We start from the raw sequence: 132153 nt of genomic DNA, 5'->3' as shown, positions 1-132153 counted from the left end.
GAGGACACAGGGAGATTTGGTATGTGGATCCTGTCAAAGCTATTCTTGGCACCAAAATTGCTTTCACTTTACCTGCAACCTCTCCATAGTTTAGCTTACTTTCTTGCATCAGATCAGGTTTGCAGGCCAGCTTCTAAATGAAAAACTACCACAAGAAAAGCTAACTTGCTATCTTAGGGCAAACAGTGAGTGTTAACTAGTGCTGGAAACAAATACCTGGGCTTGTGATGTCTGTTCTGATTCAAGGTCATCACTTGGCTGCTTTACCTGTCACAGACCTAATGGAAACAGGAGACAGGAACTGTAAACAGCAACTTCAGACTTGGGGTCAAAAGGGGGAAAGTACGCAAACTCTTCTAGCATTTATTGTTCCTTACTGTGGAAAGGAAGAGGCCAGACTCTCACAGCATACATACTTGCACACAACAAACATGAACTGCTAGGCCCTGCTAGATAGGGGAAAGAATCTGTGCCCTGTTGAAAAGGAACTCTGTTTATTTTCCATTAGAACTAATTAACTGTGAAGTACAGAGGGACCAGACAGAAGTAACTGCTAAGTAGGGACACAAGCTGCTTACCAGCATAGTGTGGGCTCTAGGCACAACCCAAGAGGAAGTGGGATGATACACTTCAACATGGCTGTGTCTCACCAGTGGAACAATCCTGCATGAAGTTCTCTGGATAAATGCCCATTTCATTTATATACCAAAGGGAAATGTATCCTGACTGTACTGGAAGCAGCATTTTCCCAAGCATAGCTCTAAAGCCAACTTGAATCTGTAGAAAAGAATGTACCAGAAAAGAAAAGCTCCAGAACAATCCAGTATTTTCTAACACCCAACAGCCATGGTGTACTCCAGAGTGGTTCACTGCAAAGCAGGGAACCAAGCTTTGGCTGGGTACAGAGGTTTGGGAATCCCACTGCGTCAGTCAGTACAAAATCACCAAGTCTCTCAGCTAGTGATGCAGTGTGATAGCTTAAGGAGATACCCAGCAAGCCCTGCAATAATAACATACTCCTATTTCTCAAAACGTGACAGAAGCTCTGAGATAACTGGGTGCCAAAGCCTTACCATTCCCAAATCAGTCATCTCCCTAAGATCTGCAGAGTTAAGCTAGAAATGACACAAGGACTGCAGCTGTGGCAGCCTGAGTGCCAACACTTCTACCGTTGCAGTACATCAACAGTTGTTTCCCAAAAATGTAACTCACTGCAGCCAAGTGTCAAATCTTACCAGAGGCCAAGTTCATCCCAGACATCAGCAGCTACATTAGGTTTCCCATAGATTGTTCGAATAGGAGCACCGATGCTGCCCAGCCATACAAACTCATTTAGGCTGGCTTGGGCATCTTGTAACATGGTGCTGCACAGGCTATATTCATACTGCTGCTAATGTCTGCTTGAAAGAGCAAATACTTGCTTTAAATGGTGACAGATATGGAACAAAGTAATACTGGGGTTCAGGTGTTTTTCAAGCTGCTTATCTAATTCATTCCACAGCACCGTAGCTCAGTCTCTTGGTTTTCAGATACGGTATGTTTTGCTGTAACACGCCAATAGGTGATCGGAGGAGTTAAGTAACAACATTTACATATAGGTCACTATGATAAGCATGAGCTATTGCTTTGCCCATCGTTGCACATTACCAGAAAAATCAGCTGTGCTAGGCATATGCAAAAGTTACTTAAAAAGATTGCTGGAAGATAGTATGAACCTAATTAAAAATATCAACCCGTTTATATTTCAATGACTTAAAGGAAAATTCATTTGAAAAATTGAACCATGTATACCTTAAAAAGCCAGAAGATGTCACAGGCAGGCAAATACTTACGCAAAGCTCAAAGAAAACAGCTCATAAAAATCACACACTGCATCTGCAGTCAAACTCTATCTAGGCAGAGACATCCCCTATCCACTTTCAAGTCTTTTATTTTTCTCTTATCAGGGTCATCAGACACATCCAACAACTAATCGGAAAGTTCAGAACCGCAACGGCAGCAAAACGCCTTGAGTACACCGCACCCCGGAGCGCTACCTATCAGTTACTTGGGAGGGAAAATAGAAATCATAAAATCTGGGTGTGCAGCTCCCTCTGGTGACAGGGACCGCTCCCCACGCTTCGTTTTATCGGGTGGCGCTGCGGTGGGAGAAGGGGAAAGCCTTACGGCCAGGAAAAACCTGTCGCAAATACAAACGTGAAGTAGGGCAAGTCAGTGAAAGGCCAGTCACAGCACATCGGTTTGAACAAGAGACCAGGGGCTGCTGTCAACGTGCAGTTGAAGAAGAGTGAAAAAAATCCGGCTCCTCTGCCTGTGTATCCCTCAAAGTCTTTCTATACAGTTTGCTGAAAAACTAAATTGGAATTCAGCGCACGTACTCTGCTCAGACTTTCTCCTCTTTTCCGGTAAAATTAGATTTAAAAAATCCTTGAAAATCACGTTCTTACCAAGCAGAGCACCTGGCTTCTGTGAAGTCAGATTTTCTCTGGGAAAGCTCAGTATCAGGAACAGCTGCTATCTGTAGGCTTAACTCATGTATTCTAAGGCTGGTAACTTGAGAGTAGGATACCACCTTCTCCCACCCCCAAAAAGAAACCAAACCCAACTTAAATTCACTTCAATTTAACATACGAAACTTCAACAAGAAAGATTAATACTAGACTGAAGAAAACTGAGAACCAAACAGGTCACCTTAGGATGTAAACAGATGCGTTTTTCTAGCACTTCACACACAATTTGCCAGATAGCCTTACCCAAGTCTGACAGCACCTTGACAGGAGTGCATATATATTGACACACACCTTCAATTAATTAATCAATCAACCCAGGCTGCTTCCAAAAGTAATTTCATTCAATCTCAAGTACTGAGGTGCATTTGAGTCTGAATAGGTAAGTGAAAAGCACCAAGGCAAGTGCTTTCCTGATGTCTTTCTGACTACCTCTCTTGCAGAAGGTGTTCAGAGGGTTACAGCAGTCACCATTGCCTGTGCTCGTCTGTGCTACCTAATCACTACCCTTCAGTTAGAGCCAAATAGGCCAGTATATCATCTACCTGCAAGGAATAACATAACTCCACTAAAATCCATGTACCTGTGGTACTTCTACGGAGCAAGGTATCCAAGAAAATTTAATTGAAATAAGAAAAGTGGTTGCCTCAGAGCTGGGTACAGAATTTAGGTCAGCAGACTTGTGCACTAGGCGACACTGCTTTGAAGAAAACTTCAGTGAGATTTCACAGTATGCACTATTAAGTAATGTATGCTCTCATGAGCACAGGGACCATTTAAACATTTAGAGAGACCTTTCAGAAGCAGACAAAACATAATGAATTAAAAGCACAAAGGACTGTGCTTTCTTCAAAAGTTTTGTTATTTTCACTGTTAACAACGTTAGAGATTTAGCTTTGCTACATCCAACAAAACGGATGGAACAATTTAAAGCAGTTAATCATTGTAGAAACACCATAAACATCTCAATGATTAAGACAGATGACAAATATATGTACAGTTACTCAAATCTCCTGATCCTTTTCATTCTGTTTTGAAGCTACCAGTATCTTATGTGACCAAAACCTACAGAAATAAAGATTATTATTTCCATTCCTCAGATATGAGCTACAATACTACCTGGTTTTATGTCAGTTAGACATAGTCATACATTACCATAAATCAATGATCTGATCTTGAGATCTTAGGAGCAATTTATCATTTGATTTGTAGTTTGGACTGCTCTTTTCTGTTCCCCAGCAGCACATTATTTGTGTCCATGCCCCAGTAGGATCTAAGTCTTCCCAGCTTTAGTGTGCTGACTCTCTGACCTTCAATTTTAGATATAAAGTCACTGGCAAACTGCACTCACTCCACAGCTTGTACGGATTACCTTCAATCAATGTTGGAGAGCTCTGCAGGAGTGATCAAAGTTTAATCTGTTTCTAATTAAAAGCTGATCTGCTTGACCCTTTGCTCTAAAAATATCAAGCTGTTTATATAAACTGGTTTTTCTCTTCTTCTTTTTTTTTTTTCTTTTTAATCCCCCATGATTTTATAACACAGCCAATAACAGAATACACAATTCCAGGCATTAGAAAGGTTTTTGTTTTAAACTAGTACAGGTAGCTATGTTTCAGAATAATTAACAACAGAAATTTCAAGAGCAAGTAAAAGTGCTAGAAGTGAAAAGAATGAAAAGGCAAATTAGGAAATCAGCTCACATTAGATAAACATGACCATTTTTTACCCTAAAGAGCAAGAGGTAATTACAAAACAGCAATTTGTATTTAAACAACCATTGCTGGTATGATGAATTTAATCTGAAGGATTTTAGGGCTGGACTTAGCAAAAGCAAGTACAAGGAACATCATCTACAGAAGTATTGTTAACTTTAATTTTGTAGCATTTTCTAGCTAACTAACATTAGGCAACAGCCACCCAAAATTCAGTCCCATGAAGTATTAAAGAAGGATTTAGGACTTTGTATAAGATAGTTTCTTTGAACTACTCCTCTCCCTTATTTTTTTCCCCCCAGTTAGATTTTTCTCCCTGCTTTCTATTCAAATGGACAAGCAGGCCTTCTAGCTTATTTTATATCTTTTCCAACCAAAATAAAATTTACAGAAAAAGAAGAAAACAGCTTATTTTTTAAATCATCTTTGGTTTAGATAAAATTGAGATTTTTTTATTTTAGCTCTAAATGATGGCCTTTTCAATCAGTCCATACTGACTGCAATGCAGACTGTTTATTAAATAAAAGTTTCTTAAGAATATCCAACTTCTGATAATTTGCTCACACTTTCTCAAGATTTATGCAACTCATGATTTTCCAGATTATCTGGGGGGCTTTCACTCTGTGCTGTGATACATAAACTACAGAAACCCATATACTAAGACTAAAATGTCTCCTTACCAGGTTCTGAGCAGCCTATACTACTCTGTATTTTCTTTTTAACCCACTTACATGAACATGCTTCTTTTCCAAACTCTATCTGCATTCAGTACCAGAAGCTCCCTACTAACAGAGCTCCTCTTGACCCACCTTCACCACAGAAGACAAGAGAATCTCACCTGAAACCCTTGTCATAACAAAGATTAAGGCTTTCATCTGAAATCTCTTTATATCTAGAGGTAACAGGGCTTCACTTTGCAATCTCTCATTTGACAGAAATTGGATGAAATACAGCTATTAGCTAAGTTAAGAAGGATGTTGTCACGGTTTAAACCCAACCAGCAACCCAGAGCCACGCAGCCACTCGCTCACTCCCCCCCTTCCTCCCCCACTCCCGGGGGAATGGGGAGGAGAATAGAAAGAGTTGAGTTAAGAGCAGCCCAGTAACTAAGGTATAACACAAACCACTACTGCTGCCACCAATAATAATAATGATAAGGGAAATAACAAGGGAAGAGAATACAACCGCTCACCACCCACCGACCAATACCCAGCCTGACCCGAGCAGTGATCTAGCCCTTCCAGGTAACTGCCCCCAGTTTATATACTGGGCATGACATGCTGTGGTATGGAATACCTCTTTGGTCAGTTTGGGTCAGGTGTCCTGTCTCTGCTTCCTCTTGACTTCCCCTCCTCCCTGGCAGAGCATGAGGCTCAGAAAGGCCTTGGTCAGAGTAAACATTACTGAGCAGCAACTAAAAACATCAGTGTTATCAGCGCTGTTCCCAGGCCGAAAGTCAAAAACACTGCACTTCACCAGCTACTGAGAAGGAGAAGAATGACTGCTACTGCTGAACCCAGGACAGTATCCACCCCTTATTCCATACCATTTGCATAATGCTCAGATCTCACATTTTTCGATATACCATCACTCTTGTCTCATATATATATACATCCCCCCCCACACGAGAGAGATCATTCCTTAGTGCATGGACCAATCTCTATAAAGCTGCTGATTTCATCCAATCCATGATGTGGGGTTCCATCTCTTGTAACAGTTTTTCAGAAGAAGACACAATACCCAGCTGACAACATTTAGCAGCACCAATTCTTGGGACACCCAGGTGGTACAAAGACATGACTTACATGTAGAAATCCCTGTTTAGGCTTGAAGGTGGAGCAACTCCATTTGGCTTTAGCTGAGTCAACAATACCTTTCACCTGAAGGAGCTGAAAAAGATTTTATGGCTCATATTTAGTCTCCTTTACCCAAATCTTTTCATTTTACTCGCAGTGTAGATTCTTTCTACTAAAGTTTGGAAAGATAATTGTGGGCATCCTGAATGTCCAGTGAAACTTTCTCTTCTCAGTTGCAGTATTTGCATACACTTTGCCATGTCTGTGTGTTTCCAGACAGTGCTGTAGAGTACTGTATTTTAGGCTATGACTTATTATGACAATGAAAACACAACTTAAATGCATAAGCTGCCGAATCATTTGTTAAACAATCTACCGGCAAATAAGCTTGCATCAATGCTCCATAATTCACATTGACTTCTGGTTATTGCTCAGAAAGAATTTAGGACCTTGGTCATCTCAATCAGAGCCAATTATCCTCATTAATAGCATTCACTGTAGATGTGTCACTCAGTAAACCTTATAGTCCTGTCCAGTTTTTGTTTTTGCAGCAAAAACCTTAGTGTTTGAGGAGGGAAAAATAATTTTGTACCATAAATATCATAGAATCACAGAATGGTTATAGTTGGAAGGAGCCTTAAAGATCATCCAGTTCCAATTCCCTGCCACGGGCAGGGACACCTTCCACTAGACCAGGTTGCTCCAAGACCTGTCGAACCTGACCTTGAACACTGCCAGGGATGGGGCAGCCACAGCTTCTCTGGGCAATCTGTGCCAGGGCCTCACCAGCCTCCAGTAAAGAACTTCTTCCTTATATCCAACTCAAATCTCCCCTCTTTCAGATTAAAGCCATTTCCCTTTGTCCTGTCTCTACACACCCTTGTAAAAAGTCCCCTCCAGATTTCTTTTAGACACCCTTCAGGCACTGGAAGCTGCTCTGAGGTCTACCCAGAGCTTTCTCTTCTCCAGGCTGAGCAAGCCCAACTCTCTCAGCCTGTCTCCATAGGACAGGTGCTCCAGCCCTCTGATCATCTTTGTGGCCCTCCTCTGGACTTTCTCAAGCAAGTCCATGTCTCTCTTTTGTTGTAAATAAAAAGCCATTTGTAAGATATTTTTATTTATATGGTTTTGTTTGTTTATTTTGGCGTATTTTACAATGTTGCTACAAGAGATTGTTCAGGTATGGGTTGGTGTGTGTATGCATATAGACCCCAAAATTCCTGAAGTCTCTGCTGCCCAGAGAAATGTGCGATTTGACTGAAAAAGTGGTAAGGTTTACACTAACAATGGAAAGGAAATGGAGTTGAAAAGAAGTCATGGTGAATTACATGACAATAATGGGGTTTGCCTCTTTTCAGAACACGTGCTGGTGTTCTGCTTTGATCCATTTTCTTGCAAACATAAGTAAGGTAAGCACTGAATGTAGTAGTTGTCCTCTTTTGGATGTAAAATCTGTATAAATAACATACACTAACTTGAAAAGAGTATTGGTACTGCTAGTGATCATCCTAATGTTATGTATGCTTGTCATATTTTAAAATAATACAGCAGTTCTTTCTCAAGTATTCATGGCTGAAGCAAGAAGAAGCTATACTGCAGAACGTAAGAACATATTAATCATGAAGCCTCAGGTAAATCGTGTTGAAGTGTATCTTTAGCTAGTTCAGCCTTTTCAGTGACAGCATTGCATGTTGTAACTTCAGGAGAGAAATCATTTCATGGAAGTGGTTAAATGCAGGCTGAGTTTAAGGAGGAGAAACTAATGATTACAGCTGGTGTTATACCGTACTAATTCCAGGGCTTCCTATCTGTTTGCTGTCTTTGCAACAGCAGTAGTTCAAGTAATTTCCAGTAGAGAGCTGTGCAGATCAGGATCAGATGTTTGCTGGGCTGAGCTTTGTTAAATAAACAGATGGATTTGCATTTTTACCCTATGTTTGTGCCCAGGTGTTACAGAAAAATGCCTACCAACAATATTGACTCCTGAGTTATTAGCATCTGCTACACTGGTATTTCCAAGGTTTCATCCCTGGACAAAACATGCATTTCCTCCATTTGAAAACAAAGTTGTTTGTTCTGAAAATATAGGAAAAGCAAGTCACTCGGGAAACTCCTGAAATATCCTGACTTGTTTGGCAGGAACAAGTTTGAGAAGCAGAAAAGCTACAGAAGCTGTCTTTCTTAAAACAGCTGCTTACATATAAAAAAGTGTTTTGAACTCCTCCAAAAGAGACACAATTAGGAACTTAGGTTTTGGGAGATTTTCACAAACCTCTAAGCAAGGACCTGGCTCTTGGGGTATGTACTTCTGGAGTGACTGGACTATGAGTAGACATTTGAGGGTTGAAGGGATGAGTTCCAGGTATTTGGCAGTTGCTGTGAATTGTAGTAGCGCAGATATTGTAAGGGGCTCCAAGCTCTTGACACTGAAAAAATGAACCCACCCCAGAAACTGGTTGTGTGAGTTATAGATGAGACTGGGGCTAGGGGTAGGTTGGAAGTTAGAGACGGGATCAATCAAATGTATGGATGAAGGCTTTCTCTGAGCTGGTTCTTTGTGAAGATGTAAGCAGAGAGAACTGATGCTTTTCTTGCAAGGTCATAAGTTCTGTCTTTTTACGGAGGTGGGAGAGCACTCCTGCACACAGGAAAGAGCTTTCACTTCTGCCAAGCAAAACTGATTTTCTCTAAAAGCAGTGTTTGTACCATGATCCCCACCTTTGCACAATCAATACGGGTGAAAATGTAGCTACAGTTATGGAAATACAAACTTCCCTTTTCACTTAATGCTCTGTTTGCTCTTTGCTTGTAGTTCTGCTTTATAGAATGCCATATGGCTTATTACTCCAAGTACCCAGTCACTACAGGTAATGAGAACAGCAGTGAGCTCTGGCATAAACCCTCATGTCTATTAAAAAGAGGAAAAACTTCAGTGGGAATAATTGCCCACTTGGAACAACCTACCCCTGGATAAAAGACGCTATAATAAGTCTCATAACAGCAGGTTTGGCATTGTTTTTGGAACATAAGGAACAGCTGGCACTTCAGTATAAAACAAGCCTTATCAGCATCTGTTGTCCAAAGCAAATACTCCACTGTATTTTTTGAAGAAGAAAAATAAGAAGAGGGAGTTCTTATTTCAGGCCTCTGTCCTGGGAGTTGTTATGAATTTCTAAGTAGGAGCAACTGTTCCCTCCCATTGCTATCAGAGTGCCACCAGAATCACTGATGGGCTCAGCTTTGGCCAGCAGCTGGTCTGTCTTGGAGCCAGCTAGTACTGGCTCTGTCCAACATGGGGAAAGCTCCTGGTGTCTTCTCAGGCACCTGGCAGCCTCCTGCAGCTACCAAAACCTTGCACATAAAGGGAATTCAGTCTCCTCTGCCTTTTAGCTATGAGAAGAGAAAAAGGAAGAAGGCAGTCAGCAAATGTTTTTTTTATCCTGAGACATCCTTTTGAAGCTGTTATCTAACAAGACTCTGAGCAAATCAAGGCCCATTCTCAGTGAAATTTTTCTCTTCAGTGCTGCCCTGTGGTTTTCATCCATCTCTTTGTAAATAGCTGTAGGATACATATATATATCTTATATTTTTAAAATTCCTTTATTGATGGGTTTGCAAAGACACATTCTGATTGGACTATGAGCTGTGTTGCAGTAAGAACAGCTTTCCAGCCTATTTTGATAAAGATAATGGACGGATGGCTCTTATGATCACAATAATTCAGAAGTTAAATTTGCACTCAAGTAGTGGGATTAAAAAGAAGATATAGCTGTTGTGACATTGCAACAGGTTTGAAGAAGTTAAAAGGAATCCACAAGTTACCTGCTGCAACCCATGGGGTGACATGCTTTGGCTTCCTTTGAATGGAAACACATTTGCCCAAGCCAGCAGCAGCTATCAGGTGGTGGAAGCGTGTGAGAATTCACTAAGAGGGAATCGTGCTAGGCTTGACCTAAGAGCTTGCTTGGCTGGCCCAAGTGGGACAAGAGTAGAGCAGTGAATGTTATTTACCTTGTCTTCGGCAGTCTCTCACAGTATCCTAATAGCAAAGGAGTGAAGCATGGGCAGGGGGAGACCACAAAGTGGGAAGACTACTGCCTTGTGCTCAGCAGAGCAAGGCTCACCTATGGGGCTGTTGCTGATGGTGGTGTGCCTTGGTTCTGTTGTGGTCACTCTTGCTGGTGATCATGGAACAGAGGCCACCTTCCACAGGGGCTGCTCTACACCTCCCCTCTTGTGCTCCAGCCCCCTCCTTATCACTATTCTGGATGAGATGGCGTCAACAGTGACCCCCCCACACTGACCCAGCACCTGCAAATGGCGCAGACCCTTGTGCTCTGCAGATGCTGCGAGGGGCAAAGCATCCAGACAGATGTGTGAATGCAACAGACATGAGCTTCATTATCTTTATCCTGAGCTCAGCTAGTAAAACTTCTATCAGATCATACAGCTTCCATAGCTGGAAGAGGTATACTGGACCTCTTTGTTTCCATACACCCATCTGGTTACACTGAACTGCTAGAGAAGCATCTCTGCAAAACAAAGAAGTCTGCTAAGATTCCTCTTCTGCACCTTCTAGAGGTTACAAATACTTCATATAATTCAGAGGCAGAGACATACACTGAGAACAGCTATTGGACCATATTTTAAAGGCTGTCTGATCTGATAGTTTGTTCTTATGGTCATCAGCATTATGTGACTAAGACATTTTGCATGTTTGGATAAAGCAAGGCTATTGATTGAAAAAAGAAAAATGTCATATTTATGTTGGAGACACAGTGATTGCAAAATGAGATTTCTTATATTTACTCCTCATGTTAGGCAGACAATTTATTTTTAAGGTATGCCTCTGTGGAAATTACAGTTCAGTCAGGTTTGATAGGAAAATTTGTTCTGTCAGAATTTTGGTTTACTTTGCAGTTTAAGTTCCAGATGACTTCGGGAATGTCAAGTTGTCATCCTAACTGCCAGTACTAATATCACCTCTTATTTATTTTTACTGATATCATACATATTAATAGAATTTTGCACCTACACTGTGTTCTCCATTCATGAATTTCAAAGGCTTTAAAAATGGTTAAGAATTCTGTCTCTGACAGGCGAAGGATTTTAAGCACAGATTTTTTTACCCTTGATCATTCAAAGGCTGACTTAAATGCTTATTTGCAGAGTGTATTTCCGTGTATTTCTTGAGTAACTCCCTGAATGCACGGAGTTGATTGGTATCCCTATTAGTGGTAGTTAAATATTTCATGCAGTGTTACCTAGTCGAGCAGAGAAGTCCAGCTTACCATGTATAACTACTGGATTCTGACTACCTCTTCAACAGGAAATTGTTTACCCATTTTGAGTAATGCTGGATTTTAAATGAGGAGATAAACCCAAGATTTCTCTGTGATAGAAAATGAAGAGAGAATTCTGGAGCCACTGGGTGTCACTGCTTGACTGCCTTTTTGGTCTAATAAATATACAAAGGCCTGTGAGCACTAAAAATAATCTGCCGCAGCTCTGAGTAGTGCTTCACTGGGAAAATACTTAATTGCTTGTTCAACAAACAGCAGTTGTTATTAGTATCACAAGTTCCAAAAAACTTTCTATGTTGCTTGTAAATGGTATCTTTGAAATGCCTAATTTATTTAGACTGGCTTATTTCTCTGGAAGCTTCTAAAATACAGAATGTTATTTTGCAGTAAGTGCTCAGGAGAGTTTTTGAATAGAGTGACACTGAGACAGGATTAAAAAACAAGTGATGTTTATATCAACTGAAATCATTTCACTTCCTTGTTTTTAACCCTTTTCAGATTATCAATTTACTAGGGTACAACGGTTTTGAAAAAAGGACATAAATTCCAAATTAAAGGAAATAAAAATGTAAAAGGGTTAAAGATACGTGGTATTTACTGTTTCCATTTATGGACTCTCATTTTTGAGGTAGTGTACGTGTAACTTGAAAACTGTTGTCAGAGAACAGGGGCTCATCCTGCAACCTGAAAGCAAGATCTGCCATTACAGTGGTAGTTTGAGCTAAACCAGATTGTAGTTATAGGTTCACCCAAATAGTCAATGGACTGATTGTACATAATATACATGTTAGAAAGGACATACCAAGAAAAATGTTAATCCTCAGTTTAAAGAGCTGTGGATCAATGCCTTTTACAGCATCGCTTCATGATCTTGGGGTGTCTGAAGTCCCTGGAAAGATGACATAGTTATAATTCAGGAAGAATTCAGTAAGCTCCCTGTCCCCACCTTAAGTTTCTTGCTGTCCTATCTCCTTATTTTCCTTTTGTTTGAAATTGTCAGCATTTAAAATTTCATTTGAATGAAACTACATTTAAAAATCTTGAAATACAGTGCAAAAGAAATTACTTACTTACTTCTCATATTAGTAGTCTTTCTAAAATCCCGGTTAACACAATGCAGCAGCCCCTCTTCTTGAGACTTCCGGTTCCCACTTTGTTGCAAGGATTTAGGTTCCCTTTTTGTGGGGTGAGGGTGTGTGTCTGTTTTCTGATAGCCATTGGAAATCTTTGCCATTTTGTTTCCTGAGCCAGGTCTCATTAACAGTTTTGCTTTGGGAGAGTCTCAAGCCCTGCTTTCCTTTCATTAGAAAAAGGTCAACATATAGGCCAATGCAACATTTGAAACTTAACGTCAGTCTTCAGCTGGAAAATTAATTCCTCGCCTGGCTTGTAAGACGGTTATAGTCTCCCAGAGCCTGCCTTTTGCCTTACTTGCCCAATGTCTGTATTTCTTCCAGAGCTGCACCCTTTTGATGTCTCCTATCTTATTTCAGCATGAAAATACTTGTGGACTGCATGATGTCTCATTAGTTAAGATTTGGAGCTAGCGTTACTGTAACTAGCAGGTCCAATTCCTTGTTGGTCTGCATCAGTGGCAAGCAAGCCTGTTGCGTTACCAGAGCACCATAGTGCAGTACCGTTTGTTGCTCAAACATCTTTAAAACTGGGGAATGAGTTTTCTGCCTCTTTTCTGTCCCATCGTAATTTGTGTACTGTCTTGATTCACAGCTAAAGACTGTGCTAACTTTTCTACTCCGTATTCTAACTGTAGCAAGTAATCTTTCCACCCACTCCAGAAAAGTCAACAGTGGTTTCTCTGGGCTCCCTTTAATTTCAGTTTCCTCTGGTACACTTCACTTGTTTCAGCCTTCAGCACTGCCACTTTGCTGAAAAAGTTGCAGCCTCCAGCTAACTCACAACTCCCCAGGATGCTCCACAGCTCTGAGTGCTCAAATCAAAACCCATTTAAAGCTAAAGAAATATTTCTATCTATCTTACTCATACAGGGTTATAGACCTTCTTTCCTCATTCACAGATTCTCAAAAAGAAGAGGCCTAAGTTTCTGCTTGGATAACGAGCAATTGTCAGGGAACAGCCGTTGTACTCCAGATCCAGACATCTGTTAGATTCTTCCACATACAGGTAAAAGCGCGGATATTTGCACCTAGCTGGCCAGAAATGGATCAGCAGGAAAATAAGTGTAGAGTATAACTAGACTCAAATATTACTTGTAATATAAATTGCTTTTATAAATTGAACTTGAAACCCATGTATACCCATGCTGAACTGTGTAGAGCCTAACCTAAATTTTCCCCAAAGAGCATCTGGATCTGGGAATCTAATTAAAATCAAGAGTTCAGCCAAATCTGTTCTGGTATTGCTGTAAATGGGTTCCTTATAGTTTCAGTATGGAAGAGAGAAACTTTCAACAGACTGGTAAGATACATTAGTTGTACAGAAAACAAGTAATGGAGTACACCTCTGAACTCTAGCACATAAACTAGGGAGTAGAAAAAGAGCTAAGGCCAGCAGAAAGCATATGATCAATTACTTTTTTTTTTTTCCTAGAAAATCACAGAATGTGCAGAGATGGTAGAAATATGTCTAGAAAAAGCAAAAGGAAAAGATATGTGCCAAGCATTCCATGGTAAAATATGAAACAGAAAACCCCCAAGAAAAGAAAATTCCCACCATAACTATAGTCTGAGATTGTGTACACAGTAGGAAAATATTTGCATGCACCGAGGACTGAAAACCCTACTCCTTTAAATCTGGCTTCCCCCCATTAATCCTTGAAAATACAATAAATGCTGCTGAGGATGGATCACAAGCAAATTAGAAGAACATCTATTAAAAAAGACAGATACAGTATCATGAAAGTGTCAGTATAGCATAACCATACTTGAAATTACTCTTTCAAGTGTTAGAACACCAATAAATACAGTAAACACAAATAAGGAGGGAAAGACACATTCTTTGAATACATAATGGGTGACTGCTTCACTGTGTTGTGGTTCTAACTGTCTATGTCTTTCAAAATGTCTGCAGTATACAGCCTTTAAAGAGGGTTTCACTCAAAGGGCTTATCAGAAAGAGGAAATCCAACACAATTTTCACAGAAAAGGTAAAAGTTTCAGCAATTTTTCTTTGCAAACGCAAAGAATGCAAAGAAAGAACATGGAGATTTCTTAAAAAAAAAAAAAAATGTATTAAGAAAACGGTCCACCTTAAATGCTTCCTTTCAATTCAGACTTTTTGATACTAAGAGATATTTAAAGAATGATATTCTAAAGAATAGATACCACAAAGAGCCAGAGGCCGTCGTGTGAAGCAGAACACAAGTTATAGCAAACACTTTCAATCTTGATGGAAAAATCTGCCAGTGAATGAATTCACAAAAATCTTAGTAGTATTTAATTAAGATTAAAGATTATAATCTGGATGTTTATCTAGCTCCAACAGATATGGTCTTACTTCTTGTTAAATGTGTAAGACTGAAGAACCTTTTCTGTTCTGAACCACTTTTATGCTCCCCATTTGGGCTTCGGTCATTTCACTCCATCAGTTTTCCCACATTCCTCTGATATTTGACCACTTGAATTTGTTAGCATAGAGCAATTTAACAACTCAGAAAGCGTCTTCTTGGTTTGGGGTTGGGATTTTTTTTTTTTCCCCTCGAAACTCTTTCTTTATCTCGGTGAACTGTGGATTCCAAACTGGATACAAGATTTCTGCCACAGTCACAGTGAAATCTTTTACAGAGATAGTGTAACCTTTTATGTGCTATGTGCTCCCTTGGTCTCTCAAAGAATATATTCACTCCTTTTCCCTATTATCACATGCATCCTCAGTAATTACTTAAAGGACTGTGCATATCGGATTTGAAGAGTTCTCAGACATTTCAATGTCGACAAAATTTTCCCAAAGGAAAAATACATTGACATAAAACCTTACGATCCTTGACTGGCTTCAAAAAGTACGTGGTCACTGATTAAGATATAAGTAATTGCATATGTTTACAAAATTTATGGAATTGCTTGAGATACTCAAACAGCTTGACACACCTCAATAAACCAATTCATTTCAGAACCATGAGTTTAAAAAGCAAGAGTCATTCAAAGACAACCATCTGAATTAGTTTTTCTTTTTATTCAATGAATATAGAAAAAAAAAAGAGGAAGGATTCTTTTTTCAGAAAAATTCAGGATGAGAGCAAGTTAAAGACTGGCCCATTCAAAATGGGATCAAAGCACACATAAACAGTAAAACAGTAGAGCCATAAGAGCAAAACGCTGAGAATCGAAGACTGGAAGATATGTAGGAGCCAAACACAAAGCTCTCCACTCTCCACCATTCTTCCTGACCCTCCAATGAGAGGATTATCTCATTCCACAGAAAGATGGCTCAGCATCAGTAAGAATGTAATGAAGTGGGAATTATTGCTATCAACAGCTATTTTGCAAACCATATTTTGAAAAATACTGTATTTTGTAAAGTTTATTTAGAGTTAGTGTCCTTCCTTTTAAAAACTCTTTGGTTTACTGCATGTTTCAAAACATAGTAGACAAAAAGGATCTTATTTTTTTTAAGCCTGCTAAGATCCTTGGTTGTCTATCAGATTTTCCCTACTTTAAACAAGGTAAACAAATCAGAAGCTGTCCTATATGTAGGAGCTAGTACTAGCACAGCTATTATGATGGCTAAAACCAGGAGAGCTGCCATCAAAACATAGGATTTGGTGTTTTCTCTCAGCACGCCTTCATTTTGGGTTGGAACTAGATGATCTTAAGGTCCTTTCCAACCCTAACTGTTCTATGATTCTATGATTCTAATTTCTTTACTGAGTTGGAAACTCTTTCAAGAAGGCATGTTCTTGCTGTATTATTTTACATAATTCAGAAGAATCAGCCAGAGAAATTACATTTGGTACAACAATATATAAAAAATATTTTTACTGCTGTATATTTCCCTTTCCATAATATGTCCCTTCATCTAGGGTCATCTCTTAAAAGCACTGGAAAGAGTACAATGCAGTAATAAGTTCCTCACCTCACACACTTTTTTCTCTATAAAAATGTTTTCATTCTACATATAAAATTACAAGTGTTGCTTCTTTCTCCATCATCATTCACTGTTAGCCCTGCAAATTCTCTGTCTCCTAAAAACAAAACAGAGTGGTTATTTAAATTTCCATAGACTGCTGCAATTTCAAAGGTTGCTTTATATCAAATAGACCCTCCCAAAAGCATTGTCTGGAATTTATGCTAAGTGATGCATACAGAGTTGTTGCAGTGCTTTTATAGTTTTGCACCCAAACAACAGACTAGATACATAATTTTTTGGACCTCGTTTTGGTATCATTCCAGCAATTTGAAAAGTGGCAGGTTTGATGTGGTACAACAGCTGGTGTGAATTTAGATACAGATAAAGATGATGAGTCACAGCTCCTAGGACAAGATTTTTTCTAAGTTTTATTTAGCAAATAATAGCCTACACATATGTGGAGGCCATTCTGTTTCAGACAACATACATGTAGTCTACATCACCCGTTTCTAAGCTTTCCTCCATAATAATTTAATCTTTGGACATGGAGCAGTCAGGTAGCCATAGCTATTGAGTGATGCTTGCATAAGAGTTGGTGTTAACTATCTCTCTGTATGTAATTTAAATGTATCACTGTTATTGTGTGCCCTTGTTTACATGATGGCTTTGTCACACAGGTTCACAGCCCCATTCATGGAAGCCAAAGTGGCAGTAAATTTTGCTTGAAAATTCATGTTGAAGTCAGCACATGACCCCACATTTGAATGTGGAGAAGAAACAAGCTTTAAAAGTGCAAGCTCAGCTAATCACAATGGAGGTAAGAAAAGCAATTGAATTGTTTGGGGGCGAAAGATTTATGAGGTGAATTTTAGCTGCAGCCTTAATTGGATAAGGGAAATAATTATGGAATGGCAGTGCCAACAGAGGAAGTATGATTGCTTACAAAGTAGCAAACATGAACAATATGTACCTTCCTTCTTATAATATGAAAAGCACCAAGCTTGTCTGAATTTGAAATTGGTCAGTCTGTCAGCTCAGAATCCTAAATGTTTATTAGCCCATTTTCCCTTCTAAGTTCCATTTCTGTAAGACATTTAAATACATGCCTACCTTTAATCACAGAAAGGCTGCTGCTGAAGGCAATCTGAATTCCAAATTAGCCATATATATTTTAGTACTCTGCCAAACAGGAGCTTTGAATAACAGTATCAAAGAGTTGGATATTTTATTCCCTTTACATTGATTAACCTGGGATGAGTGTATGTCTCAAAGATACTGCCTTGGCTGGTCCATTTGTCATACCAACTATTGACCATCCCGTGTTCTTTAGGGATGGCAGCTCAGAATAATATGACATCAGGAAGAGTGATTTGTTGTACCATTTTTCTGATTTGTGGAAGCCACAGCCTCTTACATTCAGGCCCAGGATTTGATAAAAGCTCTACTGTAGTGGTTCCTAGTATTTATGGTGCAATATATCTGGAAGGGTTGCAGTTGCCATCATGTTGCCTAATGCTTTTTTCCTTTTGACGTTAAAATATATTATCCTGCTTGATACAGATGGAAAGGGCTGACTTGGTGAAGGCTACTGTGTAATGCCATAGCTAATGGCATGTTGACAATTATTTACAAGAACCAATAAGGGAAATGCAGTGCTCAGGAAAGGTAAAGCCTTGAATTTCCTGTACATGGAAGTCCTTTAGCCCCTTCCTTGGGACAGTTACTTCTGCAGCTATGGGATGGGGCTCAGTGAACTTTCTTCCACTCCCTCTTTATCATCCTCCCTCCCATATGTTGTCAGGGCACCCTTGCAAGCAGAAGGTTAGTTCTGGTTTTCCCAACTTCCTTTAATCCCTGACCTTTTGTTGGGGCTGCAAGCAAGGAAAGTCAATTGGGATTATTTTTTTTTTTAATTATTATTTTTGGTGAAAGCTGCCTGAAAAGCTGGAGACTAAACCCAGCAACACTTCACATGTAATAGAGAACACCACAAGGGGCTTGTGAGCAGGAAAATTTTCAAAGTCTGATCATCAATACACTTTTTAACTTTCTGTATATCAAACAACTCTAAGATAACCTTCCCTTTCTCACATTCTATTTCAGCCCAGGCTAGTGGACTGTCTTGATCACTTGAAGTAGCATTACAGACAACAGCATTGTGCCTATGGCTGGGGGCAGGCAGAGCTCACAGAGAAGTTTCTTAGTGCTTTGCAGAAATCCCATCTGAATGGCATATGCACCTCCATAAACCACCAGCCTGCTGTGCCTGTGGTCCAGCTTGTCCTTACAGTCTCATTAACATTTCCATGATGACTTTCACAGTGAATACCCACTTTCAGTGGTGGTTGCTTCTAAATTTGCTAACACAGATTCTGTGAGATCAAGGGAAATGAAATGCAATAAAACCTACTTGGTTTTGTCATGCAGGATAGAAACAAGTTTGGGCAACTCCATAGCTTCTGTGTCCTGGAGCTCACCAACAGACTCATAGCACCACTGAATGTGCAATTATGTGGAGTCACTGTACTCCTGCCAATCATCCTGTGGGTCCTCAGAGTAGCTTTGGTGAGCTGGACTGTGATCAGGCCTGCTGGTATGAGGGACCCAAACCTGACCTTCACGGAAAATTATTTTTTTGGTGTTTGATGGGGTCTATTTACTGGTTACAAGCTTTGGACAGGAATTTAACTTCTGACCATTACGAGGCAGGTGCAAAAGGACAATGACTGTAACTAATATAGCAAAAAGAGAGTGTGCAGCCAGCAAGACCAAGCAATAGCATACTTTTTGTTATGTTCTGTCACAAATATGAGCTATGTATCTTTTCCTCAAGAGACATAAAACATATTAAAACCAGTATTGGATTAATACATACTCCACTTCTGCATACTGAAAAGGGAAGTAATCAATTTTCCTCAAAATACATTTTGTCTACCACACATTTGCAAAAGTTAACTTTCCATCTTTTTGAGTATGTGATACAGTTAACTAATATTTGGTTTATTTTATTAATCTAGATTGTTTTTCTAATTTTTTTTTTTAAGATTTTTTTTCCTCCTTTTAAGCCTAATAGTCCTGGGTCCCAGATAAATTTTGTCTCACCCCAATGAAGATATGAGGATCGGTCCTTATGCTTTACTTTTATGAGCATTCAGATGATACTCCCTCTGCCTACTGCAGAAAACATAACCCCTCTAAACTTCACTTCTGAGAAGTAGTGGTTTGAATTTGAATCATATATACTACCTGCTGTGCTTAGTGCATCTCCAAAGTTAATGACTGCTATTTTTTCCCAATTGCTTTCTGCTTGTGTACTGTGTGGAAAGAGTTGCAAAGTGATTTTAAATATTTAAAGAAGCAGGAAGATGGCATATTATTATATAAACAAAATTATTATACCTACTAGAATATCCATATTTTCATTACATCTGAAGTTTTCCAAATCTTGTTGCATCTTGATCTTAAATAAGACAAGCTATTAACAGATAAACTTCTACATGCAAATAAAAATTAGTAAGTTTTGGGCAAGCCCTTCCCAAGCCAAGGTTAAAGTCAATGCACTAGATATAAAAAGCTCTGAGCAGCAGGGAGGAAAGTAGGGAAAAGGTAAGTTACAATGAGAAAACATTAAAAAGCAATGTATGAGACAGAAGGAAATAAGACAGAATAAGAAACTAGATGTATAAATTTGAGAAGTGGTTATGTAATGAAAGGATTAGTTTGCACTGGAGAGAAGACTGAGATCAGAAAGCAAAAGAAAACAGTAAGATCAAAGGGAAAGATGCTGAGTGTACAGGAGAGTGTGAAAATACTAGGCAGTGAGATAAGGAAAACAGATTCTAGAAAAAGCAAACTTCAGCAGACAGCTAATAATGAAGAGTGAAAAGCAAAGTTCCAAGTAAAATAACAAATCCAGAGAAAGAAACTGCCAAGCAGGGTAGACTGGATCTAAGAGAGAAACAGTCTAGTCATCCCTAATGGCAGTCAGTAACAATGATAGAAACTGTTGATAGGGAAGATGAGTGCAGGGATCAATTTTTTTTTCATTTTGTTTTTAATTTGGTATGTATCTGCTATGATGTTATGAAAACCAGTATCTACCAGGTAATGACCTTTGTTTTTTATTTAATATTCTCATTAGATTAAGTGACAGTGATTCCCTTCTGCGGGAACCTGGTCTTGATCTAGCCCCCACCAACACCCATTCTAATTAAAAGCTTCACTAATGGACTTCATAAACAGAAGAGTCGGACAATCTAGACTACTGAATTACAGAATCTGGCACTTTCCCATACACAGAAAGGGAGTCAGCTTTTGCTATTTTAATTTCTAGAGAAAGATCTTCTCTGCATTCAGGAAAGTCCTTTTAAGTTCAGCTACTCCTGATACTTCCCACCAGCAAGGATCTCACTCTGGGCTCAAGGCTTTGAAACTCACCCCAGGGAGCTGGGAACACTTGTTGGCTCTTTCCGTATTCTGCACGTCTTCTGTTCAGCAGGACCGTTTATAAGTCCCTAAAGAGATTATATGGTATTTACTTACCTGTTCTCATCGCATTGAGGAAAAAAGTTTAGCTTCCAGACTGCACTAGGAGAGTATCAGTCTGCAATATTAAGACCACTTTAAAGTCAGCAAATGTAGTGAACATTTTGGTAAAAGCAGCTAAGATTTTCACTCACCATACCCTGCATAAACATCAGAATGCGCCACCTGAAGGATGCAAATGAGTCACTGGCAGCTACCTTACACTGGGTGAAAGCCCAAGATGCTTTGTGCTGATCCACAGTGAAATGAAGCCCAGAATGGTCATCTGGTCTCAGCTGTTCCCATTTTTCTGCACCAGGCTTTAAACTAGAACAGGTGGAAGAAACAGCTGGAAACCTTTTGGAGTGCCTTTAATAAACAATTCCACCAGGCTCAGCTGCACAGACCTTCTCTGTCTGCTAAACTCCTTTCACTTGAAATTTATATAAAGGATAAGCAGCTGCCAAATAAGCTCAAGACAACTGCAACAGGTGATGAGTCTTTCATTTTTTACAAGGAAATCCTGATCAGTCTGTTCCTGAGATAAAGACTCACCACGATTCACTTCTAATACTAGGACAAGACATGTGGATTATGTCCGAGATCTGCAACTACTTTCTGAGTGCTGTTTAGCATTTGCAGAACATAAGTATGCTGAAACCTCTCCTTTCTAGTGTTGGTTTGCATATTTTAGTCCCTGCTTTGTTAACATTCTGCTGGAATATGCTAATACGTTGATTAATGAGCTTCAAGATTCTGCTGCTGATATTCTGCAGCTTGCTCAAAATCTCACAGGTATGAAAGGCCAAGATGAAGCTGAACTATGTCTCTTTCACAGGACTTTAAACTCGGTGCAGTAAAATTCTTCACTGGTTGCAGAATTATACAAAAGATTTAGTTAAATATGTTTTGTACCAACTGTAACTTTTTCTCACGGAGCTTTTGCAATTACTTTTACTAGATATTTATATTTCAGTTGAACTCAATGCTTCAGTGAGAATCAGGTCCTACAAAGAGCTAGTTCTAGCTTTTTGAAGTCCAGGAAAAGATATAGAGCAAGAAAGACAGACGGGAATACAGCTTTGTTCTCAAGTCATTACTATCCCCCGGAGCAATCAATATGATTTTAAACTGTCATACAGTAGATGCTGCAGGGCTGTGCAGCTCCCCATTTGCATTGCTGCTGCTGCTCTTTGCTCGTAGCTGTTACTGGGCTTTGGCATACCACAGTGTAGTACAGGAACTTGTCAGAGAAAAAGAGGCTCTCATTTGCCTGTCAGGCAGATCACTGGCAGGCTGAAGCAGCTGCAGTGGAAATACCTGATAATGTTGGCATAACAGGAGGGTCAGGCCTGTGGTTTGTAGTAAGGAATTTGCAATCATAATAAACTACCAGTTGAAGTGGGCATTTAGCCTTGCTGAAACTGAATCATAAATACACTGTGTGTGACTACCACAACATTGACAGGACTTCTAGGGAAGTTACTTCATTCTACGTATTTATATATATTTATGTCTGTATGTATATGCCCATATGTACAAATATGTAATCTAAAAATAGACTTTCATGAGCATGATGACTTTAATTGCTGAAGATATGGTATTTTTGCCTCTAATTGCAGGTGTAGTAAAAACAGTTACCCTCTTCATTTACTGGGATGCTGACTACATGTAACACTGATTGATCTACAAAGTGGTTTATAAAGGACAACAGATCTGCTCCTCTTAACAACCTGGCAAAGCAATTATAGTCAATTTTTTTCTTGTTCAAAGCCGCAAGGAAATAAAGAGGGAACACAGAATTAGCCTGGGCAGATGTATACTGCAACAATATAAATGGGGAAAAGTGAAATACTCTGAAAATTGGTGCAGTAATTTGTTCTGTGGTCTGTCAGTATGAACATCCAAAGCCAACTCAACCCCCTGTATCCTCTTTCCCTACCACGCATCTTGATGCTGCAGAGCTTAATACTAGCATTTAAAGGGGCATTGGAGCACACTTCTTTCCAGTTACTCAGGAAATGCTTGCTCTTGTAACAGGGTTTAATTGCTTACCTTAATACTTCTGTGATGTATTTTATGGCATTGCTGGAAAAATATGACAAACGTCACTGGGTAAGGTTGAGCTGAACCTTCCCACTACTGTCCTTCAATTCCTCCTGCATCCTTTCCGGTACCTCCCCCATCAGACACAATCCCCAAGGCTCTCTGGGGTTTTCACACATTTCCTTCTCCATCAGTTTTCTGTGACTGGATATCTCTTCTGAGCTGGAAATATTCAACAAATTCAGTGTAAATTCACAAATACTTTTGGAATATCTGAGCTATATTTTCCAGAGAATTTACTATTAGTATGGAAATGTTTGCTAGCCTCTCTGTGAAAATATAATAGTAAAAATCATTTGTATAACCATTCATATCCATATCTGAGGAAAAAATATTTTAATACTAAATGTATGGGTCATAAAAATAAATGAAAATAAAGTGAAAATTTTTAGAAAAACCTTGGATGTCTAGGCTCTATTTCAGTGATTGATAGGGAAATCTCTTTGGTATGTAAGTATTTTCCACATAGCATAACAATGACTTCTATTTACAACACTGCTGCAGTTGTTTGTATTATTATTAATGTATTATTCCTGATGTGCCATGGAATACCACAATGAAGTTAATGTTATCCACAAATTCTGTTATGTTTTAATACTTTCAGGTGTATACTCAATGTGTAGAAACTGAAAAGCAGAAATTTTCCTAAAACAGACTCCTATTCTCTTTAATAAGCACAGAATATCGGAGGTAGGGGAACATAAACAATAGCATAACATACATTGTAGTGCCGATGTTGTCTTGTGGATGCTTCTCTTTACCTTTGCCCCAGGCACATTCTCATCTGCTTGCAATCGTGTAAAATCCTGATAGCAACTACATCAATTATTTAATGGGTAAATTAATATTGGGCAAACAGACATATGAACTCTATAGATAGTCTTGCTTGCTTCCAAGTCTTCTGTGTCACCTGCCATGCTTTGGTATTGTGCTGCTGTTCAGCTGAATTTATAAAGTTCTCAGTGCAATCTTAGTGTATTTGGCAGCAGACCAAAGGTAGAGAAAATGACCAAAGGCTTTTTGAAATAATGGACTGGGTTGTCAGTTCAGCCACTTTGGTTTATGCTAGTTGAAGTCCTATTCCAACACCATCAGTGTCTTCAGTCAATCAATCAATCAATCAATCAATCAATCACTATTGCTACAACTGTTGTCACAGCAACTGAATAAAAGCCCTATCCATATACTCACTGAAAAGGCACTGCACATACATGAGCCTCTGAATGCAGGTGTTGCTCTGTGAATGATTCATAGATAACTATCCAAAATTCAAAGTCTTTGCTTATTCTTATGAAAAGAATTATGGAAAGCTTATTCTTATAAAAAAACCCACAATGTCTGTGGCGCAGATTCTGAAAACAATCTCTTGGTATCATCACCGCTTTGACAGCAGGATGAATATTTTAGAAGTGAACTCTTGAGCTTAGTCAAATTTCAGAAACATTTGGATCTATCATTTATTTGGGGGTTTGTTTGCCTACAAGCGGCTAATTAGTGAAGATAGATGATTGTAAATAGATGCTCTTTCCTTGTATGTGCTTAAATTTAGACTTCGTTAATGCAAAGACCACAACTCTTTGTGAAAAATTTCCCCTTGTGGGGGTAGTTATGATGCCACAAACAAAAGGTGACATTTGTAGGAGATTCAGGTTAGTAGAAAAAGAAAATGCCTTTTGATACACAAGTGTTTGAAAGAGCAGAACCATATAAAACAACAGAAGGCAGGCTAATGCAGTGAGGCTATTGCACTGAATATAGAGCTTGCTAACATCATTACCTATGAGTGTAAATGAAAATGGCAAGCAGTTCCTGCTTAAATAGTAAAAGAAGTGGTTAGCGGCTTTCAGAGGGAGAATAAACAGCTGCAATGATTTCAGCTCATTTTTAGAACAACAAAGCTCTGTTTGATGTAGAAAATAAATAAGCTAACCACCTTTTCACCCTCTTTGATCATTTAAGAGGCTCAATCCTCTAATTTCAGGTTGCATGATTCAAGAGTATTAATAACAAGAGGAACAGAGTAAAACATATATATATACATACATCTATATTATGCTATGTATTTTAAAAGAGCATTTTATTTTAAAGTAAATCATAGAACTTAGAACTATAGTAATTACATAATTTTAACACTCTCACACACATATATATTTATACACACATATGTAAGTAGTAATGTGAAGACAATCAGGTTTATAGAATAAGGATACAGCTTGTCTGCCTATTTTTTCCTTGTGACAATTCCTAGGTTATAGAGCTTGAAGTTATTGTGTATGAAGCTATTAAAAGGGAAGAAAGTTAAAAATAAGGAAGTAAAAAAGCATACTTTCAATTCTATACTTGTGTGTCCTGGGTTCAGCAGTAGCAGTCATTTTTCTCCTCCTTGGTAGCTGGTGCAGTGCTGTGTTTTGACTTTTGGCTCAGGAACAGAGCTGATAACAATGATGTTTTGGTTTGGCCAAGGACTTTGTGAGCCTCATGCTCTGCCAGGAAGGAGGGGAAGCTGGGAGGAAGCAGAGACAGGACACCTGACCCAAGCTACCAAAGAGCTATTCCATACCACAGCACGTCATGCCCAGGAGGTAACGGGGAGTTAGCCAGAAGGGCTGTTAGACTGGAGGGTTGGAGGAGGTATCGGTCAGAGCTTGGTCGGGCCTGGGGGGGCAAGTTATCTGTCAGCTGGTGGTGAGGTGTTGTATTCTCTTCACTTGTTATTTCCTTTATCATTGTTATTATTGGTGGTAGCAGTAGTGATCTGTGTTATACCTTAGTTACTAAACTGTTCTTATCTCAGCCTGTGGGAGTTGCATTCATTTCGATTCTTCTCTCCGTCCCTCCAGGAGTAGGGGGAGAGCAAGAAGGGGGGGGGGAGTGAGTGAACGAGCCCTCTGCCTGGTTTTAAACCATGACACTATGTGAATGGGACACAAAGATTTCTTACATCACATGCCTTTCTGCAGGCATAAAGGAGTAAATGTAGGATTATGCTGTCACATACCAGTCCTTAACTGATGCTTCATTTCCTTTGTGTACAGAACAATCCTTACCTACCAAGTCCTGTCTTAATCCATTTACTCTTAGGCAATAGCTAAAGATTTATCTCTATGGTTCAGACCTTCATAAGTCACAGGTAATAGTGGGTGTACTGGTTTTAATGTGTGTGAATTAACTTAATCTAAAAGCAGAAGAGTTCAAGGAGAAATTGACCAGCACATTCTTAAAACGCTTCTTTGAAAGGACGTCCAGCTGGGTAGCACTCTAAAATGATGGTATTTACAAGTACGGCTCACTTTAAAAAATCTTCTATTGCTTTAATTTATAAAGTGGTTGTTTCACACTCTCCCGCTGAAATGAACTCCCAAGGGTAGCTGGGACCACTGGGCCTACATTGACCACTGTGCTACTGCTTCCAGGGAGTTCACCAGGATAACTCCAATTGCAGCAGGTCACTTCCACCACATAACACTCTATGTTTACTAGTTCCCTGACCCAGCAGGTACATGAAGGAGCTGCTTTTTTTTTGTCTGTTGGAGCAAAGTACTGGCTACAAAGCACTGCCATCCTGTCCAGTCTCCTGATACAAGGATCACTGACCTGCAAGAATGGATAGCAGCACTTTTGTGTTGCTAGGACCTTGAAATCACCTTCAACATTAAGTTGGATTAAGGTAAGTAGGTAAGTCCAGTCCCTTGATACACGGATCACTGACCTGCAAGAATGGATAACAGCACCTTTGTGTTGCTAGGACCTTGAAATCACCTTCAACATTAAGTTGGATTAAGGTAAGTAGAGAATAAAAAGTTGGCTACAAAATCCAAATATGGACATTATAGTTGCAAAATACGTAGCTGAAAGAAGAGTGATATTGCATCTTGCTGTGTTAAGATCTAATTCAACAGGTCTTTCTCCTCCTTTTCTAAAGTGAGCTCATTCTGCAAGTTCTGTAGAATATAATTGGATATTCCTGGTTTGTGGCTATTCTGTCTTTGTGCCATTACTAATGCCCTTTTTTGAACATCTCCATGATTAATTGAATTATTAATATGTCATCAGCCTACAGAGGGACATATGTGCTTTCTCAATTGATGAAACGCTTGTCACAGTTTGAAGCCCGTGCACACTTTGTGTTTACATTCCATATTGTTACCCCACACTTTGCGCACACACTCAGCATGATAAATAAATGCAGCACATTGCTGACATTTGACTCAGGCCAGCTTGACAACAATCAGTCACTTTGATGTGATAATGGATTTGTGGAGATTTACCTTCAGCCATGCCTTAAAGAAAACCTCAGCAAACCACACATGGACACTGAAGCTGAAAAACAAAACAAAAAAAAAAAAAAGGATTTTAAAGTAGTGACAAAGAGGTGAGCACAGATCTGTCTTGTGGATTTGGCAGATGATTCTTTGATTCTATGGTGACATGATTGACACCTGTGTTCTACTGTCACCTCAGAAAGATTGCTTCCCTATCTTTCTGCCTAAGAGCTGGCTTATCTGTGCACTGTCTTGTACTTGTCTACTAGAGTTATGTATTCTTGCTCCTCAGTATGTGGCCAGACCATTTAATGAGATGTAACAAAATGTGACTGATATGGATATCTTGTGGTTTGTCTTACCTTTCAGCATTGAGGAACTATTTTTGGTATGCCTTTCAACGTATTTTCTCAAGGCAAATTTGAGTTATTTTTGGTCAAATCTCTATGAAAAAATAACTTTGTGGTTCTACAAGCAAATTAAAAAATATTTAAAAAACTTGGTTAGCATTATACAGAAAGAAAGGTATGAGATGTCCATCTGGGAGATCAGAGTGAGTTAAGAAGAAAGATTTCTCTCCTTAGCCTGGAAGGTTAAGATACTTCACCAACTATCAGCTTGAACAAATATTTAATTTGTTTTTTATATTTGAATTGCAGGACAGCATCTGCAAAACAGCACAGAGCATATCTCTGACCACTTGCTCCACTTGTCAACTCAGCATACTGGATAAGTGACTCTTATGAGAAACTGAGATTCAAAGACTGAAGGATTTACTAGGAGGTAGAGGACCCTGTCATCTCTCCATTTGTATTAGCTATGTCCCACAATTTCTTATTACCTGCTCAACTTTGTAGCTGAATCCAGACATGAGTTTCAAGTGCTCTGTGGGAGAGGAAGGGATTTTATTGGCATTGGGGGTGTCTCCCATAATTTGCATGAGGGCTTTAATCTCTGAACAATTGGAATAAAGGGATTTCTTTCCTCAGTTTCTCAAATCAGATTTCAAATGATGTTTTACTAAATGTGAGAGTGGGAGAGCTTAGAATCAAGCTGGAATTTTGGTTACTAAAATGTTTACAAGGACAAAAATTGGGTCTATTACGTGCTAATACCTTGACAAAATTCTTCCTGTTGTTAGGTTAGGTCCAACAGAAGGAAAGGGAAAAAGAAAAATGTACCAGCCACACTCCACAGTTTTTAAGTAGTATACAAAAAAAATCAAGTAAATTAGAAAAAATTCTTCCTCCACAGTATAAATCTGCAGAACTTGTTAGAGGTGAACTTGGTCTCCAGAAGACCTGTCTGAAGAAAAAGCCCAAACTATATTTCTGCAATCTGCTGATCACAATGATCTTTTTGACAGGTCCACAGAATGTCTAATTCAGTCCAAGAAAGAAAAAAGTGGCTTCAATGGAAAAGTAAATTGGTAGTATTCTGGGGCACACCCCAGCCGTGGAAATCAGTTCCGTTTCATCAGTTGACATAAAACCCTCCCATAATTAAAGTGAAACTGAATTCATGTCAAACATCTGCCTTTTTCTTCACACTTTTCATATCAGCTAGGCTATGAAAACTTTTGCTGGTAGCTGGGAGTTCAAATGAAAGCTTTACTGATTCAAAGCTTAGGGGACTCTAATACCCTTCTTCGATATAGCTGTTACACGTTATTTCCCTGAGATGCAATTGTCTAAGTCAGTAAGAATGGGGAGATGCTACGGAATTATAACAATTTCTAATATATCCTCCACAGCTCAGAAACTTCCCACAAGCCAGTAAGCATACACATTACTAAAACTGATCCCAAATTAGCAAATCTCTCTAATTGGCTCTTCTTGTCTCTCATCTGTATCCCACATAACCGAGGAGACATGGATTCCTATCTCCTTTCAATCTCTGTACTCCTTTTAATAATGTACCCCAGACCTCTTTCATCTCCTTCCCCCTATAAAGGCATGGCCTATTTCAATTTAAACAGGACCCACTTCCCATTAGCAGAGTGACACTGCATTAATAAGCCACTGCATTTATTATTACCTGCTCTGTGTCTACAGCATCAAAGATACTTAGGGTGCTTAACTTCTCTGAAGTCAGTGATTCCCATGTGGCTAAATGATCTGCGGCTGAGTGCCCAAGTGCCCAATTAAAAACCTCATGAGCTTCTCATAATCCCTGTAACCACTGTTTTTACCTCACCCTTTTTGAAACATTCCTGCCCTCAGGCAGGGCTACAATTTCAAATGCAGTTAAGCTTTAAGGTCTATAGCAGTACTTTGAAATCCATCTGAACAGCAGACCAGAGGATGAATATTTACATATTCTCCCCGACTCTTGGTTTACAGAGAGAACTGAGGAGTTTATACAACTTCTTTCCAGAAAGCAGTTTACTCCCTGCCTTACACACATCCAGTAGGAAGTAAGGACTCTTGCTGAAGGAATTTTCTCCCGTACAGCTGTCTCTTACCTGACCTTACCCCCTTTGATATCAGTGAGGGCCATGGGAGGTCTGTGCCATTCTTTCAACAAGCTATGTTGAGCTGCCCACCGGTAGCTGCAGGTAGATTTTGTTTTCCTGTGCTTAGCTGTCATTCTTTTCTAGATTAAAAAGAGAATTCTTTTTCACTAGTTCTTTACTGATTGTTGATACAGTACTGAAAATACTCTGACAATAGCAAACCAAACGGACCATTTTCTAAAAACACCAGAGATACTCAGGCACACAAACGTTTATTCTGTTTATTTTCATGATATTTTCTGGTGTTTTACCTTTAAGGCAGTAAGTGAGTATATTTGCTTTACATTGCATCTATATTAATCTTCCCTACATGATCATTTCAGTTCTGTGATCATAGTGATTTATGGACACACATCTCTGAGGCATTCATAAAAGAACCTCTTCTAGTATGATCTTCTGAAGCTACAAGAGTAACTAAAAGCTTTTCACACTGACTAGGTAGTTGAAAGTTGGAATTTTTATTACAGTTTAGCTGAGCTATGGAATGAACACACAGTGCACTAGATACCTCATTTGTAGGTTTATACATACATGTATATATGCCAAAATCTGTCTTCACTTCTATAAATTGACAGAAAATGAGTACAAATGCATGCATAGATACTGTTTTTCATTACAGCTATTAGAATTATGAAATCTTTTGTTTTAACATCTTAGGAAAAAAGATAAAGTTTTAACATTACAATGTTGTTTATATTTTCTAGTGTTCAATATAGTTTATGTATTATGTCCGTACATCAAATTGACATTGAATTTACCATGAGATTTCTGAGGAGGGCTTTTGATTGACCCTTATTAAGAACCCAACTGTCTCACACATACATGCTGAAAACTAACATAGTGTAACAAAAGCTATTCATGACTATACTTTATAAAATGAAGTATACACAAACTGCTTCTGTAAGGTCTTAAATTTTGTGAACTGCTGATTTGCAGAACTAATCATGTGAGTAATACTATAATCTCTCATGGAGAGCAAATATAATAAAATAATGATTTAATATAATGGAATCACCTTGAGTCTCACATCCAAATAAAATTCTTGAGTACAGTGAAAAGAGCTGAACCTTAGGTTGGAGAAGAATAAACCAAAGGAGGCAGAAAAAAAGAGAGTAACATGGTTATTTTTTGCATCAGGCCTAATAAAGATAATTAGTGATATTGATATTTACAATTTGCTTGTGGTACAAAATAAAAAAGTGATTCAAAAAGGTGAAAAAATGACAGCTCCAGGTAGCTTTGAAATATTTTTTCATCAGTCTGGTTAAGATCGGTTTTCAGTTCTTTGAAACAAATCCTGTTAACTTCAGAGAGCATACTCAGGGGCTACTGAGTCAAATCCCTGGACTACAGAGCGCGCTATGAAATACAGCTTTGGGATTAGTGGGACCAGTGGAGGGTTTCCCTGTCCCATTCAGCAGGCACAAGAGTAGTGATGGAAAGGTATTAGAACCATTAATGTTCTGTGGTCAGCTAAGCCTTCAAATTTTGGTTTGTTTAGGCTTCTAATGGAGAATATTTTCTTTTGCAGCTTTCACAGAGGGACAAAAACCTGAATAGAAAAAGGTGCCTAGCTCTTTTATAGAAGTGATTTTACCAGACTCTGAAATTTGATGGAGTCTAAATAACCAAACAAGCATAGTTCCATTGACTTCTATGAATCTATGAAACTTGCAAAACATGAGGACCATGCATTTGCTAGTGGTCGGCAAAACAGCATGAGCAAATCTGTAAGTATCTGTTTAAATTAGATGTTAAACTTTTAAAAAGGTCAAGATAGAGCTGAATATGTGATCACAATTAAAATCTGAAAGCTAATTCCTTGCTCTCTCAGTAGAAGTACAAATGAAGTCTGGCTTCTATTAATTTGCTTCCTACTTAGTCTTTGAACTGGACCTGACAATCACAGACGCTATTTTATTTTATAGCAGCTCTCTACATGGCAGTTCTAATGGGTTAACAATTTAAAAGAACCAATTTGGTGAAGAATATTTTCCAGTGCTAACTAATTCCTTATGCCACAGAAAGAATGTGGCCATACTGACAGTAAATTATCTGAAAAAGAGGCTGGAACTTTGAAAGTACAGAAATTCTGTCACTTTACATGGCACTTCATAATCATTTCTAACCTATAGGCATAACATTATTCAAGCTAAAGATCAACCTTGTTTTCTGAAATCTTCAGAGGGCTTTGACATTTGTCAGCCAAAAATTACTATTAAAATGAAAAAAAAAGAAAGAAAAGGAATTAGAATTTAGTATGGTAGGCCTGAGTATTACAAATTAATCACAGTTTCTCTCTGTAATCTATTTTGCGCTTAGGTTGGCAAAGACTTCAAGTTCTATGGTGCAGCTACATATAAAATTCTAACTGATTAAGAGAGTGGTAACGTAGTGATTTTTTGGGGGGAGGTGCAATTTTTTTTTTTTTTTTTTTTTTTAGGCTTCAAGGAAAATGTTCACAATTCCTACTGGATGATTCTGGAGGCAAGTAGGAGCCTGCAAGTTTAATCAGTTCTTTTCCTTTCCTATTGATAGTTTTGTGAATTGTGATGTGATCCTAAAGATGTCCCGGAAGGAATCTGTCGTGGCTTACTGCTCTAGGGCAACAGGTGGGCATTTCTTGGATCCAACTACAGAACATCTGCTTTGGTGGCAGAAATGGAGAAAATGTAAATTGTTGCAAAGTAGCAACAGCATCTATGATGTATTATTGAAATAATTTATACTAGGCCCTCAGTATGGAAATGGCCCATGGGAATGTTAATCAACGCAGCTACTCAGAAGCTTTAAGCTCGATGCTTTAGATTGTTTTGTACAGCTTAGTAAAGATGTGTGGGCTTTAAAATATTTGTATATTCTAACACTTTGCAATACATATTAATCTTCAAAAAAGACCACCATCTCAAACAACAGAAGCTGCAGAAGATCTCAAGGAGTCAAGTCTTTCATTTAATTTACAGGAGTCTGAGAAAACTATGGCAAAATTGTGTCATAATTAATACAGACATAGTTAAGTGAATCATGTAATAACTTTTTTCTATTAGAGAAGCAACACAGAAGACAAATGTTCTCAGCTGGATGCAGTATTTCTGGATAACAATATTATAGTTTTTAATTTACAGATTATATTTTGGGTGATTAATATTGTCAAAAAGATAAATAATCTGTGTCAATATAAATACAGATTTAGAAAATAGTACTTAAAGTTTTACCTATTAGTTGTATATCATTGTCAAATATAGCAAAACCTCAGTGACTACAGGCACAAAGTTCTGCTATGGAGCAGAACACCGCTGATTAATGTACAGCTTACTTACAGGCACATTATTATATTTTATTTGTAAATTAAGATTCTGCCTCTTCTGTGATTTTAAAGACAGAAAGATACTATCTCTTCTTTCTCCTCTGCTGCTACAACCTCCATCTGGTCTGCTTTCAAATGATTGCCATGAGTATTATTTTCAGATGGGAGGAATCTGGGATTGTGCTATATTGATGTGCATTGGTATTGATTACTTACCTCCTAATTTGAGTCACTTCACCTCAGTATCATCTCTCATTTTTCTCAGAGGTCTGAAGAACATGATGAAAGCTGCCCTCCCCTAATTTGTACCAGAGGCTATGATTCAGAAAAGGGCTTGGATATGTTCTTAAGTAAGTGCTTTGCTGAGCAGGGATACGTTAGGCAGGGGAGGGACTGAGGCCAGGGAAGTTTCCTCTGCCGCAGCAGAGCAGCTAACCAGCTCTGCACTCTCATAATGCCACACTGGGAACGGGAAGATACAGTGAAAACCTGATTCTCCATGTCACAAATGAAGATGTGAGGTACACAGAAACTAAATCCCAGAACCACAAAATGATGATTAGTCCCAGTGAAATACCTGGGAGTTGGACACCTATGAACACTTTAGAGTATCTAGGCTCAGTAACTTGCTGAGATTATTTAGAAAACCTGTGACAGAGCAGGGATCATGAATTTAGTACTGCTGTGTTGTTTTCAATGTTAGTTTTTACTGGTTTGGGGAGGATTTTTGGTTTTGTCTACTAGCAGCTGAACAACAGCACAGCTCCTTAGTGTAGGATACTTCATTCACCTTGTCTCTGAGCGCAAGAGCCCTTAGTCCTGCTTAGATGATTTTGTAGGAGATTTTCTTTCTTATTTTTTAATTTTCTTCAATAACTTCCCACTAAAAACTCTGGGAATATGGTAATCCTAATAACAAAGAAGACTGATTTAAAAACAGTCATAAAGTGGAACTGCTGGCTCATTTATATCCCTTAAAACTTACCTGACTACCAGCTTCTCTGCTTAGAAACAGGCAGAAGAGAAAAGTTGAATAACTTGAATCTGGTTAAAGCAGTCTCCTCTATGACCCCCTCTGCTCAGACTGTCAACGTTGCAGGTTGAGTCTGCAAGTAATTTCTTTTCTATCTTGTCATCAGCTGTGAATTATGTGCAGTCTCAACCCTCTCTGACAACACACTTAAATGCTTTGTTAGCTCCAGGCCTGTAAGACTACATGTGTAGCCGGTGACTAGAGGCACTGGGGATAGAGCAGGCAATTTCGATCCCTAGACAAAAGAAGCAGTAATTCTGTGCTGACTTGCCCTCTGTCTGCTTCCTTCAAGCTCAGTAGTTCTCATCAGTCTCTAGCTATTTCTACTTGTGGTCCAGAATATCTGCTGCTCAAATAACCCCAGAGTTAGCCCCTGGAGAAATTCAGCAAAGTCCTGACACATGACTCATGAGTAAATGGCTTAACTCAAGGTAAGACTTTGAACCAAGCAGTATTTCTGTCTTTCATGAAAAACAAACAGCAAACCTTTCTCTTTTTGCTCAATCCAACATATGTAGCTTTCTCAAAATACTTAACAATTTAGCTGAAAGTGACCTTGCAGGAAAGGTGAGTTAGCAGCACTGTGAATTAAAAATAAAATAAAATAATAATTTAATGGGATGATTGACCATCGAATATGTGCAGATTTCCAGTAAGTATCTTGTAGTTTAGGAACACACAATTTCAGCATTTCCTGTTGCGTTTCCCTGGTGAGCATCATTGTGGAAGCTGGGGACTGCAGAAGTAAAGACTTCCTTGATTGGACTGCCACCATGAAACATCCCCATTCTCCCTTCTTTTGTGAACACAGAATTGACTGCCAGGATTGCAACATCAGCCCCTAGCTCATTGATTCTACTCTTCTGGAAAGGAGTTAATCTGAAACTGATGACAAACATATCAGGGAGTATTCACTGAGATGCTGTCTAAATTTAAGTGTAATTGAATATAAGGAAATACTAAAATCATCCAATTTTGAGCAACTAGACTTCAAATGGGCTTCTCCCAGAGGTGATTCAGTGGAGGAAATAGATTTTGGTACTCTGTGGCTGCTAGGAAGAGCATTTGTCTCTCCACTGAGTAACAGAGAAATTTGGGGGAGATGACCTGGCTAAGCTCCACGTGTCAACTGAATAGCTTAATTTGTTCATCTTCCCCTGGCAGAATTATAGGCTAGGCCTCAAAGCAGTAGGATATTAATTTCAGCAGACCAATTATTTGTCTTTGCAAACTGCATGACTGATGATTACATAATATTATTTTCTACAGTAAACAATGTTACATATCATTCAGCTTCTCATTTGCTTAGTTAGACAGCTGAAAAAGTCCCTTTTCTCTATTCACTGTAAATGGGATTAAGCTGATGGGAGTTCTATTGCTTGCTTCTGTTATATGCAGGAACAATGATGTGAGCTGTTGCTGTGTTCTTCTAGAGAGAGGTCAGCTAACGAATGGCAAAATGGACTTTGTAAAATCCAGCTGGCTTCAAGTTTTCTTATCATAAATCACATCTTTAGGTCAAGGACTTCTGATCTCTTACAAGGGCAGCTGTAGAGAACATAGAGGTACGTTAGTAATATTTGTCTTCACTTACAGATCATCATCTAAACCATAGGTTTTGGCCAGTCCTCAGTGGAGAGAAAAGCAGAGGTGAAGGACTGTTTCCTGTCATCTAGATGTTAATTCGTAGTCATGCATTCATATAAACCCCTATAATGTAAGATGTTTCCTCACATAATTCAAATATGTGTATACTTGGCCGCATAGCTCCTAAAGATACCAGACATGTGCCTGCATCTTCTGGTCTTGTCTGTGCAAGTACATCACAGCCCACAAAATTAGTGTCAATGACTTCTGATATCCTTGCAGCCAGACAAGACCATACCATATAGACACAGCATTAGCTCCTCTTGCATTTCAAAGTTATTCTGTTGGGTTGCTCCCTGCCCTAGTGTGTGATATTGAGGACCCTGGGGCCATATGATGTCAGCTAGGCTCTCACTGCTGCTGAGTTGAAAGTGGCCATTAGCTCCAAGCAGGGAGGTATTTTCAGGGAAAGCAATATTGATGGATCTATTCTCTGACATATTCTCTGACTATGTCTTAACATTTTAGGGACCAGCAGAAGAGATGTTAAGCCTACACTTTTTGACAGGGTCAATGTAGTGGAAATAATATATCTCTGTAAGCAGTCACATAGTGTATGAGTCTACAGTGCTAATGAGTTAAATCCTCCTCTTCTGTGCAAATGGCCTCGCAGTCTTCCACTCAACAACATATCTGAGGCTTGCATACTCTTATAAGCCATTGAAGTTCACACCCTGTCATACATTATTCCTGCCATATACAAACCAAGCCTGAAATTCCCACGCAAATACAAAAGCTTTATAAATAAAGAATGATTCTTAGCTCCATTATAGTTTGTGAATTACTGATGAAGAGCATTTTTGACCTGTATCAAGTGCAAAAGGGGAACCATGGGTAAACAGAGTTCTCAGAAAAATTCAGACTCCTGATGTAGATACAGAGTTTGCTATACAAACACCAGCCACAAAAAGAAAACAAAGCAAAACAACAACCCCCCCAACAAAACAACCCCCAAACAAAACTTTTTTTTTTTTTCCTTTGGAAGGGCTGCATTGCTCTAAAATATGTATCACCAAAAGGCACTATTCAGTGTTCAGTTTCAGTGTTGTGCAAGGTGCTAGCAGGTGTGACAGACAGGTAGTTGAGAAAAAACCAACAGAACCCTAACTACAGCCTTTTGTGCCAGTGCTAGCCAGTGAAGAGACAAGAAATCTGACGTGGCTGCAGGGGATCTCTAACCACAGAAAACTGTTAACATGTAATTCTCCAAGTGAATGGACTTAAAGGCCACTTAAGAGGGAGAGTACCTGCAAACACCTGATATTTTCATGACATGAAACACTGTGAGCTTGCAAACTGTGTAAAAGGAAAGTGTTTAATGGTACTCATCCTGGTGTGACACTGGCTCAGGCTGTTTGCTGATGACAGCTATGCCCATAGTACAGCTCAGGAGTGTAACAACCTACAACAAAGCACTGAGGGATAAAAACTTGTTTTCCTTCATATAGATGGGAAAAAAACATGTTTTCAGGCCTATATCTGGGGAATTTTGCCTTTGTACCACTCGTTTCCAGTGCAAACCCAGATGATTTTGATTTATCTCCTGTGCTAGGAGACTTCTTTGCTTTACAAAGATAGCCAGACACAGAAAATTAGTTAGACTTTCTGAGCTGAGATAGGTTAATTTAATTTTTATCTTTCTTCTTAAGTGAGGAGAAAGATAAGCCACTGCCTCTTAGTCCCTGCTTGATGTACCTGAATAACAGGATGGGTAAGTAAATACCTATTTCTGTCTTGCTGCTTTGGTTTAGTGTTCCACTTACATGACAATACCGTCTTTACCCAATACCAGCTCCTGTGCTGAATTAAGTGCTTTCTATTTAGCAAACTCAGAGTGGATAAAAACATTCATGATGTGCTAATTATATGCCTCATCATAGGATATAGTTGCCATCATTCTCAGGCAGACATATGTAGGCATCACAAAACTCAGTGCTGACACTTGTTTTAGATTTGGTAGCATCTCTGCATGCATTTCTAAATATTCTCTCCACCGGGCCTCCAAATGCTTTTCCAGATGCCTTGCAATTGTCGTGGTTTAAACCCAGTCAGGTAACTCGTTCACTCACTTCCCCCCCTTCTTTCCCTCCCCCTACTCCCGGAGGGACGGAGAGGAGAATCGAAAAGAATGCAACTCCCACGGGTTGAGATAAGAACAGTTTAGTAACTAAGGTATAACACAAATCACTACTGCTACCACCAATGATAATAATGATAAAGGAAATAACAAGGGAAGAGAATACATCATCTCACCACCAGCCGACCGATAACTCGGCCCCCCAGCCCCCGACCAAGCACCGACCCATACCTCCTCCAACCCTGCAGTCTCCCAGCCCTTCCGCCTAACTCCCAGTTACATCCTGGGCATGATGTGCTGTGGTATGGAATACCTCTTTGGTCAGTTTGGGTCAGGTGTCCTGTCTCTGCTTCCTCCCGGCTTCCCCTCCTCCCTGGCAGAGCATGAGGCTCACAAAGTCCTTGGCCAAACCAAAACATCTCTATCAGTTCTGTTCCCAGGCCGAAAGTCAAAACACAGCACTGCACCAGCTACCAAGAAGAAGAAACATGACTGCTACTGCTGAACCCAGGACAGCAATCTAAAAGGCACTAAGCTCCCATCTTCTGTTGTTCTTTTTTCTTCCTATCTCTTCTATGCATCTTCTTTCTGCTACTGTTAGAACATGGACAGTTGGCTATCTTTGTTAGATGGCCATACATTCCTGATTTTATCAACCCTTAGACCATCTGTCATAAGCAAATCCACAATCTCCTAAGTAGAATACTTGTCCAAGTACTCTGTTGTCCTTTATGCCAGTGGCCTGCTCCCTAGCCTGCAAATACCCACTCATTCACAACATCTTATGTATTTCTCACAAGCCCACTTTCTGGGTTCAGTCTTACTGCCTTTTTTTTTTCTATAAAATAAAAAAAAGAGAAGGGATTAACAGGGTAAGGAGATCAGATATTTCTTCTCTTAGTGAGAAGCTGTCGCTCATTTCTTCTTCTGTTTTTAGCACTGACTAAAGAAAAAAAGCAAATATGAATGGCTAGTTCTCCTAGGTGACACGGTTTTCCCAAAAATGCAATCACTCTCTAGATTCGCTCTTATGTATACATGTCCTTGCGTTATATAATCCTGGTTGAGACAGGGTTCTTGCTCTGTGATGTACAAATTCAGTTTACCTGAGTGGTTTAAATCTTTAAAAAGTCTTTAGCTGCGAGAAAGGATTGTTGTCTCTTAAGCATTTTAGTGTTCTAATAAATTAAAATTATCCTACTTTACACAGTCCCACTATGATTGTCTTCCTGTATTAAGCGAAGATATACAGTTTTAGATACTTTCAGTAGTTTACGTTCCTCAGACTAGGCTGCAAAATATCAAGCTGCTGTTGACAACTTGCCAAGAAATACTTCTTGTTCCTTTTCCCTTCTTTCATTTTAGGGACTGGGAGACATTATTTACTTCTTGAGAGGCCCCTTGTCAACTTTCCTAAAGAGCTTGGGGAGAAACCATAAGCTATGAAATGCCTGGGTAAGAAGAAATATATTTATCAAGATCTAACAGCTGGATGTCTTGCAAGATGCTATGATCTGTACCCAACCTATTGTTTGTGCTTCAGCATGACTTAAAGCTGAGTTGTTTTTAATTGGTTTTGGATCAGCCACTATTATTTATTCATTGCATCACAGGGGTTTTCAGGATCTCCAATTCTGGAATTCTATCCTGCTGTGTGAGAAGCCACATGCACAAACCAGAAAGTCTCTTTGTCATTGAAATTATCTGTCACAGCATGACTTATTTTAATATGAGTTATCTGAAAAACTTAGCTATTATTTCCAAAATCCTATGCAAAGTAATTTCAAGTTAAAATATATAACTAGTATGAGCTAAAACAACTCTGCCAATGTTCTAAAAGGGACAAGCAAAATATTTTTATCTGCATGACTACCTACACAAACATACATATATCTATGTAGTTATATGTCATTCCAGGATCCACCTTACTATGTTTGCAACAATGGAGAGGTGTTTACTTGCAAAATGTAACAATATCTGCTGATTGAAGTGCTCTGCAAGAGCTTGAGAAGGTTCTTCTATTTTATTGTGCATACTTTATGTTACAAAGAAAGGGTACTGAAACACAAGGTAAGGGAACGAAGGATCCCTGTCCACTGAGATGCTTGTGCTATTGTCTGAATTCTGGATGACTACATCCTTTATGGGGTTAATAGATGGCAGGTCCTAATATGCAAGGCTCCTTAAATTAAAACAGAGACATGATCCTAAAATTGTGTGCTTAGACTGCATTATGGTAATACCCACCCCCTGCAAAGAATAAACACTACACTTTAGTGTCTCCTTTGACTGTATACATAATACAAACAAACAATTTAATTCAGATATTCTGGATAAGATTTATCAGCTCTTCTTGGTAATTTTCTTACTTCGCTTAGCAGGTTTGAAAAAGTTTTTGTCTACAGCCCATAATGCCCTGCAATATCATTTCAGATCTGCTCAGGGAAACCTTTAATGAACTAGAAGCATCAAGTATCACCCTCTTTCATATAACAGTTTAATATTCAGAATTAATATTACAGGCAAATGGATTAGCTTTCCTTGATGTTTATGAAGTTGCTGTAAAAGCAGATGGATAATCACTATAGCAACTTAGTGCATCAGGAGAGAGCCATTGAAAAGCATTCCATAATCAGGACCATGACCTTGTCGGCTATCACTTTCGATTGCCTAAGCAATATTTTTCATCTGTTGTAATCAGGCAAATTTGTTGCATGTCAGTAAATCTAGTTGGACTACCCCAAAACACTGTCTGTGTTGGAGAGAGCAAATCTAAGAAAGGTCATGCATCTCAATTTTAGAGATTTTATTACATTTTCCCCTATGACATCTCATATATTCTTGTATTTCAAAGTCAGTACACTGAAATAATGAAGTAGCAAGTGGATATTATGTATCTCAACTTTAGTAAGACTGTGTCTCAAAACTTCTTCATAGGCAAGCTGAGAAAAATGGGCTAGATAAATGGACCACAAGGCAGACTGAAACTGCCTGACCTGCCAGATTCAGAGGGCTGTGATCAGTGGCATGACTTCCAGCTTGAGGTTTGTCCATAATGGTGTAGTTCAGGGGCTGATGCCAGGGTCAGTACTGTTTAAAGGTACCACTTACTACCTGAATGACAGCACAGAGTACACCTCTGTCAGGGTTGTAGATGACACAAAACTGAGAGCAGTGGCTGATACACTTCATAGTGGTGTGGCCATTCAGAGGGACACCAACAGTCTGCAGAAATGAAACAACAGAAGCTTCATGAAATTCAACAAAAGAAAATGCCAAGCTCTGTAACTTGGGAGGAATAACCTTATGCAAAAGTACTGTTTTGGATCAAGTGACTGAAAAGCAGCTTGGCAGAAGAGGACCTGAGTGTCCTGATGGACACAGGAACACAAAGTTGATCATGAGCTAGCAATTCACCCTTGCTCTATGGTATCCTGGCTTGTAATAGGAAGAGTATTGCCAGTAGGTCAAGGGAGGTGATTCTCCCCTTCTACTTAGCACTGGTCAGAAGACCTGTCTAATTTTCTCCAATTAATTTTCCCATCTGAGGTTGTTCAGGGACCTCTATCATGTTGTAGGCTAGCCTAATGTCAACACTATCGTGTTCTGCTCCTCACATGATAGGGTTTATTATATAATTTTGTAATGTGAACAGAATTGAAAAATCAGTATTGCAACATTACCAGTAAGAACTGTTGAAAGAAGAAAGGAAAAATAAGGAATGAGGGCCAGCAGAACCTTCCAACAGCTGGTATGTGTATCCCTCCTCTCTGGAAAGTGCTGTCTCCAGCTTCAGAAGGAGCAGATAAGCATGTTCAACTCTGAACCTACAGATTGAGACCATGAACTATTCTACCTTTACCACAATAGGATTACCAATGAGAAACTTGAGATGTTTCTTTGGCTTAGTGAAAGACTCACAGGTCATTTGGGCACCAGTTTTCACGGAAATCTTGAGTGACTGTATTTTCTCAGACTGTATTTCTGGTATTTAATATTCAGCTGAGTGAAATGTTTACATGAACAGGCCTTAGAATGTTTCAAAAATTAAATGATGAGTCTTGAGTATTTATTTAGTGCTCAGAGAGATTTACTTACGAAGTGATGCAGACTGTCTTAGAGAGAACCACAGGTACTGATGATTCAAGTAGACTCATTTAAGGTAAGAGAATTGTCTGACAGCAGAGAACTTTACTCCAGTAAGATAGCCAGCAAACAGAATTCTCTCTCCCTTCTTTCGTGCTTGTGGTCCAAGCTAAAAACAAAAAGCTTCAGTGTACATTCAAACAACATAACAACATTAAAAATTAATCACCTTGTCCTAATTTAAAAATCTCCATATTCATGAGATTTTGGATAAGGTTTTTGTTTTACACTCAGGCTAACTGTGAGAGGAAACAAAAACCCTTAGTAAAACCAGCAACAACAATTTCTTCACACCCCAGCTGCTCTTTGAAGAAAGATAAAATTTCTAACTTATACTATTGAATTGACTAATGGAGTCTTTCCTAGCTGAAAGTAAAGATACGCTGCTATCACTTATTTGTACATAGGGGATGAATTACTCTTCTTCCAAAGTAGAAAGAAGAGCTTTTTTTTTCTTAAAATAGACCCTTATTTTTAAATTCTCCATAGATAGGAAGTGAGAAGTCAGTTATTGCAGAATTTGTCATGCTGAGGAACAGAGCATAACTCTATGATTCATCCTAGAACAGTGGCAGTGTTTGATGCATCACATGATGATGCAACACCACGAAACTCCCTGGGATTCCTTTAAGTTAATTTTGATTTGAAAAAGCCAAGAGGCTCCAAGATGCTCTTACTACAGATAGCAGTCTTCATATATTCATTTTGATTATGGTCAAAACAAAAATAGGTGGGAGAAATATCACCATTTAAATAGAATTTTATATCTAATAAAATAAAGTAATTAAAGCAGCATCAGAGGAGCAGGCCCTGTCTTTTGACATTTATTTCTTTAGACTGGAAACCAGAGGTTCAGCTCCCTGAAATAGCTGCGCACTGTACATTGCCAGTGGGCAGTTTACCCCCAGTGTGCCTTCTTAAATGCTCTTGAGTTTACATTGCATTATCCAATATTGCTCATTTGCCTAAAAGAATAAAACAAGCACACAGATAAGCAGTCATAGAATGCCTTATATCTGCAGCTTGGTTTACATTTGGCAGACATGCATCTGAGCATCTTCCAGTGATGATGACCTTAGATGTATTTGGTTTTTAAATAATGATTATAAACGTGTGGACAAACATACTGCTTTCAGGTCATTTTTTATATACAAAGCTAGTATACTTCATGGTTATTCTGGTCTTTTCCAGCTCAAAAGAATGCTTACTTTAAAGTAAGTATATGCAGACTTCAAAAATATAACTAAATCCATGAGTTTTCAAGCTGTGTGTTAGGCTCCAGGCCACTCTTAAGATTGAGAGCTGCAGGACTTTGCTGCTGCTCCTGAGAGAACTGCCAGCTTGAGAATCAGCTCACTTTGTTTTCACTCAAGGCCATCAAATTCCCCCTCAGAGAGACACTGCTCTGGATCACAGAAAATCACCTGCTAGCAGTTCCACTTTTGTGGTTCACCCTTCCACAATAGGCAGTGAGATCAGGACAGTCTGCATTACAGTGTCACCGACAGGAAATGATTACCTTCAAAAATATGTGATACCTGCAGGTAGCAAAATGATAGTCAGAGCTCTTAGCTATTTGGCTAACGTGATGCACACTATGGGGCTTCATGAATTGGCATCTATTAGTAAACATGGAACATATCAGCTTGAGCTCTGACTCAAAATGCAGTGATCACTGACATCTCTAAAAAGCAGGTTTCCAGAAGCACCGTGTAATTTTTATTGTGACCCCACTGTCAATTTCATAGAGCCACATACAAAAACATTGTATTACTCTAACCTCCCCCCATTGGTTCAGGCTGCTCTCTTTTCACCCTATTATATGTATGATTGGAGCAGACTCACAGTGGAATAATAATGCTTACTTATTAACAATCCTTGTAAATTTTATCACAATGGGAGCTTTATTAAAATAAACTTCTGAAAGAAATAAGATGTAAAGATAATAATAAAAGTGTACGCTCCTAAACAGCCACACGAATATATCCAGTACCTTTATAAACTTGTCAAAAACACTGCTTGGAAATTTTACTGCTTGGAAAACAGCATTAAAAAGCTTAATTGGCTTTCTCAAGGTCACATTTAAGTCACTGACAGAGTGGCGATTGCAGGGTAGAAAAGCCAAGGTACTGGATGCTAGTAGCTATAGGATTGGCACTAGTGCCATAGGTCTAAGAAGTACCTGCTTACACTTGGAATAAATGTAGCAGGTTGTTTCTTCCCTTTTCCCTAAAGAATTAAATGATTTGCAATTTCTGCTGTCTGCTGTGAATGAATTTAGTTTGCTGGAGCTTCGGTGTCTGAAAATGAACCAACAGCAGGTGGCAGCAGTTTGTCGCTCTTCCAATCTCTTTGGGGTTCACAAGTAAGAATCTTTGGCCTTATAAATGGCTTTTTGCTTCCTGGATTTGTTCCGTATTTCTGCAGAAGAGACTTTTGACTCTTCCTGAAAGGCCTTCTACTAGACCTCAAAGAAAGCTTGGGACTGGGAGACTGCTGGTGATGCCAGGTATGCCCAGTGCCCAGCGCTGAATACGTACTTCTGGCCTCATTGGAAGAATGCCTGCATGTGGAGGAAGAGAACAGTGATGTTCTAGGAGGCTGGGGTACCATGAAGACAATTTTCTGTCAGTCTTGGGTACGATGGGAATACCCTGAATTACATGTGATGATCAGAATGACTTATCCAGAATTCTAAAGCAAGACTATAAAGCACTGACATATTGCCTATGAAATGAACCTATTAATTGCAGAATTTAAGTACTGCATTTTGCTATGTCAGAATACATGCCAGTAATGTTTTTTTTGTTTATTTCCAACTAACATGCATGGTTTCTTCCTTCTTAACGTGCAATTTATAACACAAGCAATGTCTCAAGGATATGTAAGCTAATTGTTTTGCACTGAAATGGCTGTGTTTTTCATCGGTTTGCTACAGTTATTGTGTGCAGGAATGCAGTTAAAATCTTAGTAAACATTATTAAGCACAAAAAGGATGATGATAATAAGCACTAAGCTGTGGACTAATGGAATGATGCATGGTACAATGCAAGAACAAGGGGGAATCACAAAAGGAATTCCACATTTGCAAGCAAGCTGAGCTTTGTGAAATCTCGAAGATAAATTCAGCAAGGTAAGGAGCATTACATACTTGATCCAAGTTCTGCTTCTCAGTAGAACAAGCTGGTTCTAACAATCCTTGTAAAAGCTCCTATTTCTGTGTCCTTACTAGGTCTAAAAAACAACAAAGCTCTTCTATATATACACGTTATGATGTGTGGAAAAGCAGCAGAAGGGAAACTACATATTTTCTAGCTTCTATTAATTTATGATTTTTATAATTTAATCCATGAATGCTTACAGTTCCACTCAGGAAAATAGATTCTAGAACTGTAGATGTAAAATCAGTTTCTTTTCAGATATTAATAGTAATGACACTTTTTGTGCTTAGTACAGACAACATTTTATGTGCTAGACACATAATTTAAATGCATCAACTTCCCATAGTCACCTTGAATAACTGAATTGTGATGTATTTCCAAAACATATTTTTAATGAAACGCAATACGCCTTCCTAAATATGGAACCCCATATTCCAATAAACCAATATTCCATTCGTGTTTATTCCATTGCATTCCAACACGACTTTGCTCAGGTTGGTTCACATCTTTTGATTTCTCTTTCCTCTATCTATGGACAGGAATTTGCACTTCCTGTTCAAAATACTCGAACTGACAGAGTCCAATGCTCTTTGATAAGCAAGTGAAAATGAACTTGTGGTGGCACAAACAGAGGTAGCCCACTGAAGGGTTAGATTTTATTTTACTTTATTTCCTGCAACATCAAGGAGTTGAAGGATGCAAACAGTATATTGCTATTTTGGTATTTTCTAATGCTGGCAAGCATTGTCTATGCCCTGCAAAAACTGTCACACCAAACCCTTGTGCCAAGCTGTATATTCAGTGTAGCCTGTGACAGTGGAAGCAGAGATGTTGAAGCTACTTTCCAAATTCCAAATGTCTACATTGAAAGGACTCTGCAGCTTTCCAGCAGCTCACATGCAATGCAATCCAGTGAGACAGAAGGCACTGCCTTCCCTCTTTCTGATTTCCCTTGTGTCTCATTCATCTTAGATGCTAGAGGAGACAGGCTGCTGCAGTGGTGGAAATTTAAAGCCATATAAAAACACCTTATAGAAGTGAATTTGAAGGCTTGCTTATTGAACAGTATATGGAAAAGTGATACCATGGAATTGCTGGTCCCTAATTTTAATTTGTCATTTAGGAGAAAAGATGTAAAGGACTGGTCCAATTTGTCTTGTTGGGCAAATTGGAATGCCCAATTTGAATGCCATATTTAAAAGTGTTTGTCCCAGACGAACATTTTCTTTAACAGTTTGAACCCTATATTTTACATTCTTGTATCTCTAGAATATTTATTGAATGCTCCTCCCACTCAAAATCCACTAGTCAGCAAAATCTTAAAATTATTATATACAGCCATATAAAATAACTGCCTTGATTCAGCCATCATCATAAATGAGATTCTGAGAGAAGCTCTTGGGGAACGTGAGCAGGCAGTTGTAAGGCACTGCTCATGGACTAGATCACAGTGATATTAATACATCTGTATATGTGTCTGCTAATGCTCATTAGGCATCCAGTTGCAAGATTTGACTTGTGTATCCCCTTCACTTTACATCATTATGCTGACACAACCAGATTGGCAGCTCAGACTAATTAACACCAGAATTAAGAACTAGAGAACACCAACTTTCTTCTAGCATTAAAAATAAATTGAAATAAAGTCGCAACAATGACTAAAAAAAATTACATAAGACTGCAAAATAAGCCCAATTGATATTGCAGTGTCACACATAGTAGCACAAAGTATGAATAATTTGCCTAGCTGACCACTGTTTCAATCATCCTTATTTCCTTTACTACATTTTATACATGGCAAGAGTTGCTTTATTTCGGGTTTCTGAGCATTTTTGAAGGGACAGTATTATTACACACACACTCTAATTAGAGTGCAGTGTAGAGAATCTTAGCAGGAGATGAGAATGGGTGCATACTGGGAAATGCTCTCCCTGCTGCCCAGGGCAGTCCTAATGGTTTGATTTCAGCCTTAGGGCAGGGAATTGTCTGAAGACTATCGTACAACTTCCCAGTGTTACCAGCTTGTGTGTCATATGAATTTGTGTTTTCCTACGAAATTGTGCTTTTTCTGCAGGTCAGTGTAGGACTGGGAGAGCAGCTGTATTTATTGTCAAAACTTTGTCCCTTAGGGCTGTGAAAAGTGACCTTCAAGCCTCTGCACATGACCGTTCAGTTCCCTGAATTACTGCTGGAGTAGATTACTTTGCATTTTTAGATAAAACATTCATCTTTTTGGTAATCAGCAAAGAACTTCCACACATGCGGCTGCTGCTTTCTTTTCTTGGTGGGCTAATACCCACTTTTAGGAATACATTAATGTAGTTCCTGCAGTATTCGTCACAATCCAGCACATATAGAAAGTAGAATTTAAGCTACCAGAACTGCCGTTGTTTTGACACATCATATGCATTCCTCCTCCACTTTCTATTTTAACTATTTATTTGGTATCAGTGAGGTTCAACCACTTTATCTGTGCTTCCATTGTTAGGAAGACTTGCATTTGACAGATAAAGAAGAAAGTACCAGCTGAGCCAAACATGCTGTTTGTGACCCATAAAGAGATCAGGAGCATCAGGCATGTCAGGAGTAGATTTTAATAGGTAGCTCAAAAACTTGTTATGGCTTTAACAATTTTTAATGTTTGATTGAACCAGTCCAAACATTGCGCAACCCTGAATCAGTGGCAGCAAAAGCAAGTTCTTAGGTATTAAAGCTGTTCTTTCAACAACCTGACTTTGAGAGAGAGATGCAGTGATCACAAGCAAACTCTAGAGCAACACGTATCTTCCTGAAAGAATTGCATTTTGCAGAAAGGAGGACAATTGGCAATTATTGAGGGTTGCTTTGGGACTCTTGTCTTGAACATAATGTGTCCAGCTTAATTTGAATTGTCTGAAGTACTATTCTCCTAGCTATTATTAAAACTTAAATTTGCTGTGATTAGCCATTATTAAAGAAACAACGAAAACATTAATGTTCTTGGGGTTTAGTGTCAGTGTCTTTTTAATTACAGCATGCAATACTTTGCTGAATTTGAGAAGAGGAAGTCTGTTTTATTAAAGTTGTACTGGAAGCATATTAAACTAAATGTATATGTTTACATCACTCCCCTAAGTAGTTAAGACTGTTCTTCAACACCCATGTGGTTACAATAAAACTTGATCTCAAATGGGTTACTGAGCTGCAAGAGTTATTTGCCTGAAGTAGGTTCTGAAAAGACTGCAAACTGAGTAATAAACCAAATAAATTTGCTCATGTTCACTGTCAATTCAGGGAGATGCAATGTTCTCAGCAGCACAGGTCATACACAGCCCCGTGTGATCTCAGACAGAAGCTGCAATGGTGGTATGAGGAGAAAAATAAAGCAGACCTGGCACTTGGGACCAAGTCATGAAATGCCTTTAAATTACTGACATTTAAAGTAGCCATCTCCTCAGCCGAGAATTAGTTTATTTTGTACTCCTCTGACTTCCTTAGCCTTACTAGTCTATAACCCAGCTGTTGTGCAGCTGATAACAGACCCATAAACTCTGCCAAATTATGACTTTCCTATTTTCAAACACAGTAGACTCCTAAGTATTCAGCCCCTGTTATCAATAGCAGACTGTCAACTTTTAGCAGCAGCTTTACGCCACTCTGCTCAGTACCCAGTAATTTACTGGCTAAAATACATCACTATTTGTCACTGTGTTCCTTACTCCTTCCCCCCAAACCCGGGCAAGAGCTTTTCATTGATCTTTTATGTGCACGTTGGTAAAACATACCCTTCTTCAGGGAAGTATCTGCACACATGTATGATTAAGCCATATGATAACTCCTCAAACCAGCTTAGCACAAGTAACTGCCAGGATCAGGACCAACCTATGGAAAGTGCTGTACTTCAATGTTTTCTGCTTCATAACTGGTTTTAATTCCCTCTTGTTTTCAACCGTATTGCAAAGCATTTGTTCTGTTACTTTACACTGCACTGTGGTATGTTTAACAGATTCCTCCCTCTCTGGTTTGAAGGTGCAAACACATTACTGCTCTGAAGATGGAGCTAAAGATTTTTGCGAAGTTAGAAAGAACTAAACACAAATAAAAAGAACAAAGTTTTTAGGTTTGTTTTTCCCTTGTAAAGGACTGATAAGCCATGTTTTACTGACTGCAGCTTATAGAGTTGCGCATCTGTAGTTCATTACTTGTCTACAACTGTCATTCAAATCAATTAATTGAAAGAATTAGGTGTTTTCTAAAAAAGGAACAGAATAAAAATAAATTCCTTTTTTTTTCTTTAAATTTCTTTTAAAAGTCTTTCTGACATTATTATCTGTTAAGCACAGCTAGCCTATTGTTCCAAATCTGGTATCTTTCCTTTTTCTCTCTTCTTTCTCCTTTGCATCATCTATCATTTGGCTGGTACATCAGGAATATCCACTACTAGATGGATGTTTTAGACTCCAGACTTATGAAAAGGCCCTTGGATACTTTGTTTATCACAGTACAGTGGCCGAGTATTTGAGTATTGCATCTTCTATGTGGCAGTTCTAGATCTGATCAAAATTATTTCAAATATTCTTTCCATGCTTAATGCTATAATTTTCAAATCATATGCATATTTAATCATATGATTAAGCATATTCCCAATATTTTAGGTTTTCTAACAGTTTTCCTTTTGAAAGATTATCACGGGGTAATTTGCTTTTATTTGAGTCAAGAAATTCTCTCCAGGTTTAATCACTTTACAGACTGCTGGCTCTCTGTGTTATCTATTTGCTGGATATCAAGACAGGAAAACTCGGACAGTCTTCTTTAATAACACTGGACAATGATGATGCATTTGAGTTTGCATGAATGCTGCCAGACACTCCATAGCCTGCTGGCAGTACTGTCATGGCAAGGAGGGCTGGACAAAATGAGTAGAAAATAATTCAGTTTGCACAACTGACTATAAACTGAGCAGTCTCCTTCAATTGCCTAAACACTGAAGTTGTACCTGATGTGCTTTTGTATAGGTGTCTGTAAGTAAGCACTAGGGCATTGAAAAATAGCTCAGCTATCCTGCTGCTAACAAGCTGTGCCTTTATAGTGTAAGACAGATTTCCATTCTATGATAAGGAATTAATTCCAGACATTATCTCTTCTGACTACTGTGACTCAGTCTACTTCTTCCAAAATCATGCAGTTCTTTTTAATAGTTCCCATTAGCAAAGGTTATAGCCTCCTGTTCCATCCCAGGTCATGATAAAACCATTGTCAAATTGTCTCATGGTCAAAGTTCCCAGACATCAGAACCAGAACAAAATGAAATTAAACTATTTGACCACTATAAGACCATTCAGTTCATGAGTCCTACCTCCACTTTGTTCATTAGGTTTTGTGGAGACTGGCGTAAGCCCACAGGAAGGTTTTGCTGTCAGGTTTTAAATAACCTTAAAACCAGGCATACTAAAATTAAATTGTACTGAGAATTATAAACTCCACAAAGAAGAATGGAGTTGTAATATCTTTCACGCAGTAAACTGAAAACTCTGTTACGCATCACCTTCTGCTGGACACCTCACTCAAAACATCCAAAACCAATGTCACATGCAAATTAATGTGGCATCTCATAAAGTAACACAAGAAGTAAAAAAATTAGAAACATTCCAAGAAAATAATGTTTCTGGGATGCATGGCTGTGTATGTTTAACATGCAAATTTATGAAATAAAAAAATAAAAGTACTGCTTACATTTGTTCCCCTTCCACAAATCTTAACCCTAGTAGTTATCACTCTCCTGCTCCATTTTCTGGCTTATTGAAAAACTTCAGTGATTTGATGGTTCTAGTTGCATGGAAATCCACTCCAGAAACCTTCTTTCATTTCATTTGGTATCAGATTTCCACAGATATTTAGTTTATTAATTACATAATGCTTTTTGCCTGTGTGAGGTTTTATTTCTCAACTCCTGCATGTGATAATAGGAAAAAGAGAAGTTTTTGAGCATGTGGAGTGATTATATGGAGGTCTTACCGTTTATATCAAGTTCCTGGCTTTTGTATTTGTCTCCCATAGGCTATTACAAAACAAGAAGTGAGGCTACAACTTACTTAGTCTCAAGATAATGAGACCTTCAAATAGCAAATAGGAAGAAGAAATTCAGAAAATGAAAAACAGCTTTAGAGAATGACTGGATCTGAATGATAAAAATCAGCCTACCCTCTTATTATACATAACCTGAAAGCTTTTATGTGGCCTGCTGCCAATAATTATTTCAATTACCATTAATTATTTTTCACTAGAATTCCTCTAAGCCCAGGAATTTGTGGTCCCAATGCTAGAAATCTCGCTGTTAGGAAAGAGGCCTTGAATCAAGGGTTTTTTGTTGCTTGCAAGTTACATGGGACAAAAGATCAGTTTTAGTTGTTTCTATAAGCCCCAGCACAACACTGCAGGTTGGTGTCTTTAGGTGCTACTGTAACACAGAATATTAACCATTGATGAAAAGAGTTTATCCATCATCTCTCACTTAAATATTTTGACTTTGACAAGGAGTACAGCTGGAGCAGTTGTGCATAAAGTCAGTGCAGGTATCATCTAATTGAAAATACAAAACCATTTTATCTTACTAGGAATTCCAAATTTTAGTATGTTTTTTTTTTCAGTCTCAGGGCAAAGTTTAATATTCATTAGAATGGTTCAGCCAGCGATACAGTTAAGAATTAAAAACATGGTTGTGGATTGAAACTTTCCCTCATAAGCAGGATAATTTCACAAGCAAGTTTATACCATATGGGAAAATGGGAACATGTAACATTGCCTATCAAACACTGCCAAAGTTCAAGTGGATTGGCTGAATAAATGCATTTGATTAGCGCCTACAAGCAAACTGGTTCCAGTTCCATTCAGAACCATCTAAGCCCAAGATATTTATCCAGTTTTTCTTTGAGAAAAGTTAACAATTTTTGCAAATCTTCCCTGATTTTTTTTTTCTTCCAGAAAACATATCTTCTATAAAATACATTTCATAGACATTTGCAAAATTGTAGTGTGAAAGATAAAACTAATTCTACAAAGTTCCACAAATCATGGAAAAACAGGGAAAGGTGTCTTCCAAACCAGAGATGGATCCTTAACTTTCACCTCACAATCTGCAGTTAAATGAAAATTAATTGAAACCATTTACAGGCAACATTTGTGCACTGGGCTGCAAAATTGTTACACACTTCCTTTACTTATAAACTTTATTACCTAATGCAGACATTAAAGTTTTAAAGGTCTTCTTACTTTTTTTTTTTTTGAGAGATACTCTAAGATATTCAAAAGAAATATGTATTTTAGAATCAAAGCACTTTCATTATAAATACTGTTACTTTTACGTGACAGGATAATAGGAGAGACAACTATTACGGGCTTTCAGATGATGAACATTAGCTCTTCCAAATACCAAGACCTTAGTTAACTTGGCAAACCTTGCTCCATCATAATTTTTGGTATTTTTTTCCTTTCTTTAAAGCAAAGCTTCATTTCTCAAACAGTTTTGCCTAATGCATCCTTGCAAAGAGGACAAAACCATAATTCATGCAATCAGAAATAACACAGCAGAATTCTCTGCCTGTTCTCCCTGAAAGTCTATCCTCCAGTTTATGTGAGCAGCTACTAGACACTGTCAAGTGTGTCACACTAAATATGAGCCAAAGTGCTTTTCTAGATTAAGGTCAAAGCTATCAGCCTCCTGCAGGTTTGGCTCTGCTTCTGCCAGATTTTCGGTTTGGAATAGATGAAAAGTGTTTCAAGTGTTTTCAGTTAGTACTGGGTACCCAAAACAGTGACCACATTTGGCCATTTGGCCCTGCATGGCTTGATTAAACTGCAATGGAAGTATTTGACTGCACTGGGACTGCCTCCTTTCGAAGTCAGATGGAGAACTCAACAGGATCTTAACTGAATTAAGAAATCATAACTCCTAAACATACAAGACAGGATGCTGTCTAGGACTTCATGTCCTCAGAATCCTAACTTTTGGTGGCTAGTAGGGATTTAGAGTAACTTTGATGATTAGGTTAAATCCACAATAAACCTTGAGTGTTCAGGACTGCTTTCCATTTTCAAGACTATCACTGCAATAAAAGGGATAAAAAATGTAGAAATGACAACTCAGCTAAATCTTATTTGCTTAGCCTTGAAAACCACGCACGGCTGCTGGCATTGGAGCACCTGGAAAGAGCTAAAGGAGCAATTCAGACTGATGGTGTTCATAGAGTTCCCCTACTGCTAACTGCTGTTAGTGATGGCTTCTAGAAATTCTAGTGGCATCAGGAGTTCAACAGTATTTTCTGCTTCCTAAATCTTTCTCCGCTTGATCTGAGGAACTATGTTTGACCTGCATAGTGGTTACAGATTCCAGAGAATTAAATAATTTCTGAAGTTATAAGCCTGTTTACTGAAAAATCATTTATCAGTACATCCTTGACCAGTAGCAGATGGGAAGGCCACAAAATCGTGCTTGCCCAAATCGGCCTGCTCTTTGACAGGCACTGTTCCATAAAGATCCAGTGTTTTCACTGCAGATTATAAAGCCTTGCTTTATATTGTGTTTGCTAAAAAATACTACACTTAAAAAGAGTTTTCAGGATTATTAGATTTTTAAAACAATTTAGATTTTCATTAATAGAACTGAGCCCATCAGTCAAAAAGACCTTTTACCAGCTTCAAGTAATAAAGATACTTTACAAAAGGGGCTTTCTCACTTCTGGGAGAGAGCAGGGACAAGGAATATCAGGCTAAAGAAGCCTCATGGCAATATTAAGTTGTAATGCAATTTAAGATGGCTGCAGGTAAGTACCACCTGGACTCCAGGTGGCCGAAATGGCTGCACTGTGACACCTTCAGCTCCAAGAGCTGCTTGAGGAAAGCAAAGATTTTCAGTTGTGACTGCTTAGGGCAATCAAAAAATGCGATGCAGTTTAAACATCCTTGGCAAGCTGTATTTCAAAGTATGAAACAGAAGGCTCCTTGCATGCTTAAGTTGTCAAACATAAATACCCCAAGGCTACCTTGAGATAAAGATTTTCACAGAGAATGATATGAGAAATATCTGGGTCCAAAAGAAATCCAGTCAGTCTCCAAGAGATGAAACATTTATATTCTGTAAACAGGTACTAGAAACCCTTATTATTTGTTAAAAATTAAATATATATACTTAATACTTCTTGATTTCCTCTCCAAGCTGTTGCTGTGATTATGCCTATTAGATGAAAGCATACCTTGATGTCAGACTTGGAGCCATAAGGTGGAACTACAGGTCACTCTTTTCTCTCTCCTGCCTGAGGAGCTTCCAACTCACTCATCTGAGTGCAGCAGCAGCAGCACCCAGCATAGACTCATAGAATCATTTAGGTTGGTAAAGACCCTTAAAATCTTTGACTCCAACCATTAACCATTGTGAAATCCATGTCCATGGGCGGCATGTCTATGCGTCTTTTAAATACCTCCAGGGACGGCGATTCAACCACTTTCCTGGGCTGCCTGTTCTAATGCTTGACAACCCTTTTGGTGAAGAAATTTTTCCTCAAATGCATTTTAAAAAAACCCTGGTGCAACTTGAGGTTGTTTCCTCCTGTCCTGTTGCCTGTTACTTGGGAAAAGAGGCCAACACTTTCCCTCCCAGTTCGCAGTCCTTGAAAGGATGGATTTTGTTAGCATCCAATCACACTTTGCTTTTATCATGTCCAGTGCAGAACTGTCAAGAGTGGTTCACCCAAATTCTGCAGAACACCTGGTTCTTGACAGAAGTTCTCCCTTGAGACTGATTGCAATTCTCATTACCAGTTTGAACCTATGTTTGCAAGACATGCTCCTCTTTTGCAAGGAGAAAACTGTAATGTACAGAACTACCTCAGCTTTGCAACAATCACTGCACTGGAGAGCAAACAAATTCTACAGTAAAATACAGCCATCATCTCTTTGTGTCTTTTTAGCCTGGAGACTGAATGGTATTTTTATTGAATGTGGATCTTACAATGGTCAAAGGCTAATATTTTATAAATCACTCTTTTTTTTTTTCACTGAACATTTCAGATCATTTCAGTAGGCCTAACTCATAATTTTGCTTTTCACCTTAACTGCTCTATTTTCCATCTGAAAGGGGGTCCCGACACATAATTTGCAAGGTGCTCCTCAGCTTTCAAGAAGTATGTGCTGCTGTGGTTGCCCCTATGCCTTCCTGTTCACGGTGTAACCATGCAGCATTTTTGTTCTTTGGGGAGAAGTAGAATCATAGAATCATAGAATAGTTAGGGTTGGAAAGGACCTTAAGATCATCTAGTTCCAACCCCCCTGCTGTGGGCAGGGACACCTCACACTAAACCATATCACCCAAGGCTCTGTCCAACCTGGCCTTGAACACTGACAGGGATGGGCAACCCATTCCAGTGCCTCACCACCCTTACAGTAAAGAAATTCCTCCTTATCCAGTCTAAACTTCTCCTGTTTAAGTTTTTAACCCATTACCCCTTGTCTTATCACCACAGTCCCTAGTGAAGAGTCCCTCTCCAGCATCTTTGTAGGCCCCCTTCAGATACTGGAAGGCTGCTATGAGGTCTCCACACAGCCTTCTCTTCTCCACGCTGAACAGCCCCAACTTCCTCAGCCTGTCTTCATACAGGAGGTGCTCCAGTCCCTTGATCATCCTCGTGGCCCTCCTCTGGACTTGTTCCAACAGTTCCATGTCCTTTTTATGTTGAAGACACCAGAACTGCACACAGTACTCCAGGTGAGGTCTCAGAAGAGCACAGTAGAGGGGCAGGATCACCTCCTTTGACCTGCTGGTCATGCTCCTTTTGATGAAGCCCAGGATATGGTTGGCTTTCTGGGCTGCAAGCACACACTGAAGCCTGCTCATGTTCATTTTCTCATCAACCAACACTCTCAAGTCCTTCTCTGTAGGGCAGCTCTGAATCTCTTCTCTGCCCAACCTCTAGCTGTGCCTGGGATTGCTCCCACCCAGGTGGAGGACCTTGCACTTTGGCATGGTTAAACTTCATGAGGTTGGCATCAGCTCACCTCACAAGTGTGTCAAGGTCCCTCTGGATGGCATTCCTTCCCTCCAGGATATCAACTGAACCACACAGCTTGGTGTCATCGGCAAACTTGCTGAGGGTGCACTCAATCCCACTGTCCATGTCAGTGACAAAGATGTTGAACAAGACCGGTCCCAACACCAATCCCTGAGGGACACCACTCGTTACTGGTCTCCAGCCGGACATTGAGCCATTGACCACAACTCTTTGTGTGCGGCCATCCAGCCAGTTCTTTATCCACCGAGTGGTCCATCCATCAAATTGATGTCTCTCCAATTTAGAGACAAGGATGTCGTGTGGGACAGTGTCAAACGCTTTACACAAGTCCAGGTAGATGACATCAACTGCTCTACCCAGTCCATCAGTTCCGTAGCGCCATCATAGAAGGCCACCAAATTGGTCAAGCGGGATTTCCCCTTAGTGAAGCCATGCTGGCTGTCACCAAGCACTGTTTTTCATGTGCCTTAGCATGCCTTCCAGGAGAATCTGCTTGAAGATTTTGCCAGGCACAGAGGTGAGACTGACTGGTCTGTAATTCCCTGGGTCATCCATTTTCTCCTTCTTGAAAATGGGGGTTATATTCCCCTTTTTCCAGTCTTTGGAAACTTCACCTGACTGCCATGATTTCTCAAATATGATGGACAGTGGCTTAGTAACTTCATTTGCCAGCTCCTTCAGGACCCGCGGATGGATTTCATCAGGTCCCGTGGACTTGTGTACGTTCAGGTTCTTAAGATGGTCTTGAGCCAGATCCTCTCGTACAGTGGGCCTAGGGTCTTCATTCTCACAGTCTCTCCGTCTGCCTTCCAAGAACCTAAGTTGACTTATCCTAAGGTGGGTTGATAATTTTAGAAAATTACAGTTCTGAAAGTTTTAGACCCCTTTCATTACTACGGCTTTGATATTTGTCTGTGAGTAGAGTGCTGATAGCGAATACAGAGAAAAGCAGCAGATTACTATTATTGTGTTAATAGCAATCCTGAGAAACTTCCCAGAAATTTTACCAGCTCTTTATCATTTGTGAATATTTTTTCTGGTAACTATGAGGTTCCCCCATATGCCTTCTCTCTTCTATTTTCTCCTAATTAATTTCCATGCTTTTCTATTCTGCTCCATGAGGAGACACTGTTCAGCAAGAAGCTGTGGTTAGTAAGGAAGTGGTGCATGTCTCATGAGGCATGTGTTTTCAGCAGCCTTCTCCCTAGACTTAGCAGCTGTCAATGATATAGAGATTTGAAAGTTGCCTGCACATATGGGTATGATATAAAAGATTTCCTTTAAAGGAAACAAAATAAGGAAGAAAGCTGAATTTCCAGATGCTACTTTTAGATGAGATTCTGGTTGCAAGCACATATGCAGTCTGTATAGCAATTAACTGTTCCAACACAGGAACCAAAACAACAGTGCAAAGGATGCTTGTGTTGAAATCAGCTAAAGGTTAAGAAGGCAATGATTAAGCATTGAAAATCAGGAACACTCTGAAGATAGGCTATATTCAAGATAGAACCATTTTTATTATCTTTCTTGGAAAAAAAGCAGAGAGAAGCAAGTCAGAAATGCTGAGAATTGCTTTGGTTTTGTTTTTAGAAAAGTAAAAAGTAAATGAATGAAATTATCATAGCACACTATACCATTTAAAATAAATAAACTGATTTCTGACCATCATTTGCTGAAGAATGCGCAAAAACATCTGCAGAGAAGTCTCAGTCTGGAAGATGAAACTGAAAATGCGTGCATCAGTGATCTTCATGTGTGAGAGACACCAGTAACACTGGCCACAGAGAAAGAAATTATAGTGTTCTTTTCTGGAAATGTTTCTCCTATGGTGACAGCTGGCATTTTACAAAGAATAACTAAAAATGCCATTTATGCAGTAGAAAGAATGGGACCCATATTGCAAATTTCTTTTTCTTTTTTTTTTTTTTTCTTAAGTATCATTTGTGGAAGTACTGACATTTATGAATGATATTTTTATTTCCTGGCTGTTTTTGTTACCTTTGACTAAATGTCTCAATTCCCTACAGCATAGAAAGGAAACCATTGATGGTCAATTTCTGTAATTCTACTGGCTTCAGCAGCAACATTTGTGTGAATAAGAACAGGATGAACAGGAACAGAATTCCATCCTGGGGATATTTTTACATAGGGAAATTAGAATACATATAAATTAAGATTTTGGTTAAAATGAAATGTATTTTATCTTTCCCATCCTACAGTGGTGCAAGGGAGAGCTCTGTGTCACTGCCTGTGTGTCATGATTTACACCAGCCGGCAACTAAACACCACTCATCTGCTAGCTTACTCCCCATGATGTAATGGGGAGGAGAATTGGAAAGAAAAAGGTAAAAAAATGTGGGTTGAGGTAGGAACAGCTTAATAATTTAAATACATTAAAATATAGTAATAACAACAGCAATTATAATAATATTAATGAAAAGAATTTTTTTTCTCTCTTCTCGAGAGGGAAATAAAACCCAAGAAATGACAAATGATGCGCAATACACCATCCAGTATAATTCCTGACTAAGGCCCAGCCTGTCCTTGAGCAGCAATCAATTCCATCTGGGTACCTCCTCCCAGTTTATATATTGGGTGTGAGTTGCTGTGGTACAGAAAATCTCTTTAGCAGTTCGGTCAGCTGTCCTGGCTGTGCTCCTTCCTGGGTTCTTGTGTCCCTCCTCACTGATAGAACATGGGAAATGGAAAAGTCCTTGGTTTAGGGTAAGCACTGCTCAGCATCAACTTGTATTATCAACATTATTCTCAGACTAAATCCAAACCACAGCACTGCACCAGCTACTAGGAAGAAAATAAACTGTATCCCAGTGGAAACTAGGACACTGTGACAGTCCCTCCACTGCTGGAAGCTGTCAGAGGCATTCTGAATAGACATTACTTGGGTAGTGTACACAAACCTGATTTTTGACTTTTACAGAAGCAAGCATTCAGAGCTTGAGGAAGAGAGTGTTTCATGAAGTTTTGACATTTGAATTTCTCCTGGTAATTATGTATTGTCATTCTTGTTTGCTTATTGTTTTCACACTCCAAAATAATGGAAAGAGATGTCATAGAACTGTAGGAAACTAATTGGGAATCACTCAGAGTTTGATTAATTAAGTGTAATTTACTTTTTGACATTTCTGAAAGGAAAAAATGCTTTCCTACAAAAGTAAAGTTGCTGAGTTTCATTTTATCAAAGTTGAGTTGTTTTCTTCTAAGCATAAATGTTTCAACTGCCTTATTTTTATCCAGCATAAAGTCACAATAAACAGTATATAATCTCTGAGCCCCATCCACTGCTACATTTTGTCAATTTAATGTTGGTATAACTCAGTAATAAAGAGAAAAAAATCTACTGACTTAAATATACAAAACTGGTTATACACTGGTAAATTTATCCTATAGTATAATCCTCATATATTTTGATTCCAATGCTTAAAACAGATGTTGTGAAACTGAATAAACAAGTTTGTGGTTTTTTTTTCTTGAGAACAAAGCAGTTAAGCTACTGGAGTTAAAGAAAAGATAGATATCTTTGTTATTGAAAAATTCTGTTTCAGTGTCAGAAGTGAATTTTTCCTGTGATTCTATGTTACGGCCACTTAACGACTACGGTAACCATAATAAATGCTTTTTTTTTCTCCAGCTATCTTAGTAGTGTTTACTTTATGGTTGATCTATTTTTATTGAAGTCATGACGCAATTATCTGTGAATTGTGTGGTTTTGTATGTTCAACATTTCTTGCTTTACCAATCAACCACACATTTGTTTTCTTGGGTGTCCAAGGATGTCAAGCTTGTAATTAACACTAGACTTATCAAGTTCTCAGACAGTATAAAACACTGGCCTTTAAGCAGTTCTTGATGTATACACATGTGCACTGGCAGTGAATGTTCAAAATGTGTATGAGGAAATGTTTGTGAACTGAGATGTTTCAATTTTCTAAGAGAAGTGGAAATTGATATTACTGGGATTTTTTAAACTTGTTCAGAACAGGCCGTGTCACATATTAAAGTTAATGCACTTATAGGAAATGCATGTGTCAGACATCTACAAATGTGATCAATAGTGCTGGTTTTGGCTGGGGTAGAGTTAATTTTCTTCGTAGTAGCTAGTACAGGTCTGTGTTTTGGACTTTTGCTGGAAACTGTTTTGGTAGCAGTGGTATTCTAGTTACTGCTGAGCAGTGCTTACACAGAGCCAAGACATTTTCTGCTCCTCATACCACCCCACCAAGTAGACTGGGGATGCACAAAGAGCTGGGAGCTGTTGTCAGCTGACCAAAGGGATATTCCATTGCATATGGCATCATGATCAGAACATAAAGCTGGGGGAAAAAGAAGGGAGATGGGGAGGGGGAAACATTCAGAATGATGGTGTTTGTCTTCCCAAGTAACCATTATGTGTGACAGAGCCCTGCTTTCTTGAAGATGGCTGAATGCCTGCCTGCCTGTGGGAAGTGGTACATGAATCCCATTTTGTTTTCCTTGCATGTACAACTTTTTCTTTCCCTATTAAACTGTCTTTATCTCAACCCATGAGTTTTCTTACTTTTACCCTTCCAATTCTCTCCCCCATCCCACTGGTGGGGAGTAAGCAAGTGGCTGTGTGGTACTTAGCGGCTGGCAGGGATAAAGCCACAACACTGTTACTTTAAGAATGGATTTCTTTGTTTTGTAATGTTAATTTGTCCCGGGTTCAGCAGTAGCAGTCATTTTTCTTCTTCTTAGTAGCTGGTGTAGTGCTGTGGTTTTGACTTTCCGCCTGGGAACAGCACTGATAACACCGATGTTTTAGTTGCTGGTCAGAATGTTTAGTCTGACCAAGGACTTTCTGAGTCTTGTGCTCTGCCAGGGAGGAGGGGAAGCCGGGAGGAAGCAGAGACAGGACACCTGACCCAAACTAGCCAAAGAAGTATTCCATACCACAGCACGTCATGCCCAGTATGTAAACTGGGCGCAGTTACCTGGAAGGGCTGGATCACTGCTCGGGTTGGGCTGGGTATCGGTCGGTGGGTGGTGAGCAGTTGTATCGCTTCCCTTGTTATTTCCCTTATCATTGTTATTATTGGTGGTAGCAGCAGTGGTTTTGTGTTATACCTTAGTTACTGGACTGTTCTTATCTCAACCCATGGGAGTTACATTCTTTTGATTCTCCTCCCCATCCCGCCAGGAGCAGGGAGAAAAGTGGAGGGAGTGAGAGAGAGAGTGTGTGGTCTAATTTACAGCTGGGCTTAAACCATAACAATGTACAGAGAGAAAATCCGTATGAACAAATTTGGAGCTGGCTTAAGAAAAGAGAATTTCATTAAAGTTAGCATTTCCATTGTTAAAAACTGCAAATGTGGAAGGTAAAGATCAAGGAATAGCAAATACAGTAAATATATAAAATCAGGCAGAAGACAGATGAAACAGCAGACTAAGAAAGTGTCTAGCCCACCTGGTATTTCATATGCTTTACTTTTCAGAAGCTGCAATTAAAATGTTCACAGAAGTCTGCTTCTCAGATGGCAAACTGCTCCAAAGAAAGGAAAAAAAATAAACAGATAAATATTTTAAATCACTTTTTTTTTTTTTTCCTGGTTACAAAAACATCTGTGCCTGTGTCATCAATTTACCACCACAAGGCAGGCATTCAAAATTTGAGACCTTGAGAAACAGCAGCCCTTGCTGCTAGAAGTTACTGGGGAAACAACCAGGGGTGAAAGCCTATATTGTATCAACTGCTATACAGTACCTGCCTGTATGCATGCTCTTGTAGCACACAAGCACAGTGACACTCAAGGAGAAACAACAGATGAGTAAATGAGAGATCAATGGATTTACTCACAGTCCTTGGTGCTATTCAATATCAATAACGGCAGGAAAATCTATTTCTACCTTGAAAATAAAAAAGAAAAACTACAACTTAAACATCATGAGTTCCTTGCTTTGAAGCAGTTTGAGACTTGACATACCAGTACAATGAATAGCAGATTTTATTTTTTTATTTCTTATTTTTGCATTGAAATACAGTGGCACAGTCTTGGTTTAGGCTTCATTATGTCAATATTTGATGCACATCATGAGGAAGCGTCTCTCCCACATAACACATTTTTCAGAATAATACTGCATTCAGTCAACTTTCCTATGGGTAAACCTCAGGAAGATGGTAGTTCTGAGAGAAAACAAATATGAGAGCATCAGAAAGCAAAAGCTCTGATGTTTACAGTTGTCTTTCGTAAACTAAACCATGAACCCAAATATGGGTACCTCAGACTTATGACAGAATCTGTAATCTGAAAATGAAATTATACAAGAACAACTGATCCTTGTTATAATCACAGAAAACCATACATCAGAGACATTTAATTTATATTGCTATAGCTTGTCAGGGATAAAAATACTTCTGAGGACTCTCTTAAGAACTTATGGTAAAAAAATAAACAAATGTCATGATCACTGAGTTATAAGAAAGCCCATTTCTTCAGAGTTATACAACAAATGCCACAAAGATTATTACTTTAAAAAAAAAAATAGAGATGCAGAATATAATATATAACCCTTCATCCTTGTTAAGCCTGACAATTACTGTCACTGGCTCATCTATAGATCTTCTCGTTTTGTCAGCCTTACATTTTGAAGCTTTTTGATACACTACTCAGACAGAAACTTTTTAATAAAGCTTTGGTATGTGTGTTGAATTTTAAGCAAAATTACTGGTCATGAGATATAGATAGGGTGGACAATCTTCACTGACAGAGCATTGCCAGAGAAGATCAAATTTCCAATATTTTATTTTCATGGGTGGTCTGTTCTCAAGGTTCTGATGATAATGAAGATGCTTTAAAAAAACATGAAGTTGCTCTGTCAGAAGGGCAGGAAAATAGGAGTAGTGCCCTCTCTTTCAGTCAGTACCTCTTGGTATTGTAACTTTGTTACTTAAATTGTTCTCAGTCTGAAGCAATCATTTTCTGGATGGCTTCTGCCTGACATTATGTTATTCCAGCTGTTACTAGTCAGCCAACTAGCTACGCTGGGTGGGTAGTGATTTTGTCATTTAGAGCTTTCATGGCCCTCCTTGAACATTTCTTACTTTCCCCCCCTCCAAAAAAAAAACCAAACCCTCCCTCCCTTAACAGGCATGAGGAGCATGCACACTAAAAAGTCTCGTGTGCAAGAATAAAGTCAGGGTTCCCTCAATAACACCAGCTCAGTGCTCTGCAAGGATATGGTGGTTAGCCAAAATGCCATCATATCTTCTGTAAGGCCCATCAGGGATCCTGCTCTTAATGCTGATGTTGCATTACCTTGTACTAATGCTGTCATGCCACAGAACGTGTCTTGTTCTGCAAACACTGCAAATGCAGCACAGTGTTCAGCAACTGCCATTACTTCTGCTCTTCAGCTGTTGTTTCTCCTAGGCAATATGCCTAATGGCTAGAATATCTCCTGAATACCGAGCTACCAGCCAAGTTTCATGGCAAAAAGGAAAACTCTCCCATTTTTTGTAATGGGCAGAAAATGGGATATTCTCACCCTGTTCTTGCAACCCTCCTTTTCACTCCTTCTTAGAGTCATAATCTGGCAGTACCCTACCAGTTCATTACTGATGATAAATCCCACCACGGCACTTCTCAGTCCTGCAGCTACCATACCTTTTCCAAGAGATATCCTCTCCTCTCAGCTGTAGCCCACTTATTAGCTAGCTGCAAGTAATAACATTGCTGCTCAAAACTTAATGTCTGTTGTGAGGTAAAACGTGTAATGTTTCAACAATATAACAGCTCACAGTATTGTCCAAAAATATTTTTTTATTTAAGAATGGGAGATGTGCCCTTTCAGAAAAGTGCAAGCAGTGCTTGCTTCTGTGGGTAGAGATTTTGCATGTACCAGTGGCCACTCAGAGCTACAGACCACAAAATAATAATGCTACTGGGTGCTAAAGGCACCATATAGGGTGACTTTAAAACAATTCAGTGTAGTATTTTACTGCAAATGCTACCTACCTTGTAATATAATTTTTCCTTAAAGACAAAATGAATACTTCAAGGACTCCATTATCTTTGCTTTAGTTTCCTGAATTGGATGCTTTTCTCTGTGCTTTGTAAGGTTAATTTAAAATAGTCGTGAGGGGCTACTTACTTTAGGAAGCACTGCTCTCATCCTCCAGACAGCTTCTGAGTTTTAATCCACAGTAAACTCTCAGGTCATTCTCCAGTTACCTTCAGAGATCTCTTTAAAAATATTTTGAATTTCTACTTCCTAAAGATCTCATTTTTCTTCCTATCAAAATTCACAATTTTCCCCTGTGATTTCTGAAGTCTGCCCTGAACACAAGTAGCATGTTTTATTGAGTATGGATCTATATTGCTGTCATACTATCATTACCAATTGTCATGGTTTAATCTCAGTCAGCCACACAGCTGCTTGCTCACTCCCCCTGCTCCCGGAGGGATGGGTAGGAGAATCGAAAGAATGTAACTCCCATGGGTTGAGATAAGAACAGTCCAGTAACTAAGGTATAACACAAACCACTGCTGCTACCACCAATAATAACAATGATAAGGGAAATAACAAGGGAAGAGAATACAATTGCTCACCACCCACTGGCCGATACCCAGCCCAACCTGAGCAGTGACCAAACCCTTCCAGGTAACTGCCCCCAGTTTATATAGTGGGCATGACATGCTGTGGTATGGAATACTTTTTTGGCTAGTTTGGGTCAGGTGTCCTGTCTCTGCTTCCTCCCGGCTTCCCCTTCTCCTTGGCAGAGCATGAGACTCTTGGTCCTTGGTCAGACTAAACATTACTGAGCAGCAACTGAAAACATCGGTGTTATCAGTGCTGTTCCCAGGCGGAAAGTCAAAAACACAGCACTGCACCAGCTACTACAAAGGAGAAAAAATGGCTGCTACTGCTGAACCCAGGACACCAATAAAAGTTAACTTTTCATTTTCTGTATTATCTTTTGCTGATGAAATAATAGGTTTCTCATTCTGGCAAAACAATTTCTCTTCTTTTTGTACCCCAACAGTTTTATACTCTTTTCAGGCACCTTGTTTGTCTTTGCTTCCTAAATCAGCCTCTGAATGTGGACATGAGTATGGGGAAATTCAACAGTTTCCATATTCTCTCTAGGGATAGCAGGATTGCAAACATGAACTGAAATGCATAACTGTGGTCTGTTTTTTTGCTGGCGCGGTTTTGTTTTATTGTTTTTCTTTCTTTTTTTCTCTCCTTGATCTTCAGCAGTCTGCAGCAATTCCATCAGAGTAAGGAGATACACAATCAGAAGAGCCTACCTTGCTAGGAATCCAAATGAGACTGCATTCTTTAACAGCCAGCATGCGATCCCTTCATTTTCATTCCTGTTCAGTAGTACTTCTTACAAGCCCCACTAATGATCCTGGAAAAATTGTCAGATTTTGCCATTTGAGGGCATTTGAGCATGATGGAGCTTTGCTCAGCTGAAACCCCTTTATTAAATCAAGTTTTTCTTTGCTACAGAAGCTAAATCAGCCTGAATGCTGTGCTTTGTCACTGTTCGTTGTGTGTACAGATTGCTCTGAAAAAGCTCAACTGACTCTTAGGGAAAATTTCTAACTTTCATGCTTGCATAATGAATATATCTAATTGATAATAATGTAAACATACATTTGAAGTGACTACAAAACCCACCATTTGACAGTGTAAATTGTGTTAGTAGTGGCATCATTGCAGAAAGGGGGTTAAAAATCTGTGCTCACTCCTTTCTTACCTGTACTTGATCTGCTGAGTGATGTCAAATTAGAGGTAGGTATATTATGTCAATTTAAGAACTGAACTGAGACAATGGATTCATTTTAGCAGGTTAAAAACTATATAGCCATTAGCAGGCACTACTGTTCTATCACACTGTGGTCAACAGGAACTACAAACAAAAAGGTCAAAAAAATTCTATCTGGAAAACTTTTTCAGCTGGGCTTGTACTATAAACTTGTATGGGGCTCTAATACAGGCTGATGTGCCAGTTACACCAGTGTGTTATACCAAAATCTGAAATAAAATGAAACAACAAATTTAGTGACATTAGAAATTCAGGTATCCAGATGACACACTGCTGGGCACACAACATTGTTTTATCAAACAGGTATTTGTCTCAATTAAGCTAGATTCATGCCTGATTTTCAGTTTCCCCCTGCAAGAAAGACATCAGTATGAACAGGTACGATACTTTCCACCTGCCATCCAGAGCAGTCATGATCTCACCATGTTCTCAGTTCTTAATGTAAAACCTCAAATTAAATTTGATCATTAAAAATATAATATTCTTGATCAAACTTTACTCAGACAAGCAGGAAACCTTGTCTTTCTAAATTCAGCCACACAAAAATTACACCATGTCTCCTCTTGCAGTCATCTTCTAAGTCTCATGCTGGATTCTGGTTCTTATTTTCCCTGTGGTGGACTATTTGGATTGCTAAAAAGTATTTTAGCTGGATCAGACTCTTTTTTTAAATCAAGTTATTTTGTTATAAATATGTATGGCCACTGTTTTTGGCAATCTTTCAACATGCCTCCAAGTTGGTCAGAAATGTTAGGGTCCCATGGGTGTATGTATACTCACACTGTGAAATCATATACTACACTGTGGAAAGCAAAGAGGTTACCAAGTGGTTAACTATGGAAAGTTGCAAAGATATGATTTCATACTATAAACCAAAAAGAATTAATGTTTCCACAAAAAGCTCTGGAGCTAATGTACTCTCTCTAAAGTGGTGAGTCAGACAATCAGATTCATACTATGTCTTTTTTTAAAAAAAAAAAAAACAACAAAACCCAAACCCTTTTCTCCATTAGAGGTATGCTTAAAGAGCCAAAGTATGCAATTTGCTGGCTACATTTAAGCAGTGAAAACACCTACCACCTAGCATTGGTAAAAGTTTTCTTAAAAATGCTTGTTACCTTTCTCTTTTTATCTCACTTGGATGATCACTTTATTAAACAGTGATTTCATTCTTAGTTTTGAAATCCTCACCTATGATAGGAAAAGGATGTTTTAAAACTAAATTGAATGTCTTCAGGAGCAGGAATAAAAAAGGTTTGGGGGTGAAAGGGATACACAGCTGCTGGGTAATTCTCCTTAGCTGCTATCCACAGCTGACATTTATTAGAGCCTTCAAGCCACTTGTGCAAAAAACCTGCAGTGGTTCCTCTGTGTTTGTGGCTGACTTTCAATCAGTCCTATAGGCTTTTATTCCTGAAGTGAATCAATAGAGAGAGTTATTTTCAAAAGGCCCAAGTCATCTGCACTCTATTCGCATTTAGAACATTATTTCAGCTTCTTTCCCACAGAGCAAATATCACCAGCAACAAGACCACACCTTTTCATATCTATAAGGGAAAAGGGCAGTTTAACACTTTTGGCAAAGATATAAAGGTAACATCAGCTGTTTGAAGACACTTCTTTTTAATCTGCCTAAAAAAAAAGAAATAATACAAAAGAAAGTAGATAGGACTTGTGGTGTTTGAATTTATGTAAAGCTAGCCATTTCAGAACAAATTGCTGGGTAACCCTTTTGGAAGGAAAGATTCTATGAAATAGAATACTTTGGCTTTCAAAAATGAACAAAACTCCCTTGCTTTAGCCCAAATTAGTTCAATGCAGAAATGGGTAATAGAGCACACGGGCTTGCATCTAGTGTTTTTATCACTTCTAAGTATGTCTCTGTCTAGAGATTAAGGAATGGCAAAAAAAACATTTTTATTGAAACATTTGTCCAAATTTCAGAGGTAATTTTAATGTGACTGTCATTTTAAGTGACTGCTTCTGCATGTAAGCGTTATTAGCACATATATATATATCAAAAGTGATTTTGAAACTGATGTTAATCAGATCGCTTATGCACATCCTTTTCATGACATTGTTGAGAACCTGATCCCTGACACATTAAAAATCTGTAAGTAAATTTAAACAATTTTCACTGATATTATAAACTGTGTGGACTATTTATTGCTTCAGAAATAACTCATGTAGCAATGTATAACATAAATAGCTGACAAAGCATAGGCTTCATGTAAGAAAAAAATCTTTGGGTCATAAATTTTTTGTTATTAAATTGAATCATTTTTCCAAGTTGTCATCACAGCATTTGTCCCAGCTACCACATTTTCAGTGGTGTAAATGAGAACTGAATAGGTACAGCATTTCCTTGTATTTTGTGAGGATAGCTCTTAATGGACTTTCTCAGTCCAAATAACATTGATTTGGATTAGTGGTGATTGCAGATAAATGATAATGAGGTAGAAGTAGGAAAAAGGATTGTAGGATTCAGCACTTTATATTAATACATAAAGTTTACTCAAAAATTCCATTACATGCAGTCTAATAATGGTTTTAAATGAACTGCTTTGAATTGACGATGGAAACTACAAAGGTTTTTCATAACCATCATCATTGTATTTTTCAGATTGCCACACATATACCCAGAATACCTTTTTTTCAGATAAAGAAGTAAATATATCTGCAGTGTTGGAATACTAGAGCAGAGGAACAGCAGTCCTGTGCAGAAGTCACAGAAGTATTGGAATTAAGAAGTATTGGCCTGAGGGAGATTCCTCAAATCCATACAGCAGCTAACGCACACTGCAAGCGACAGTGACATTCTGGGAAGTGCTGAAATTGCACATAATAATTTTCTATTCAGTTTGATCAACATTCATGTTTATTTTTCACAAGTCTATTAAACAAAGTGCTACAAGATCTAAGACCAACAGAACCGAGTTTCAGACAAGACAGCATGTATTTTAAATTGCCAGTCCTGCATTTTAATCTGGTGACAGTTCACCTGATACTATGGTTTCAGTCTGTGCTAATTTTTAATGTAGAAGTAATTCTCCTAGATTTAGCTGGTGACATTACAATGTTGGAGGCCTCCTGTGTTGTGTTTAAGTTCTACAATAGGTCTTAAAGACAGAACGTAAGTGAAAAGGTGGTGAAACTGTGACACTCAAGTGTGTTTAACACTTCTATTGTAGTGATAGCAATAGGAACATCTACAGAAGAGTATCCACTAACCCTTGTTTATACTTCTTACATTGCAAAGGCAAATGAGTATCTCAGTTTTCTAGTAAAAGCACTAAGAAACTAAGGGACTAAATTATCATTACTGGACTAAGAATACAGTATGAAACATTTCTGAACTCAGATCAGCTGCAAGCTAATTTTTCCAACATTTGTTTGTGTTTAATGAAAACAAAGCCTAGATACATGTCAGGAAAAATTGAATTTCCTATTAAAACTGTTGTGGTCTACTGGCTTTTTAGAATTTTAAGACTCACAATGGCAAATTAACCCTCTGAACTGCTTCATTCTGAGAGTATAATTAATTTTCATTTAGACATGGAATGTATGACTTTTTTGATCTTGTAGTGACTATACATTTTTTTAATTGGTTTAGTGTTGCCAAAACCTGACTAAATATACAGCAGCCTGAAGAGTCATGCAGCAGAAATCTTCCTGCTCCATTTGCTTGATCAGACATATATCAATTATTTACCACACAGAAGGTGCAGTATCCTTTAGGGTCATTGAATCTATGGAAAATTGCAGCTGACATTTCTGGAACAGAATTGAATTGCAAGAGCTTCCTGGTATTCATTTATCAAAGGTGAGATGGAGAGTAACCCCCGAGTTAGCTCAAAAAAAGCCACTTTGGGCAAATGAGGTACTGCATTTCTGCCAGCCCACAGAAAATGTGCCCTGATACGTGAACACTCAGAAACCCACAAAAAGTATCAGATTAATCCTAAAAATAAGAATGACATTTGTACAGTTATGGCTGTATGGCATTTTCTGGTATTTTAATGATAAAAGCCTTCCACCTCCAAAATTTTAGCTTGTATCAGTTGGAGTGGTATAGTCAGACTCTCTCATTTCAATATGCACTTTTTATTTCACAGGACAAAAGCCTGCTTTGATGTTCCCTGTGGTCTGAGAAAATTCTCTCACTTTCACTGAGCTGCATGAAACAAGGCGTGTCCAGACTTGGTTCAGTGGGCTCAGATGGCTGGTCTTTGTTAAAGTTAGTCCAAAAATGCTCAGATTTCATCTTGATAAGCCTAAGAGCATCCCCAGCTCTCCACGTTCTGCACCCACTAAGCAGAGTGTAGGATGGTAGGTATCAGCAGTACAAGTTAAATGGGTGCATCCTCCTCCCACCCACTCTGGTTCACATGAGAATGACTTGCACTGGAAATGGTAGAGGGTTTTTTTCAGGTTCAACACCTGAGAGCAAAATGTGTACACATACTTAATATACTTGCAGTTACAGGACAAGTTTAATAATAAGCAGGAATAAATGTTTTAGCCTGTGAAACTCAAAGATTAACAGTCGTTTGCCCAAGAATCCACCTGGGCACAGGGAGATGGCCAGAAACCAGAGCCCACGCCAGGTTTTCATCAACTGCCCTTTCAGAGGCAGAAGACAAGCATGGTCCAGCTTGAACATTCCTTTGTGAATACATTAGCCTGTAAAATCATTAAGACTAAGTATCCAAACGGAGTGAGTTTGGTGCTGCAGGACTGAAGATGAAGTCTAAAGGAGAGTTTTGACTCTCCACATCTTAAGTAAGCTAAGTGAGGCCCCGATGCTTCATCTCTATTTGGTCAGGTAAACTTACCTGCTCCTGTGGGGTCCTGCTGAATACTACAGCAATGTTTCTCACTTACCTGGATAAATAAATAGAGGTGTGGCAGGATTCCTGCAATTTGATGCAGAGCAGTGAAGAACATTTTAGGTTCCATTAACCAGCTCCCTCTCCAGTTGGTATAGCATGCCATGCCAAAGTAGTCACAGGCACAGAAGAAATAAGAATGGGCCTCACACTTTGGTCATTACTCTGGAGTCTATTGAACGGATGAGATTTAAATGCAAAGGATATTATGTCACGCTAGGCTCCACCTGCTCTAGAAGCAATGCTAACCACTTGCCTTGAAGATTTTAATAAATGGCACAGGACTAACTTCTGCTGTTATTGAAGCTAGCCCAAGCAGATATTGTAGAGCTATGAAGACATTGTGCAGAAAATCTCTGGTTGGCAGTCTTGGGACAAGATTTGGACAAACCAGCAAGGGCTTGCTGCCCAGTATGAGGAATCTGTTGCCATATATTATAAACAACCAAAGGCTATCTACTGATATCAGTTGAAACTTTTCCTCAACTGTTGATGCAGCAGAATGCTTATTAAAATTATGGAATTAACAGTTGATCATATTGCATACAACTGTATAGCAATAATTTATCTTTCTTAGCAACCTTAGGATACAACAGTATTTTGTTGCCAGGGCAGACTGATCATGATGTTACATTCTTAAGACCCTTTTTAAAAAATCAAGGTACATTAGAAGTCCTAGCATAAGGAAGGAACCACCGTTAGTAAGTCACTGAGGTACTGAGCATACTGCATTAGCACTGTGGCAGTATGCTTATACAAGAAAAGCCTGCATTTTCTGGGAATTGCCATGATACTATTTCAGTACCTTTCCAATTTATTTTTCCTCCTCTTATGTAAGTCCAAACACAGGTAGTAATAACTGGTAACAGACTGTCTGGACCATCCCTATAGCAATTGTCTCCCAGTCACTGACTGTTCATTGAAAAAACAAAATTTTATTTTCTATAGCCATCAATGCACTCCTATTTAGCTCAGTGGAGCAGTATAAACACATCAGCTGATCACAACCATTTTAACTTCAAACTGCAAGTTATTTAAGAAGCTCATTTATTATATATTATTATACATAAAAAAGGTATATACATAAACACACACTCCACTTAAAATTTATTTCGCTACAGTGAGTTGCAAAAGAAATGAAGGAGAGGAATATATAGTCCTCCCCTCAAGCATTCTCTAACCAAGCAGTAACAAAATCACCTGCTGTAGTAGCATAGCTAGCTTCCAACTAAGCTCCAATAATGTATAAAATAGCTCTTGTGCCACACCTGGAAACAATATGCTCTAACAGCAAATATAGAGGACATTACAGAAGTTTACTATCAGAAAGCAATAAGAGAGTAGTCACTATTTAAGAGAAAGCAAGTCAGGAACTAAGGAGCGTCTCAGAGCTTGTAGGCATAGGCCTCTCCAGTTTAGGCTTGTCCCAACACTCCCAGTAACGTAAGACAGATGGAGAAACAACAGCCGTGTTGCACCACAATCCTAGATCTTAAGAAAAGTCCACAGTAAAGAACGCAGAGTGAGATCAAACCTTCAAATCAAAGCACATGTCAAGGTCAGGTGTAGCAATCATCAAATAGAGATGAAGACAGCAAATCAACACCTAAGGCAGGATGATGTTCTGTAACAAGATAGAAGCTGTAACAGCCAGACTCCAACAATTCTCTGATGCAGCTTAAGCAAGAAGTGAAACTTCCTGGTGGAGGTTAAGTAGAGCTCTTGGGCCTATGGGGTGTGGAGGAAGCCTCAGGTGAGGATGTTTTGCCCAGTCCCATCTGGGCTTATTAGTGCCACATGGCCCTAGTGGGAGAGGAAATATATGAAGTTATAGTTGTGTGTTGGCTGGAGTTTGTTTGGTTTTCTGTTTTTGTTCTCTAGATATATGGTTATAGGGAGCTATCAACAATATGGTGACATAGGCTGAGGGGAAACATGTCTTGAGCCTGCAACCTGTGAGGTGCTGATGGGGATGGCTGCACAGTAGCTACAGGGTATGTCTCCTTCTAATGTTCTGTTTTCAGGCCAGTGGATGTTTAGCAGGTGCATGTTTACATTGCTCCTGTAATTAATATATGTACCTACCCAATTCACAGTATTTAATTATTTTCTATTAAAAGAATTTCCAGGATACTAGAGGATAACAATAATTGTACAGTCATTCTAACTTACAAAAGTAGGAGTCTGGGGCTGTGCTTGCTCCTTCTCTCGTATCTCTAGGAGTGAAAAAAATGGCATGAGGAGAAACGTATCCCAGTAGGAAGGCCTCGGTCACGACTTGCAGCACTGTGTGTGGCCTGAGCCTGCCCAGGGCCCAGGAGGTCCTGACAGGCCTTTTCTGCACCTTCCCTAGGCAGGGGCATGAGCAGGGGCTCCCTGGGAGCACACCCCTGCCCTGCTCTACTCTTGTTCCCTCTGGGGCCAACAGGGTGTGGTGTGGTGCCTGGGAGGATGAGGGGGGCTTGGCCTGATCGGGGCCATGCTGGGGCCTGTGTAGGAGTTCAGGGTTCACGGTCCAGGTATGACTGGAAAATGATGTTCTACCTTTTGATTTTGGTGGCGAGTTTTTTGTTGGGTTTATTTTTGTCATTGTGTCTCGTCATAGTGTCCACCGTCCCACCCTGCCAACTTTTGCAGGGAAATCCTCATGCTGTTTCATAGCAAATGGTTTTACTTTGTAGCTGCTTATTTTAAATGCTGTGCTACTGTCATAATATGTGGTTGGAAAGCAACGCTTACTTGATAATGTAAAGATTAAGTAGCTTTATTTAGAAAAAGCCCCTATTCCTTAAAAGCCCCTATTCCTCCAAAACAAGTTTTCAGCAGAAAAACTGAACCCATTGCTCCAAGTGCAGGAGTACAGGAGTTTTCTTCAAACAGCATGAACCTGTGTAGCCCGTAGTTTTCATAAATAACATTCTCTCAAATGGAGTTGAGCTTTCTCTGAATTTGATTTAGAATGAATTAAATGTTGGGCTTAAAGTACCTGAGCTTGCTATATATTAATGAAAAAATTGATTTTTTTTTTAATTGCTTTTGTTGAAATTCTTGCTTTTGTGCAAGAAAACAGAAGCTCTCCCTCTGTGCTATGCAATACTGGCTTTACTTCTCATTATTCTATCTTTGGGGTGGGGGGGAATAAAGCTGAAATTTGGATTCCTCCAAAACACTGACCCTGTCTTCTCTTTTTCAATGCTTGCCTATACCCTATAACTGACATTTAATGTTTCTTTGTTTCTGTCCCACTAATCCTTCCGGAGGAGGATATTTTTATAAAGCAGGGGTTGGGATGGAAATGCTGTTAGTCATCTGAATGCTGTTTGAACAGTTCAGTTGGTATTGGGCCTGTGCCTTTAGTGACTGCTTTCTGAGGGTCCATGTTCATAGACACAACCTCACTAACCCTTGCCTGACAGGCTTGCCATTTGTGAGAACAGTTCCTGCCCCCTGCTAATGGGCCCTGATCATGCTGGTGATCATGAAGTTTTTAATTTAAAACCTGCATCTGGTGAATTCCAGAAGCAATTTTTACAGCTGGCTGATAGCTTGGTAATTCGAAAGGCAAAAAAAAGTGTGTGTGCAAACCCAAATCATGCCATAAAACCACCCAGCTGCAATGAAAACAAACTGTAGTTTAGGGAATCTATAATTGCTGATACACAAAGTATGTGTTTCTCCATGATACTGGTAAAATATAGCCTTAAAAATATGCTGGGAAGCAGATGTAGATGTTAAGAGTGCCAAGAGTGCTGTATTGCTGTCACTGTCTTTTGTTCCATTAGATACTTAACCCTCTTTCTTTCCCCACCAACCATGGAGTTACCATGCAGATTTTTCATTAAACTCTGTGAATTTTGATAAATGTAATTATCTTTCAGCTTCAAGTATGCTGAAACATAACCTGAGGAATGATGAGTGTTTATCAGCCAAAAAATGGTGATAGTTTTCTTATGTAATAGTAAACAACAACAGAAACACAGAAACTAAGAAATGCCAGTGTAATTTTACCCTTGCCTCATAGGCTTGTAGGTGTTATTTTTAAAGTTTTGGATCATACACTGCATCACCTGTTACAGCACTTCATGTAGTTTTTAAGGGAGAAGACTTCAGTTCTATAAGGCTGGAGGTGTGGCCTTCATACTTTCTGTGTCGGAGATTTGCAGGATGGATCATTTCTCTCAGACTTGTGGTATATCTGGCGATTAAAAAAAGAAACAACAAACTCCCCCCCAAAACCCCAGACCAAACCACAACTTGGGGCTCTAGGAAAATGTCTTCTCCATCATCTCTAAGATATAACTCTGTTTCCTTGCTGCTTAGAAGCTACTTGGTCTCGGCTCATGCTGCAGGTGCTTGACCTATTTGTGAGAAGTTTTTGAACAATATTTTTCTCTCACAAAGGGTCCTCATGCTTTGTATGGTTAGCTAAACTCAGAAGGGCAATCTTCTGTATTTTGTTTGACACAAAGCACAGCAGTCTGCTCAAAGAAGTTAGATAGTCTTTCTTACTGCCTGGGCACCCTTTTTTTAAGAAGGCATAACTTGTGATTTATTAATGATGCATAAAGAAAATGTGTCTGATTTGAAACTGTGGCTTAAAAGATTTGGAGCTGAAAAAAGAAGGGAAAATCTGAGAAGTCTGCTGGAAACTGGCCTGTTGAGGTTTTGTCTGAAAACACTTAAGTATTTTTATTAACAAAGAGAAATTTTTCATTTAGAGTTGTCTTTCTCTGGTATCCTGTGTTTTGTAACTTGCTCAGCAAACCCTTCTCTTTATTTGTTGTGAAAGTCCATGTTCATGTCATAACCAGCTAGCTGTAAAAAAGCACACAAATATGCAGCAGTGTACCTAGTTGCAAAGGTGTGCAACTAGGGATGTTGATGCTCTGCAGTATCCCCGCTGAATATGGAGTAGAACCAAAACAAGGCTTTTAGCAATGTTGTCTATTTACTTATATATCATTCATTGTTTCTAGTAGCAAATAGAGCTTGACCCATACATCCAAGAATCACTTCTACCATGACAAGTATGACATTTATTCACAGCCATATTTTACAGCAAGACCCAAATATGGGACAGTTTTGACATAGAAGCAAGCTGTGATCAGGCATTGAAATTTCAAATATCTTCAGTGTATTCTCTGGAGGTTATTGCTCTGAGTTATATTGAATCTTGGGAGGAGTTATTTCTTGTTGCTTCCAAGTGATGTGTCTTTTGAATCTGTCCTTGTCCCCTTCACCCCTAGAAGGATGAAGATGCCTTTCAGTCTATTAAAGATAAAATACAGAACAAAAGAGAATTAGAAGAGCGATCTTCGATCACTTGCCTTTTAAGAGGGTGACTCGAATACCTGTTTTGTGCTTTTTGTCACTTTAAGAAACTTCTGAAATGTTCTATCAACCAAAAATATGCAAAGCCTAAATGTGTTTAATTTGTGTATTTTTACAGCTCTCTTGTGCCCTCTACTTTGAATCAAACACAGTCATTAGATAGCTCCAAAAAGTGGAACTTGACAGTTTTCTCTGGGTGACAGTTACAGTCAACAGTAATGTAAAAGTAAGCTGATTATCACATAACTGATAGCTGTTCAGAAAGCCTGTGGAGAGTCTGACTAAACTTCCAAATTTGATTAAAAAAACCCCAAACATTGATTATTCCTTCCTCATGTTAGCTCAAATTCATTTTTGTTTGTGTGGTATTCAACATGGGAAATTAACTATTTCAAATTAAAACTTAAGTTCTTCAAGAAAACCACATTCAATTTATACTTCAGAATTATTACAATACACCCAGCACATTTTGAGTTGAAGGCTGGTCTTAATTTGACTGCAATAATCTTTGTCCCAAAATGCTTTTTTTTTTTATTTTTTTGTAATAAAAGGTGTGGAAAACACATTTTTGAAGCATGAATGCTCAAAGCTGGAAGCAAATTTTTAATTACATGCACACTATAAAAGTTTACAAGTAGGGCTCTGGTGGCTAGTTTTGCAAATCACCTTCCTCTTAAATTGGTTAGAATCTTGAGGCTTACAGCTCAATCTAAAAATGTTAGGTGAAAGTCAGACGTATACTTTGATCTGTGTTGAAGTAGTTAACATGCAAGTCGAGTGATAAATTCATTACTCCTGTATGAATAAGCTGGGTGACTGAGTAACACAGCATGAATTTCAAACTGTGTTTTACAAATGCCTTTGAATAATTTGGACATGATTGTGTGCTAGACAATTTAATTTTTTGGAAAAGTTAATATTACTTTATTATACTCTTTAGAACCTCCCATAAAGAAAGGCAAGCTATGATGTGAAATGCGGCATCCGAGAAGATGCCATACTTGAAAATTGACTTTTGTGCCTCTAATGAATCTGTCTTACTAACCTTGGAAGTCAGGGATGATAGCAAGGTGAGAGTTTGTTATGAGAAAATACACTCATGAGATTAATCTTCTGACTTACTATAGGAAATGCATCATGAGAGCGTGACAGCAAGTTGCAAAGTTAGTTGGAGTTCACACATAGCCAAGACAAGTTTGGAAATGCAAGGATTTGAGACATTTTCATCCCCCTCCCCCTCCCCCCCCCCCCCCCCAGTTCATTACAGTTTAAGGATTGAAACAGAAGTAAAACTTTTGAGTCATAAAATAGCAAAGCACAATGCACACAGATACCTGATGTGTTCAAGTCTAGCATTTATAGCTCATTGGGAAAGGATGGGTAACCTGTACAGCCCCATATTTTGTCCTATATAATAGAATAGGAAATTATGCTTTTTCTCTTTTTTTCAAACAGAAGTTCCTCTTCCTTTGCTCTTGGCAGTCTGGCATTTGGAAAGGATGTGACATAGTGTGCTTCAAGGAGCACTGCATCACTTCGTCACAGCTTGCTAATGTTCTGCAAACAGGCCTGTCTGCTGACTCTCATCCAAGTCCTGAGTCTGCTAGCATGTGTTGCCTGTGACTGAAAGAAGGACATAGGAGAGGTAAAGCAGGTAGAGAAATAGGTTAAGAGCTCGAAACAACTATGTTATGAGAAAAGGGCAAGAGTGTTCAGTTTAGAGTGGAGAGGCCTGAAGAATGGCCATGTAGCTGGAGCTCAAAAATCACAAGGACAGTGGTGATTGTTGAACTGCTATTAACCAAGTCCTACAGCACTACAACCAGGGGCCACTTGAGGAAACTATTGAATCGATTTGGTATGGCTTAGAGAAAGTACTACCCTCGTCCAGCAGTGAGCTTTGGGAACTTCAGGTGATCCAAGGATAAGGAGGCAGGTTGTACCAGCAAGCTGGGGAAGGGGGAGTGGAAATTGGGATAGATAAGTTGCTTGCAGTAGGTTCCTAAACTGATGGGAATAAGCAGGGGGGGTACACTCTAACAAGCCCCACTTAAGAAACAAAAAAAAACCAAAGTGTCCTCTGGGTGCTAGGAAGGTGTGGAGGGGATAGACAACAGTAGGCAGGCTTGCTGCTTTCAGTCAATAGCATCTGCTGGTGCTGCTGCTGAAGAGCAAATACTGGGTAAGATGGACCATTGATCTGATCCAGCAGGGCATTTCTAATGTTCTCTACCTTAAGTCTCCAAATTATTCCAATAAACAGGTGTATGCTAATGAATGCTTGTCCTTTACAGAAAGCTTTATTTTTACTTCTCTGTCCAGACCATTTTCTTTAAATGCACACAAGAGACTGATCAGTGTAAGATGAATGCTGCTTTAACTTTCCTAAAGAAAGTTAAATGGTCTTGAAAAGATTTCATGTTTGAAATATTTCACAATAGAGCTATAAAGAGAAAGTACCTTCTTGTCTCTGAATCTGTTAAGACCCTTTTATTTATTTATTTATTCTTTAGTTGTCTCTTCTGGGCTACATATCTCATGTTATACCTTTGTACTTCCCCCAGTGTCTGGAGTCATCCAAGTAATTCACATCATTTATATACTGGCACAATTAAATCATCATCTTCTGTACTGTTTGGGACTTGCTCTTCTGGAATGAAAATGATGGGTTTGGCAGATATGTTAACCAGGGAAAGACTAGGTAGTTTTTCTACTGTGGATTCAAGTAGAGCAATTTCTATGTATACATAGTTCGATGGCTGTAGTTGTCACATAGCTACTCAAAAATGATGCCTTTTTTTGCCTCTTGTGTCTAATTTCAGATATCTCGAGAATATTTCTGTGCACAGAATATTAGAAAGTGATTAACAGCTCAATGTGCTTTCATCACAAGGCTATTATTTTCAATGCTTTGCTTTCACAAAGCACAGGCAGCTGTGTCCTATTCTTCTGTGATGCAGCAGTGCACTGTCTGGTCATTATACCATCCTAATGTGTTAAATTATACCAATATCATAAAGCAATAGCAATTTAAAAAAAAAATAAATTGCTCAATTAAAAAAAAATAAAACCCTTGACAACTCCCCATATTTTTCAAAGGAAGCAACAGATGTTAAACTGAAACTGGGAGCTTTTTATATTTTTGGTCAAACATTCATTCCACAAAACCTATTTCAAATTTCAGCTTTTTGAGCAAAAGGAGAGGGAAGGGAAGTGACGCAGACTGCTTCATATCTTAGATCCTGCTTTTCTTTTAATTCCTAAGCAGTTTCTAAAACTGCAATTGTAGAAGACTTTACTGCACAGGAGTCCAGAGTGACATTTGGTTCACATAGATGGTTATGCACTCCCTGTTCATTCTTGCTGTCTAAATTCTGAGAAAGTGATGGGTTTCACTTTGGTATCTGTTAACTGGCTACTCCAGTAGGGAAACTCAAGTTTGAATGGGAAAGGAAGTCTTGCAGTCAAGTTTCAAGTTATCTTTCATGTTCCCATCAGTTCTGACCCCACTGTCCTGCCTTTTCAGACAAAAGCAGAAATTAATTTCCTGTTGTAATGAATTTCCAAGGTATTTGGCTGGTTGAAGTTATTGCACCTATGTGAATGGAGACTTGGCTTCTGTCACAAGGAACTGTCTCAAGAGTTAGGTAGAACCAGTATGACTGGGGGCTTCCCAGCCTAGTCCTTAGGTCAGCGAGAAACCAGTTCTTCTGGTCTTGTAACCAGACAAGAAAGCTGTCAGGGAAATACGGGTTTGGAACAACAGCCAATTGCTGTCAGCTTATCAAGTAGTAAGGGGGGGGGGGAAGTTAGTATTACAAGCGCAGGGTTGAGTGTGTGTGTGAGAGAGAGAATTCACATTACTGTTCCCAATGCTGACAAGTAACCAGTGATTTTTAATTTTTTCCACTGAGGGTGGGTTATTCCTTAAAAATATCTGAATGCAGCTTTTTGACTACATTACTAAACATATGGTGTAAAATTTATACAAACCTATGTCAGGTGAGAAATGTATTACTAGACATCTAATACAAACAGGAAAATTCTTCTTCTGAAGAAATTTCAGTTAGGCTTTTTCATAATAAAATTTGTCCAAACATTGGCCATCTAAAAAGGTACTAGAAATGACATAATGTGATAATTAGGAACATTTTTATTAGGCAAGGCAACTGATTGCAAGGTTTACATTTCTAGCAGCTTTGCTATGTCACTTTGATTTGGAGGAAATTGGAGTGAAAGAAAAGCCAGTAGCTAACTGCTCCCCAAAGTACTGAAAAACTGTAGTGTAAAGCAAGCAGAAATGATTCAGGGGATTTCTCTGCAGGTGAGTCAGCTCTGCAGGGTGCTGTATGAGAAACTTGCAATAGAAATAAAGATGGTTTTGTAATCACAGCGTTAGTTGAATATTGACATGTAAGTGAAGAATATGTGCTGCAATATTTACTTTAAAATAATTCTTAAGGTCTTTCACAATAAGGAATAAAACTGTACCATGATTCTGAAACAGAAATAGTAATAAAACCATGAAGTTTTAAATGTAAGTATTGATAAAGGCTAAAAAAGCAAAGAGAAAATGATTTGTGAAAATTGGTTTCCTGAATCAATGTTTTGTATCATATATCCTAATTCAGTAGAATGAAACACTTCTTGAATTATTTTTTTTTGTAGAGGACTTTAAAGGACTGCTTGGAACATCATGAACATGCAGTAGCTTGCTTTTCCTGTTGAGAAACAGTATTATTGAAGAAAGTAAAACAAATAAGATTAGAGACAGTAAGTAGAAGCTAAGTATAACCTAGACCACTTTTAGACTTGAGGGTGACATAAGTCAAGGCATCCAAGGCATTGTCTGCGATGTGGTATCAGTTCATGCTGCGTTGGATGATGCACATTGGTAATTCTGTTCCTTCATTCACTAACGTTTTCTAATGCAGCCCCTCAGAAAGGACTTGAGACACTGACACCGCTTCAGTACTTAAAGAAATTGATTTAAATGTACTCAAATTCAGGCTGCACATTGCTGAAAGGAAAAAAGAACAACCATCAGCCCCTGAAGCTTCTAAAGGGAACTGGCAACCAGAGTGGTATTTTGAAGTTTCAACCCAGATTTAGATCACCTCCTGAGCTTCTGCAGCTGTCAGGCTGCCTGTTCTTGTTCATTATACTACATTGGTACCTAACTGAGGGCAGTTGGTGTCTGGAGCATGCAGCATAAGGTGACACAAGGTAGCATCAGGATGAACTTATATTTTCTTCCATGGAGTTGTTAATTTCTTTCCTACTTGCCACGGTTGCATCACACACAATTACAAGTGCTGTGTGATGATCAGACCCTTTGCCATCTGGGATGTGGAATATTATTTCGTCTTCTGGTAGTGATCAGAGGAGAAAGTGTGAAATGGATGGAGATTTTTAGAGGATTATAAGCGAAACTGGAGGGTCAAAATGGTTGGCTTGCATGGAATACAAAAAAGTGAGAAGGCTGAAAGAGCTGTTCATCCTGACAGTGCCAAAGAAGGGCTGTAGATACCCTCATTGCCAGGGTAGTTGCTGAACCTCAGCACTGTGTAATGTATAAAGGTACCTGTGAGCAGAGTGGTGAGCCTTCCCCAGCAGGGCTGTAAAATCGGCAAGGAAAACTGATGCATGGCTTCATGCAGTGGCCTCTGAGGCAGAAATAAGAAAAGGGGCCACACAGGTTTCTGGGAAATGTGTCTGTTTTCAGGATGTGATGTGCCAGCACAAACCATTCAGAAAGGAGGCAGGCTTGTTGGAAGCTCTTAAAAAATCCAAAAAGCCAAACAACAGCAGCAAAAGAACCCCCCCACCCCCAAAAAAAAAAAACCACCAAAAAAACTTCTCTGTCATGTGTGCAGCTGCATTGCCTAGATGCATAAAACTGGCATCTGGTGGAGATGAGTCCTAGTGATGCCCAACAAATGACACAGTTTGAATACTGTGATATGAACAGTATTTCAGTATGTTCTTTGTCTTTTCAGTCTCCAGGAAAATGAGGCAGGAACTAGATAGCACCCCATGCAGAGGAATTGGTTACCTGCCCAGATGCATGCAGAGAGGTCAGTTAAGTGGCCATGAGTAGATAAAAAAGCTTGGTTGCCTGAAGCAACTGCAAGTGAATATGGAAGAGGCCATTGCTCTCAGGTTACTTATCAGAGTGGCTTATTTCTCCATGCTTTGAAATAGTGCTGCTCTGCAGACCAGGTAATCATGACTATGGGAGACTGTTTCCTATCTTTGCTTCTGTGAGCAAAGATATCAAAGGTGAGCACCATCTGCCTAACAGATTTTTCCTTTTTTTATCCATTTTCTCCGGGGGGGGGGGGGGGGGGGGAATTTTAAATTCTTTAGAATCATGGAGTTGTACAGCAGTATAATCTTTTGTTCCCTTCTTTGTCAGGATTGTTTTATTTAGTATTCACGGCACAAGACTCTTTCATCAAGCATATTGGCATATTGATCAGTGTCTAAAGTTAGGGGGCCTACTTTTACCTGTATGATGAATAAAGCCAGAGGATGGCTTGGCAAAACAGATTCATACTGGAATCTACATGAGGGCTTTGTTTAAATATGAATACATTGAATAACAGAAGCCTTAAAGTTATATTTGATTTTTATATTTCATTCTACTGCTATGTGTGTTATTCTTGACTCTCAATTCATGAAATACCTGGGCATCCTGGTACAACTGTATGTAGCAACTGTTACTTCATATAACAATAAGGGGTTTTACTAATGACAAATACAAATTGGTCAAAGAAAAAATCACTCAAGCATAATCCTAGCCACCAAGATATTTTAAAGTCCATGTTGCTTCAGAAAATACTTCCCTAAGCCTGTAACTAAAGGTACAGATTAGATTCTTTTGCTAATTTAAGTGAACATACAGTTTTACTCTGCACATACAGTACTGAAAAGTAGCAAAACCACTTTGTGGCAGTCTGTCATTTTGTTGACTTTGATATTAATAATTTCTCAGAATGATCCATCCATCTTGTATTTCCTGTGTCTTATATCTAAATGCTAGCTGTAATTTATGACAAATGAAGACTATTTCACTGTCTTGCTGTAGCACTTCTTCATTCTTCTAATCGCAGTGTGATTCAGGAACTTACTAAAAATGCTTTAGCCTGAAAAGCTATCCTAGAATGACATACATACCTACCTGCCAGCATAACAAGCCTCTATTCAAACTCTGTCCTAATCTCTAGCCAGGTAAAATATGCTGAAGCACAGCATTATGTTTTCAACGTAAGTTTCTAAAAAAAATTTATAACTTCAAACTCTGTCTTGGATTTAAGTAATTTAGTCTGCTGAGTTAAATTATTGGAATTGGAGTCTATGGCTTTCACTATTAGAAGAAAAAAGCCACACAACTATGAAATATCAGGTGCTTAGCAAATGAGATTAGTTTATCAGCCAACACTGTGTTACTTCTCTGCTAATGTAGATCACATGCATCTCCCAAGTACTGCTTCAAAGACTTATCATATCTGGGAGTAAAAGTAATTGTTATAACACAATAGAAGGCTCTGCTCAACAAACAAATGACTTAGCTCATGGGAGCCTGGTAATGAGAAAGCTTTACTTCCCTTCCATTCACTTATCAATGAGATATAGTTCACCATAATGTTCAAATTCTTTTTGGGGAGAATGACAGTGAAACTGTGTTATTGCCAATATAAATGCTAAATTTGCCTTTTCAATTACAGACTCATTCTTTCCAGGTGGGAGCAATAGCACAAAAATGATGATTAATGGGCTCACAACAATGCTGTACATAAGATATTGAGTCAAAACCCAAGAGCTGTTAAAATGGTTTTGAGAAGCATGTAGATTACCAAAAAAATTTAGATATGCTGCTTAACCCTGTGTACAATTTCTTAGTGTATTTGAGTCAATTAGAAGGCCAGGTCCTGTTTTCAAAAGTGGCAAGGCGTTTATAAGTTAAAACCTCTTTAAAAGACAGCGGCAGTTTCTAACACTGCTATTGTTAGAAGCTAAGGTTGGGTTTATTTTTTTAATTAAAAACTTTTTTTTCTTGGTTTGATTGTCTTCACATAAATATCATAATTTCACCTCACTCATGATGAGTGAATGTCCCAACTAATGAACTATAAGTCACAGAATAGAAGATTACCAAGTACTCCAGTTGAGTGTGCCTAATGAATAAAACGAGATAACTTCTTTGAGATCTAGTGGTGTATCAGAAGGGAAAATTTCATTGCTGAACTTCTTTCCCTCTTTGTGTGTTCCTGAGAACAAGAAATTCAGAGGACCCCATCTTTCATATCCATAAACCTAAGTATAGCTAGAAAAGCAGTGGCACCCCTTTATCTGACCCTCTGCAGAGTGCCTCAGGAGCCAGTCCTTGCAGGGGAGAAGCAGGTGCCTGCGATGTTCACTGAGGAGTTGTGTGAATCCCGTGAATGGATAGGCCTTTACCTATCAGCTTTTCATTATATAAACTTGTCCTGGGTTCAGCAGTAGCAGTCATTTTTTTTTTTTTTTCTTTGTGCTAGCTGGTGCAGTGTTGTGTTTTGACTTCCAGCCTGCGAACAGTGTTGGTGAGGTCGATGTTTTCAGTTGTTGCTAAGTGATGTTTACCCTGACCAAGGACTTTGTGAGGCTCATGCTCTGCCAGGGAGGAGGGGAAGCCGGGAGGAAGCAGAGATGGGGCGCCTGACTCGGGCTAGCCAGGGAGGTATTCCATACCACAGCACGTCATGGCCGGGGTGGGGGGTGACTGGGAGTTACCCGGAAGGACACGGGCTTCCGGGTGGAACTCGTCTTCTTGGCCGGTGGTATCGTATTCTCTTCCCTTGTTATTTTCCCTTATCATTGTTGTAGTTGATAGTAGCGGTGGTGATTTGTGTACATTGGTTGCTGGACTGTTCTTGTCTCAACCCGTGGGAGTTGCACTCTTTCGATCCTCCTCCCCGTTCCTCCGGGAGTGGGGGAGAACCCCGGTGGGGGGGGGACACGGACCTCGATTGTTGTCAGCTCGGCACCACTCACTGGGAGTGAGTGAACAAGTTACCTGACTGGGTTTAAACCACAACAGTTGTTTTTGGCGCCCAACGTGGGGCACGAGGGGTTGAGATAAGAACAGATCTAACTGGATTGGTAGTCACTCGTCACAATGCTGATTTATTGGCTCTCAAGGTTGTTCCTCTTGATCTCACAGTTTCAGTATATCATATCTTACGTCCATCCGGTATTTGCTGTATTAGTGTTTTTCAAGTGTGGGGCTTGGGCTAAGGTTTTTGTCCCATTGTACTTTATGGTAATGACTTGTAATACAATAGAATCATTGATCATGAAACTGATCTGGCTTATGTTCCCAGTGTGGTCACCACCTTTATACTTTGGGAGGTATATGATGGAGGTGCTTAGCAATTACACATCTTTTTTCTCCTTCTCAGGTGCTCAACCTGTGAAGGAGACATTCTTTTACCCTCCCAGTCATCCCCCCAGACCATTTACATTTGAGAGTTTTGAATTTTTTGAAAGGCATTTTAATGCTGTTGAGACTTGTTTGCTGATGGTGATGGGAATCACCATGCTAACACGCATACAGAGTGTGTTTTGCCCACTACTGATTTCAAGAGTTAAGCAGAGTCAGGTTTGGGTCTTGTCTGGGGTCAAACGACAATGTAGGAGGACCGAGAGATTTTTCCCTGAGGCTGGACAGCCATGAGTGGCAGGGTGTGTGGGATAGTATGGGCAAGTATCTAGGTCAGTGGGCCCCTCCAGTACTTTGGAATTTCACTACCGAACAACTGCAAAATCCAGAAGAATTAGTAAAACACTTAAATGAGGTGTGTGGTCATTCTGGCCATACCAGAGATGGACAAATCACGGCAACGTGCTGGGGCTTGGCCTATGCTTACAGGGCCTTGTTCAACACTATCCAGCACCTTCAAAAGGAAAAGAATGTCGGCGGATCTGAGGGCAAAGCAACAGTCGCTACTCAAACTTTGGCTGCAATGAACTGCGCAGCTACCCCAGCAGCAAGTACAGCAGCCGCTCAAACTTCAACTGCAACAGACAGCGCGGTTACCCCAGCTCCAAGTACAGCAGCTACACCACCCCCAGCAACAAGTACAGTTGCTACTCAAACCACAGTGATAATCACTGCAGCCAAACCAGAGGACCAATTCGTACCAATATCGGTTGCCCCTGTACGCAAGAGAACAAGCAAAAAGGAGGCAAAAAGGGTGAAGCGAGATGAAGAACCAATGAATTCACGACCCGGTCCAGAATCTGATCAGGAGTCATCATCACATGACGAAGAAGAAGAAGAAGAGGTAACTTCTCGACCTTGGACCTCATCCGAGCTGCGGAATATGCGAAAAGATTTTACCCGTCAACCAGGGGAGCACATCATCACCTGGTTACTCCGATGCTGGGACAATGGGGCCGATGGTCACGAACTAGAAGGTACAGAAGCCAAGCAGCTGGGATCACTTGCTAGAGAAGGGGGAATTGACAAAGCAATTGCAAGAGAGAAAACGTCCCTCAGCCTTTGGAGGAGGCTCTTGGCAGCTGTGAAAGAAAGGTTTCCGTACAAGGACGATGTTACGAGTCGTTCGGCCAAGTGGACTGCTATAGACAAAGGCATCCAGTCTCTGAGGGAATCGGCCATCGTAGAGATGCTCTATCACATCAAGCCGAATAACGGGGATACACCTATAGATCCAGATGAAGTTGAATGTACACGACCCATGTGGCGAAAACTTACACGGAATGCACCGTCATCATATGCTCATTCATTGGCAACAGTAACCTGGAATGACATAGTACCACTAACAGTGGATAAAATGGTTCATAAACTCCGAGAGTTCGAATACAACCTCACCCCTTCCATCATCTCAGCTGTGGAAAAACTGTCCTAGGACCTCAAACAATTGAGGGACGATCTATCTGATTTATCCAGCTCCTCACGTGTACCAACACACGTCTCAGCTATTAACAAAAGGCGTCCTATTGTTCAAGAGAGGAGATACAGGAGGTATATGCCACAGGGTACCCTATGGTTTTACCTGCTGGATCATGGAGAAGACATGACAAAGTGGGATGGAAAACCTACTTCAGCTTTGGAGGAACGGGTGAGTGAACTGAAGAGGGGAGCAAGGGCCAAGACTGATCGTCCCATGAGAGCTACGGCTTCAGTCTCTGGTGAGCAGTTTCCCAGATGGAATGGAAGAGCTGATTTTACTCCAGCTCCTGTGATAAGGAAGAATAATCCCTTTCACCACGACTTAAGTGTCCAAAGCTGTGACGACCATTAGAGGGGCCCTGCCTCCAGCCAGGTGGAGGTAGGGGACAATCGGATTTACTGGACTGTGTGGATAAGATGGCCTGGCACGTCAGTCCCACAGAAGTATAAGGCTCTAGTAGATACCGGTGCACAGTGTACCCTGATGCCATCAAGCTGTCAAGGGGTGGAACCCATCTATATTTCTGGAGTAACAGGAGGATCCCAAGAGTTGACTGTGCTGGAGGCCGAAATCAGCCTGACTGGGAGGGAATGGCAAAAGCACCCTATTGTGACTGGTCCAGAGGCTCCATGCATCCTCGGCATAGACTACCTCAAGAGAGGGTACTTCAAAGACCCAAAAGGGTACCGGTGGGCTTTTGGTATTGCTGCTTTGGAGACTGAGGAAATTGAGCAGCTGTCCACCTTGCCTGGTCTCTCAGAAGATCCCTCTGCTGTGGGGTTGCTGAAAGTTGAAGAACAACAAGTGCCAATTGCGACCACAACAGTGCACCGGCGGCAATATCGCACCAACCGAGACTCCCTGATTCCCATCCATCAGCTGATCCGTAGACTGGAGAGTCAGGGGGTGATCAGCAGGACCCGCTCACCCTTTAATAGCCCCATATGGCCAGTGCGAAAGTCTAATGGAGAATGGAGACTAACAGTAGACTATCGTGGCCTGAATGAAGTCACACCACAATTGAGTGCTGCCGTACCGGACATGCTAGAACTTCAGTATGAACTAGAGTCAAAGGCAGCCAAGTGGTATGCCACGATTGATATTGCCAATGCATTTTTCTCCATTCCTTTGGCAGCAGAGTGCAGGCCACAGTTTGCTTTTACTTGGAGAGGTGTCCAGTTCACTTGGAACCGACTGCCCCAGGGGTGGAAACACAGCCCTACCATTTGCCACGGACTGATCCAGACTGCACTGGAACAGGGGCAAGCTCCAGAACACCTGCAATACATTGATGACATTATTGTGTGGGGCGATACAGCGGAAGAAGTCTTTGAGAAAGGGAGGAAAATAATCCAAATCCTGCTGAAAGCCAGTTTTGCCATAAAACAGAGTAAGGTCAAGGGACCTGCACAGGAGATTCAATTTTTGGGAATAAAATGGCAAGATGGACGTAGACAGATCCCCACAGATGTGATCAACAAGATAACAGCAATGTCTCCACCTACTAATAAGAAAGAAACGCAAGCTTTCTTGGGTGCAGTGGGGTTCTGGAGAATGCACATCCCAAATTACAGTTTGATTGTAAGCCCTCTCTATCATGTGACCCGGAAGAAGAATGATTTTAAATGGGGCCCTGGGCAGCAACAAGCCTTTGAGCAAATTAAACGCGAGATAGTTCATGCAGTAGCCCTTGGACCAGTCCGGACCGGACCAGATGTAAAAAATGTGCTGTACACTGCTGCTGGGGAGAACGGTCCTACCTGGAGCCTCTGGCAGAAAGCTCCAGGGGAGACTCGAGGTCGACCCCTCGGCTTTTGGAGTCGGGGATATAAAGGATCTGAGGCCAGCTATACCCCAACTGAGAAAGAGATACTGGCAGCCTATGAAGGGATTCGAGCTGCTTCGGAAGTGATTGGCACTGAAGCACAGCTCCTCCTGGCACCCCGGCTGCCCGTGCTGGGCTGGATGTTCAAAGGCAGGGTCTCCTCTACACATCATGCAACTGATGCTACATGGAGTAAATGGGCTGCAAGAGGCCCCACCATATAATAAACTGTCAGAAAGTGAAAAGCAGTATGCCTTGTTTACTGATGGCTCTTGCCGTATTGTGGGAAAGCATCGGAGATGGAAGGCAGCTGTATGGAGTCCCCAACGACAAGTTGCAGAAACTGCTGACGGAGAGGGTGAATCGAGTCAGTTTGCCGAGGTGAAAGCCATCCAGCTGGCCCTGGACATTGCTGAACGAGAAAAGTGGCCAGTACTTTATCTCTATACTGACTCATGGATGGTGGCAAATGCCCTGTGGGGGTGGTTGAAGCAATGGAAGCAGAGCAACTGGCAACGCAGAGGTAAACCCATCTGGGCTGCTGCACTGTGGAAAGATATTGCTGCCCGGGTGCAGAACCTGGTGGTGAAGGTACGTCATGTAGATGCCCATGTACCCAAGAGTCGGGCCACTGAGGAACACCAGAACAACCAACAAGTGGATAAAGCGGCTAAGATTGAAGTGGCTCAGATGGACTTAGATTGGCAACATAAAGGTGAATTATTTTTGGCCCGGTGAGCCCATGACACTTCAGGCCATCAGGGCAGAGATGCAACATACAGGTGGGCCTGTGATCGAGGGGTGGACTTAACAATGGACACTATTGCCCAGGTTATTCATGAGTGTGAAACATGTGCTGCAATTAAACAAGCCAAGCGGTTAAAGCCTCTTTGGTATGGAGGATGATGGTTGAAGTATAAATATGGGGAGGCCTGGCAGATTGACTATATCACACTGCCACCAACCCGCCAAGGCAAGCGCCATGTGCTTACCATGGTGGAAGCAACCACCGGGTGGCTGGAAACATACGCTGTGCCCCATGCCACTGCCCGGAACACTATCCTGGGCCTTGAGAAACAGATTTTGTGGCGACACGGCACCCCAGAGAGAATTGAGTCAGACAATGGGACCCATTTCCGAAATAACCTTATAGATATTTGGGCCAAAGAGCATGGCATTGAGTGGGTATATCACATCCCCTACCATGCACCAGCCTCTGGGAAAATCGAACGGTACAATGGGCTGTTAAAAACTACACTGAGAGCAATGGGTGGGGGAACTTTCAAGCATTGGGATACACATTTACCAAAGGCCACCTGGTTGGTCAACACCAGAGGATCTGCCAACAGGGCCGGCCCAGCCCAGTCAGAACTTTTACATATTGTAGAGGGGGACAAAGTTCCCGTGGTGCATATGAAGAATTTGCTGGGGAAGACAGTCTGGGTTATTCCTGCTTCAGGTAAAGGCAAACCCACTCGTGGGATTGCTTTTGCTCAGGGGCCTGGATATACTTGGTGGGTAATGCAGGAAGATGGGGAAGTCTGATGTATACCTCAAGGGGATTTGATTTTAGGGGAAAACAGCCAGTGAACTCAATTGTATGCTGTTGCCTGCTGTGTAATGCTTTTATAGCCCATCAACTAGATGTCTCCAGGTCACCAGCGACTGGCCCTGACTTCCCTCCAGCCATCATCCCAACAGAGAATGAACTTTGAACATCATGGACCGAATGGACTCGGCAGCATTATAGGGATTGTTCCATGCGCTAAGAAAATGATCTTTTCCTCTTGGTCTGTATGTATATGGATATATATATATGGGAGAGCGATGGTGTATTGAAAATGTGGGATCTGAGCACGACGTGAATGGTATGGAATAAGGGGTGGATAATGTCCTGGGTTCAGCAGTAGCAGTCATGTTTTTTTTTTTTTTCCTTTGTGCTAGCTGGTGCAGTGCTGTGTTTTGACTTCCAGCCTGCGAACAGTGTTGGTGAAGTCAATGTTTTCAGTTGTTGCTAAGTGATGTTTACCCTGACCAAGGACTTTGTGAGGCTCATGCTCTGCCAGGGAGGAGGGGAAGCCGGGAGGAAGCAGCGATGGGGCACCTGACTCGGGCTAGCCAGGGAGGTATTCCATATCACAGCACGTCATGGCCGGGGTGGGGGGTGACTGGGAGTTACCCGGAAGGACACGGGCTTCCGGGTGGACCTCGTCTTCCCTGCCGGTGGTATCGTACTCTCTTCCCTTGTTATTTTCCCTTATCATTGTTGTAGTTGATAGTAGCGGTGGTGATTTGTGTACATTGGTTGCTGGACTGTTCTTGTCTCAACCCGTGGGAGTTGCACTCTTTCGATCCTCCTCCCCGTTCCTCCGGGAGTGGGGGAGAACCCCGGTGGGGGGGGGACACGGACCTCGATTGTTGTCAGCTCGGCACCACTCACTGGGAGTGAGTGAACAAGTTACCTGACTGGGTTTAAACCACGACAGATATGAGGAATATTATTTTGGGTTCATGTCCTTTTTGTACTACAGCTTTGCTGTTAAATACTACAGCATTTGGATCTGTTATGGTATTACTAGCCATAAGTACAGGTACAATGAAGAAGCAAGCCTGTTACTCCCTCCTTGCTTCTTATGCAAAAAGCCAAATAAGTTATCTGTATTTTCATTATGACTTGTTTCATGTTAGCAGACCAGGCATTAGAATTTAAACCTTTTCCTGAGAACATTTGAGGCAGCCTTCTCTGAGGAAGTTCTCGTGGTGGTTTTTACTGCTCAAGGCAGTATTGACTGTAAGTAGAACTGCTCCCAGGTGCCTCAACAGCATGCTCAAGGGCTCTGTTGATGTTCTCATTTCTGTGGGAACAAGCTGCTTCCTTTAGCCACATCCTAAGCACAAAATTTAACTGTAGAACCACCTGGGTGGTGTGAGAACAGTTCATTGGAAAATGTTCCTCAGATCTGGTTAAAATTTAAATTGGAGCTAAAGTAAATGAAATTTCTTTTTAAAAGGGCGATATAGGGTATGTGCCCTACATTACTGGAAGAGTTATTATAAATAATTATTCTATTGGATGGTTTTTGCTTTATACTTGATCATTTCTGAACTTTCTGTAATATTACAATAGCTCAAAACTAGGTATGATGAATTAGAAACTTTAGATGAAGTCTTGTGCTTATAAAGCAGGAAATACTGAGATTAAACACTACTGTCCTGCTTTAAAAATTAATGCCTGCAATATTACACAACCACACTTTAGAAAAGTGCACATCTGACAGGTGTCAGCTTCCCTGAGGAGTCATCACAGGGCTATGAAAATAATGAACTAAACAGCAATGATTAAACAGTCATTTTGATAAAACTATAACCATTTCAGAGAAATAATGTCATGTAAAGAAAAAACAAAGTTATATAAAACTGAATATAAGATGGTATTAACAGTGAGGTACACCAGTTAAAAATACAATTTTTATGTAAGAAAGTAAGAGCAATAAAATTCAGTAGCATGAACAGGCAGAAGTTTAATAAAGACTGAGCTTCTGTTTCAGAAGAAATTTAACGTTTCCACAACAGTGGAGTTAGATTGCTCTGTGATACCCATTTCTCTCCTTACTTTTAGAAATATTTTGGGACAAGTATTTAAAATGAATACACTATTTTTATTTTTATTTTTTTAACTAGAATTTTCTAGCAGACTTTCTGCTGAAAGAAGTCTTAAGTGGCTCCTGCCATAGGCACAGACATGATCAAGTATATTTAAATTTAAATTGGAAAAATATATTGGTGAAGTGTGGCAGATACCACAATTTAGTTTCCTTACTCATTTATACTTAGTTATCTGTTCAATATTTTTCAAATATCACCTGTTTGATGTGATTTGCACTCAGAATGATATAATGAAAATACATGGTAATTTTCCCTCAATTCAATTTCCCCAAGAAATCCCAGTGAAATGTTCAGATTACTTTTGGGTGTAAATTAGAAAGAAAAATAAAGGCCAAATACCTATAGGAATCTTTTGTAAAATTATGAGCTTATGGTAACATCACAAAATTCTTTTGCAGCCTTCTAGCACTCTGATGCTTATTTCTCTTTTGTTTTTTTATCCTAGATGCAATATTAGGAGAAGATTTTATGAAATTAGTTGCATTCATTCTCAGAAAAAGATCTGTTGGTTTTAGCTAGTTAAATGCAACAAGTATGAGTGTACTTTTTGCTATAGTTGCTATACTAACTATGGAGTACTTTTAATATACTTGTTACTATAGTGTAGTTATAACTACTAAACTATTCATCTTTTTAAAGGAAAGTATCGAGAAGCTTGTATTTTCATGTTATGCTGTCAAGCATAATAATAGCAACACTGAATTGCTTCTATCCTGAAAGGAAGGGCAAAATAGAATAATTTTGGCATGTTGTTTTTTTTTTCTTTTTTTTTTTACCCCCACGCATTCTGACAAGGTGCAATGATGTTGTCTTAGCAATTTAAAGATTTTGCCCCGCTAATGTTTGTCATGTATTTCCATAGGAATCTGTATGAAGTTGATAGTCTTCATAAAGTAGATTTCTAGGGTGATTGCAAAAAAGTGTCTAAAAAGACAGTAGATGTCTCTGCTCCAAATCATTTATTTAGTCACCTTAAAGTCCTCAGGAAAATCTGGCAGAACAGATCAGGCTTGAGTCTCCCATCTATGCAAGATGGATTCTACTGCATCAGAATGAGAAGTGCTCTGCAGAGAAGACTCTTCTAGCAGCCATTTTTCCTTGAGTTCTGACAACTGTTCCGGGGGATCGGTGAAATACTAGTGTATGCATAGACCGCAAAATATTAGCGAGATCTCATGTCTGTTATGGGTGTCAGTTTAACTCATGATCTTTTTCCACTGCCTTTGAGCTCTCAGCCAAATTTCTTTGAACTTAAAGGGTAAAAAATAATTTTCCTGAAGAGTCCAGCATGCTCAGATGTGGAAATGGGAGAGCTCACCTGCTCTAGAAATCCGGAGGCATCAGAATTTAGTGATGTTATTGGAGCTCTTGGGGCAGTCCCTTGTGTCCTTTTTCTGTAAAATTGCAGGCCTGTTGTGAGCATCCTCAGTATACTTGTGCTTTACAGGTCTATCATCTTACCTGAGATGTGGCCATTACCAAAATATCATTACATCAGGACAGATCCATTTCTGAGTCCTTAAGCAGGACTTGGGAGTCTTGGTTTTCCTCACATTTTGAGCTATGTAATTCCACGCACTAAGGGGGGTGTGTGTGTATTAGATTACTTTTGCATGTAAAGGAAAGGAGAATTAGACTTAATGAGCATGCTGCCTGAGAAATGTATCAAAATCAGTGTGTCCCTTTGTGTGCTCTATCAAATCCTAGCTATTAAATCTGTCATCAAGCAGTTGCTCAGCTTGCCAAAGGACATCTTGATCTGAAGTCCAGAGAATGAAGCATATAATTGACTCACTACTGACCAGCTGTCATAACAGCCCCCTCCTCCCTCAAACACTAATGAAAAGAAGCAAATGAGATGTCATGATTCAAACTTTTATTCTGATGACATCCCATTGTTGTGCTCTAGCACTGAGCCAAACAGAACCAAAGAGAAATCATCCTCCTCATTATGTTTTCCAAAAGCATATTAAAAACACTTGTGTGCTGATATGGCTGCAGGCTCAGACTGAAACTTCAGAGAAGCAGCCAATATGCTGTTTGAGATAATGGTAATGTATGCAAAACAGAAAGAAAAAGATGCTGTCCTAGAAGCCTGGAAAAAAAAAACAAAACACACTTTTAATACACCTGAAGAATCAGACATGTTATTGGCAGAATATTTGTGATGATCTATATATTGGCCATTATATGGTCTGTCTATAGAATATAACTGAATTAATTCACTTCATGGTCTCACTTTTTAGCTGGATACCCATATAAAGTTAAATACCAGCCACAGCTTAGACCTGCTACAGCATACAGATAAAATCCAGACCTACTGTCAGAACTCCCCAGTGACAATTTCCTCCAAGTAGGAGAGAAGAAGCATCTTTCCTGGAAGTCGTGGATGCCCCACCCCTGGATGTGTTCAAGGCCAGGTTGTATGGGGCTTTCAGCAACCTGGTCTAGTGGCAGGAGGGCTGGAATTAGATGATCTATAATGAAACCTGCCTAGGAATGTCCTCTGGACAGGGTTGTTTGTAGTTTGTTTTGTTCCTCCTTCCCTTCTTCCCTGCCCTCCACCAACTCCAGTTATACAGTGAAATAGAAAATATGACAACATCATTTTAAAATAGGGAACATGAGGTGTAGATGTGTTGTCAGAAAGCCCAGGCTTTCTTTTCTAGCTCTGGAAAGTCTTGCCCTGCCAGCAGAGGCTGTATGGCCTTGGAGTAGCCTAAGCCTTTGCAGGTTCTACCTCTGAAACAGGCTTGTATAAGCACTTCATGGCTCCTGGGGGAGAAATTGCATTCCTTTCAGACTCTGAGACAATTAAAACAAAAGGTTGAGAGGGGAAAGAAATGAAGAATAAAAAGTGATTTTTGTAAATTCATGTTGTACCTCTGTCAATTATTGCCTTATGTTTAAAAGAATTGATTGAAAGCTACAACTTCGATGCTACTAAAGCTGACTAAACAAGATCAACAACAAAAGGCAAACTGTTTCTGTTTTGTAGAGGGTTTTAAATATGAAGTTATATTAAAATTTTATCATTCTTAGCATTCAAGAAAAATGTTTGAAAAAATACATATAAGTGCAGAAACAGACATCTTTTATGTTTTTTCTGAGATACCATATTCTGCAGTAGATCCATTGTTGAGTTTTCAGATAATGAAGGTAGATTGTTTTTAATGATTTCTGTCAGGTGAATTAGAGATGATTTATCACTGTTTTCTCTGAAACAACTGAGTGTAGAATTAAGTCTATTGCTTTGTTGTAGGAGAAAATTGTCCTAGTATTGGATTCATCATGCTCAGACCAACATAGTGTTTGTGTAATTCCAGTCACTTCATGTTTATTTTTTATGTGTGGAGTTTTGGATTGGAAATGAATCAGCATTTTGGTTCAGATTGATCTGAATTTCAGCAGGCACAAGAATGCTATTCAGAATTTTCTACTAAATAAAACTCGGTTAATGGGAAAACCTTTCCCAACAAAAAACCAAAACAAATAAACAAACAAGATTCCATAACCAAAAACCCAAAATGATACCTGGGTTCTTGAGTGTAAATTACAGACACAAATGGCTTGGCTCTCCCAGCCTGCAGATTATGGTATTCCTCTAAACCCCCACTACAGTTATGTTCTTGTGGGTTTTTTTTTGTTTTGTTTTGTTTTACCAAAACAGTGGTTACTCTTTGAGAAAATAATTGGAACAATCTTTATTCGTGAGGTGAGAATTCAACTTCTTCAGAGGAATTTAAATAGCAAGTGCGGATAGTTGTCTTTCTGATACTTGATAAATGGAAAAAAGACTTAGTTATCTTGAGGTGAGATTGCTTTTCAGAGAGGATGACATGCATTACCTCAAGGACATGTTTCAGAAATTCCCTATTCTTTATCCAGAGGTGATGATAGTTCTCTTTATCAGAGAAAATTGGCAATTGGAAAAGAAAAGATCCATTATTTTTGTGTTTGAGGAGAGGCTGTAATTGGTTTGCTTCTGCAGAGGACATTGGAATAGAGTGCCTTCTGCAGAGAAGGAAGATTTTATCCAGTGAGACTTCCAAATTCTTTTCAGTTTTGTGGTAAACTTCCTGTGCTCTTAATCCTTATCATTGATTTAAACATTAAATGAATGTGAGCTCCTTAACAAACATGTCTATTGGGTAGTCAACATGAGAGTGAAATCACTTTCACTCTCGAAAACCTCAGTCATTATGAGAGCAGCAGAATTAATGTCTTTCTTTGGATTTGTGTCTTGTCTGCCTGTTGCCTGACCCAACCCCCTCTTGTGTTCTCCTTTTACCCTTCTCAGCATACCTACATCTCCCCTTGCCATACTTCCTGCTGTTTCTGTTATTTCTTCTCCTTCCCACCGAGTTGCTTTCCTTGGCCAGTCAAGCCATGGGCCATAGGTCCTGTGCCCAAGCCTGCACTACGGAGGGGGCCTTGCTGGGCAGCTTTTACTGCCTGACTTCCCTGCAGCAAGAGGGAGCAGAGCTCATGCTTCCCCTTCCCTTCCCTGTAGGGCACTAATTCAGTTCTGTCTTCTGTCAGGCATCTGTTTCTTATTCCTGATACCTCTACCTTGGCCACATTGAAATTGACCAAGGGAATGAAAAGTAGTATTAGGAGAAAGCTAGCAGATGGAAAACAGTGATATAACCCTCCCTTTTCATTAGAGAATCAGCGTAAAAATACAGACGCCCTGCTTCTTCCCTTTCTCCCCACCTCTTTGTGGAAGGAATTTCTTCATTACTTTGTAGCGTGAAAACAAACTGATATGTTCTCAAGATGTGAGTCAATACAGCAGAGCAGACTGTTACTGTTATTTTAAAGGGATGCTGCTTTCATACATGGTCTCCTGCAGGTTAATAACAAGCTATTTGAACTTCATCATACCATGGAAGACACCTCAGGACTTTCTAGAAGACAACTTTTAGACTCCCATGATGCCTAGGAAAGCTGGAAAAGCAGTATACTAACTCAACACATAAATGATCCTGTTTTATACTAATTCCATAGCCAGTGTTGCTTAGGTTTTGGGATTATCTATCCTTTGCATTACCTTAATCTGAACAGAGGTTGTTGTCCCTTTCTGATAAATAACCTTTTCTGCAATCCAATTTCCTGCCCTCAGTATGTTTAGTCTATTGGCAGGCAAGTTTATGTTGCACAACCTCTGTGCCAGCCCTTGTGTCCCCTAGACTTGCTGCTCTTTGGCATGTGGCAGTGGCTTCTAGCTATGCAAACAGAGTGAATGTGTCCCAGAACCAGCAAAAGGCAACTTCTGTCTTGAGTTTCTACTGGGGGTGAGCAGTTGTGAAGCTGCCTCAGCAACCTTGCCACAGGCTGAGAAAGTGAAATAAATCAGATTCCTAGCAGTAAGGAAGGTTAGTTATGGGAAGAGTGGCTAATCAAAAACACCTTTGTAAACAGTCAGCAGTTCTAAAAGAGATGGGGCACACTCAGTAACTTCCAATAGACTGTTTCTGGACAAGCTGTTTGTCAGTTTGCAGTGATAAACGCTTATAGTGTGGATGTGCTAGGAAAGGACTTCTTCTTTAAGCTATAAACCTGTGTGGCTTGATAGGATCAAAGAAAGAAAGAACATGTTTTTTCATTCTTCTGTCTTGGGATTGGAGAACTCTTAAACCTGTTTCAAAACTAATAGTGAAGCTAACCACTTCTGCAGGTGTACTTAAAAATGGTGAAAAAAAGAGATTATTCCAGAGTTCCAAATTAATTAATTGATATTTTTCTTTGCAGAATTTTATCAGTATAGATTTAGTTAGATTAATATTCAGGTTTTAATATTGTGGGGATTAATTATATGCTGCAAAGATATCTCATTGTAATATGCTTATCTAAAACCATTTTTCGAGTCTGGATGTTATGTAATTTAATAAGATATTACAAAAACTGACTTCAAGATTTCAGTAAGTTATTTACTGTTGGAATAAAACAACAAAATGGCCTTATGTTTGTTTGGCACCTCTGAAAGTATTGGCGGTCACTCACACTACTCTGAAGGTAGACACTCTGTTCTGGCCTACAATTTCATACACAGAAGCTATTCAATATTCTCCCACTAAAATTCTTGCTTCTGGTTCTTGGCTGCTAAAAATAATTTTTTCTTGACAAAACAGAAGTAGATAAGCACAACAAAGAGAATTAATAGAAGACATTTACTGTGTAGGAGAGGATACTAATCATAGAATAAAGGAAAAAAATATATGTCACCTTCTGGTATAAATTCATTGCTCTACCATATGTCTTTTAGCTATGATAAAATTTCTTCAGCAGCTTCATTTTTTTTTTTTTTTTTTTTTGTTGAGCATGTATTTTATAATCTTTTCTTACTCTGAGCATATTATTTAACAGGCAGTATTTCTTTGTTATTTTATATGGTATTCAGAATCTTGAGTGATTGGTTTATGAATAAAGGATAAAACTTTTGCTTGAAGAGAATAAGTCCGTTCTTACACTATCATATATCTATTCTGTCAATGAGGGTAACAGTAATAGCACTACTATCCATTAAATCATCACTCTTCCTTTCCTTGTCTAGAGTTTCATACTGCTTCCCATTACTGTACTGTCAAGAATAAGTTCTGTGGAAAAACAGCTGGTAAAAATGGAATACCTTTCATATCTTCAGTTGCAAGATAAGAGTTGAATTATGATTGTGTGAGAGATTCATTTGGCCCTGCTTTTGATAAACAGAAGACCCTCATCTCCCTCTGTGAAACTGCAAATGATAGATGCAGGCCACATTTGACATTTCTCAGCCTCCTCAGGAGTCCTGAGTCTCCTTAAAGAGTTTTACAGATATCACAGACTTAAATATCTTAAAACCCCTCTAGGTAGTAGGAGTATGGCATAAGTATCTTTCTTTGTGTTGGAAACCTGGTCTGCCAGTTCAGGAGCAAAACTGCAGTTTCAGTGGAGGCTGGGGGAGGAGGATGAGTCTGAGAGAGTATGGACAGATTATGGGGAGTATCATTAGATCTGAGCTTTCTAAGATGCTGACATCTGAGCTGTTACTCCAGGCTCCATTTCCTGGCCTGTGGTGGGGTCTTCCAATCAATGCCTTTGCTCCACTGAAAGCAGGTGTTTTAAAGGTCTTTCTGCAGACTCTCAAGAAAGCTTGAAATGATCAGCATGGACTTGGTGTGAATGTTGAGAGATGGAAATCGGGACAAGCGAATCCCCCCACCCAGCACTGCATGCTCCTTCTTCACACTGTCTTGGGAGTCAGCTGCTTGAAAATTTTTTGATGGTCATTTCGGCATGCTCTTTAGTAAGCATAGCATTTGGTCACTGTAGTGGCCGTTATTTCTCCACAGGTATGAATGGATAATGCCATTAATGGGAATTATTCCATAAGAGCAGAGCCATGCTTTCTTTATTAGGAAGGTGATGACCTAAAAACATTACATTGTGCTACTGCTCACAGTTTCATGGGATAGATATATTTTGTTTTAAATACTCCTCCTTATTAGAACTCAATAATATAGTTAAGTTAGAAATCTGGAATTTATGTAGGGTAGGGCAAGGGAAGATGACAGAACCTCTTTTTTAATTTCTTTAAGAACAAAGAATAATTCAGAACAGCACTGAGCTGCCACATCACAGGCAGAGTTTTACCTTTGAAGTTATGGAGTTGTCTTTCCAGAAGCAGTGAGGACTGCTGGTAGCTCAAGTCTGCCAGCTGCTCTAGTCAGAGAAATTTAGCATCTGGATTTGGATTTACCAACCATTTCAAGATAACCTTTTTCACTTTAAGCTAAAAGGAAAAAAAGAGGGGGGACAACACACAAAGGAGAACTGCTTGCAGTCTAACTTTGTACTTTCTGTGCACAATCTACTGTTTCAGATGGCTAGCCCTGATGTATCTGTAGAAAATTCAGTCGCTTGCTGTTTTTGGTTTTTTTTTTTTTTGTTCCCTTGGGCAGGCCTCCAGAACATTGTTACAATCTTTTTGGTTATATAATTACCTAGATAACTTCAGGTACCTTAATAGCAAAAACAGCCTTGAAGGGAAAGCAACACAGTGTTTATCAGTGAAGCTGCTACATCTCCTTCAATAAAATCCCCTTTCTTTTTTCTTTTTTTTTTCTTTTTCCTCCTGAAATGGCTATACTTAGAGGAGAAAGACAGCTTTGGCTTCTGTGTCATTCTTTGGGTCTTTAGTGCCTAGTGCTTCTGCTGAAGGACTTTCTGGAAGAGTCCATAATGATTTAATGTCCTCACAAAAATCAAGGCCAGAATTATTCCTGGTGCATATTGTGTGGCTTTTCAAACCCACTGGATGTATGCAAATGTGTCATGCCAAAGTGACAAGGATTGTATAGAAATTTTTCATGCTGTTTGATCCTCAGAAGGTGTTCTGAACTAATAAAGTTTGCAGTGCCTTGCAGAAGAGACATATATAAAGCTTTGTACCCTTGTATGGTCTTTCACCCAGTGCTTTAATACATCTATATCTATAGCAAGTCCCTTGAAAAATCTTTCTTCACCTCCTATGAAGAAAGAACTAAGGAATAAAGTGTGGATATGTAGCTATGTATGAGATCCAGATAGATTAATTCAGAAGACTTGATGGCATTGAGAACTGAAACTGCAGATACAGCTGGGAAGAGACAAAGCACTGCTTGTAATTTGCAAGAGGATGCTTGCAACTGCTTATTACAGATACTACATCTATTTTACCCACGTTTTCTAAAGTCTTGATTGCAAGAGTACAAGAATTATGGAGCTTTTGGCCAGATAGTTCAGATAATAAATATGCATTAAATATCTTATATGGCTTATATTTTTCATTAACTTAAATAGTTTATTTAATATATTTTGTTATCATCTTCTTTTCTGCAGCATTCAATGAAATCTAATCTAAAAGTGAAAATCAGGAATAGCTAAATTTGGATGTTGAAAATGACAGCTGCTTTTGTTTTTGCAAAGATAATAACTTTTTATAACAAAATTATATATATTTTAAAGTGAAAAGGAAGATAAGACTATTGAGTTTACTTCAGATCGCATCAGCTTTAGCAGGAAAGACTAGTTTCTAAGGCTTTATCTGGGATTATCAGTCTAGATATTCCTATTTTTTTTAGCATCTTGGTATTTGTTGCTATGAAGACTGTCAAGTGTCTTATTGATCTCCATTAAGGTTAAAGTTGTGTACACATCTCAGCATAGCTCTTTTTCTTATGTCTGCCCCATATGCCCCCTTCACCAACTTCAGGTTTGCTGCTTTCAGTGAAGGAAAAGCACTACAGGCAAGTTGGGGAAAAGGTGCAGGAAAATGGAGTGCAAAAATCTACTCCTTGCTGCTGGAATACTGAATTGATGACAGTAGCATCACGCCAGTTTCCAGGAAGGAGTGAGGTGGGAGAGGGAAAATCAACCAGTGTACAGCAAATTGAAAGGGTCAGCACAGTGATCTACACAACAGTCTACATAGATGCCCTGGTATTACTGTAAAACCTGCACCTAATCATTTTCATTGTTGTTCATTAGTCTGTAAACCATGCACTGTGTGTACCACAAGTAACAGGATTGACTTGTAACCCTGGCTAGGGAAAAAAGCTGCACAACTATTTTGGAGGTGACATATATTTTAAACTAAACCAGTGAAGCTATAACTTAAAGGAAATTTGAGATTCATTGAGTGCCAAAAATACACACACAATTTGCTGATGAAAAATCATGCTAGGAAGTCGAAGGCTGCTTGAAGCCTTAGTTGAATTTGACTTTGCAGTGCATTGCTACCCAGGAAGATTATTTATTTCTGTGTTATGGTAGCTGGTGAGATTTATTTCTGTGTTACAGTAGCTGGTGAGACACTGTATGTTACAACTGCATAGTACTGTGAAGAAAGACACTGTGACAGCAGAGACACAGTACGTATATTTAAGAAAATGAGGCACTAATATCCTGTTAACAACAGATGATTATGAAAAAATGTATTCCCTGAGGCTACAAAGAAATTCAAGAATGAAAATGAGCAATAATTCTCCAGTTTATTATGGCTGCTTAAAAAGTGATCCCAAAAGGAATCTCTCATCATTTCTTCAGCAATGACTAAATATATAGTTTTGTTATAAAGGGTGTTTTTAGTAACAGTTGGAGATTTGTCGTAATGTAATGGGCTGAAGTCTTTTAAATAAAAAGTTGTGATAATAGCAGTGCCAGATGCAAATATTATGCTATAGCAACTGGCAGATGATAGCTACAAATAACATTTTCTGGGAGTTTCAAGTAATATTACATGATGTCCTGGGCTTGGCTTGTCAAAGATCGTAACTGAGTGCTTCAAAGTTGGCTAAACAAGACTGGTCACCTAACAAACGTAAGTTTCTCTGAAAATCCTAACCAGAAAAAATTGTGGTAGCATTAGTGAAACTTTGCATGTGAAGAATTAATGTATGAAGTAGGAAGGCTGAAAATAAGAGGGAAAATTACCTTTCCAGAGATCAATATAATCATCAGTAGTTAAATGAGATAATGCATTATTAAAGTGGCTGTATACTAGGAAATTCATTATTAGGCTACTTGCTCACCAGTAAAGATGTGTTGTGGTTTAAGGCCCGCTGGTAACTCAAAACCATGCAGCTGCTTGCTCACTCCCCAGCCTTCTTCTTCCCCCTGCTCCTGGAGGGATGGGGAGGAGGATTGAAAGAACGTAACTACCATTGGCTGAGATAAGAACAGTCCAGTAACTAAGGTATAACACAAACCACAATCCAGTAACTAAGGTATAACACAAACCACTACTGCTGCCACCAGTAATAATAATGATAAGGAAAATAACAAGGGGAGTGAACATAAAATTAAAAGGGGAAAAGAATAAGCACAAATGATGCACAATGCAATTGCTCACCACCCGCCTACTGATACCCAGCCTGACCTGAGCAGCAATCTGGGCCTTCTGGGTGACTCCCCCCACTTTATATACTGCGCATGACGTGCTGTGGTATGGAATACCCCTTTGGCTAGTTTGGGTCAGGTGTCCGGTGTTTGCTTTCTCCCAGTTTCCTGTACCCCTTGTCACTGGCAGAGCATGGGACTAAAAAGTCCTTGATTGGTGTAAACATTACTTAGCAACAACCCAAAACATTGGTGTTATCACCATTGTTCTCGGACTAAAGTCAAACACACAACACTGCACCAGCTACTAAGAAGGGGAAAAATAAATGTTACAGCTGAACCCAGAACAAAATGTTGTACAGTATTACTAAACCTGACAAGGGTATGCATTGTGATTGAACTATGACAGCGTCTACAGGTGTCCTGAATTTTACTTGGGACACTTAGCTTGGAGAGCTGGCTGTTTCTGAGTGTCTATGGGGTGGGAGTCAGAAGGCCTAAATGAGATTATGCTCCTAAACAGCAGGATGTAGGTGAAAAAAATGTTTGCTTGTTTTTTTCGTACAGGGCTTGGTTCTCCACTCCCATTTTTAAAGTACAGCTTTAAATACAGCAATACCCCTTACGTTAAATTACATTGCAATTAATATGCCAGGCACTGTTTTCCTAAATGAAATATGTTGATATGTAACTTAATACTAGCTGTCTTGGTTATTGTGGTCTTTATCATAGCAAACATGTAAAATTGCACATGATAAGTCTCAGTGATAGAATAGGAGAAGAATTAGAGCTAGTAAACAGAGTGAGATTTCTGCCATTATAGACAATTTCTCTACTATAATTTCCCTGAAATAGTCATTACCGCTGATTTTACTTATCTACTCTTGCTCTTTTACGTTTGTTTTTATTTGCCTTCTGTATCCATGCAAAGATAATTGAAACAGATTGTATGTCTTTGCTATGGTACACGAATCTGCCATAATATATTTATATTGTGGTGCATGATTAACTTGTTAAGTCACTGGAAAACAGTTTCTTCAGTGGAGGTTCTTTAAACTCTTACAATTCCCCTATTAATGGCAAGAGAGCAACAACTGCTGTAATTGTCTTATGTGATACAATGACCAGGGAACATCACTCTGGACCCTTCTTTTTTATTTATTTAGGAAGTTAGTGTTTGTTGCTGTGGTCTCTGATGAGTGCCCTATTGATCTTCTGTGAGATAAAGGCTGATGTATGACAAAATACCCCATGGGCCATGTGTTGTTATTCATCTGCAAGTAGAGCGACCAATTAAAAATCATCTCCCCTGTGAGAGGTCATCTGGTACTGCTGTAATACTGAATTTTCTGGAAGCAGCTGGGGTTAAGAAGGTAGATGTACAGGCCATGATGAGATATCTACATCCTGGCTAAAGTATAGAATTTGTACATTTGACTTTGTCATTTACAACCCCTCCCCAAAATATGTGTGAGAGCTGTTCTTAGGAAATGCGTTACTGATGGCTGTGAAAGAGCCTTAACCTTATGATTATGGTGCAGAAAGACTTTTGGAAGCTGGTGGGAAGGGCACCCAGTCCATACAACAAAATGTATGAGACAGCCCTAGCTTTTCTGTCAGATTTCAGTAGCTGTTCTCAATGAGCAGTCTGATTTAACACGTGTCAGAAGGATTTGGGCATAATTTTCCTCCTGCCTAAAGGTTCCTAGAGATTTCCCTTGTCTAAAGGGCTCAGCCATATCTTTTATGCTGCTTGTTGGCTGAAATGACAATTACACATTAGCTGCATCTTCCTCCTTCCAACAGTGTCAGAAATACGGAGCTATAGATAGTATGGAATAAAATGACAATAATTTTAGCCTTTCTTACAGAAAGTCATGGCTTTCTCTTACACAGGATTTAGCAGGCATCTCTGATATTCTTTTTCCTCCCTCCCTCCCTCCCTTCCTTCCTTCCTTCCTTCCTTGCTCCTTCCTAATAGCTTGGTATTGTAATTAACATTATTCTTCAAAGGTTGGTATTTTCTTAGTTTAACCAAAGCAGTGTCATAACTTCTAGTTTTATTATTCTACTTTTTATATTTTATTGATTTTATTTAGTAAATTAAATACTGAGACATTATCTTCTAATGTAAAATTCTGGCAAAATATATTTATTGTCTTAATAGAGGAACTAAACGGAAGATTAAAATGCACATGGGGTGAACTGCCTGAAGAGAGCAAACTCAATAAACTAGTTTATTACTATAATGCTGTATTCTGGAACAAATTTTAAAAGTCTGTTAGCATACATAAAAACATTGTTAACTCTGTTTTTAAAATGATTCTGAAACCTGTTCAGCAGAAGAGCTGATGTTTGAAAAGTTAGGTGACCTGCATGAAAATTGTAGGGGTTTATGATTGCCTATTTGTTGCCACCTTCTTTTTTGTTTCATTACACTTCTGGATGTACGCTTCATTGATGTACATAGCTAGCATTTGCAGAATCCTCTAAGGTCTTAGAATCAATTCATATAGTGCTGTAGTTAGTTTCAAAAGTTTATAAGCAAAGCGTAAAAAATACTTCCTCTGAGTATGTAATTTTTGTGTTCATTGATTATTTGTTCATTATTTTTGAAGCAAGAGAATATAAATACAGCTCCCAAATTATGTTTTCTCTCTCACAACTACTTTAATGTAAAGCAAAAGACATACTTTCCTCATGATGGCCTTCAAATGAATCTAAATTAAAGGTGATACTGTTTCATGGAGTTTTATAGTACTGTTCACTAAAGATCTCTATATGTCAGTGAGGCTATGCGGTTATTAAAGAATACATGTATGTATAGTTTTATATATGTAATTCATACACAGTATTTATATTGTAAAGGAAGGAGAGGCCAGAACATAATTCTATTGTAAGTACTATACCAGAGAGATGACAGGCTTGTGAATTGATCAACAGGAATAAAACACAAAGGCAAGTAGATACAAAGACCCTTGTATGTTACTCTTCTTGCTTGTTTCTCTTGTACCTCTTATGCAGAGATTTCCAATTCCAGATTTTGTAAACAAAACTCATAGCAAACCTTTGTGAATTCAGCCTAATTGTTTTAGGAGAAAACAGTTGAATCACACCATGAGCCATTCCTGTTAGTCATGAATTTCACTGTTCTTATTACGAGGACAGTACATTTTTCAGAAGTTTTCTGCCAGGCCCTGGCCCCTGGCCAGGCCTAAGGGGATGGGGATGACAGCTTTGAGTCCTAGAACCCATGGGCAGTGGGGATCTTAGTGGGAGTGGGCTGTGAGAGGGAATCCCTCCTTGCTTAGAGCTGCTGCAGGCTCAGCCCTCAGTCCCAGTCCATGCCACTTGCCTAGCTGATTGTCAAGGGGCTGAGGTCCAGGGCCGAATGCCCGTCTGGTGGTCTTGTGTCCCCTGTGGCCCCAGCTCCCCTGACTGAGGGCCAGCCCCACTCCTCGGCTTCCTGATGTTTCCTAACCAGTTTTTTTCTTGATGACTTTAGATGCAGTTATATGGATGCTCTCCCCCAGTAGATAGTCAGACCTAGATTATATTGCCCAATTCTATAGCATTTGATAAAGTGAAGAATTTGAAAAGCATGCCAAAGAGATAGCAGATCAAGAGAAAGGCACCATCTGTTAGAAGGCGAATTTGAAAAGAAAGACTAGAAATATTTTAAATTTACTGTAAAAAAACCTTTAAAGGTTTAGTTCATCTGTTTTCCAAAGACCTCTCAAGGCAAGCTTCTTTATAAGCTAGTATTCTTAAGTCTGCACTGAACAGATCTGTTACCAAACTCTAGCAATGAACCCAGTGTTTTGGGTTCATTGCCTTTGCAGTTGCAACAGGAACAGTCAAGCATTTCTACTTACTAACATAAACAGTGAATTCACATACTGGGCTTGTGTATGTCTGTTAAGCGGCTAATCTTGGTTGGAACAGTTGTTGATGTGGGACAAATGAAAATGAACAGATGTCTTCAGTGTTTTAATATAAGAATACTTTCTAGGAAATGATGATAAAAGGGATCATTTGTTTTCAAATGTGTCCACTGGAGAAATATGTATAGTTTTACATTCACCCATATTGTACATTCAGTGTTCTCAGCATATGTACACATTTGGGCCTCTTGTACAGAAAGCCATTGGGATGCATACAGGCAGTATAGTTGTACTTATGCATATATCACCAGGATATTTGTGATATTCTGAATGTAAGTATTTTGCCCTAAAATCAGTGTGGAAAAGATGAGATACAATGACTGTATCTACACCCTGTTATACGATCCAGGTGGTACCCTTACCACAGCTGTCCAGTCCAGTGCCAATGAAGTAGCTTGGAGAATACCTCAGTTCTTTTGTCAGGGAGAAATCTCAGGAGAAACAGAGAGCCTCCAGGCACACTCCACTGCAGTGTGACCCACATGCACCTTAGAGCACCTTAAATTGGTCAATACTGCATGATCATCATCCCCTCTCCACCTCTGAATCCCCATGCTTTTTGTTTTTTTTTTTTTGTTTTTTTTTTGTGTGTTTTTTTTTTTTTTTTTTTAGGGCGAAGAGGGATAGAAGCTCTTGAATTTTAGGAAAGAATAATTCACATACATGTTTTAGCCATTTCCTGGGGAAAGATAGCTGATATTAAGGCGCTTTGCCATGTGGAGATAGAAGAAGATGGTTTAACCTGAAATTGATGGAGAGATTGCTACTGATTTCCATTTATAACTGCAACTCATTTAACTGAGACATAATTTAGGTACAGCCAATCTGTAAATACATTAATTAGAATAAACCCACTAACTCATTATTTATCATTTGGTTCTTTCTTGTTATTCACATACTTCTAGATCAGCTCAGAAATACAGGTAGGAAGTGGGCCCAGCAAGTACAATTTAGTTACTTTATTCCATCTTTTTTGGCACACACAAAAGTAAAACAGTCAGCAGGCCATTGCATTTCCTTTATTTAATAAAACTGCATATAAATGACACAATGAAAAATGCTTGCATGCAAATTCTTTAGGAGACTGGCAAACAATGTTGGATGATGCTCTCAGGTGCACATTTGGATGTCATTCACTTAATACTCATTATATGAAAGGCACTGTATAAAACTAGAGTCCCTTCCATTCTGCTTTGCTCGTGTATTTTCCCTTGCATCACAGAATACAGGTAGACAGTGTATAGTTGGGTGGGGCTGCCAAGGAGATACATTTTTATATTAATAAAATGTCATTGCGGTTCCACTGCCTCTATACTCCTGTCTGTGAACATATTAAGTATTTAAAAATTAATTATATTTATGGTTCTTTACTGAGTAATCATCTGGGCAATCTCTTTTGGTTTGTTTTGTTTTTTGGTTTTGGTAAAACTTACTACAGTTAGTGGTATACATTTGCATTTTCCCACTTGACCACGACAAGGAAAAAAAGTGCTTCACAAAGTAGCTTGAGACTTAGCAGGGTGAGGGTAAAAAGAGCATTGTGTCTTCTCCAATAGGTGTGTCTGGTTTGAAACATGGTCTTGCAACATAAAATCTCGAGGTAGCCTTTCACAGATCGGCTGTCTGTGACAGCAGATGTAACTGGTTTCTTTCTGTTGTGGAAAATAGGCAGAGAACGTATCATGTAGGGCAACAGGTAGCATACACAGAAGCTTTCACATCAGATGTGATATGATGTGCTAGGCCCCAGCAGTAATTCATTCTCAGGAACTGATTTTAATTGCTGCTGTGGACTCCTGTCCTGCATTGTCTCTACACAGAGCCTGGCAACTAAGTATACAGAGTCCCTCATGTCAAAAGAATGTTTGACTGACTGCTGAAAAAAATGAATTATTTGAATGTCATATGTAGCAGCATGTTCTTCCAGTTTATGGAATTCAAACTGTATTTGTTGAAAAACTAAGACTAAGCAGAATTTTTTATATTTAAAAGATGTTTTTGTATACCATATGAAATGAATAAAAAAAAGGCAACATAGCACATTGTTATACATGCCAAGAAGCATACCTGGGCTTTACCTTATAGGGGCTGAAATATGTGCCACTATCAAAGCATAACCAGTCTTAGATCACTAGTGGGAACTGACTTGGTCCAAGTAGCTTAAACAATTTATTTCCTCACACACTAATGAACATGTACAAGTTCTTATTCACTTGTCAGCTTTTTGGTTTTTACGTTTTGTTTTCCTTTCCACCCCCAAGGAAACATCAGGGTTTATAGCTAAATTGACGAACAGATGCATATAAAGTTTAAACAAATGTGGCATAACGCTCCCCCAGATACATACAGGCATACTATGGACAAGGCCTAACTTTTTTGTTTTTTACAAAAATACCCATAATCATGGCTGTCCTCTAAAGGTCCAGTAAGAGGTTACACGCAAATTTTATTCAGACAGTTATGATCATAGCAAAATGTATTGGAAGTGTTTTTATTGTAGAATCATAGAATAGTTAGGGTTGGAAAGGACGTTAAGGATATCTAGTTCATACCCCCCTGCTATGGGTAGGGATGCCTCCCATTACACCATGTTGTCCAAAGCTCTGTCCAACCTGACCTTGAACACTGGCAGTGATGAAGCATTCACACTTCTCTGGGCAACCATGCCAAGTCCAAGGTCCTACACATGGGTTGAAGCAATCCCAGACACAGCTAAAGGCTGGGTAGAGAAGGGATTCAGAGCAGCCCTGCAGAGAAGGACTTGGAGGGTGTTGGTCAATGACATACCGGAAGGCTGCTATGAGGTCTTCACGCAGCCTTCTCTTCTCCAGGCTGAACAGCCTCAACTTCCTCGGCCTGTCTTCATACAGGAGGTGCTCCAGTCCCCTGATCATCCTCGTGGCCCTCCTCTGGACTTGTTCCAACAGTTCCATGTCCTTTTTATGTTGAGGACACCAGAACTGCACACAATACTCCAAGTGAGGTCTCATGAAAGCAGAGTAGAGGGGCAGGATCACCTGCTTCAACCTGCTGGTCACACTCCTTTTGATGCAGCCCAGGATACGGTTGGCTTTCTGGGCTGCCAGCACACACTGAAGCCGGTTCATATTCATTTTTTCATCAACCAACACCCCCAAGTCCTTCTCCTCAGGGCTGTTCTGAATCTCTTCTCTGCCCAACCTGTAGCTGTGCCTGGGATTGCCCTGACCCATTTTCCACTGAGCAAGCTGAAATATCCAGAAGTATTTGTGATTTCAGGTAAAAAAATGCACACGCTTTGCAATCCTTTACCTCCATTTTCAGGTCACTGTCTTTGCATACAAAAAACCTCTTATCTTATATGTTCGTTTGTTTTGCTGACCCTCCAATCAAATATTTTAAAACCCATCTTTCTTTTCTTTACAGGTTTTAGAAAGTAGGATGAGTTTTTCCTGCAAATAAATAGACAGTGATAGCAGCCATGGTTCTTGTTACAGTGTGGTATAGGAATAAACCATAGATTAAGGAATAAGCTATGGTACAAGAATAAATCTACAGATTGTCTAAGTTTATGGAGTAAGCTCAGGTTTCTTCAGAGAAAAGTAGGAAGTATCTGCCCAGGATACTCTCTGTCAGGAGAGAGTACTGGGTGTTTGCTAGGGGAGTACGAGGTGTTTGATCCCAGTGAGTTGTAGGGAGAACCTATTTCCCCTTACTTCCAGGGTGGGTGCCAAAAACAAGGCATGTACTGTTATGTTTTGAGAAATGACAGAAATTTCTCCTGTGCTGTATTTAGTGTTAGTTTGAAAATGCTTTCCAGGGCTTCTGTGCACAAGAGCATTTTGCTTAAAAAAACAAACCTCAGACCCCCAGTGTATTATTTTAGATTTCAGTCAAGCTTGAATGCAAGACTGCATCATGGGCTACTCAACCCCAAGGTCCATAAGAGCAAGTAAAAGAAATTTTAAGTGGCAAGGAACAGTAAGGTTAAAAAAGTGAAAATGTTCAAATTCTGCCCCATTTGTCTAAATGTTTGTTTGTCAATGAAAGGGGCTTACTTTTAGTTTGAAGAAGGAATCAAATATCCTTTTTTACTGTGTGGATTTGGAAATAAAATTAGTTTAGGACTTGATTGGCAGCAAAAATGCCCAATTGAAATTTTATGGATCACTGATAAATGCCAGCTTCAGCGTTCCCTAGAAACTTGGAGAAATTAAACTGGGCTGTCTGGAGCTCAGTAGGCTAGCTACCTTTTTTTTCACTTTCAGACATGAGTCGATTGATTTGATGAAAAGTAATTTATTGAGGGGGAAGGGCAACAAGATAATTCCAGTGCAATGGGATGATTTGCCATCCCTACAATTGCTTTTTCTGAAATCTGAAACAGTCCTCTTCTTGGCAAGGCTATTAGGGGAGCTGCTCTCTGCTTCCCACTACTTTGGACACAGCCTTCTCTCAGGTTGTGACTTTCAGGTCCCTGTTACATCTACTACCCTGCTCACCCCAGGCTACATCCTGACAGAAGCTGGCTGCGCAGCTCAAGTCCCTTGGCTACTGCTCCCAAGGCAGTCTGACTCTGCTTCATCACACATTCAGAGTGCTTATGCTGCTGCACCTTGCTGTCACCACTCTTGGCAGCCCTGGGTAAGATTGGCAGCTGCCTCTTCAGAGGGTATTTCTGCTACCTAAACAAACACCTATGTGTAGTTCCTCACTAACAAGGCACTCCTGAAGCAGTCTTTACTGGTCCCTTTTCCTAGGTTCCCATTTTTTTGAGCAGTTGCCCGAGCCACACTTCAGCACTTTTGGTTACCCCAGACTTGTAAAAATTCTTCATAGTTACAAAATATCGTCTATTTTATACTATGGTACTTTTGCTAATAAAAATGCCTCCATTGAAACAACATTTAAAATGTTTTAGGCCTGCTCATTTGTGTATTTTTACAAATCTTTCTGTACATCATTCACCAGCTGAATATCATTTATTTTCTCTGGGCAGAGCTCGCTTTTCTAAAGCTCGATCAACTGAACCGACATCGGTAGAGGAAGTGATGTTATTTTAAATTATGGCTTGATTTTGATGCTTGAGCTCTTCACTCAAAATGGCTTTCAACTGCCTTCTTTTGTTTAGAAATACCCAAGAATCACAGCTTTTTACTACAGTTAAATTATCTTAAAATAGTTGTGTTTACAGCTTACTTTCAGTAATTTCTTTTTATTATATTTATCTAGACTCAATGTTCTTGAACCCATTAATTAAACATATATATGAGAGTTTGCTTATTTTGAGCCTAAGAATTAGAAAAAATGTTGAGGCTATTTCTGACCCAGGGCTCCCATGTGTAGTAGAAAAAATACCTCAAACACTGGTATAGAAAATCCTGATGTGTCCCTTAGGCAAACAGTTAAGCTCCTTGAATTGTAACTGATAATAGGAAATTCGGTACTGAGTTGCCAAGTGCATTTTAAAGTTTTACTGCTTTATTGTGTTACATACAAAAGTAATAATTTCCTTCCCAGCCTAGATGAGATTATAACTGTTTTCAGGGCTTTTGTATGGACAGAGTTAATTTAACAAGATTTCTGTCTCATTTCTTCTCATATTTCTCTGCTAGTGTTTCTTTTCCCCATACCCGTACTATCTCAAGAGATGCCTTAAATTATATTCAGCCTGGGTAAGACAAATAAATGGGGAGAACAAAAAGCAGCATAGTTTGCCTTAATGGAGATGAACTGAGAATTTCCTTGGAAATTGTAGTCTGAGTAAAGAATAAATTGAAGTTGTTAAAATTTCAGAAAACAATCAGCATATTCCATAACTCAGATCAAAATATTTGTACAGCCATACATGTCTTAAACAGTAATGGTTGCATTCCTATTTTTTGGAAACTAATCAACCCTTCTGTATAGTGGCAAACAGAATCTCAGATCCGGTCTTTCCTCTGTGTTATTTACTTATGCCTTCAATGACAGGAAAAAGAGATGTAAACAAGTTCACTTTTCTCTTTCTCTGTATCTCTAATTTTTGTACAGGGACCTATTCTTTAGGGCAGTGACATTAACTGCTTGGGTTTGAATATCTTTCCTCCTCTCTTTCTTTTTCTTTGTGGCAGTCCTGCAGTATCAGATTCTGAAAATCCTGGCTGTTTTAGAGAGAAAAGTTAACATTTCACCCATGTGTGTTTGTAAACCACAAACAAATAGTCTTTCTTATTCATTATTTAATACATAGAATATGACATGGAAAACAAAGAAGACAGTGAGAGAGAGGCCTCCTTGGGACACTCATAGGTATGTGGAAAGTCTATTCTCAAAGGAGCTTCTGGAAGGGTCAGTCAGGAGAACAAACAGAAGAAGAGAGTTTTATGTGACTTGCCCTAGTTTGTAGGGAAGGTAACTGAAAGAATTGAGAATAAATCACATCTGTTTTGACTCACAGGTCGCTACTCTTATAAATGGATGTTAGTTTTTGCAGCTACCTGAAAATATAATTTTTGTTGTCAGTGAAACAGGAGAGACAAAACATTCCTAAGAAAAAGCAGCTATCATACAAATGCAAAAAAAGGTTCAGCTAAATTTATGAAGGATTTGCCATGCAAATAGCTAGGTAATTTAGAGGGAATTGTATGAATTGGAAGAAGGTTTAAGTGTGAACAGTTGTATAGGTTTGATGTGCTTTGAATTTCCGGATAATTACAATCTATCAATGGAAACGTATTTTGAAATACCTGGCAAATAAGAGAATCTTTCAGGTTTCAATGGTGTTAATGAATACCTCTTGTATGTTAAGAACTTGTCTTCATGCTGCTGAAATCAACATCTTATCTGCTGAAGGGCCCAGAATTACTAGTTCAAAGGAAGTTAAAAAATATTTGGTATACTGAGAAGAGATTACTGAGGAAAGGAAGAGATTACTGAAAAAAATCACACTGTAAGTTTTATTTTGTTTCCTTCTGAAACAGAAAAATAGACTTTTGCCTTGAGAGCAGGAATCTTTCCTGGTTGGTTGCCACTCAGAGTCTTGTATTCTATTTATCTTACTAACTTTTAATCATTTATTTTGCTGTTAAAAAGATTGCTTAAATCTAAGCAAAGTGTAATTGAAGCATAATATAATGAGGTGAAATCTGAAGTCTCCAGGTAACTTCAGTGTTTCTTCTGTTCTCCCTACCTTGCTCCCACATTTCTAGTCATACTGTTGATGCTATGAACTGTCATTGAAGTCAACGGGATTAGTCTTTAGGCATTTTTCAGGAAACCACATTCCTAGAGTATAATAGACACAAATCATAAAATATTACTCTAGCTGAGGAAAACCAGAGAGAATTGTGGAGCAGTTTAGCTATCTAGGTAATAGAGATCTTAATATTTAGCACAAAAGTTCTCTTAAGTGGTCATGTTAATTGGTACATTGACACATATACTGTATGCTACAGAAAATATTGTAATATTCATGTTTTGATACAGAAAGAATGTCTTGCCCCACTCCCAGTGGGTTTTGGTTAAGTCTAAAACTAGCCTTTCAAAAATTATCAATAATTTAACAGTTCATTTGTTAAATTGCTGAGTTTTCTGATGTTGATTATGGGATTAATCCCACAGCCAGCATGCATAAGAAACACTCCTTGAAAATGCTGAGTCATTTCAGACAGAATAATAATTCAAGTGAATTACCTTGAATTAGCTGAAACAGATGTGTTCCTGGTTTTGGCAGAATTAGCCTATAAAAAATTAAAATAAGTCAAATTACTAGTCAGCTAACTTGATCTATAAATTCCTCTCTAGAGTGATCTAATGAAAGCTCTGGGTGCAGGGTTGGGCTGTATGTTTAGCAGCTAATTTGCATCTTAGCTGGTATTTGCCTTGCTACAGTGGAAGAATAATTGGAAATGCATGCACTGTATTAAATGTGTTGACTGAGGCTGTAAATTGGAGGAGATTGTGTTTGGTATATAAATCTGGAGAGCACTGCCAGCTTTGGTCATAAATACGTAGCTTTCTGAATTCTGTGTCAGATAATAAGAAACATGTCAATGAGTGATGAAATGTAGATTTCCAATTATTTTAACAAAAATAGACTGCCTTTTTGGGATGTATTTATTACAAATGTTTCATCAGTTCTAGTTGAAAGAATAGGATGGAGGGTGCATAACTGGAGGGGATTCCTGGGCGAATAACAAAATAATGTGTTCAAAATTCCAGTGGGAAAAGGAAGACTTATGTTTGTCTTTTGCATTAGGAATTAATTCACTCTGTTGTTGTTTTGTGTCTACTGCTGTTTTGAAAGGAAGAGAGCTGTATTTTTAATATTCTGATAGAAGGAATTTATGAAGCTGGTCTGGCTGTGACACTGCAATAAAAACATTTGGAATTGCAAAGAATTATCTTTTCAATATGCTTTAAAAATGTATCAAAAGACTGGAAAGAGATAAGTTTTTGTTTCAGGAAAGATGCAAGAAAGATAGTCTCATTAACAAAGCTGGATACCAACAGCTTTGCGAGACCACCTTGTTTAACTTTCATGGTTTCTCTGGGAAATTGTGTAATTTTGATTCCTATTATCCAGTCTTAATCTATCCTCTTTCGTCTTAAAACCATTAACCCTGGTCCTGTCACTACACACCCTTGTAAAAGGTCCCTCTCCAGATTTCTTGAAGGCTGCCTTTAGGTACTGGAAGGCTACTATAAGGAAGGTCTCGCTGAAGCCTTGTGCTCTCCAGGCTGAATAAGCCCAGCTCTCTCAGCCTGTCTTCACAGGAGAGGTCTTCAGCCCTCTGAGCATCTTCATGGCCTTCCTTTGGGCTCACTCAAGCAGGTCCGTGTCCCCCCTGCCTTGGTGGCCCCAGAGATGAATGCAATACTCCGGGGGGGGGTCTCATGAGAGCTGAGTACAGGGGGAGAATCACCTCCCTCAACCTGCTGGCCGCATGTGGTTTGGTGAAATTATGTACTACTATGAACAATTTTGCCCAAGCATAAATGTGCTTTGAAGCATAGTCTTAGAGCATCTGTTGTTTGGGTTTTTGTTTGGTTTCTTTTTTTTTTTTTCCTTTCTTTTTCAGTTTTGATCCTAAATCCATTTTATCCCTGGTGGTATATTTTTAAAGAACCTCATTTTGGAGGACACTTCCATTTCAAGTGTCCATTATTTAATGATGCAGAACGTATTTTTACAAAAGTGAGATGTGGTTACAGTTCACTCAGAATAGGAATTTCTATATAGGAACAACACTCGTTAGTATCTCTAGTAAGTGGAAAAAGAAACTCTGAATTACTCTTAAAAAAAAAAAAACAAACAACAAACTACCAAGTAAGCCAAAGACACGACAGTCATGACAGTTTGCCCCTTTTCTTGCTTGTAGTCCCCCTCTTAGGGGAGAACATCTGCCACATTCCAAGGCAGATAAAATAAATGAAGACATAGAGACTACACAGAACCCAGATGTATATTAGCACACTGTCTTAGTGCAGTAATTTCAATATGATGTATACAGAGATTAAACTTTCACAGTTACACTGATTACAAGTTCATCTCGTACTTGCTTGTGCTTTTCTTCTTTGTTTGAAAATACACATAATTAAAATTTAGCACATAATCTATGAAAGCACCTTTGTCTCTTGCAGGAAAATGGGTAGAATAACCTTTCATCTAGGAATTACATTGTAAACCAAATACCATTTTGATTTCAACTACCTAACAAGAAAGAAACATTTGTAAGTTGCATGTTGTATCAGTTGATTATATTACAACAGAGGAAAGGAAACAGCAATATTTTCAAAGCTCAAACAGTTGTCATGAAGAATAGCAAGGTTATTATTCATAAAGTCACCAGCTGTAAAGCACTTACCCTGGTACAGCAGGAAACAACAGAACAGGAAGCTTAGTAAGGATTTTCAGGCTAACCAAAATGCATATCAATCTTTGTTTTCTTGGTGTTTTCCTGTCTTTCATTTCATTTGTAAATACCTAGTGAGGGACATGCATATGTTTGCAGTGACTCAGAAATGCATGAAGGAGCAGCTGATCAATCTAGAAGGTGAATAAAATCCTAACTCAACTCTGAGCCATCCATTTTCAGTAGAAGCAGCTCATTTGAGGAAAAGGTAGATAGCTATTATGATGATCTGGGCTAAATGAGAAAAATGCAATTAAAGCTATGAAAAATTATTCTAATGACCAGAGCTGCTTTGTGTAGCATTTAAAATTTATTACACTGTGTCATTACATTATAACTGCTGTGGTAAGTTTAATTTCTGTTTTAGTTGCCATTTTTTTTCTGGAAAGCAATAAGGTTTCTATCATTCTATGGATGACAAAGATGTAACATGCTTAGGTACATTTTTTTACTTTAGCAGAAAGTAATTTTTCCCCTTGATCCAAGATAGGAAATTACAAATTAAGGAAGATAATTTTGTAAGAAGGCAACCCAAAAGTATGCTTTATACAAACTCTGTGGTGGGTGAAAAAAACTGTTTGCTCGATAGATATGCAGCTGAAGATGAGCGCTGCGTGAGCACTAATGGACATTAATAGCCCTGACAATCCTCACCTGTGACCCCCACTCTACCCATGAGACTGGAGGTCCAGCTTCAGCTCCCATCAGGGCACCTCCTTGGGATTGACATATGTTATAGGTCCTATGCCTTCATACTTTTGCATCTGTAAAAAAATGGATAGTTTTGTCTCCACTTCATGTGTTAATTCACTTAACTTTGAGGTGTAAAGATGTGAGATGAAGTGAAGAGAAAGCAGGTAGGTTTTAAAGCAGAGTTGGTTCAGGCTGGATGTAGCTACCTGCAGCCTATATGTTGTGGATAGATAAAAAAAAATCACATAAACTGAAACGCTGTAATGCTTATCTGTATGCTTTGAGACATAAATAGCTCAATGCGTCAGTATCTAGTCAGACATCACATTCCTAAAGGAAAAGACTTAATGCTCTGTGTAAATGAAGGAAAGTAAGTCTTGTTGAGATCAGTAGAAATACTGCAAGTATTCGGCACTATTTGTGGTGCTGGGGAGGGAAATAGGGACTTCTTTTCCTGAAAGCTGATTTCTTCTATGATCTAGGTAGTTAACTGTTTCTGTATGAAACACTTTTAGCAGTAAAGGACAAGCTTTCATATTTAAAATATTAAGTTATGTGGATAAAGCCCTGAATCTCACCCTGCAAAAATTTCAAGCAAAGGCTGTGCTTGAAAAGAGCTTTCTGTAGATCACTGTGCATCTCTGGGTATTTTATCTTGGTTTTGGTCTTCGTCTGCATGTATGAGCCAGCAAGCACAGGGACTGGGAGTAGGTGAAGAATTCTCAGGGCTAATAAAATCTAGATGGACCTTGTGAGGTCTTGTAACTCAAGTCACTATTATCAAGGCCCTATTTACAGTAGATAGAGGGAGGACTTGCACATAAAATCTTACTATTGCTGTCTATCTTAGCTGCTTAGATTATTTTGCAGAGGTATTTATTCTAGCATGATTTAGTGAAATATGTTGGTTATTTTTTAAATTTTATTTTATTTTAAAGCCTTTTGGTTGTTTCCAGGAACTTACTGTAGGAGGACAAAAGGCAGATCTAGTTCAAAACCCTTGTTGACTTGGTATACTCTGAAGAAGAACTACGAAAAGCTGGATGCATAAAACATGTTTTTTGAGTAATATTTTCAAAACATTGGAAAACCTGTATCATATTCTACAACCAGTTTTCAGAAAGCTAGTTATGGCTAGACTGAAAGAATTTCACCCTTTAAATGACCACTTTAACTTGCTGTGCTTTTTGAAACATCCTAGCTCTATTTAGCCCTGGCTGAAAGGGTGACTGGTGTGTGTGTATATATATAGATATGTATATATATTTAAGCTTGTCTTGCTTAGTAGGCTATCTTATAGAATGGAAAAAAACATTAAATCAAGGGTGAAACAAAAAGTTTTATTCATCAGTTTATTTCATTTAAGGGAAGAAGTAAATTTTTGTCCTTCCTCTGTAAATCTTTTCTACTGTAAATCTCCTAAATGCTGATGCCTTATCTAGCAGACAGCTATAAATTTGGAAAAAAAAAAAAAAAAAAAAAAAGCTGCTCTATTATTTTCCAAGGTTTTGAATGTTACATGTCTTTATTTTCTAAGTCCACTAGAAGACACCCTTTAGATTCAGTTCGAATTCGGTAGCTTAAAGTTATTAGCTGTAACGGAAAAGTAATTACACTTGAAAGCTGAGGACACCTGATGTGGAAATCGTCTGTAGACAACAAATATAAAATGTGACAACTGTTTTCAAGTGAAATCAACTTTAAATGTCTTTATTAAGTATGTCGTCGATCACTTTGTAGAGCGGTCTTCTTAATGTGACTTATTTGGCATGAGGGATTTAATTGAAAAGGCATTCTGAAAAAATAATATTGTGTCTTATACCTAAAACCCTATAAATATGTTAACTGTTTAAGGAACTTCGTATATTTAATAGAAACCTTCCTCAGTTAAAAGTGACTGGAAGATCTTCAAGGAGGAATATAGAAAAATTAAGGGATAACACAGATTGTAATGCAACTATGCAGTAAATTTGGCCTGAATTCCAACTTCTGGACAAAGTGTTCAGGTACTTTGAGTCCTGTTAAAAATGTTTGAAGGTGAGAGGTGTTGTTTCTCTTTTGAAGAACAGGAGAATTAGTTTCTAGATTTGCTGAAAACTTCCTTTTCATGGCTGCTATTCGTAAATCCACATTACCACATTTACTAGACATAGCATTCCCGTGCCAACTTTGCACCAATGTTTTGTTTCTTGTGAAAATGCTTTGGTTCTTACTGTGATTGCTTTTATTTTACAGGAGCATATATTGATTGCATACTACATTTTGTAATAATATTTTCTGTAAGTTAGTAAAATAATTAAGTTAGAATTGGATTATGATAGTTTTGCTTTTTTTGCCTTTTTTTTTTTTTTTAATGCTACCAGAACAAGTGTTGTGGTTTACTTTTACTCTGTATTCTATCTTTTGGAAACACATATTCTGTCCGTAAGAAGCCTCTGCTTTGTTTTATTACTCTTAAGTGTGTATGAGTTGGTTTCTTGCCTCATGTCCACTCAAGCCTTCCAAGACTTAAGAGACTGATATGTGTTACAACTACCTCCAAACCCTGACTTTAATTTCTATTTAAGTGTTGAAGATGGCTGACTTACTTTCCTCCACTAAACTGTTGTGTATCCAGCAGCTCTCACTGAAGAATCTGGGTAATCAAAAGTCTGGAAAGATCAATCCACATATTCTGCAACCTATGAATATGGCTTTAAGAGGTTGAATTCTGAAAAACTGCAAAGTTACATATACATATGCATGAACATATATTTAAGATTTTGATCTGGGATAAAAGGAACTTTCATGAAAAACTACTGTGTTGTAGAATATTATTAACCATTGAAAGCATAAGAAGCATAAAGATGGTCCTTGTCTGGGATACATTTAAGAGTCCATCCCCCACCCCATTCATACATGCTTTTAAGCTTCAGTTACTGCAAATACTGTGTAAAGCTTCTTTGGGAGCAAACGCATTGCTGCGTGTAGACACAGAATGAAGAAATGGCAAATTTACTGGCAAATTCCATAAAACTTGTAAGATGGAAAAAGTCGACTGGCATTAAAAATATGTACTCTTCAAGATGAATGTTGGATGTTTGTAAAACCATATGAGATGTGGTCTATTTTAATGACTTCAATGAATCCCAAGCTAGTGCTGCTGCTGCCAGGACATCCATCCTGTCTGGAGCATTCAATAAGAAATACAGTTGCTCTACTTAACCAAAGGTCAGCCATGCTTTCATAAAACAAAAAACCCACCGTTTTTGACAAGATGGAACTTAATGTGGCCAATTTTAGGATATTAGAATTGTAAATTAAAATTGTAAATTATGCAGATTCATTTGGCATACAACAGGTGTTTGAAGGCTGATTTTTTTCTACCTTTGTAGAATTGGTGCATAGAATTGTGGGATACCAGGTTAGAAGGGACCTCAAGGATCATCTGGTACAACCTTTCTAGTCAGAAGCACAGTCTAGACAAGATGGCCCAGCACCCTGTCCAGGTGAATCATAGATATGTCCAATGCTGGGGAATCCACCAGTTGCCTGGGAAGATTGTTCCAGTTGTTTATTGTTTGTATTATGAAAAATTTCGCTCTTGTTTTCCAACTGGAATCTCCCCAGGAGTAACTTGCACTCATTACCCCTCATCTTTTCCATGTGACTCCTTGAAAAAAAGGGTCTCCATCTTCTTTGTAGGTACCCTTTAAATACAAGAACATGGTGATAAGTTCCCCTGAGCTTTTTTTTTCCTGAGCTCCCACTGAGCCTTTTTTCTTCAAGGCCTAAGAAACCTGGTTCTCTCAGGCTTTCCTCACATGGCAGGCTACCCAGGTCTCTGATCATTTTTGTGGCCCTTCTCTGGACCATCTCCAGCCTGTCCACATCATTTTGTAGATCAGGGACCAAAACTGAACACAGTATTCCAGCTGTGGCTTGACAAGCAGTGAGTACAATCAGGTAATGACTTCTCAGTCTGTGCTGGTGGTGCCCTTGTTGATGTAACCTAGCATCTTTTTGGCCACCTTCGCCACAGCAGCACACTTTATTCATCATGAACTTCAGATCCCTTTCCAGAGAGCTGCTTCCAGCCAGGTAGATTCCAGCCTGTACTATACTCCTGGATTACATTTTCACTGTTGCAAGACTTTACACTTGTTCTGGTTGAAATTACACCTCTCTTTGTGGCAAGTCTTCCTGCAGGGTGGCTCTCCCTTCTGAAGTGTCCACTTCCCCACTCAGTTTTGTACCATTGGAAAACTTGCTGAGGGTGCACTTGATCTCATCTTCCAGATCACTTATGAAGATATTAAATGTGTTGGGCCTCATATCGATCCCTGGAGGACCCCACTTGTGACAGGCTGAGAGCCATTCACCACCATCCTCTGAGTGTGGCCAGTCAGCCAGGTCCCTAGCCACTGCATAGACCACTTGTCTAGACCATAACACATCAGTTCCTCTAAGAGTAGGCTGTGGGAAACCATAGTGAAAGCCTTGGAGAAATCCAGGTGGACAATATCCACCTCTCATCCTGCATCAACCGAGCAGGTTACTTTGTCATAGGAGGCAATCAGGTTTGTCAGGCATTTTGCCCCTGCTGAATTCATGCTAGCTTTTCCCAATCATATGCTTTATTTGACTTGTGATAGCCCCAAGGAGGATTAGTTCCATAACTCTCCCAAAGACTGAAGTAAAACTGAAGGGCTTATAATTTCCTGGACCCTCTTTTGAGTTGTCCTTGTAGATGGGGGTGACATTAGCCTTCTTCCAGTCTTCTGGATGTCCCCTGATCTCCACAGCTTCTCAGAGATTATCAAAAGCAGTCTCGCAATGACATCAGCCAGCTGTTTTAACATCTTTGGGTGGATACTGTCGGGGACACCAATTTGTAGGGGTCAAGCTCCTGTAATAGTTCACATACCAACTCTTCCTTCCTGGATTTTTGTTCCCAAGGTGAAGTAAGTGTTGAACCTCAGCCTTTTCAGTGTTGTTGGTGACTAAATTACCTCTCTTGCTTAACAGCAGGCCAATATTTTCTTTTTGTTTCTGCACGTTTGCATACCTCAAGAACCCTTTCCTGTAGTTTTTTTTATATCTCTGGCCAATTTCAGTTCAAGCTGCGCTTTTGCTTCTCTAACTGCACACCATGGCAATGTCCTCATAGATCTCAATGGGTGTCTGCTTGTCCATCTCTGGTACTCTTCTGTATTGGTTTCAAGTTGAAGAAGTCTGGCAGCAAAAGGCCTCTCATACTGATAGGTATATATATAGTGGATTCTCATACCTAGTGATCTTGTACCTAAGAAGAAAATCACTCATGTTGATCAGAAGTGCTCATTAAGCAAACTTAAATTTGTTCCATTGTCTGAAACTTGACTGTCCTCAACGGACTGTGATGAATACTGCTCATTACTCAGATTAAACTTTCAGCTTTGGAAAGAGTACTACATTGTAAAATGTTTCACATAATTAGGCCAAGAGAAGTCATGGAGATAAATGGTAAAGTTTTAATTAATTAATTGGAAAAGTCCAGGTATACTACATACCATCAGTCATACAATAGTTCACAGTTAACACTGGGTATTGAACTGTTTTCATACACACTGGGGAATAAAAATCATGCCTGGGTGGTTTCCCTCTTAGCTGAACAAGATACTGACATTGCCTGATGTACTTCTGTCATCTTTGGGGGCTGCTTACATTTTGAGAGCAAAGCAGTTATACTTGTCCATGTGGTTGCCCAGGTGGTGTTTTCAGTGCTGAACTCAATATGAAACAGTCTGCTCTTCACTGTAGATCAGGTAATACCAAGCCAGGCTGTGAGCTCTTAATTGGGCGATTAATATGAGAAATGGAGGCTATAACTTTAAACTTTATGATATGGAATAATACAGCATGCAAGTTCCCCGTTATGATGTGTAAATAAAAGAATAAATAAGACAAAAGCTTGCTTATGATTTCACACACACTACTAATACTGAATAATTGTTATATAACAACATCTTTCTTTGCACAGTTTTCATTTGTTATGCTTTAATTATTAGGAGTGCTTAGTGAGCTGAATCCAGAACTTGTAAGTTTTATGCAGAAAGAAAACACTTAGCAAAGGCACTGCTTTTCATCCTGTTTTCCTAAGAGATTTGCACTGTACCATTTAAATTGCAATTGAAAAGCAAAAGAGGAAACAGTGGAATAAAGTTGCAGGATTATTATGTATAGTAGAAGGAAGAGGAATGGCAGAATAGCTGCTGCTGCAGAAAAAAAAACTGTTAGCAACCTGAATATTTCATGATTAGAAACTGTGTTTTGGTCCAGTAAGAGTCAGAAGGTCAGAATAAGTGCATTACAAGTTTGGTACAGCTGCATCTATCTTTACTTCAAAATCAGAATGAAAACAATTTATTAAAGGCAAACACCCCATGGTGGAAGAGGGAATGTTCTTGGCTATCCATACCCATATAAGTTTGGGGTTTGTTTTGGGTTGATTGGTTTGGGTTTATTTTTTCACCTTGTTTCTTTTCTGTGGGTAAAATTGTGAAGCTAATGCTACTACTATAAGTGTTAGCTACACATTCTTATGGAAAGGTATTGGCACACAGACGCATTATTTTATGCTGTTGTCTGGATTCTCTGTCAGTGGACTTTTGTGCAAGTGTAGTAATTTGTGTTGGCTGTTTCTAGTCTTATTAGTATTCATTCTGAACAGAAGCCTTGGCTCTTCTTTAACTCCCACTGCCTGATAATTCATCAGAATTTGGCTCCGAATCACTTTGGCATAATGGACCAAAGTTATCTTTGCACTTCTGTTGAAGCCTGCATAGTAAGCATAGGGTAGGCTTGGTCAAGAATACTACCATTAATATAAAAATAAACTAAGTCTTGCAATATTAAGCAACCAGAAAGCTAGAATAGGTTGTGGTGGCTTTCACTGCAACAAGATGAATACAGTATTGTTGGAAAGCTTCAGGTGTGTAAGTACAGACAACGTATCTGAGCAAATAGCAACCACTTGAAAGGAATGTAATTATTTCTAAGACACAGCAGTTTAGTATTACAGGAGCTGCTTTTTTGTTATGTTTTAGAATTCAGATTAAAATCTCTGATGTGATCATTTTGCACAGAGCAATGTGTTATGCTCATTGTGTGCTGAGATACAAATTTTATTAAGTATAGTTATGTGTAAAATGGAAGTGGTAATTCTTTTACAGATATTGCTTTCTTTTAAAAGCTGAATAGTCACCCATATCTTTGATATGTAGCTAGTTACTGTATGGTCTCTGCGTGTGACGGTGATCCATTTCAACCTTATAGAACACTGGGTATGATTCTGGAACCATGAACTAAGTGCAGTGAAAATGAATGTAGTTTTTATTTTTATTTGCTCTGTAAACAGGATCTGCAGTTTCGAAGACTAAATTAATCTTCTGTAAGCTAGATAAGTCTACTAACCATAGATTAGTAGCTTCCTCAAAAAAGGGGGGTTATCTGTGTTTGAATGCTATATATGTTCAGGTTTGTTTGACTTATTCTAGAACAAAATCTGTCTAGTTTTTATATATAAATGTTACATAAACTATCAAAGATCATGAATGAACTGCACAGCTTTGTGAATTATTGTGCCTCATCTGAGCTGGAGTAACTGTTCATGAATGCATCCTCAACTGTACTTATGGCAGCAGGTAATGCTGTAAAGTGCATTAGATTAAACCTTTCATTAATATGATTAAGTTGTAATGGCTTAACAGGTTTCCTCCATTCAGCTAACCTTTGCTGTCTATTAGTTGGGTGCATGCTTTGCCTGTCAAATTGAGAGATAATGCAGTTTAGTTTCAGATTTGAGCTAAGTCATGTTATCTCACATTTAGTTCTTACATTGAAGATTAAGCTAAAATGTGTTATCTTGTAATTGAACTGGGCTAAAAGCATGCAGGCAGATGGCTACCTCAGCTTGGCGGCATAACGCATTCAGATCATGATAACTTACTTGTGTCTGAGCCAGGAGTGCTCTCTCTATTAGTTCTACTGCTGTTGCAGGGAAAAAGAAAAAGGAAAAAAGGCAGGTTGTGAAATTGGAACAGCAGAACAGCAGGTAGGACAGTTGTGTGGCAGCACTTCGCACACAAATGGTATAACGGGGCTTTCCAGAAATGGCATATTTCTCTGCACAGAGCTCCAAGGCGACCTCTTCCCTTAAAGTTGTGTTCTTTGCATTTCAGAGATATTATTGTTGTTGTCATTATTATAATTATTTTAAGGGAGGTGGGAGGGATATATGGGGCAGTTATAATAATCATGCTGCCTTTCTAGGGTACCCTCTCAAAGGAACATGTCAAAATGTCGTGCGGAGAACAGACGGTTTAAAAGCCTTGAAGGAATGGAACTAAGAACTGAAGGAAAGTGATAGTCTTCATTTAGCTGCATCTCAGGACTGCCAATTTCTGAAACAGCAGTAAGCTTGAAATATATGCAGATACTTGCCTGAGCCTCAGGATACATTTTTATCATTAATAATCTTAGTGCCTAGCCAAGAATATTCTGCCAACATTTGCTACATTTGAAAGCTCAACTCAAGGTGTTTCTCCTCTAATAAAGGAACAATATCCTTAACCAGCTGACCTACCTGAAGAGGTTTTTAGAAAATTTGTCCTTTTTCCCACTTCACTCTTGACTCCTTAGTGCAAAAGCATAAAATAAATAATATCACAACCCCAAACTTTTAATTTCTAAAAATGTTATATGTTTTCTTGAAGGCTAATTCAAGTGTTTCTTACTCTTTTGGCTCCTTGGCTATGCTGCATCTCCTATGAGATGCTGATTTCTTCTCAGGCTGGAGTTACAGACAGATATTCCAGATGGAAAGCCTAGAATGTGAATGTAAATAGGATCACAGCTATTTTTGTTTTTTGACAATCGCTCTTCTGTTGTTACAGTTTATGGTGAAAGAAAACCGAAGGCAAGTGACATCTTTCAGAAGCCCTAGCTCAACTTTAGCATCATGTTACCAGGTATTAAAGGCATCATCTAATAGCTAGACCAGTGTTAAATGTGTCTCTCTAATCTTTGCCTATAACTGGCACCAGTGCTAATTTGGTAATATTGAGTAAGTTGGTCTCTTTCTGACATATAGAAAAGTGACAAATCAGAACCCCACGACAATACATTATTTTTATTTTTTTAAATGAATATTAACTGAAGCAATTAGGAGTACTGGGAGAAAAAATGGCAGTGCCAAGAATTTCTTATAAATTTAATCAATTTTGGAAGGTAATGCTTGCTGCAGATGAAATTAAGGAACTTTGAGATTCCCTTTTATGTTATTAAATATTCCTAGTGCAAATAAGAACAAATTTCTGTTTTCCATAAAAGCTGCTATGCTGTAATCATACATGGAGAGTATGTGCTAGGGTTGCTTCAAAATGAATAAGATTAAAGCCTACTATTTAAAGTGGAGACATGAGATAATGTACATTAGTACATTTATAAATTCAAGTCATTTGTATGTTCCTTTGCAGAGGGACTCAAAGGTGGGAATCAATTTCTCTGCACAAAATAGGCTTTCCTACAAAAAATAGCATATGAACTGTAGTAGTATTTATGTATTTTATTCTATTCTCCACCCTCTCTACTTTTGTTTCTGAGCAGCCTATCTTTTGGTGATGTGGTAGAGTACTTGCAAGCACATATAAACCTAAGAGAAGGTCAATGGTGTGTACAATAGTTTCCATGAACCTTCAAGGAAATTCTGTAGGGATGTTTCTTTTGGAAGTAATGAGTTGCTTCAGATAAGGGTAATGTGAAGGATGCTTGAAAAGGTGCCATTTATTGTCATGTCTTTGCCAATGTCTTTTAGCGTTCAAAATCTTCATTGAAATCTTCACTGAATAGAGCTCATATGCATTTATTTCTGTTACTTAACTTCAAAAAAACAGTCTGATCTTTTGCTGGTAGAACCTTTGTGGATATTTCAGGCATTTTCATGTTTTGGGCTTTTTTTTTTTTTTTTTTTACACTGCAATATCTAGAGATATTCAGTCTTATACTGAAGAAATACAGCAATTTCCAAGGATTCTGAAGTAGTCAGTCAACCATAAGTATACAGTAACCAAAATCAACAAACCATACAGCAACACTGAGAAACAAGTCAAGTGACTTCTGAAAACAAAAAGCAAGTATTATGAGAAAGAGTAATCATTGTACAGGTCCAGGGTCCTCCATTTTGAAAATAAAAGAAAAAATCAAAACACAAAAACCAAAAAACATAAAACTGAGTAACCATGAATAAAGAGTTACTTGTAAATATCCTGAATATCAGTCAACTGATTTCATCCTCATTAAGAGGTAAAGCTATCTTTAGGTGGTATCTTTATGTATCTTTAGATTAGTTTACTCTTACCTGGGCCTTTCTAGCAAGCATATATATATTCTCTTACTTCTGCCACTTCATGTATCAAAGAAATAAAATCTTGTTTTGTCTTTCTTTTTCCCAGACAACATATATAGAGAAAAGATTACTGCTTTCCTATTGAAAATGCTTGAAAATGAAGAATGAGCTACTTATTGTAGAGTATTCAAGGCAGGGCAAATGACTCGTACTGGGATCAGACATACAGACGTGCCATGAAGCCATCTTTTTCACCATCACATCCCTTTCTTCCTTAATTAAACTTCAATTTTTATGAAATGTAAGCTGAAAATTCTCATGGGGTCTTTGACACCATGTTTTCCTCCTGTCATCTGCTGATCACCAGTTGTACCAAGAGACCAACAGTTACGTTAAATGGCTGTTGGCTGAGAAACAGTGTCTGCTTTTAGGGTGTGTCTGTGTTTACACACACACATAGAAGACAATTAAATCCACTATAATGCTGCAGTACTGCTGCACTCATTTCTTCTAAATCTAAATAAAACATGATCAATATATAAATAACTTTAGCTACATGGTCAATATAGACATAACATAGGTAGAGCACCTTTTGTTGAGCTACTTCATTGGAGATTGTATAATTGAGAAGCACTCAAATTCAGATGTGATCTTGGTTATCAGTTTAAATTCTAAATTCATTATCTGAAATTTAAATTATTTGAAAGAGAACAGGTATCCAAGGAAGGAGGATAGTTCTGGACAGTTTATTGGTGGTTTGAAGCCATGAATAATTCAGGACCTACATATCTGTAAATGACATGCCATGAACTAAATTGCTACAAATTACAAGAGTATGAGAATGATATAATAGCACGTAAATTTGATACTCATCTACAAAGGTTGGTTGTTTGTCAAACTGTTTGTGGGTTTGCAGCTGACCTTTAAAAACTCGAGGATGAATCAAACTAATAGCCTGAACAATGAAAATCTTTCAACAAGTGACTATAATAAATCTTCCCATTTTGAGAGGGAGGCAAGTATAATATATAAAACTAAAGACAAGCTTTAATAGACACACACAACATAGGGAATTAATTCTGAATATAGAAAGATTAATTATAGCCATGGTCACATTGAATTTTGAAGATGTATGAATGCATTGAGGATTCAGGATTTCCCCCCTCTACTTTTAACGGTATCTTTGAAACAGTTCAATGTGAAAATTATCTTTGTGAAGCAGGGAACTTGGAAATTCTGTTCCTTTACATTTCAAAACCATGTCTTAGTCATGATAATTATGCTGCAATCTGTGGAACAACTAAATTTTTGTAGCTGTAGTTGAACTGGGGGGGAAGGATGAAGAACTGATTGAAAAATAGCAATTCCAATTGTGAATTTTTGACAGCTGTTTTTTAGGACATTGTAAATGAGGATGAAATGCAGACTGTAAAATATTTAGGGCAAGGATGTTGTTTGTTTTGCTCAGTGCAAAGCCAACACATCATAGTTAGGGTTGGAAAGGATCTTAAGATCATCTAGTTCCAACCCCCTTGCCATAGGCAGGGACACTTCCCAGTAGACCATGCTGCCCAAGGCTCTGTCCAACCTGGCCTTTAATATATGTCAAGATTGGCTAATGACTGGAGTTCTTCAATGCAAAGGTTAGAAAACACCAGTCTTGAAGCTAGTGTCTGGATGCCTCCTGATCTTGAGGTGCTTCTGTGCTTATAAATATCAGCTTAATGTGGTAGGATGCTTATTGTGGTTTTTAACTTCAGTATACACACAACCCTTTGCATTTCCATTTGGCAGGCTGGAGTGATATAATTTTAAGTATCTATGCAATATTTATGACTACACAGCAAAAGGAATGCTATTACTCTAACGAGTAAACCCCACAATCAAACCCAAACATTAAGTAGGATTATTAAAAAATGAAAGACAGTTGGTGACTTAGAAAGTAGTCTTCCACTTTAAATGTAAATTGTGGAATTTATTTCTCTCTAGCTGCCAACTGAACAACATGTGCTGTGTGTGCTGCTTACAAATGGTAATCTTTCCTGAACAAGTTGCTTGCTTTTCTGCTGAAGTTCAGGATTGATTGTGACAGCAAGAGAAAATCAAAAGTAGCCATGCATATGATTTTCTGTGTATTCAGAAACGACCATGTTTAAAGTATCAACAAGGAAAGTTAAATTTAGGCACAACATCACGTTTCTGACTGATGTGGTATCACACTTAATCCATCTGCCTCTGAACTACAGGTTGCATTTTGTGTTGTGCTTAGTTAAAATTATTGTGCTAAATCAAAACTCAATTTTCAGTGAGGTACATCCAGCCAAACAGCAAGCATAATCATGTTTAAATTGGGACTATAAAACAAAGTTCTTGCAAAATGTGAAGCTGGGCAGAAATAATTTGGCTTTGTCCTTCAGAAACTCTGGCTATGAGAGCTGAGCTGTTTGAGCATTTTGAGCAAACACCAGTGAGTTAAGTTCTCCCTCAGTGTCACAGAGTGGTTTTATCCTGTTCAGAATTGAACAGAGTCTGGTAGCATTTATGAACTTACTGCTTTTCAGGCTTACTGGGACACCAAATATAAAATGAAACTAACTGAGCATCTAGTACAAAGAGGATTTGTAGAGTGTAGGTGAAGCTCTATCATGTGTGACTGTGCCTGCCTCCCCCATAGGTAATAGGTATATATATTTGTATGGTTTATTGATGCTTAAAAGGCTGTCAAATTACGAGAAGTGTTAAATTTAATGCCTAGATATAATATTGCAAAGGGGATATTCCTGACACTATGGTTATTTTCTTATCACACAAGACAGTTTAGTAACTGTAATGCTTTCATTTTAGACTGTCATGCAATATATGAATACATTAATCTTTCAGTAAAATTAAAATTAATGCAGTAAAGGGTTTTTTCACTTATGGTAGAAATTCACATAAAAAGGTGCATGCTGTGCTTACACCTTGTATAGTACTGCAAGCTTAGGAAGGCAGTGTTAACGCAGTAAATTATTACTCAGTGTGGATCACCTTGGAATGGTAAAGTGGTGCTGACCTACATGGAAAACACAACTTTGACTAAAAAGAATGGCAAAGTAAGTAGTCATAACTGAAATATTTGGGTAAACAGATTTTTTTTTTGCCACTTTAATATACAGTCATATGAAATCTTTTCTTCTTGTTTCTGCAGTAAAACTTGGACAAGATGATGTTTAGGTATAGCATGGTTTTCTCCTTAGTTGTGCCTAGACCTTAATCTAGCTTCTTCTTCCATCTTGCAGAACTGTTCTGTCAAAACTACTGAAGGACTTAGAATGAGCAAAGCTACTGGCTGCTCAGGTTAGCCAGGCAGGCTGTTGTCTGCTAGTTATGCCATTAACTACTGTTGGCCACAGTATCCAAATGACTTGGTGCCCATTCCAGAAGGATTGTTCAAAAAAAAGCAAGTATTTTGGGAAGTGAGAACTGTATGAGTTATGCTGATAAAAGAGTGATACTACTGCAGTGTCATTTGGCTTTACAGAAAGTATAGCGTACTTCAGCATTTCTGCAGGAGCATGGGAATACTATTATAAATGCTTTGTGTATGGATGCAATGTGCCTTGTGCTAAAGAAAACAGTGGTTCTTAGCATAACAAGTGTCTCCAGTGGAAACAGTGTGGCTTTTAAAAAGAGAGCTTGCATAATGTCACAATGAGGTGAATTTTAAGTTACTTCTTTCTGTTTTTAAAACAACACTGTCTGGTTTTTTTAT

The 132153-nt window shown here is 39.0% G+C and overlaps 2 long non-coding RNA genes across 4 annotated transcripts; one reads left to right on the top strand and one right to left on the bottom strand.

The window, feature by feature from the left end:
• Positions 1 to 34759: 34759 nt before the first annotated feature.
• On the bottom strand, positions 34760 to 72497 carry LOC133266400 (uncharacterized). Of its 2 annotated transcripts, none has more exons than XR_009742373.1 (3): positions 72416 to 72497; positions 61625 to 61699; positions 34760 to 35659 (listed from the first exon to the last, which is right to left on the bottom strand). It is a non-coding gene; the product is annotated as an uncharacterized LOC133266400 (long non-coding RNA). The 2 variants fall into 2 exon arrangements; XR_009742372.1 differs by lacking the exon at positions 72416 to 72497 and adding an exon at positions 63822 to 63967.
• Positions 72498 to 80410: 7913 nt separating this feature from the next.
• On the top strand, positions 80411 to 128668 carry LOC133266399 (uncharacterized). Of its 2 annotated transcripts, none has more exons than XR_009742370.1 (3): positions 80411 to 80536; positions 80881 to 80985; positions 128509 to 128668. It is a non-coding gene; the product is annotated as an uncharacterized LOC133266399 (long non-coding RNA). The 2 variants fall into 2 exon arrangements; XR_009742371.1 differs by lacking the exon at positions 128509 to 128668 and adding an exon at positions 104691 to 104986.
• Positions 128669 to 132153: the final 3485 nt, after the last annotated feature.

Source organism: Pezoporus flaviventris, unplaced genomic scaffold (genome assembly GCF_033815535.1).
Source record: "Pezoporus flaviventris isolate CSIRO_AGI_PZ_B2104156 unplaced genomic scaffold, CSIRO_AGI_Pfla_v1 ptg000007l, whole genome shotgun sequence".
In the NCBI taxonomy this organism is placed as follows: Eukaryota; Metazoa; Chordata; class Aves; order Psittaciformes; family Psittacidae; genus Pezoporus; species Pezoporus flaviventris.
Note: the sequence above shows the minus strand (reverse complement) of the source record. Positions and strands in the feature narration are given on the sequence as shown.